At 43.4% G+C, this 141,766-nt stretch overlaps 5 protein-coding genes, 1 long non-coding RNA gene and 1 other non-coding gene across 15 annotated transcripts in view; 3 read left to right on the forward strand and 4 right to left on the reverse strand.

Moving 5' to 3' along the window:
* Positions 1–1,751: 1,751 nt before the first annotated feature.
* On the reverse strand, positions 1,752–23,695 carry SAMD7 (sterile alpha motif domain containing 7). 2 transcript variants are annotated; one of them, XM_085588030.1, is made up of 9 exons: positions 22,388–23,695; positions 15,113–15,244; positions 14,289–14,415; positions 14,023–14,159; positions 12,924–13,002; positions 9,869–10,548; positions 9,089–9,210; positions 8,703–8,813; positions 1,752–8,059 (listed from the first exon to the last, which is right to left on the reverse strand). In XM_085588030.1, the coding sequence occupies exons 2-9, from the start codon at positions 15,213–15,215 to the stop codon at positions 7,787–7,789; spliced, it is 1,632 nt and encodes a 543-aa protein (XP_085444156.1). In that variant the 5' UTR covers positions 15,216–15,244; positions 22,388–23,695; the 3' UTR covers positions 1,752–7,786. The 2 variants fall into 2 exon arrangements, with proteins under 2 accessions (XP_085444156.1, XP_021403914.3); XM_021548239.3 differs by having other exon boundaries at positions 15,113–23,695.
* Positions 23,696–24,269: 574 nt separating this feature from the next.
* On the forward strand, positions 24,270–40,868 carry LRRC31 (leucine rich repeat containing 31). 2 transcript variants are annotated; one of them, XM_085588027.1, is made up of 10 exons: positions 27,038–30,368; positions 30,730–30,984; positions 31,856–32,005; positions 32,369–32,536; positions 34,928–35,095; positions 35,973–36,140; positions 36,888–37,055; positions 38,106–38,273; positions 39,238–39,405; positions 40,552–40,868. In XM_085588027.1, the coding sequence occupies exons 1-10, from the start codon at positions 30,356–30,358 to the stop codon at positions 40,866–40,868; spliced, it is 1,743 nt and encodes a 580-aa protein (XP_085444153.1). In that variant the 5' UTR covers positions 27,038–30,355. The 2 variants fall into 2 exon arrangements, with proteins under 2 accessions (XP_085444154.1, XP_085444153.1); XM_085588028.1 differs by lacking the exon at positions 30,730–30,984 and having other exon boundaries at positions 24,270–30,368.
* A 2,357-nt stretch (positions 40,869–43,225) lies between these two features.
* Positions 43,226–46,246, reverse strand: LOC146766694 (uncharacterized). Its single transcript, XR_014957411.1, has 2 exons — positions 46,111–46,246; positions 43,226–45,132 (listed from the first exon to the last, which is right to left on the reverse strand). It is a non-coding gene; the product is annotated as an uncharacterized LOC146766694 (long non-coding RNA).
* A 17-nt stretch (positions 46,247–46,263) lies between these two features.
* Positions 46,264–54,795, forward strand: LRRC34 (leucine rich repeat containing 34). 3 transcript variants are annotated; one of them, XM_077785738.2, is made up of 10 exons: positions 46,264–46,379; positions 47,221–47,342; positions 47,501–47,565; positions 48,321–48,404; positions 49,400–49,528; positions 50,766–50,861; positions 52,228–52,382; positions 52,468–52,623; positions 53,674–53,800; positions 54,336–54,795. In XM_077785738.2, the coding sequence occupies exons 1-10, from the start codon at positions 46,264–46,266 to the stop codon at positions 54,537–54,539; spliced, it is 1,254 nt and encodes a 417-aa protein (XP_077641864.1). In that variant the 3' UTR covers positions 54,540–54,795. The 3 variants fall into 3 exon arrangements, with proteins under 3 accessions (XP_077641864.1, XP_031361470.2, XP_085444157.1); XM_085588031.1 differs by lacking the exon at positions 46,264–46,379 and adding an exon at positions 46,833–46,972; XM_031505610.3 differs by lacking the exon at positions 48,321–48,404.
* A 2,348-nt stretch (positions 54,796–57,143) lies between these two features.
* MYNN (myoneurin) lies at positions 57,144–69,378 on the reverse strand. Of its 2 annotated transcripts, none has more exons than XM_021548195.4 (8): positions 69,225–69,378; positions 68,397–68,692; positions 65,755–66,560; positions 64,021–64,180; positions 62,697–62,875; positions 62,402–62,485; positions 61,895–61,981; positions 57,144–60,852 (listed from the first exon to the last, which is right to left on the reverse strand). In XM_021548195.4, exons 2-8 carry the CDS (start codon positions 68,660–68,662, stop codon positions 60,584–60,586), a joined length of 1,851 nt encoding a protein of 616 aa, XP_021403870.1. In that variant the 5' UTR covers positions 68,663–68,692; positions 69,225–69,378; the 3' UTR covers positions 57,144–60,583. The 2 variants fall into 2 exon arrangements, with proteins under 2 accessions (XP_021403870.1, XP_085444152.1); XM_085588026.1 differs by lacking the exon at positions 69,225–69,378 and adding an exon at positions 68,934–68,951.
* Positions 69,379–69,469: 91 nt separating this feature from the next.
* On the reverse strand, positions 69,470–69,542 carry TRNAV-AAC (transfer RNA valine (anticodon AAC)). Its single transcript has one exon. It is a non-coding gene; the product is annotated as a tRNA-Val (tRNA).
* A 24,943-nt stretch (positions 69,543–94,485) lies between these two features.
* Positions 94,486–141,766, forward strand: part of MECOM (MDS1 and EVI1 complex locus) — a 330,170-nt gene continuing 282,889 nt past the window's right edge. For 3 of the 4 annotated variants that reach the window (XM_085588037.1, XM_085588041.1, XM_085588042.1), the window contains exon 1: positions 94,566–94,806. In XM_085588037.1, coding sequence (XP_085444163.1) covers positions 94,770–94,806 — 37 coding nt within the window. In that variant the 5' untranslated portion in view covers positions 94,566–94,769. Of the gene's footprint in view, positions 94,807–141,766 lie in introns of all 4 variants that reach the window. The other variant, XM_085588036.1, reaches the window with a different exon arrangement.

Consider the following 141,766-nt stretch of genomic DNA (forward strand, 5'->3'; position numbering starts at 1 on the left):
GCGCATCCAGGTGAGCTTGAAATGTCTCTGCAGAGGCTGACTCCACAAACTGCCTGAACAGCCTGTTCGAGTGCTCTGCCACCTTCGATGTGAAGAAGTTAACCCTCATGTTGAGGTGGTCTTGTGTTTTACTTTACGGCCATTGCTCCTTGTCCTGTCACAGAGCACCACTGAGAGCCCCTCAGCCCCTCTCCCTCCTCAGCCCCTGACCTTGCTCCAGCTCTGGCTATAAAAGTCTGTTTAGATTTTGATACACTGAAATAGGATGTAAGGCCTTAAAGATGCTCAGTGCAAGGTGTTTGTTAACTGGTACTTAATTAAACAAACTCATTACTTGGATCCCATATACTTACAGAATTAGATTCAGAAAGCAACCTATATAAAGAAGAAGGGCCTTTTGCCAGAGGTTGTCCCACATACTTGTGCTGTGAGGTCACTGGAGTTAGCAAAGCGCATAATCATTTATCCTGGCTCTGTGTTTCCAAACCACACCCTGGCACTTTTGGATGGAAAAGAATGTGCAGTGCTGCATTGTCTTGTCCAGTCCCCTCAAATCTTGTTGCCCCTTTCTCTTCCTATGATTTGGAACTCTCAGACTGTAAACTGGGCAACTAAGAACCTAAAAATGCTTCCAGAAGCATATTTGCCCCTCAGTTTCAGTGCCAGGTTTTGTGCTCTTTCTGGTACGACATCTTTTTCTGTTGAATGTTTTCCTTTTGCTGTTGCTGGGCAGAAAATCTATACAAGTTACAAATTAAGCTGACTGACTGCAGAGTAAGTGAACTAGAAAAGTGTAATTCAAAAGATGAACTTCTAGGTAGAGGGAATTGAAGTTTTTATGGTTACAATAAAACAATGCCTTGTAAAAAGCAGGCAGACTGCATTTATTAAAAAATACATGCTTTAAGTTGGCAATAATTTTAACAGTGATTTCATGTACTTGACTTACAGTAACATAAAAGCACTCTGACATGGAGGCTTTCTTGCAGAAGAAGTTTCAGCCATCTGTAACTTACAGATGCTAATAATACATGATGGCTGCAGTAAGGGCTTTGGCAATGGTGCAGCTCTGACCCCTCTGCTCTCCCTGCACAGGCACAAGCTGAGCCTCAGCTGTGAAACTCTCCCTGTCTATGGGAGATGCACTCTGGCCTCCTCCTGAAGAGTAAAATCACCTGATGGGTCATCATCCCTCATTCTTCTACTCTTGGGCTCTTTTAAGGTCTTAGGTCTTACCCCTCTATGCCTTCTGTCTCTTTGAATCTATTGCTGATTCACAAACCCACTTTTAATGCTCAGCTCTTCATTTTGCAGGGTTTTTTTTGGCATGGTAAGTTATCTGCAGTACATCAAGCTACTTGCTGCCAGAAAAGCACCTTGGATATCTGGTTAATGTATTTTTTTTTTTTTTTTTTTTTTTTTTTTTTACTTTCTACAGAAATTTTAATTAATCTTTGTGAAACACTAAATTGCAGAAGCTCTTCCTGGGACAGCTGGGCATGGAGCAGCACAGGGAACAAACCCATCACTTCAAGCAGATCTCTAAGGAAGGACTGAGGGATGGAAAATGGGCAAGGGAATGTGTAAGGCTGTGGATGGTGAATTCCTACTACTCTGGAGCACAAGCAGATCATGACTGAGTCACACATGGAACAGGTTTATTCTCAGTCATCAGAACGGCAGAGCAGGAGAGAAGCAAGTGGCTGAATTCCAAAAAAGCCATGGTGTGGAAGTGAAGGTTCAAACAGCTGTGGGGCAGGCTGCAAAAAGAAACATTGCAGAACCAGGCAGTGAAGACACAGCCCATAAAAGGCCAACTGCCATTGTGATTATTGTAGGTTCGGAATTACTGTTGAGAAGGATGTTGCATACAAGTGGAGTGGTTTCCTCTTTCAACTGAAGCCAAACCAACAGCATTTCATCAACTTCTTTTCCCTCTTCTTTACCCCAGCTGTGTGATCTAATACAGCAATATGGATGCTGGAAGCTTGGCTCAAAAAACAGCTGGATACATGAATGGAATGAAAATTCTTGATGAGCTACCATTAAATATAGACATCACCTCTGCTTGTCTGGGAGATAGGACCCTGGAAATAAAGGAATTATCCTGAATGCATTATTGCTTTGTTCCTGTGCTCTGATTTAGGTATTTTCTCTTGGCCTCCAGGGCACGGCACTGAGTTAGGTGGTGTTTTACTCTTTGTGGTACATATTTTCTTATACTGTTATATTCACTTATTTTTGTCATTTTATTTGCCTTTGTGTTATGTTTGATTGCTTTGGGTTCAATTATCCTGGATCCAGAAGATGATGTGGGGTTACCACAGCTACAGCTACACCAGAAACACAAGGCCACGTGCTGGCAATGGAATTACTGGCAAGCATATCTCTAATTACCTGGGGAGTTACAGGGCAAAACAGTCAAAGTCAAAGCAAGTGTCAGGTCTGATCAAACCAACTTGCAAGAATCTTCTCCTCTGGACACACAGATAATCCTTCTGGATCTGTAAGGAGCCATTTCCTCAATTATCTACAGATGGTAGCATGCTGCAGGCTCTGGAGTGACCTCCCTTTTCATCCAGTCAGCTTCAACACTGAATGGGCTCAGAATATAAAGAATATGGGCCTTGTACTGCACAGCATCACATACTGTCAAGAAAGGTTCAGATAAAATCCACCCACAAATACATGAGTCATAACTCAGAAACATATTCCAATGTAGACATATCTTGAGTCACTTCCATCTCAAAAGCTTATAAATATTTAGTTAGCCACTTAGCTTTTAATTTAGCAGAAAAACAAAGGTTTATTAGACAAATCTCCATAATTATCTTTCACTAAGAAAGTTCTTAAATACTTCCACTCTTGCCAGTTCCTTTTCATTTCTATACAACCCAGAATTATTAGGTACAAATAACTGTCAAAAATCCTATTTTAACTAAAACTAATTTCTGTGATTCTTCTGTAATTATTTGCATTTATTTATAATACCAGCTTTGTTCATTGTAAGAATATAATTTCATCTGAGCAGTAACTGGTGAGTAACTGGATACATCTCTCCTGATATGGCTTGGCACATCAGCTCTTTCTAAAGGCCACTGTCAATCAGACCATTCTGGAGTCAGTGAGGACACATAAATTAAAAATACATCAATACATTTTCTGGAAGAACCAGCTGAGGTTTTAGGGGAAAGTCTGTATAAAAAAGGCTTGCTTGTATCTCTGTTTTTGCCAGTGGCAGGAGGAGAGGATAAGAATTATAATATTTAAGGTATAGCATTAAAAAACCCTACCTGTCGTTGTTTTATAAAATCATAAATTTGTTGTTATGATTACAAGTGTTTGAATTAAAAATATTTTTTATGTAAGGATGCAAGTCTTCAGTTTACATCTCTCCATTTAACAGGTTGAACTAGAAGCCAGGGAGTGCTTTACAGACCATCTCCCACTGCAGAGAGTTCAGGGACTGCTGGAGTCCCAAGAATCTCAGCTGCACAGTGCTCCTCCAGCAAAGCTGTTGGAACCATGGAACAGAAAGATAATCAGCAAAGATTGGCTGATGTGCCAATGCTACAACAAAGAACCAGGTTGGTTTGGTGCTTTCTTTTTTTTTTTCCATGGTCAGTGGTGCTTTTTCTGTTTTGCCATTTAGGTTGATTGACCTGTATGTCAGTAATTCACACACACAGATGCTATATGTGTTTTAAAGTTTGATAAATCAAAATGTCTAATCAAGATTTTGCTGTGCTATAGGGAAAAATACTGCATCATTCTCCATACAACATAGAAAATAGGTTCTTCTTTACTCTGGGCTGAATTAAAGATTTGCATCCTTACCCACAGGGAAATTAGTGGTTCAAGAAGAGCATGGGGATAGTAGCAGAACTAATGTCTGTCTGGAAAAAAAAACAGACTTGGGTAAACTTGGGAATGGGACAAAGGAAAGCATAAGGGCCAAATCAACAGAGTAGTTCTTGTGGCCTCAGTACAGGTGATAGGAGGAGCAAAGCCTTCCCAAAGAAAGAAGGAGCCTGGCAATTGCAACAACCCCCCAAAGCCTGAACAAATAAGAAAGGAGAGGTGAGCTTTTCTCTCAATATAGCATATATTATTATACTGAAATTGCCATAGCAATAAAGCTACAGCTATTTATTATAGCATGAAGAGCTAATCAGAACCAACCATCAGAGACAGCTGAACCCTGATGAACACAGGGGTTTGGAACTGAATGGTCTTTAACATCCCTTTCAACTCAAGCCATTCTGTAATTCTGTGAACACTCAGCCTCATAAAGTAGACTTGTTATTTTCCAGTAAATAATAAAGGGCTTAGGTAGAACATTAGCATGGCAAGGTACCAAAACAAGAGCTGTATCTAGTTTTGGATGATTTCCTGTAAAGTTTCTGATGTTGAAGGTGACTCAAAACACTGCACAACCAATCAACATTATATGAGGGTAACTGGAAAGTTGAAAATCTGACAAATTTCTAGAGAGTTTAAAAACTAGAGGTGATTTAAAAAAACAGAGTGGGTTATTTTTCCTGTCTCACTCAAAGGATAATTTAACATTCTGAAAACCGTTCTGTGGCAGAGCCACTATTGTATAAAGTCTTAGAATATAAAGTTTTATAAAGTAGCTGATGGCATGGGTATGGGTCAGTTTGAAATATCATCACCTTGTGAACCAATGTGCTTGTTCTTTTGTTTGTGTGCTGGATTAAAGTGACTGCCTGACTTGTACCTGGTGAGAATTCTGCATGACTTTTGTAATATTATAGAATTTTTTAGAGATTCTTCACCTGGGAAACTGTTCAGAGAATTATCTATTTAGTTCCATGTGAGTTTGTATTCCACATCATCATCATCTGCAACCTGCATGAGACCAGAAACCCAGGTTGTTGTAGGAAAGACAAGCCATTTCTTCCTCTTCAGGACTTCCTAAATCTGTTATTTATGATACAGAACCATTTTGCCATATGTTTGTTATACCTTTTTATTAATCTTTTCTTTAACATTGGCACTATTAAAAAAGTTTAAAATGGAAGTTTCCCTATGAGCCCACACATTTACTGTAGATACAGACAAAACCAGGAACTTCTACAACACCTAGTAAAAAACATTGTTTTTTGTTTCTTCATTAACTGCATCACTGCTATAGACTAATACAGCAATAGATGTTAAATGAAACATTTCTAATGATGCAACATGTATTAAAACACATCATCTGCATCCCACTGTGATTTTAGTTGCATTGCAGAAAAAATGAATGCAATAATAGCACAGGCACCAGAAAGTTATTAGGAGACAAGAGTTCTGCCACCTTTCTTAGGTACTTAGGTACTAGGTGGTTGATACCTGAACCCCCTTGCAGCTGGAATAAACAATAAATGTCCAAAAAGAACATGAGAATCAGTAAGGCCTCGAGGTTTACATATAGACACAATTCCTGAAAACACATCAACCTCTGGAAATATTGGTCTGTCTACTGATTCTGTGTACTTTTTAATTATTTTTACCTTTTATTTTCATTTTCCCAGAAATGTTTGTAGGAGAGGAAACATTCATTACCAGTGGTATTTCCTCCATTAGAAATAGAAACTATTATGTCTGTTTAGGTAAATCCCTTTCCTTCCTGTTTCGCTTCACAGCTGTTTACTGTTCAGGGCTTATTGCATTTTGGCTGCTGCAGCACATCTCCCCCAGTACAGGAAGCTATGAAGTAATTCCCTTTGTCATTTTGGGCAGTTGTCTGTCAAATCATGACAGCAGTATATGCAAAGGATCGTCTCTTTGGTGTTTTTTGTTTGGTTTTTTGTTTGGTTTTTTAATTGCAGAAGTAATGCAAGACTGCAAACTTTGCATCCCAACTTGCTCAACTTTTGGCATTGTTCATGTCTGACCCGCTTACAAAAATAATCACACTCTTCAGAACCACATTTCAATCCTTCCTCCCTGGCATATGAGACTTGAAGTCAAGCTTTTCTGCTGTTACTTTAGAAAAACAAGTAAAGTTTCTTCCTATTGTCACCCTTAACATGCCCCCAGTACTTCAGGTGTGCTGTGTTTCCCTTCGGAGGGACAGCAGGTGACCGAGTGGCTTTGCAGCGACATCTCCTGGCCTGACTCCCCTGAACAGTGTCAGAGATTCCTCTGCCAGGGTGGAGAAGGTCTCATGTGGATTGAGTCGAGTATTTCACACAGGGAGGAGGTAGGTTACCATTAGAAAACCAAGTCATTAACTCTGTTCAATCAGATACGTGACACTGTCAACATGATTGTCAATTGTATAAAAGATAAGTTAGAAATCGGTTTTTTTATGCTGAAAAGAATATAGATATGTGCCACTTTTCCAAAGGCTGCAAAGTTTGGACAGTATGGTAAGATGGACACCCAAGGTTGCTGTTGCAAATATCTAATCACACATTATCTAGTGCACAAATATAACAAAAACATAAAACAATTTATCTCTGGCTAAAGTAAAAAAATAGAATATGGAAATACTTCCTCTCCCCATGTTTAGCCACTCACCATCTAAACAGCTTCATACCTCTTGGGGTTTCAGTACTTGAGACCACAAAACTGAACTAAGGGGAGAGAATCTAAAGTAGCAACATACAGCAGGTCCGCAATTTATCAAGCTTCAATTTCAGAACTAGATTTTGTCAAAGGTATTTGTATATCCTCTGGAGTAAAGAAGAGTTCTTGAAGGAGGAGAGTGGAAGTTACTGACTTCCAAAGTCTGCATAGAAAACCAGTGTAGGACCAAACCCCCAAAAAGGGAGCAAGGAAAATCACACAGGAATCACAATAAATGCTGGGGATTTGTCCTTAGCTAAAAGCTCTATTTCATGTCTTTGTTTGCTGTGAGATAATGACTCATCAGTAGCAGAAGTGAGGGGAAACCATATTTTTCCAGAGAAAACGGAGCTCTCGGGCTAAACTGATGGCCTCTTCCAGTGAAGAACGCTGAATGTGCTGCTGAGGGAAGGGCTTTCTATGGCTTGGCCTGGTGAGCTGATGGGAAGGGTGTTCTGGCAGAGGCTGGCAGGAACCAGGTGGCTTTCCTGCAGGGAATGTCACTGTCCCAGTGACTGGCCTTAGTGGCAGAGGCTGGTGACTCATCTCATTTTCGTGACTCTTGCAGTCACGAAAAGCAAATTCCAGCCCTGGTGATAAGAATGCCTTGGGATAATTAAAATTGATGCCACACACGGTATTTTCATGTTCAATCTGTGTCTCTTTACAAACTGTATACCCTTGCCAGGCACTTAGAAGGGTTTAGTTCTGGAATAGCAATGAATTAACTCAAATCACTGAGTCTGGGGTATATTTCTCTATATTCTGTAGGCAGTTCCATACTGTCCCAATGAATTCCATATGAATGTTCTGTATAAATTCTGTTCAACAGAAGCAGAAGTCAGCTATTTTTGGAAGCTGTGCCCTTTCCATATAGTTTCTCAGCTGCTCACTGGAACACACTGTATGACATACAGTGCACACTGAGTATCTGGCAGCTTTCAGTGATCACTCTGGACTGCAATGAAAATTAAATTTACCTGTTAACTCTATTGGTATTCTTTTCAATGAATTGCACTTGAAAGTAATTGAACTAACCTGTAGCTGCATTTCTGAATGTCTTTCAGGTATAACACTTCCTCACGCTGCATTGGCAATTTATTTCCTTCAGGCCTAGCCTTACAATGGTTTCAGACTGTAGCTTCTTCTCAAACACTTTGTAACTAGGGGTTCCTGGATTATTAAAAACACGCTATTTCCTGGATTTAGCTCAACTTTTCTGGAAAGCAATCATCTGGAAGTCAGCCTGGGATCCAGCTGTGTCACATGGATTTTCCCTGCTTTCTGAAACCATCTGTTCCACTGCCTGGGAGGTTTCTGGGTCCTGGGAGCAGGGACTGTCCAGGGTGTCACCGCTGCTGTTGCAGTGCAGAGGGGAGGCCATGTCAGAGGGCTGCTCTGAGGGTTTCCCTGGAGCAGGAGGCAGGGGCACGGGCAGAGGGACATTCATCATGTAGAACACATTGCCCAGACGTCGGGACACCTTCAAAGACAAAGGCAAAATTGCAGTAATTACTTCTTGCTGTTAAAGCCATTAAACATCAAACGTGACGCTGGTGCAGCACCACCAGGGACATCCCAGGCATCTCAAAGGATTATCAAATTCTCGTAAAAAAATATATTCAGTTTTCACTCTCATATTTTTCTAGGCCCAGGTTGTAGAAGGAGCTTGTCAATACCCAACTTAGGACTGTTGGGCCTGACAGCACCCAGGGACAGAGGGAAGGCAAACTGCCAGTCAGGAGTGGGGCAGGTGGTTGGAAATAGAGAAGATTGAGAGAGTACAAGGGGTTAAAGAAAAGGAAAAGAACCAGCGACAACAGAAACACAGAGAGAGTTGATATTAGTGGATGAAATTAAGGGCAGAAAACTGTAGAGAGGGACAATCTGTTCCTGAAAAATGTATGGTCATATTCCTTACTGTCTCCCTGTATGCCATGGTAACATACAGGGAGGCAAATGAAAACTTTGCTGGAGTAATTTATTTTCTCCCATATTCTCCCATATTCTCCCACCTTACCAGTGGAAACGAAAGTGCTTTAGTTTGGAAAAATTCCCTTCTGACATTTTCTGACACTTTTGTGTCTCTGTGACTCACCATCTTGTCATACATTTAATGATCATACCTGAGAGCGAATTTTTAATGCTGGTCCAAGTTTTAATCCCATTGTATCCAGGAGATGTTCCTCTGTTAGCAGTGGAAGGGTTTCTCCATCAATAGCATGGTCTTTAAATATCTGATGAAGTGATAAAACACATCATAGTGTGCTAAAATAGACTTTGGTTGTTATTTTTCATACTTAACCCTGAGGCATAAACAAAGGCATAAAAAGAAGAAATAATAATTTGACTGGTTTATCTTTGTATTTCTCTCCTAACTGCACAAAGAAAACTACTATTGTACTTGTAATTTTGGGACAATCCACTACCCTCCCACATTTACATTTGCTGGCTGACATTTAAATCTACATGGTCCTAAAGACCTGAAAATGTGATGAATGTTTATGATCACCTGGGCATAATCTGAGCAGCCTGGGAGGTTGACAATGAAGTTGTGCACATCATCAACTGTCCACTTGCGAATGTCTTCAACAGAAGAAATGTCTTCTCCATTCAGGATCAGGCCATGAGCTCCTTTGAGGAGGAAACACAGATGTTATCTTGGTAGAATTTTTCTGGCAAAACAGGAGGAAATGATTGCTATCATGAGAATTTTTACACCTTTTCAGAACCAAATACATTAAGAGCAGGTTGTAGTCACTTGCAGATAGAGGAGTCCTAGACAAAATCACCAGGTAATGAGCAGAACCTGGTTCTGAAGGGTTTTTTTTGGTGGCTTCTTTTGTTTCCTGTTGGCACTGTACCTACCAGTCACTACACATACAAATCATGCTGCAGGAGCAGGACTTCCTCTAATGAGTGCATTATCCAGTGCTTTTTCTACTTTAGACTTTACTGTTATTTTAATTTGACTAATATTTCAGTAGAACAGATCCAAGCCTTTGCTAGTCCATACTGCCTACTGTGAGTTAGGACATATAGGAAAGTTGTGGGCTGAAGAGAGAGGCTAACTCACAACTTCATTCAGCAATTTTGTTTATTTTAGTTTAAACTCCTTTTTAAAACAAGAACTGAATACAGATATTACTCTTTGCAGCATAAGAATTCTACTTTTAGTTGTAATGACTCTACCATACCAAAAATTCACTTAAACAGAGGGAAGAATTGAGAGACCAAAACAATAAACCCAGATTATATCAACATACCACTCCAATCTGGAGATCTGACAAACCTGAAGGTAGCAATGGGTTGTTGGGCACTGGAAATCCATATGGTAACGCTGAGAATGGGATTGCAGAAGGGTACAGGTACTTGTCATCAAAAGCAGCACAGGAACTGTTGGCTTCCTTCCCGTTTGTGTTGCTGCAGCTGGTGGTTTCAGTAGGAATTTCATGAGTAGCACAGTTTTTTCTCAAGCCTTGTTCAAACTCTTTGCAGTTCTTGGCAACTACTGCTGGCTCAGTCCGGTTTTTGCTCTGCTCGTGTTTGTTTGGCGTCTCCACCTCTACTTCCTTCTTGTCTTCTTTCTCATCATCCACTGCAGCTGAGGCAGAGTCGGTGGATTTGTCATCTGCCTGGCTCTTCGTGCCGTTGGCGCTGCCCTCGGCAGTTTTGTGATTTCCAGCTCTTCTCCCTGGGCGGCGCCCCCTCTCCCTTTGCAGGGTGCTGACTGGTGGGTATGGGCTGCTTGCCATGAGCACGGTATTGCCATGGATCTCATCCAGGGTGGTACGATGGACGTACAGGTCGTTGGCAAGGTGCCCTTCAGGGAGTCTGTGCCTGCCACGGAAAGCAATGGGACTCGCTGGCATCCCGTGGTAAAGGAAAGGGGCTTCCAGGCCCAGGAGTCCTTTCCGATGGGCTTTCTCCATTTCCTTTTGCTGAAAAATAGCACTCATCTCCATTTCCATTCTAAGGGACACACAGAGCATGAGCAGTTAGGGCAGCTTGGTTCCTTCATCACCTTTTATTTTTTTTTTTTTTTCAGCAGCAGAATAAAACTCGGATTAATGAATAGGCAAGAGCACTGCTTGTTTTGTCTCTCCCTTGCATTGCTGTGTGTGAGAGGGTACAAACTGCAGATGGAATGGCAAACCTGGCTGTATGTAATGTGCTCTCAGATACAGAGAGTAAGCTAAAAGAAAGGCAAAACTTATCTTCCATATGATGGCTCTGGAAAATACTTCAGACAAAAAGGTGTTATTTGCATATTGGCAATCCAGACATGAGGATTATATTCACATTTGGAAAGTAGTCTCCAGAATCATAAAGGTTGAAGACTAAAGAGAATGATTTATCTATAGTATCACTCAGAAATTTGTACCAAAATCTGCAAAATTCCAGTGATATTGTAAATTATAAAGAGCAAGAATGATATTATCTATGGAATCTGTGCATCTATTCAGAGTAAGCTAATGCTAAGTCTCTTGAGTAACCCTCCACAGTGCCTGGCACCTGAGCATGATTCTGAGGGTGTGAAAGGGTGAGATTCTGGTAGGAAGTGTTCAACTGATCTCCTTCCTTCTGGATGAATGCTCCAGAGTCTGTGCCAGCTTCCTGCTCCTGTCATAGTGGATGGGAGGGCTTGTCAGTGGGATACAAGATAATACAAGTATTTGTATTGTATTTGTAATAGTAGTATTTGTCTCTGCTGTACCAACCTTTACATCAGCTTTCTCTGGAGCCATGCCAGTGATCAAACAGAAAGGTAGAGCTCCTAAAGGAGCTTTGAGGAGCTTGCAGTGGGATTTCTGCATCTTTGGAAAAGAGCCTGTGAAGTAAAGCACTTTAAAGTGCATCAAGATAGCTTTCTTAACACTACAATGATTATAACAGGTCACAGAGAGTCTGATCTTCAGGAGAGTGTAAAATTTTCAGGAGAACAGTTTGGGCAAAAACCATGTATACAGATTTTTGGTATGAGGAGGAATTATTTGATCACACCATTCAGGGGCTTTTTCTCTGCCTTCTTTTAATCTTTGAAACAACCTCCAACTTGCTGATTTTCTGCTTTCAGAGATACAAAGGAAGTGTTTTGTCTGTGTACTGTGTCCTTGTATGCTTTGCCTGATTGTCATTACTCCCACCCAGCTCTTGAGGTGGCAATAAAGAGCAGAAAGCATTACATTCCTCCTCCTCCACCTGAGATAGTCTGTTCCTGTCAGGACCAGCAAACAGAGCTTTGGGATGAGGCAGAGTCCCTTGGAGAACAAGGATTTGAATCCAGGTGCTCAGCAGCACAGCAGCAGCAAGGGCAGGAGATTGTCAATACCTGATTTCTGGAACAGCTGAAAGGAGCAAGTGCAGCCCTAAAGGTGATCTGTGCTGCAGAAAGCTGTGTGAACAGGGTGGAAATTGTCAGGGTGGCAAAAAAGTGGGGTAAAAGGTTTTTAAGGTGTAGGTGAGCTGTTTCATGTTGGAGTTTTGTTGTTTGGTGGGCTGAGGGAAGAGCCTGAACAGGTAGCACCAGCTCTGATGTGGCTGTGCATGTATGAGATGGCCATGTTTGCTGCTAATTTTTCTACTACTTGTTTTTCTCAGGGTTTTTGCCATGTGGCAAGAGCTATAGGCAATGCATTGCTGATGCAAATCTTGTGCTTGGAGGAGTTCAGTAATTAAGCTTTGCATACTTAAGAGCTCAAAACACTTCCCTCATAACTATTTTCCAATGAATGTATGGAACTTGGCTGCTCTTTGCTCTTAGTCTCATTGTGTGAGGGACACTCCCACTGAGTAGTGCAGCCAGTCCAGGAGTGGTTGAGGTTAGAGTTCCTCTGTGGAAATGGTGTGGCCATGAGGAAGGGCACTGGTGGTCTCTTGACCAGCTACTGACTACACTGAGACTGGTACAAATAACTGGACTTTCTACATTACTCTGCTATTCCAACTCTTTGGTCAAACTAGGAAAGCTGCCCACCCTGGTAGGGTGGAGACACAGCTGCTCATCCCAAGGGCCCTGCTACAGGCCTAAAGTATTGTGTGTGATAGCACACAGCTGCAAAGTTTGAATTTGTTTCTGAACTTTTGTAACTTCAGGGTGTTTGGATTCACAGTTCAAGGGCTGTGGCTCTAACTTGTTCTTTTCCTTAACCAAGCTAAGGAGTTTGTTTATTTTTGTTACATCATTTTAAGAAAAAAAGGCAAAATAGGGCAAGCAGAAAGGAGGTTCAAGCCTTAACTGATACTAAAGGGCCCTCTGCATCTTTGGGTGACTTGTAAAACAATCATGGTCACTTTGCTGCTTTAATCCTGGCATGCACCTCAGAACAAAGCTTGCTATTGATTACCTGGCAATATTTTGCTTTTGAACCAGTTCTTGTCTTCTGGCCACAGCTTCCATGGATTCTGGTTGCAAAAAACTGTATCCTTAGAGGGAAGGAGAATAAAAAAAAATCTTTAAAATTCACTGGTTTCCTCATGCAAATGCACAGCCCCCAAAGCAATGCAGAGACACTTTAAAAAGCTTTGTAAGTCTTCAACTGTGGGCTTCTCGAAGAAGGTGATAGGATTTCAAGTTAAATCCTATTTATTGTCATTGTTCTGGTGGCAATATGTAGAAAGAACATAAAGTCCTTCATCAGGTGTTTTCAGGATCAGATCTGTAGTTAGGAATACCTGCCATTAGCCACAAAGGGTGGTTTTATTTGGTGACGTATGCCTTTGAAGTACAAATAACTGCTCAGAAAATAATAGCCCACAGTTGAGCAGAGCAAACCTGCTCCTTCAAGACTGCTTTCAGCAGAGGCTGTGTTATTTTAAATTACATTTCCTCTTGAGATCCATGTTAAGGCTGGGAAAGCAGCTGAAATCAGAAATTTTTCTTGGTGTATTGATGTGACATTGAAAATACATTCACTCATCTCAAAGAAAAACTCATAAGTTCACTTTGTATAAAGTAATATGTAAATTTTTGTGCAGCATGACATGAATGCCATAGTTGTGATATCCAGCCTTTCCCTTGGATCTGTGCCCTCTAATTTTGAGTCTTTATTAAAGAGGACTTGTATTTGCCCTACATGAATTAAGTGGCATGTGGTATTATCATTAGAACATATGATCTGTATAAAGCAGCCAATACTTATATAAGAGCAAGAGTAAAATGTGGTGTAAAAGTGTTGATGAGGAGCTATTTTTTCAGCTGTAGCCTTTTGTTTGTGAAAATTCATGGAAAATACAAAAAGAAAAGGAGGGAATAAAAACATGCAAAAGACTGAGAACTGTATTGAACAAAGGATAAGATGGACCTAAACTGGCACAGGATGCCTCCTTTTAGTGAGACTGTTTTTCTAAATAAAATAAACAAAACTTTTATTGACACTACCAATAAATCTATGGAAAACTAGCAGCATTATCCCACTTTTCAGGACGCAGAGGGTGCTTTGTTACCTGGGCCTGGGTAGACACGGTTGGACAACAGGTTTGGCATGTTGGGATGCTGTGGGACCGTGGGTGCCAGGTGGGATGCCATGTGGATTTGTCTGGGGTCAGCTGAGGCCATCATTTCAGTTGAAGGAAGCAGATCTCTGAGAGGAAAACATTCAGATATGCAAAGGATTTTGTTTAGTTAAGAATAACCAAAGGTCTTTACAACTTCAGGGGCAGCACACACAGAGATTAACTGCAGCGCTGGCACAGAAATTGCTGCCCGGTACCTGTCCACCAGTCGCGGCTCAAACTGGGCGGGGATCGCCTGCATCCTCTGCTGGCCCGGCCCCATCAGCTGCGGGTTTACTGCCATCAGCTGGTCCCTCATCAGCATCTCCTGCCGCTGCCGCAGCTCTGCAAGGCACACACAGTTCTGCACTCAAGATAAGTTAGGAAGTGATTCTGACTGTGGTATAACCTTACCAGAAAAAAAATCTTTTGTTTTGTTTCCTCTAGTGCAATTCACACTTTTTTTTTTTTTTTTTTTTAATAGCAGCAACTGAAAACATGTTTTCACTGACACCTGAACTACATCGTTTAAATAATGTAGATTTATTCAATCAAACTGCAGTAAAAATAAATAGGATGTGCTCAGTCAAGTGTATCAAAGGACAAATTACAATGAATAATAATTTACATAATACTGTGAAACAGAAGATAGCCATGAATGTTAAGTTCTTTGCTTGAGAGGGTTTGCATTTCTAATACAGGTTCATTTTGAGAAAAATCATACTACGTGGAACCTGCACTGTAAAAAGCCCACAATGCTGAACCAGAACATCATCATATCCAGCTATGGCTTTTGTTCTGACTTCTTGTGTGCCATTCACTTTCTTTCAGATGCTTAGCATCTCTAAATCAAATACTGAATTCCATGAGCCCTCTGTGTTAATTTTTAATTACCTTAAACAAAGTATTTTTTCAGTTACTCCTAGGATAAATTTGAAATAACCTTTTTAAAGACATCAAACCTACTGCTGGCTGTTTCTTGTAGGTTGTAGATGCCAGCAGTGCTGTAACCACATGTTCAGTGGGGTTCCTTACTGCTCACCTCCTGCTGCCATGCTGCCAGCCAGCCGGTACAGGTGCTTTTCCTCCAGTGATCCCTGCTCCCCCAGGATGGACATCTTCCTCATGTGCTCCCGGGGAGTCATGCTGCAGGGAGACAGCAACAACTCTGCTGCTGTAAAGAAATGAAGCAGCAGCACCAAAGAGAGGAATAAGACATTCAGCAATGAGAAACAGAGAAGATTATGCAGGTTGTTTTCCAGCTAAGCAGGTCACAGCTGGACCCTTCCGTGATCTTGGGTTGTAATGTTTTCCATGTAGAAACTTCCAGCTTTCAGGACAATGCAAATATTGCCCTTGCTTACACTGAGTTGTTGGATCCTACAATGCGAGGAAAATCAGGGTGCTGGAAAATAACACCTGATCAAAAGGAGGTAATTAAGCCCAAGCCTTTGCCTTCAGCCCTGGTGTGTCTGAGAGCAGTGATGTCCTCATACTTAGAAAGGCAGGTGTCTTTTATTTAATTTCAGAATTGTAATGGTTTGGAGCCCTGTCTACTGTAAACTAAGTGAAGCAGATGGAAAGAAATTGTAGAAATTATCTGTTCCAAATTACATCAGTCCCATAAGGTTTCTAAATTGAAGTAAAAAAGGTAAAAGAATGTGTTTTGTAGTGATGAAAACAGTGATATAACCACTAAGACTCAGATTAATGATAAATTATTAAATGTAATTAAAATATACATAATTAATAATTGTAAAGGAAGCAAGGCCTCTAACCCAGAGCCTGGATATTAAAAAGCTATCCTGTATGGAATGCTTTGAGTTGAGGAGTTGGCAAAGGGAGCAGACTGGCTCTGAAGGCTGCGTCAGGAGCATCTGTAAATTCATGTCACACTAGACTTGCACAGCAAATGATTAGAATTTAAAAATAATTTAAAATTATTTTTTAAAATAAGGAGTTGGATTTCCATCCCCATTTAGCTCTGATGAAATGGATTCTGTCTGTCTTCTGAAAGAAGGAAGATGTAATGCTGAAGTGTTCTCATCCTGCTGATAGAGAGTTACAGCTCCAGGAGTTCAGCCAGCATTTGGTATAGGTAACAGTGAGGGAAATGCAAAGACAGGAACACTGTTCCTTATCCAAAAATGAGATTAGAGGAAAGTCCTCTTTTGTTACCCAAGCCATTTATAAATTAGATTTATTATTATTATTTCTTTTATTGCCTTTAACCTATTGATGAGTTTAAAATAATTTAAATGATAGATATCAATCTAATTCACGTGCCTAAGGAACTTACCATTTCTTTGATAAGAGGGAAATATTTGGTCTCAAAATGAGTTTACCAAAAGGGTAAACATGTGAGTAATTTCAGCCATTTATACTGAAACTAGAGGCTGAATTTAGACCATACCACTGGTGTTTCCTTAAATAACAAGTGCTTTACATTTGTAAGAGTAGATGTTGGGTTCTGTGTTGGCCAAGATTTGGGTCTTCATGGCAACAGACAAGTCTGTCAAATCCCAGACCAGCACCACGGCCTTTGTTCTTGACATTTGTATCTGAACATGTTTCCATTTGCCTTTTTTTTTAGGATACTTTAGACTTAAAGTGATTTAGGATGCTGGGTGCCTCATGAAGAGCATTTGAGCTGCCAAAGTGCTTCTGAGCTGCTAAAGCACTTTAAAGCTCAGTACTAAAGCGATTTAGTGCTGGACTAAACTTTTCAACAGCTCAAAAAATAGGTGGTAACTGGGATGATGGTATTTGCCATACCATATTGTTCAGTAAGCCATTTAGGTGTTTTTATTTCTTGGATAGAGACTCTGTATTGAGCACTCTGCAAAACAAACTGAAATGTTAAACTTCATGCTGCCCTTCTTACAGCCTGGCCTTTGGCCTTTATCTGGCTCTTTTTTTCCTGGAGAAACCTGGTCTGCCTGAAGATGTCAGTGCTTATTGCAGGGGCCTTGGACTAGATGGCTTTAAAGGTCCCTTCCATTCCAAACTGTTCTGTGACCCTGTGAAGGTGCAAAGAAACCATCTGAGGTTCAGAGAGCATAATGGAAAAAAGACCCAGGAGGTTTCAACCCCTTTTTATTCTAGTAGATCAGGGAAAAAATAAAATTAATAGCGAATTTTAATACTGACATGTTTGTGTCTCAGATGACTGACACATTGTGCTGCTTTTGCATTTTAGGAACTGCTAGAATGTGTCAGTCTCCTGTTTAAATCAAAGTTGTGAATGTGCTTTTTTTTTCTGGAGAAATGTCCCTGTGTGGGAAAAAGGCACACAAGTAAAAGACACTTTCTTCATCAGGCCTTCCTAGAACTTCTACACTTCCCCCTAAAATCACACCGGTGACTAAAATTATATGATGCAACTTCAAATTGTAGAATCATGGAAAACCTGGTGGGAAGAGAGCCATCTGTTCTGGCTCAAATCCCTCCTGTGGGTCCCATGTACCCTGCCTGTTCTGACAGGCATCCATTCAAAAGCAAGCAGCAGTAAGCGGTTAGAAACCAGTAGCACCAGTATCACTGGTGTTCTCTGGGTCGTCTGTTGTTCCCAAAATAAGTCTGGATTTTGTGTTGGATGTGAAGGCTGTTGACAGGCAGTCTCACACTGCTTCCTTTAGGAGATGAAGCAGAAACTATGTAAGAACTTTCTTTAAAACTTTTATTTAAATATGAAGTTTTCGTTTAAATGTTGGCATTTTCCCAGAATGTAGGGTATTGATTACAGCAGCATCCACAGCAAAGTGATCCATATTTACTGATATTATCCACCAGATGACCAAGATTCACAGACCACCATTTCAGACAATGTGCATCAGATAAAGAACTTATCCTTGCAAAGGTAGACAATGTGGTCTTTTGGTTTCACGTGGAAAAGATATAGTGGATATATTCCATGTATCATATAATAATATGATTTAAAAGTTCTTTGGTATCTTTTTCCACTAAAGCTGTAGCTTACTGTTTCCACTGACCCAGTTTTTGAATCACCATAAGGCCAAAAGGAAGGTTTGATTCCTTAGTGAGGTTTTTCACTGGAGTTGCTTCATTAAATAATTCTGGTTTTTTTATTAATTGCCAATCAATCCTATCTAACTTATCTTGAATTTCTTCTCAGATGCATAAAAATAACTGTGGTATTTGTGATATAAAGTTGAGATGTTATTTCCACAAGAATTCTCATCTCTTTCTGCAAGTTGAATGGCAAAATATTCATAAGGTTCAAACTTACTTTAAAGGACATGTTTTGTATGTGTTATCTGTACTAAATTACTTATTTATTTCCCTGAATTTCTTGTTAGCCAAGTATTGAAATGATCAAATGGGATAAATAGCTTAATAACCTAATATAAAGATTTGTATGTAACTCTGTGTCAGGAGGAAGTACTGAACCTAACTAATCCATGTTATTCCATTTGGAAAAAACCACTTTTTCAGTTACTTAGCTGGGGTTCTGACTTGCAGGTTAAATTTAGGGTAGTTTAGGTTCATACTATTTTCATAACAACTCACATATTAGAAACCACACCAGCTGAGGAGGATCTGTGAGGGAACAGGGAAAGTACACTTCTGATACATTTATTAGCTGGGATTTGAGAGGAGCTCAAAATCTGGCATCAGGGTTCATATAAATTCATACACACCAGCTGTCCAGTGTTAGATTCATATATGGCTCTGCTCTGATCCTATTGCACAAATCCTGGCTGTACAGCACATTACAGGGATGAAGACAACTTAATCTCTGCCTTTAGAGTCTTACCCTTAGCAAACCCTTCTTGGCAGCAGGCAGAACCACTCACCCAGGACTAATTCTGTCTCAATTTATTAGATGAGAAGTGGCAAGACACGAACTTCATGAACCAGAAGCATTTTCAAATCTAGTCATGCAACAGTTTCAAAATGTCTATAGCAGTCTATGTGTTGATGTTATCAATTACTTTGACAAAACATGGTTTAGTCATATATAATATAGATTGGTTGGAAGACTTGTTTTTTTAGTTAAATGCACTGAGATCTCATTTACAAATACTGCTTTTATTTACATCAAACACATGGAATTAACATTCTTTAAAGTCCATGTTTAGTGAACTACAGCAGTGTCTCCACAGACTGGAAGAAGCTGAGCATTGTTTAAAATGCTCAGGTAAATCAGTCAAACACACAATATGAACATGTATTCATGCTTATGAGGGAAACATATGAATGAAGATGTACATAATCTCATTTGCATTTCCATTGGCTTCCCTTTTAGAAAAAGCTCATCTGACTGCTTGAGAAATCAGGTACTGTTTTAAAAAATAAATATTCTAATATTATTAATAGTCTTAATGTTATTAGTTACTGGATCAAGAGTTCTTGCTCTGAATCTATGCTGAGGGTCATGAAACTAGAGTTTGTAATTGTTCCAGAATCCACAATCAGCAAAATAACAACTTTTGGAAAGGAAAAAACAGTTATGTTAGCATTATGTCATACAGGAGCATGAAATTGGAGTAAGGTGCAATTGGAGAGACTGTGGGGCTAAATTCTAATCCCAGATATGTGGGCACAGACTACTCAGAGACTGAGATTAGAGTGTAATCCTAAAACTGGATTGAGAACGATACATTCCCTAAAGAAAGGAAAATAACTCTATTTATACTATGTGTTCAGCCAGCAGAGTTTACGTTGCATGCCTTCACACTGACTGGGAGACACGGACCTGCCTGTTCTTGAGCCAGCTGATTGCTAAAATTGTGAACAGCAAGTCACTCTGTTTTCTAAACACGCTGTTCTCAACCAGTAGTCAAGGCTTAGTGCTGGCAAACTCAATCCTTCAGGAACTAAGGTGGGTTCATTACAAAAGCTCATCTTGTTCCCCTTGGAATGGCTGCAGGCGAGGGGAGACTGTGCTCCTAAGGCAGCACTCAGGCTGAGGCATGGGCTAAACCCAGAGGTGGAGAAGCACAAACACACAGCAAAAGCCTGCAAAGCCTACGAGGGGACAGGGACAGAGGAAAAGGAGCTGAATTCCTGCTCTTTGGTGTGGCACTGGAGGCACAGAGATCCAGGTGGGAACTGCTCCGGGCGCTTCTCCCTCTCAGCTCGGCGCTGTGGCCACGGGACTGGTCTCTGCACAGGCACAGGGCTGAGATTTGTGTTTGTGACAGCACCCAAAGGCTCCTCTGGGATCACTCTGAGGGATTTAACAACTTCTGTTAAAAAACTAAGTACAATACCTAGGCAAGAACTAATGGAAATAGCAGAGAAAATGTATGTATGCACTCAGAACACTGTGCACCCACCCTGGATCCTGGCAAACTGGCACAGGGAGATGTTTACAAGGAATGGGTCTTCCTATTACATCAGTTATATACACAGAGATAAAAGCATGATGTCATTTGTTTTCCTTGTGGATTTATTTCATAATTAGGGATGACACTTGAAACATTATCCTCTTTCTTAGACTCTTTCAGAAGCCTAGAGATTGCAAAATATGGAAAAAGCGGGGTCAGTTAAAAGGAAACTAAATTCTGTGGTTTTTACTTTTTGATAATTATTACTTTTAAAGCATTAAAAATAAATGTGCTGATTTTTTATTTTATTTTTGAATACTGGAAATGGAAACCATGGGACACAATTTTTTCACATTGCTGCAGGGCCAAGTTGGTATTTCCAAATGAAATGCAGTTGAATTTTAGTGGGATTTGTGTCTCACTTTTACATGAAATGTCAGCGCAAATGACAACTCTCTCAGTGCCAAAAGTAACCAGGTAGTGGAAAGAGGAATGAGTTTTAGTTAGACTATTTAAAACTATTTTAATTTAGCAATTCTTTAACTTAACTGGCTAACTAAGAGTTTGAATCTAGAAAATTTGTACTGAATCATTTGTACCTGCCCTTTTCAGTTATGATATTAAATACTGCAGCAGTATCCCTTGACTTTTCCAAAATCCTACATTTGATGGGTCTTCCACCACTAGAGTAAATCAAGATGATGTGTGTTTCTATCACTAATCATTTCAGGTCAAGTTTCTTTATTAAAAAGCCAAATACATCACATCTTAAAAAATATTTGCAGGTATGTTAGAATATATATATGTCACAGATGTCAGATACTAAGCCCACTATTATTATCCAAATTCATGTATGAAGTCACAGGTTTTAATACAAACTTCATCCCCTTGTGAGATTAGCATGTAAGATTGCACACCTGACCCTGTGAACAGGCTCAGAAATCAGCATCTCAAGCAGATTGAACACCTTCACCTCCAGTTTGAAGGATCAGACCATGAGAGAATTACTTGAGTCAGGATTGCCTCCCTCCCTTACTCTTTCCATATTGTGCTGCACTGTGGAAGTCTGGAAATTCACATGTTCTCTAACTAAAGAACTTGAATTTTCCACTCCAGAGACAATGCAATAGTGCCCCAGCCTTTCTCAGTCTACAGCTAATTCTACCCATGTAGTTAGATAATAACAAAATGTAAGGCCTTAATTACCTTAAAATATTTTTTTTAAATTTATCCCATTGTGTACATTGGTGTTCCACAAAGCTGCCAGCAGTGGGGTTTGTTGTGATGTCTACACACATATAGCCAAAATTTTCACTGGGTAAATCTAATGTAGGTACATCAGACTAAAGCAGCCAAATATATCCTGTGAAGATGGCCTTGATTAATTCTGATTGCACGCTGATTTGGAAAATCCACCGCTCCAGGAAAAGACTATAAAATATTGAGATTTTTCTGTTTTACATTAAAAGATAAATTAGCACAAAGATTAAGATAAATATATTTATAACCACTTTGCTTTTAAGATTATTTTGTTATGCATAGACAAGGCAGGGAAACATTTGTACATACATAATAAGGAATGCAATCTGAATCCAAAGTCTTCTAGAAAAATACTGAGTATGCAACGACAAGCCTTCCCAAAGTAAAATCCTCTGTCTTTGAAACAGATCTTAAAATATTTCTAAAATGATCCAGTTATGTCGTAATAAATACAGTATTTGCACCTGAATATGCAGAATTATTTACCCATAAGAATACCTACAGCATATTGCTGAGAAATCAGAACTGATTTAATCACATAATTTACTTCTTCTATACCACCCTGCCTATTCCTAACTTTACTCAAATGCTGCTCTTAAATAAAGTCGCCACAAACAAATTTGCTTTGATCTGCTCCATTTCTGCTGTGAGACAAGCCTTTCCTATTTAATCTGAAAAATCATGCACCTTTTGGTATTATTTAACAGGTGTTTCATCACCACTGACATTAAAAACCCAGCACTTTTTATTTCATTTATACTTACGTCTATCGTGCAGACCTTAGTTTTGGGTACAATGAAGCCACCATGAACATTCAAGGGTGTCCCCTCTCTGTGAGCCTTCCTTCCAGGCTGCCTCACTAATGTGTTTGGCAGCTTTTAAAACACATCAAGATTAACATGTCAAAAACTGCCTTAACTAACGCTGACTTTACTTTAAATACAAACTGAACTTGTCTTGATTAGCTCTCATCCGTGCTCCTAAGCCCTCCCCACTCTGACATCACAAGCTCTTCTCCAATACCATCCCCTAACCAGGCTGTAAAAACATAATTACATGAAGAGCACTACACTGAGCTGATAAACCTATTTCACATTTAACCTGCTAAGCCGTTGTTAGCTTTTAAGATGCTTGATGCATTCACTTAAAATCTTCCCGTTCCAACAAGAAATACAAGACAAGGTTTGGAATTGCTTGGCTCTCCCCTGTTGTGTTACCTATTTTTACTGGTTTTTAGAAAGGGTGAGCTTCTGACTTGGCGAGGAGTTATCCCAGAAGTGTGATACCCCAGAGCTGTGTATCTGATGGGATTGGGGGGAGCTGCAAGGTGGAAATCCTGTTAAGCATATTGTGAGGCTAACACAGGGATCAGTTGGTTATACTGCTCAAGCCGGCAATTTACTCTTTAATTCTCACTGGCCAGGAGTTGGCTCTCAGAACCACTGCCTGGAAATGGCAGGTTTGGAAATGGCAGGGAGTGCTTAGTTTCTTCCAATATCTACTTCCATTGATGAGATGTTTGTTAAACCCTAATCACCTGCCTAAAATTCATCAGATGCTCGCTGCAACAAGAAAATATTGCCCCTTGTTCTCTCTAAAACACTAACACAGTGCCTGAACCTGGGACAAATGGGCTCATTCCTATTGAAAATCACCCTCAGGGAAGTGTTATCATTAGCAAAGGGGTGTAATTCTGCTCTACCTCTGCACAACCTCACAGAAAACAAATTCTTTTTTATAACACAAAATATATTGGTTTTAATGTGGGATTATTTAAATTTTTTGAAGTGACTGTGACTCTAAATATTTTTGTTTTAAATCCCATTGTGTCTATTTTGTTGCTGCCTGGACTTTCTTTATACAGAAGAAAATCACACCCATAAATTTTGCTTTAAAAATCCACTACTGGGTTTTAAAAAAGAATTTTATGTCTTCCTTTAAAAAAACTAAATTATTAGAGACCAGTTAAAATAAACTGAGAATAGTTTTCATGTAGTTGTCCAAATCTTTGCATGTGCAGGCAGACAAGGAAGCAAAGGAACATTCTAGGTTTAAAGATAATTTTCACCTTGTGTTCAGTCCACTCAATTTGTAGCTGCCTGTGACTTGAAATGCAATGAGTAGATAATCTTGAAAAATGTTTATTTACTGGAACTTTTTCAAGATTTTCTGGGTGAGGCTCTGAATTGAATGCTGTGTATGATGTGGGGTTGGCCAAATAAATAAAAGTAAAAACTTGCATCAGCATCCATTTTTCATCAGATGTTTTAGTCTATATGAGTCACATTTCAGAAAAACCACAAAAAAGTTCATTATCAGAAAAAATTCTACCTTCTTCCCGAGGTAGAAACAAACCCAGCAATATAATAAGGTCATATATTTATTTTTTCATGTTTTACCTAATGAGGGAAGTTTGGAGAGAGACACTGCTTCACAAGATCTCTGGCACGTAGCCCTTGGATTCTGGCACAGATGCAGCATTGCTGTGTGCTGCAGTGAACTGTGACAAACACAGCTCACAAAAATGCTTCAGTGGTCCCTCTCCAGGGAAGAACAAGTTGTTCTTGCCTGGATGTTGCAGGCATCAGGCAGGAGAGCATTTCTGTACCACACAGTGGTCTGTGTGTCCCTCAGTATTCCTGCTCCTGCTGGGTGTCTTCACCTGAGGAAAAATGGCAAATCACCAAAGGAGGAGCAGAGACATGCAGGAAATTAGTTATGAAGAGAAATTAATGAGCTTTAGGTAGTTTGGGTACTACTCTAAAACTGAATTAAGAACAAGGAGATTCTCTCAATTAATTTCCAAAGAAATGTCAACTATTACCCATCTTTCTCAATTTCTGAAGTACCAGGATGTGACCTTTTGTTCCCTTTTGACAAAATCAATGGCAGACATAGCTCTGTTGATGGGATTTATGGTCTTCAAAAATGGAAGGTAAAAATTGTATTAGACAATTTTATTGTCTAATAATTAATAGACAGTTCAAAAATTACATTGGTTACCAAAATGCAGTGCTGAAATGGATTTGTAGAAGTAGAGAACCTGCTAAACTAGAGCCTAAGCAGGTTTTAATCCATTCTTTCTAAACACTGTCTGTCCTAAGTGGGGAATCTGTGAAAGAGTGATAATCCCTGTTTCTTCTTATCAAGTTTAGTGGAGCAAGATAAAAATCTACTTATCTCCACTTTAATGGAGATATATCATGAAATGAACAGAGACAGAACTTGATAAATGGCTTTTTATCACAGGTCAACCTGTCTTTTTCCAACATGTGATCTGTGTTTAGATATATCAGATTTTTAGCTAAACCTCACTTCCTTCCACATTTCCCCCAGAAAGGTCTAATCTAGAAGAGCACAGTTGCCAGAAGCAAAGTAAAGAGGGGGGGTGGTCTGATGGATGGGTTAGAAAGTCTGGGACCAGTTCAAAATTGAGCTTGAACAGAAGCTGTGCCCTAGGATTAGAAACAACCACCAGACTTTACAGTGCCACATTGCCTTGGAAATTGGGTCTTGGTCCACAAGAAATTGAAAAACAACCAGAGAAGGGAACAGGCAAACCTGTGTGGGTGTGACAGTAACGGACTGGGCTGTGCAGAATGTCCTTCAGGCTGGAACACTCCTTGGGAGTTAATTTTTTCCCCAATCCCTTGGTTGCAGGGTAGATGATTTTACTCCTTTCTGAGCTGCAGGACACTTAAAAGTGCCCACCTTTGTTATTGTCCTGTACTAAATTCACACTGACAAGGTCAGCAGATACTTCAAAGGGAACAGGTTGCAACATGATTGGTTGTTTAGTGGAAAAGCATTACATTTACTACTGTTCTTGAGAGAATTTTGGAGAGACTAGGTGAATTACATAGCTCTCTCATTCCCAAGGGAAATCTGGGAATTAATCAGGGAGAACTGGAGTCAAACTGCGAGCAAAACTGAAGCTACTCAATTTTACTTAGTGTGGCTGATCTCAATTCCAAAAGCCAATGAGTGAACCTCAGGGGTGAAACATGGCTAACCCTTGAAAATTCTTTTGAATTCCTTTGAAAAGTCAATTGACCACACATTGCTTGTGGAAAGATTACTGGATTTTATGTGACCTTGGATCCAAATAGTTTAGAAGGTCTGGATGTAAAACCATACAAGTTGAGATTTCAAAGACCTGAATTTTTGTTTGGCTAGCATGGTGTAAAATGGGACTGATACATTTTAGTCAAAACTTTCAAACTGACCATTTGCTGAAAGATAAAATGTATTGGTAAAATTAAATTTTAATGAAAGCTGCACCGCGCCATGTTCCTGTCAGTTACGGAATTTATGGACATAGCTTTTAAATCGGAGTAATAATTAATGAAGCAAATCACAATACACATAATACCTTTAATGAAAGCATTTAATAGTAGACATGTTTTCATATTTGCTTGTTTAATTATTTTTTTCATTACCTTTTGTATGGATTTAAGGTATTTTTGGACATGTAAAGGCAAGTAATGGCAGCATTGATATTGCATTCAAAAAGTATTGAACAAATACTTTTTTTAGTAGTAACTTTTGAAACAGCAGCTAGAATACAGAGATTGGATGGTGTCATTAAGGATGACCCTAAAAATGGTTTATAACCAGTTCCTATATCTGCATAAATTTGCTCTCTCTGGCAACACACATTCAGGTTGAGGTTCCACAGAATGTAATGGGAGTTTTGCTGAACTATCCAGCTCCATTATAGCAGATGGTACTGTATGGAGGTAACACTGATCCTGTGACTCTGTTGATTTGTAATTAGATTTCTAGTAATTAATATAGTTTGCAGGCCTTGTATGAACTCTGCAGATTGCCCATTCATGTAAATGATTAACTGAAAGGGGATTAATACTGGCAAAAGTTCAACCAAAAAGAATTTTCCAGACTGAAAATCTTTTCTATCAGTCTAGTATATTGTTGTAGAGACTGAAAGTTAAGCTTACATTTGTGTAGCTCCATTTTAAAAGGAGTAACTTGATATCTGAGTGTTAAAAATATCTGCACCGTGTGCATAAATGTACATTTGCTGCAATAAATCCCTAAGTCTTGCTTTTTATGGAATTCAAAATGCATATTCAATCTACTTCTTGTCACTACTATTTAATAGGAAGTAATGTAAATTCTAGTTTCGTAAAAAATAATATGGTTTAGAATTCTACAGTTTGTGTTTAGCTGCTCGTGCTGGAACATACAAAGACTGGAATTCTTACAACTATAATAAATCAGTGACAACAGGGGCTGTCACACAGCTCTGCACACAATCAGTTCATCCAGACTGATTATCACAATTGCAAGATTATCACAGAATCCCAGAATGATTTGGGTTCAAAGGGACTTTAAAGCTCATCCAGTTCCAAACCCCTGCCATGGGCAGGGGCACCTTTGCCTCTCCCAGGTTGCTCCAAACCCTATCCAACCTGGCCTTGAACCTGGCCTTGTCCTGCCAAGTGTGCAGCCCTTCAGGTCAGGCAGGCACTCCCTGGGGAATGGTCCTTCCAGCCATTGTGTGTGCAGTCTCTTCTGAAGGATTTTGTCTGGCCCTAAAGCCAATCCCTGCAGCTCTGTGGATCACCTGGCTATACAGAAAGTGTAAACATAAAGTCAGCGTAAATTAGTGGGTGACACAGATGTTTGGCACAAAGCAGCACAGCATCAGTGCCAGCTGAGGGATTCCCAGCTGTGTGAACAAGGCTGAATTCCCCTCCCTCTGCTATGAGGAGTCAAAGCCAGAGGATGAATGGAAGGGACAGAGCAGGAAAGAGAGGATGGAGAGAGCTGTGGAGAGCATGGTTTGATGATGTGGCTGGGAAAGATGAGGGCAGCAAACCTGATGTTAGAACAGGCCACTCTTCCCTTACCCTCCCTTAGCACTTGTGTTCTGAACCAGCACAGCTCGAGAGTGTGACACCTGGAACTGCCAAACCATGGGGCAATGAACATTTTTCCAGCTCCACCAATTCCTTGCTCCATGCAACTTCCCCCAACAAATCTGGCCAAGCAAGAGAATCCTGCAGAGGCAAAGCTGGGGAAGGGAACTGCCATGGAAGCAAACAAGGGTCACAGTGTTATTAAATGCTCTAGCACTCAGATTATCAAAAATCTCTAACAGATAAACAGCCCACATCATTACATTCTATATAAATATAAGGCCGAGTGCCTCCTTGACGTAACTATGATTGTGTGATAGCAAGGATGGGCTTAGTCCAGTGTGTTTAGACTCTCTATTATTTTAACCAGATGCTTGGGGGTTTGTTTTCCTTTAGTGGATAATAAGGGCCATCCAAAACAGAGTTGCTGATTTGCTTGGGTTTCATTGAAAGAGACACTACTAAAGGGAGAGGAAATCCCCAAAATGATACTCAGTGATTAAGCACATAGAATATTGGATTTCAGTGTTTGCAAATCCTTTTTTTCAAATGAACTTGTGGCACTAATCCTCTAATGGCATTATTTCTTTGGAATATATGCCGGATTAAGGAGTCACAATGAGGCAAAGTACAAAAATCCACATTAATCTCTCCCTGATAGATGCTGTGTGGGATGCAACTTAAACTATTTTGTTCCAAAATTGGTTCTGTTCCTAACCTTGCCCCAGGTCTAGACAGAGGGAAGAGCAGATATAAACAAGTGTGACACTGAGCACTTGGCAGATGGTCACAGGCCATTTAACTGGATAGAAAGGGGAAGGCATCTATTATTTTTAAACTCCAAAAGCTAAGCCTGCCCTGTGCTGTCCATGACATGCTGCAGGAAGCAGACACAGGGCTCTGACAGGCAGGGGCAGGACACCTGTTCACAAGTGTGCCAGGGAGGAGATGGACAGAGCAGCAAACAGGGCATGGCTGGGCCTGGCTGTCGTGATATATTACATTTTCACAGCTCAGCCTGGGCCTATTGCAAAGAGCTGCTCATGTTTACAGCCTAGTGCAGCCACCTCGCTCTCCTTAGCCTGCTTTTTTGGGGGTATAATCCTGTTAGCACCTCTTCTCTCATAGCTGATGTAAAAAAAGGTAAGGATTTGCTTTTTAGGAAGAGGAGACCAGGTCACTGTGGTTCCCTTCTCACCAGATTACAGGGATGCTGTCAGAGTGCCCTGGAATATTGTCACTGTCTTTCAACAGTGGTGAAAGAACTCAGCTCAAGTGGTGAAAGAACTTCTGAGTTGGCAGCACATCGCCTGAAATACTGATTTCAAAGCATGTAAGTTAGTCCAGCCTAACCACTGTAACTGGTTCTTAACATTGTTAAGCACAAACAAAAAACTGTTAAATTCAGTTCTTCACCAACAGAAATGCTGGGATTTTCCACTGTGCATAACTGAGATGCCTAGACACATGAATTAGCACAAATTCCTGATGTGGATACAGCTCTGTAGTGAGATGCTGATTTCAGAAACAGAGAGAGGACAGCTACTCCTGGTGTCAGAAAACCTTAAAGCCAACTTGGACATCCTTTCTGTTTGGGAATAGATGTGTGCCCTCCTTTTCTACAGGGAAAGATGGTTGATCACAATGGTTTTGTTCATTTCTAGCTGCTGTGAATGTTTCCCAGCATGGTACCTCTCATGGGCAAGAGGATTTTCCTGATATTCACTTTTCTCATCTTACCCTGTTGACTCCTTGGGGCACCCTGTGCCTTATTCCACCCTGTCTGAATCCTTTGTCTAGTTTCACCCTGAGTCAAGCTCTTCCTCAGGCTGGTGTCTGCTGGTTCAGCTGCTTGCAAATGAATTGTTTGTTTTATTTACCAGCTTTATCATTCCCCACCAAAATCACTCTAGTTTGCATATGTCTTTAGTGTATACAGATAGTGGATGGTCATTTGTATTAAGGAAATATAAATTATATTGCACCAGGTATAGACAAAGGTGAGCGGGAAATGATAAGGGAAATGGGAACTTTGCCACATGAGAGGAGAACAGTTTGGCTGGTTTAGCCTGCAAAAGGCAAGACCTCATAGACTGAAAAAGATTGTCAAGGCTAAAGAGATTCAGAATAAATGGCCATGAGTATGGTTCAAACAGAAATTTTAATGTTCACCATTGAGGAAATCAGACTTTAGGACAGACAGGCAAAAAAAAAGGTGTACTGGAATTTGAAGTATACATAAGGTGTGTCCAATGATTGTGTTGTAATGTTGTATCATGGTGTTGCCCAGAAGATGATTGTGACTTCTCTTGTGTCTCCCAAAATGATCAGGAGTGCCCGTCCTCCCTTTTTCTTACTGAGCTGTGCCTCCAGCACTATTGCTGACCAGTATGGACAAAAGGGGTGGGAAAACAAAGAGCTTTTCTTCAGGTACTCCTGTAATCTGATCTGTACAGTGACTCAGCCTCTCCTAACAGCAGCTGTCCCAGGAGCATGCAGTGGTGTGCGAGCAGTAGGGAAGATTTTGCTGCCACTTCCTTATTTCTGCCTTGAGAGCGATCTGAGCTGGGACATGATCGGAGCATTTAAATGGACTTCTCAACCCCAGGAACGGCAGACTTTGGAGTAGAGTACAGAGGAATAGAGACATCAGGAAAGAACCCACAAACCACTTGTGCAGAGCTGCTGCTGTCAAACTGATGAAGACAAACTGGTGAGGGAAAACTGCACGGAAAGTTCCTATTAAGGAAAGGAGTGAGGTTTTGTTTGCATGTCATGGCTCAACTATCCCACAAACCCTGAAAGTGCTGTAAAAACTGAAAAGTGTGCAAGGGAACCTCAGGTGTACCCATGGAAAAGACAGGTATGTTCTTTGTTTAAAATAATGTCTCTCTACAGCAGGAAATCACAGCCAGGGAAAGCAGGATTGCTCTACAGCTCAGTAACTGTGCATGTACATCAAGGTACATTGGTTTGTATAATTTTTGTATTTCTAAGGAATACAACTGTGACAACACATTAATGCCAGCTTTTAAACATTGCCTCAGCTTTTTGTGATAGTAAGTGCTCTTCTGTTAAACACTTGTATCATGACTATGATATATGGTTGATGGAGGCAACAGAGGTCAAATCTCAGGGCATCTACCATTATGAAAAAAGGTAAGCAAGAGTAAACATGAATAAATTCTAATTCACACTAATTCTGTCTGGTGATCCCCTGAAAGATGACCAGAACTGCCAGCATAGACATGAAGAGGACAACCCAAAGAGTTCCCCATTTGACTTTGTAATGAAACAGTTCCAAGGAAAGAAGTGTGCTCCTGAAAAAAGGAAAGAGCAGCCTTCAGCCATCAAACAGTTCTTCAAAGGCTTTGACTTTGGGAAATCTGAAGGCAAGGACATAAGGGAAATTGAAGAAACAGAAATAAATAATGATGGAGCTGATGATCAGAGTGAAAAGGAAGATCTCTCTGTAGAAGGTAATGCTGGTACAATAGTGAAACACATGTATATATTTTAATTTCATAGAAAATCGTCTGTTTTCTTGCTAGCCAAAATCCTGTACTTGCTGCCTACAGTTTATCCTCTAGCCAGGATTTACTTCTGATTGGAACATTATCAAGGATATACCTTCTGATCTGATAGATGCTAAGCAAGGAGTTAGGCTGAGGAAGGGTAAAGCTTTTGGGTGACTTCTCTCTTGATCTGCAATGTGAGAGCCAGTACTGAAGTCAGCTCACTAGTTCCAGAGCTAATTTGGTTTCAGAGCCAAGCTTTGAGCAGTAGCTTGGCCTGTTGTATTTAAGATGGGTCTCTGTCCTGCTGTCTTGTTAAAGCATTCTGAAGACAACAGGAGCAGATGTTTCCTATAACTTGGTACTGGGCAGAGGAAGGGAATGGGAATCCCTCATGGATGTTATTTTGCACACACAAGGATACTCTTGTAATGGAGTATCTATTACTATTTTTCAAAAGGAGATGAAAGGTGAAGCTTAGAACCCTGTCCTTTGTCCTAATGGGTCTGGGTCAGTTTGGGGAAATGATAGGAGGGCAGCTACTCACAGCAGAGAGTGGATTGCTATTTTCTGTATTTTTTTGCTTTGTGAAGCTCAGAAAAGCAGGAACTACCTTACACAGATGTTGTATAAAAATGTAGCAAAACCTTTGTACTGATTTGATCTATAGTGATCTTATCAGTCAGGTTGTTGGTCCACATTGATGAAAAATAGAGCCTGCTTTATTGTCAGATATAATTAATTTCCTAAAGTCTTCACCTGGCAGCCTCAGGCAGGTTTTACACCTTGTGTTTATTAGGAGATATAACCAGGGCTCTATTTTTTTGTTGCTCAGATGGACTATCACATCTCACTTCTGAAGCAGAGTCACCATCTGGTGAGCAGAGATTTAACCAGTTCATGGAGAAACTGGGAAAGAAACCCAGCAGCAAGAATCTGGATCTAAATAATTGTGCACTAAATGCAGCAGATATAACAGAGCTAGGTAAATGCACATTTTATTCAAAGAATCACTTCATGTATTTCTTTAATTTTTATTTGCCTGTCCTATAATTCCCTCTACTCTTTTCCCTTCCCTGTCTTTTATACAGGCCATTTCATCTAATGGTCCCAAATCTCTGAGAAATATTAATTCATAAATTATATTAGTTATGTAATATATATAAATATGGAAATCATCTAGGTCTGTGAAGCAGATGGATGTCCTTACACTTATGACAAGAAAAGTGAGGTACAAATTGTCATGGCTTTATAATTCTGTATTGATTGTAGAAAATATCTCAATATTAAGATGTATTGATATCCAGGGTGTGCAAACAGAAAAGCTTTTTCTTTTCTTTCCTTACAGCTTCTTTACTGCCATTTCTCCCAGAGCTGGAAGAGATCAGCCTGTCCTGGAATGGTTGTGCTGGAGGAACTTTGAAAGCTCTCACTGCCCAACTTCATCATGTGAACCTGTTAAAAGTCCTCCGACTTAACAACTGCAGGCTGACAGCTGAGGATGTCATCTCCTTGGGTACAGGATTTCATTTACATTTTCTTCCAGATATCCTGGGGCTAATGTAACCCATCTCATCTCTTCCTACATCCCACTCCTTCTGCTTCCACAGTGGGCAAAGTGAACTGCTGTGAAACAGTCAAAACTTGGGTTTATGGGTGACCTTACACCTTTAGGTAGCTCTGCAGAGTTCATTCCTCAGGGTGTGAAGCTTTCATACTCAGAAGGGAACAGAATCCAGTCCTATTTGCAGAAAAGAATATTTTTAATTTGGATTGGTTTTTTTGCCTAGAAGCAGAGTCAATCACAATAGGTCAACTTACGTTTTGGAGCTGCACGAGAGGTGTGTGCTCATCATGAAAACCCCAACGATCTTTTGGGAGAAATCTTAAAACCAGATGTGCTGCCTCAGAGCTTTATTAATTGTTTTTATGTAATGTTTTTTCAAGTCTGGGAGAAGCTTATTCCTCTGGTTGCTTCTTTGCTTGGGGTGCCTGCACCCTGCCTTCTGCAAAGCATGAGATGGAAAGGTTTTTGAGGTGGTGTTGCACACTCAGGTTCTGGCATGGAGTCACCTCTGGGCCTGGAGTTTACTCTAAAGTGGATCTGTGGTTTCTATTTAAAAGAAGGGAATACACAGTCAACTAGAAATTATAAAAGTTATTGCTTATTTTGTAAGTTCTAAACTGGATCTGAGTTATAAAGCTGGGCTTTGTTTGTGTCATTCATATCCAAGCCTTTTCCAGGAAAGGTTCAGAAATAAAATTACATACATGGTGGTAGATCAAAAGTGAGTCATGCAATCTCCTGGGGAGGAAATAAGCATCTATACAAAAACTGGTGAAAATATCTGCTGTGTTTCTGATGAGTATGAAATCTGTATTTAATTTTCTACTATTTTTTCAAATTTATTTCATTATATTCCAAACCTTTCTCATAGATTTTTTTTTGTTGAGGTTATTTTTCCAATTGATTCACTCTGCCAGGTTCTTCAGGGCTGTTTCCTTCCCAGTTCGGTTTAGCTTCTGCTGGGACAGACACAAAATTGATCACAGAAATTGAATTTCCAGACAAAATGTGATGCCCTTGACACATGGAATAGCAACAGTCAGTTTGCATTGATTTTGCCTGTGATTTTGAAAACAGTTTGTGTTTTTAGGCCAATCCTGGCTGTGTGACCTTGTCCACATCTCTCTGCAGAAATGTGGCCTCTTGTGGACTCAGCACATCCTGCTTAGAAATCAATGTCTGAAATATAACCATAATATCAACCTATTCTATGTGGTTCCTCAGAGCTTGACTGTGAAAGGTGATAGGAAACAATTCCTGGAGTTATAAATGTGTCTGGAGCTCTATAGTCCTGTCAAACAGAAAAAGGCTATGCTACTCTTCTTAACTGTAGAGCATTGATCAGTATTCAACACTGAGGCAATAATTTAAAATAAATGCAAAAATAAAAATTAAGATGTGACCTTTTCTCTCAAACCCAGATATTCATTTACGGAAGTAATTATTTTTCTATTATAAATCTTTTGTGAGAAATTAATTATGAAAACCACATAGACATGAAAGGATATTATTGTTAAAATACAACTCTCAATTATTAGACTTTAGATCAAAAAATTGTGTATGACACTTTGAAATTGCATTTGCATATGGTCTGATTATTTGATCTTTCTTGGGAATGAGTTTATGCAAATATGCTCTGCCTCCCCCCTCTACAAAGTTAGGAAGCTGGATTTTACAGTAGGATGTTAGTATTTCAAATAAGCACTAACAGAGTTCACACTGACAGGTGTGTCAAGCCTTGAAAAGGCTGATTTTTCTGAATGTAGTAAAAGTTAGTTCTGTTTGCCTTGATATCATGGGAACATTAGTTTGAGTAAAAACAATGCTCATCTTGGTTTCCTATGAAGTGAGTCAGAAATTCCTGCCAGAAATGAAAATTTCATGTTTCAGAAATAGTTGTGAGAGGAATTCTTTTGTTCCCTCCAAAATAACCTTTGTACACAGTACAGAGGATGTTGGAAATTTGCCAAATAAAACAGAGCAGAACTCTCCAGGACAGTAAATTCAGACTTGTCACTTGTATTGATTTCCCTGTAGACTGGACTTTCTGGACCCAGCACAGGCCAAACAGCCTGATGAGGGTTTGGGAACCTGAATAAATTTCAGGTTTGTGTGCACTGTGACAATGACTTGTGATCTATGTTACTCGTTAGACAATGTGAGATTTTATACAACATTGTTGCACAAGCAATAATTCATTTATTTAACAATTTTCCTGGCAAGACATTAATCATAAAGTAATTTGAGTATTAGGTAGCTAACCTTCCTCTTTAATATATTCCAAACATGCATGCACTAAAATTAATAAACAGAATGAATAATTCTAAACTTCTGTTGCAGGAGAGGCATTTGAAATTGTTTCTCAGCTTGAAGAACTAGACTTATCATGGAACAGTAACATAGGTGGAAAACTGTCACTGCTGACAAAAAAACTTCAGGAAGCATGCAAATTAAAATGTCTGAAAATTACAGACTGTAACCTGACAGCAAAGGATGGAGAATCCCTTGGTATGTGTGACCATGGAGCTGGACTGAGTCTGGCATCACAAAAATGGAATTTATTTGACTTAGATAATGGCTGTATTTAACTCATTATCAGTGAAAAGTTAATTTATTTCAAGTTCTGCATTATAACAGTATTTATGAAGTGGGGATTTAATGCACTTCCTTCCAAAGAAGAAAGTTGTTCTCTCTAATCATATGAGGGAAGGTTGAGAAGACCTAAACCACAGTCTGGCTGCCTCAGTGGTCCAGGGTTTCTGGATCCTTTGACACCTTCAGCAAAAAATGTGTGCCAGAATTTCCAACACTAATTACTTAAAATTAAACAGCTGAATATGTAATTAGCCATGGGATTGGAAAGAAGGTCTGAGGATTGGGAATTTAGGCAGAGTTAGCAACCAGTGACCACTCTTCCCTTCTGTCCTCTCACCTTAGCAGCTTAATCCTGTGTGGTCTTTTTATCTCATTGTGTGTTTTAAAAGGTGTTTGCTCAGTAAAGAGAAGCCCCATGGCTCTCATCTCCACTACAGGAGGAGCTCCATATGTAACAGACATTGCTATATATTTTCATTAGAAAATTTTATTTCTGTTTGTATTTCTGTTGTTTTTTTTTTCCTGTGCATTTTACTAACAGTCCCTGTATTTTTTCACTTTTATTTTTATAAATGTTTTTCACAGATTTTCATTATTCCTAGTCTTTATTTTACTGAGTTGTTTAGGTAGAACAGAAACTTAGCAAATCTAAACCACACTGACAGGCAAACCCTAGCCATGTCTTCCTGTTTATCATAGTGCTGCATTTTTCTAGGGTTCATCTGCATGTATTCTAGACAATTACCAATTCTGGTTTTCTTTTGTTTTCTTTTTTTTTTTTTTTCCACAGCTGAACTTCTAAATGTGATCCCAAACCTTGAAGTATTAGACATCTCTATCAACAAAAACATTGGCTGCAGCATGAAGGTTATTGCTCAGAATCTGAAAAATGTGCCAGGCTTGAAAGAGTTAAACTTGCACATGTGTGGATTAAAGCAAGACAGCCTCCAGGGCTTAGGTTAGACTTTATGTTCAGAAAACTTTCATTTTGAATAACTTGTACATCTGAAAACCATTTAAGAAAGGCAATGAGGTGGGATTTTGCTGATGGTTTGGCAGTACTAATGGGCAATCATGATTTGCTGTTTGAGCACTGGTAAAAGACTACAGGGCCTTTCAGCAGGAGCTCAATTTATCTCCCCTGAGCTGAAGCTTGTGAAAGTCAGTGGGGAGAGTCACCCTCCACACCATTAATCTGAGACACATCTCAGGGCTGTGGCTGTGGATGTGCTTCCTCTTTCATCAGAGAGAACATAGACAAGGACACAGACAGGCCAGCTAACTTTTAACAAGCTAATCCTGCTTTCCAAAGGAAATCCAAATTCGCCATTACCACTTAAAGTGTCCACTGAAGCCACATGAAATGGTCTTGTTATCTGTGTCTCTCCCTAGTGGATGTGGCAAAACAACTGGCATTCATGAACACAAGCAGCAGTAATTTCTGCAAAAGGCTGAGGATTGACTGGATGTGGGGGATGAACTGGCCTCACCTTCACCTGCTCTCCCAGAGAAGAATGGAGCTGCATGGACAGGGAGGCTTTGCTGCATTACTGAATGTCTGCTGTGATTATACCCTAAAGCTTAGCCCAGGAGCTTTGCCTGCAATACCTTGTGCAAACTTTGACGTTGAAGCAAATAAAAGCCAAAGCCCTGACCAGTTTGACAGCAGCAGCCAGTGACCAGAGTGTTCCCTTTTGCATTTCAGACACTGCTTTGCAGCACCTCACAGAGCTAAGGAAATTAGACATCTCGTGTAACAGAGAGCTTGGTGGCGGCTTTAAAGCATCAACAGCTCATTTGGCCAGCTTGAAAAATCTGGAAGTCCTTGATCTTCACCAGTGCTGTGTCACAGAAGAGGACATGACTGTTTTGTGTAAGGACATGTTGAGGAAATTCATTAATGGTCTTGGTTTTGTCTTCTGAAAATATCTCAAAGACATAAAAATTCTGCCTGGCAGAAGAGCTGAGCTCAGTACTTTTTTCATTAGGCAGCTCTGAAAATGCAGTGTGGGGGAGAGCTTTCTTGATCAATGTGGAATGGATTTTTTTGCTGAACAAAAGGAAATCTCAGAGTGTCTGATCCCATGTGGAACTAAGGACCTGAATCTGCCATGATTCAGACCACAATGGGAATGTGGGAACTTCCACCAAACACTACTTTTTTTTGATAATCAAACATTTAGGAAATATCCAGGGGCAGCTCCCACAGTGGTTTAAGTTGGATGGATCCATGGTAATATAACTGCCTAAAACTCCCTTGGTGAGTAGCACACTGAGAAGAGGCTGATTTTAGGAGCTCTTGCATTGCTGCTGCTGTGTGCTTTCTCCACAGGTTGAATTGATGTAACTATAAACACTACTATGAAGAAAAAGGCATTTTCCAATCAATTTGTGAGACAGTTTATTTTTTTTTCTCTGTTATCATAACTTTGTTTTTACTTTTAACATCAACAAATCCCATGAGTCAAAGCCTATATTGCCCACATCCTATTTTCCATGACAAAGAAGGTAACTTGAACATATGATGATGAAGCTTTAGGATATATTAAATATTAGTAGTAACAATCATGATTTATTTTTAATTTATTTTATAATAGAGAATAATAACATTAAGACAAAGAAGTTTCAGTTAGCAATGAAGACATTTGGAAATTCCCTACTTCACCCAGAATATTTGCAGGAAGCCATGTTGTGAAAACCTTCTGCATAGTATGGAATACTTAACTTCTGAAACAGTTCTACTGACAATGACAAGGCTATTTATGGTCTAAAACATTACTCACCATGAATTTGAGTGTAAAAACTCAGCTGGTCTTGACTTTTGGATTGATTTATAAAGAAAAGAAATTATGTCAGGCAAATATACAACTACACATTTGTTATGGATCAGTGACTGTCTAATAAATATTTTGTGGTTTTGCAGCCCAGGTGATACCTTTACTCTCCAATCTTCAAGAGCTGAATTTATCCTCGAATAAAAATGCAGGATTCTCATCAGATCCTCTTCTGGGCAGGCTCAGGTTTTTACCAAAGCTGAGATCTGTGACCATCAGCAATTGTGGCTTAGGTGAAGAGTCCCTTTCATCACTAGGTAGGAATGTTTCTTTAAAGTGTGCCCGTTCTCTGTGAATCCCTGTAGGACAAAGCATTCCCTTCTCCTTTGGCTGAACTCAGAGGATCATGGTTGCATTATACCTCAGGTCCTGAGTGAAAAATCCTGTGATGAAACCAGTGCTTCATAGGACCAGGTTGCAAGGGAAGAGAATTGTATGACTTCCTCTACTACACCTGAGTTTTCTTAGTCCTTTGTCTGATAGTGAGCTTTTATATACTCCTTAAATTTGGGGAAAAAAGAAAAACATTATTTTATATTATGCTAGTCTGGAAGTAAAATTTTGTTGAGAGTATTTTACCTCACTGCAAGTGAAAATTTCAGTAGAAACTTTCTGGGGTAGAATTCAGCATGGGACAGTGGAGGAAATGACTACAGTGGTGGAAAAGATATTGCACAGCTGTGAAGAAAAGTTCAATCTAACACAGGATATGTAAATTCAGCCTCTTTTGCCTACTTATTGCAAATCTCTGTGGATTAGTGGCCTTTGATAGTTGTTCCATATGGCACATGAAATCTTAGTACAGAGGGATCTCTCAGTTCTGTGTCTCGTGCACTTGTATTTCATACTGTTACTCGTGACATTAAACCTGGAGTAAGATTTGACTGCCTCCAGCAGAAGCAGTAGCAAGCTAAGCTGGTCAGAGGTCCTTGCAGAAAGAGCATTATGTTTATATCACTACAGTTATGTAAGAGTGACAATGTGGAAATCAGAGCTGTCAAAAGATACAGAGCATCTCACCTTAAATAGTGAGTTCACAGAAAAAAAAAAAAATCACTGTATTTAAATTGTCTGACTTTTATTGGGATAAAAGAATTCATTCTAAGCAAAAGCAGTCAGGTTGTTAGGATCTTACTTATGGGTGAATTGCAGGTGAGGTGTCTGTTGAGGCCATGTTGTTTTCTCTTAGTAAGCAGAAGTTGCTGGTCTTAATCTTTTCAGCTGAGGCTGCCCTTCACCTTCCTGAACTGGAGATATTAGACCTTTCTTGGAATAAGTGCGTTGGTGGGAACCTAAAGCTGCTTTTGGGAGCACTAAAGCTTGCAACGGAGATTCAAGTGTTAAGACTGAGCAGCTGTAACCTGGTGGCTGAAGATTTGGCACTTCTAAGTAAGTATAACATGGTATTTACTAGCACTAAAGGAACTAGGGCATTTAGAACACAATTCAGAAGGGGCTTGTTCCATGGGCTGAGCACGTTTTTCCATAAATCAAATGAAAACATGGAAAATACGGAGTATTTTTCCCACAAAGGGATTTCATTTTTCTGTGTGTCCTGGACATGTCCAGTGGAAAAGCTGAAAAGGCTAAATTGCAAAGAATCTTTAAGCACTTTTATCTACTAATACAAAAAAAAAAAATCACACGAAGCATAATTTAGAAAATGTTTTTTATATCAAATATTTAAAGCTGCATCTGATGAGTTTTATTTTGCTCGGATGCTGTTTTATGGCTCAGTACTTTAGAGAAAATATCTGTGCTGACAGGAATACTACCAGCTCCCAGCCATTAGGTGGGTTTCTAGAGCTGGACTACTGGGGGACAATTAAACCAGAAAAGTTTTCACCTACCTCTTAGCAGCTGCTAAGAAATACTTGAAAATGGGAACCTGATAAAGAAATAAATTCTATTATTCTTTTAAAAACTTGCTAATTTTATACTCCTCCTTCTGAGTCTGTGGGCCTGACTCAGGGGTTTGAGTGTCTGACATTGGCAATTGCTGTGTGACAACTGTAAACCCCTGGAATGTGAAATCTGGTGAGGTGAAGCCCAAATATTTTTGACTTTAAAAACCATCACCCCTGATGGGTGTCTCCTTTGCCAAGCATATGTTAAGGACCCCTTTAGGGTATATTTGTCCCTCCCACAGTGAGAGGTGGCTGTTGTAGTCAGTCATGCAGCCTCACCTAGTTTTGCTTTCCTCTTTCTAAATTTCCTTGTAAAGTCTGTCTGCCTCTTACAATTGGCACTCAATGTAACATCCTTCCAGTTGACTCCAAGGTTTTCAGGTGGCCACACACTTTTAACTCAATACTTTGTTCCTTTTGAACTGCCTGTGTTTTAAGTGTTGTAAACTCCTTCAGCTGTTATAAAACTGTCTTTCTGAGATCAGCAGCAAGTTTATGTTGTTGAGGAGTTAAATCTTGCTGTTTGACTGCTGAAATGAGGTATTAAAATAGCATTCTCTTTTCTGAGAAGCTTTTAAAGCAGTTACCAGGATTTATTAATTGTGTTTGTGTCTGTCATCTCTTGCAGCATCCCTGAGGCAAGATGGCCATTTAGCCAGATTACAGAAGCTGGATTTGAGTTATAACAACATCTCTGATGAAGGCTGGGCTGTTTTCTGCCAAGGTTTAGGAGCATTCAAGGAACTCTCAGAGCTGGATGTGAGCCTCCGGCCGTCGTCCTGCAGGGACTGTGGGCCGTGGTTTGGGGAGCTGTTGGCAGCACTGACACAGCTGCCAGCCTTGGCAGAGCTGGCCATGCAAAGATGGGCCCTTTCAGAGTCCCAGAGGAAACAAATGGAAGGCTTTAATCAAGACAACAAAAGAAACATTCGTTTGGACTGTTGATGAAGGTTGGAGGTGTCTGAAAGGCCTTTTGGGAGCAGCACGTGAAGCAAGCATTACATGTGGCTGACTTGGAACTGACTGCAGTTTGTAATAATCTCTTGAAATAGTTTTGCAGTTATTGAAAACTGTTATTTGACCTTCTGCAACATCAATCATTCAATTTCATAATGTTCTTTCAGATCTCTGGGCCACACTTTCTCTACTCAATCTTCATGTTGTGAATATTGGCAAGGCCACTGCCCACAGAGCAGTGCTGGGGTCAGTGGGAGGGGCTGGGGTTTGTGTTGATGCAGGTGGGTGGGCAGTGTGAATGTGGCCTCAGAAAATACCTCTAATGTGAAAATACTTGAAACATCCATGTTTTAAATTTTAGTTTCTTCTCCCCTCAAACTTTTGCCTCTTTGTGAATTAATTGAATCATAAGTTGGAGATTTGGCATCCATCCTAACAATTCAACATTATAGATTAATCCAGGAAGGAGAATACAGAAGGAGCTCTGCTCTGGCCCTTGATACCATCTCATAGTGTAGATGAGTCCTGTGTAGAGAATCAGCGTAAAATCAAGGTAAGAAACACTTAATTGGTGTCTTTGCATGTCTCGGGGCAAGGAAAAACCTATGGTACATTAAATCAGAGATATGTCCTGCTACTTCAACAAGAATTTTGGTTACAGAGAAATCAGTAAGTGCCAAATTCTGGCACAGTCACTTGTGTCATGGAGCATGTTAACCCACACGTGAGCTCCAGCACTGCAGTGGGATTATTCATTGGTAAGGTATTTTAGGAAGTAAAGATATTAGATCTGCCCACTGAGTGAGGAGTCTTAGAGAAATCCTGAGGCAGCTTGAGGGATAAAGTACTGCTCAATTAGCTCTGAGCATCTCTACATGCTGCAGCAGTGTCCTGGAGGAGTGGCACAACAGGATCATTCAGTGGCATCTTTCTAACTTGCTAAGGCCCCCCTCAGCAAGTTCTCCCTTGCAGATGCTGATCAATATTCAGCTTTCAGTCCAACATCTGCTTTTTCCTGTTCAGGGCTATAACCAGAAGCTGACTGTGCTGATACCTATTGATCATTTAATCCATGATTTCATGTAAGAGTCACCCTGGACTTCCTGGTTCCACTTTCAGTTCCACTTGAAAAATGCACTTGGCTCCCCTGATTTGAGAAATGTGAGTTGAACTCACATTTCTCAGTCGGGGGCAGCAAGGAATTGCTGTGTGGGATCCTAAGCCTCTGAGATAAAGCAAAGACCCTCTGCTTCATTTAGGGCTAACAAGAGAGATGTTCAAGCAGTGTCATAAGCCAGGACAGTTGTTCTAAAGAGGAAAAACCATCATGTCTGTTTAACAGCATCACACCAACCTGTTCTCTTTATCACTTGTCTTCACACGACTTTCCTCCTCAAATCCACCTTTGATCCAACTGGGAAATTGATATTTTATCTGTTTTGTGAGAATTTCTCTGAATGAATCCTTTCCCACTTGAATCTCTCTCTCCAGTTTACCTTTATTGTCCACTTTCTGTTGAAATCTTCCTAACTGGACTCAAATTCAGTGTTGGAGTTTCTTGTTCTTTCATAGCTGGATTCCTCATTCTCAGCTCCAGAGCCCAGGATAGACCCACTGCTGGCAAACTTTCCTCTGCTCCTGATCCCCCTGCTCAATCCTTTGCCTTCTTATTATTCTGTCATGCCAATTGTGCCACTAAAAAGCTTTTGTTCCTTTTATCACCTCTGCTAAATGTCTTGTCAATCTGCCAGTCTGCCCAGAAATCTCTCTTCCAGTGATTTCCTTGGCAGTTTCTGATTCATCCTTCTCACTGTTCCTCTTTGCTTTTACTTAGGGTGAAAAATTTTCATTAGACATTTCCAAACAGTCAAAACAGCCTCAGTTACCCAGTGAAATGGAAAATCAGAACAGAGCCGTCCCACTTTGCTGCAGTCCCAGCTCTCTCCTGCCAATGAGCATGATAATGAGATTTCAGTATCAATCAAGAGCTAAACAGAAATGAGTTCCATGCCCTGGATGCAGATTCAGAGGGCACTACCTGGAGATGAAACTCTGGTTCCTCATCACCAGCTTCCCTGAGGCAAGGGGAGGGAGAGCAGGACTGCAGTTCTGATCAGCAGTTGAACTAAACAAAGGGTTTTGAACCTGCACAGTGGCTGGCCTCAGTCCAGCTTGGTGCTCTATGTACACTGCAAATGAAACTCAGGGGCTTAAAGGGTAGCTGAGCAATACAGAATAAAAATTAGACAAGGACATTGTGTCTAGGACAAACAGGTGTCTGCCTGACAAATGCTGTGAAAAGACATAGTTGCACATAAATTTGACACGCAAGAATTATAGCAATATTATGTTTGTCATAGTTCTTTTTAATAACAAAGGTGTCATGATGTGTCAGAACCAGAATCATGGCAGAAATTGCATCCTGCAGACCCACTGCTTTCAAATAAGCCTGCCATACACAGCCACATGCCAAACTGTCCCCAGGCCATGTCAGAGATGAACAGTACCACTAAGGAAGTGACAGCTTGCAGTTGTTCAAAGTGCTGTAACTGCAGATTGTCAAAACATCAGTGAACAGTTTTGCAAAAGTGTGGAGATACTTTCAAACAGCTTTTTAAACCTCTGTAATACAGGATGATAATGCAGGTAGAAGTGTGTGGCCTGTCTGGAATCCTACTCCACATTTCCAAACAAGGTACTGATAATTTCTGGAGGTAAAGTGCATAAGTGGGGTTTATGAACTGTGATGTTGTTGGGATCATTACTAAACACAGAGAGACAACATGATTTTTAACATTGTTGATATTATTCCTGTTCTGACATTTCTGGCCTGATGCTGCATCATATACCTAAAGAGATTAAGAGTCCCTCCAGTTCTGCATTTGGGAGCAGCTGAAATCCATGGAATTTCCCTGTAGCAGCAGAACAAGCTCTTGCCCCTTCTATTGCTCCTGCCTGCAATTTGCTTATGTCTTCTGGCAGACATTTAATTCCTTTATCTTGTCCCAGCTACAATCTTCCTAATGACTCCAGAAGAAAGATCTCATTTGGAAAGATACTGAATTTATTTTCAGAAAGGCTAAGGCATTTAAAATTTTCAGTTCCTTCACCTCCACAGGTATCTTGACACAGTCATTAAAAAAGATATATTATGTCAATTAAATAGTAATCTTTGGAATTTTGTTTTTAGGTTAGAAATCTCCTAAGAAAATTCCGTGGAGCTGCATTACTGTTGATAGATGAACACAGAAATTCTGCTCATTAATGTCACATTATACCTCACAGTATGGTGGAAATTTTGGCAAAGATATCTATGTTGTTTCCTGTGCTGGAAAGATTTCTTATGGGTTTAATTTTATTTCTCAGCAGAAACATTAGTCTGCTTCTTCATTTCCTTTGTATGCACAGTGCAGCAGAGAGCAATTTAAATTAATGAAATCTGAAAGTGAGTCTTTTGCATAAATTACTAGTTCTGTAAATGTAGCCTTCAAGAAGAAAACTGCAGTGAAAAAAAATCCTTGGGAAAAAAAGGCATTGCTTTAAGCAAGAAGGAAAGTGTATTTTAAGGCCCAAAATAAAGATGTCTATGAATACTGTTACCCTTATCATAGCCCAAGGGTGCATAATCATTCATTATCAAATGAACAGCAAATGTTCACAGATTTAAAGACATTAACAATATCACATCCATTTTTTAATTGCCCTTTGCTCACTTTGTGCTATATTGATTCTGTGCAAATGCAGCTCTTATTTTCCAGTGTACACAGGAAAAAAAATATATGAAAAACTGCAGCAGTCCCTCCAGTCAGGATTCCATCTCTATGATTCCACACAAAGGCCAGTGTTTCCATGTTCTTGCTTTTTTTCCCTGAATACTGAGATGCCAGCAATAATGAGGAACCCAGGCTCAGGTGTGTACCAGTGCAACGCCCCTTCTCACTGTGGTAGGGAAAAGTGAATTTGGTTGTAATGAGAACTTGGATTGTGCAAAAGGGAGGTGTCAATAAAATAAAAAGTAAAACAAAGGAACAAATACATTTTCCATAGTGCATGTTCCTTTAGGAATAGCATCAAAGTGCTTTTCACTCAGATCTAGCATCCTGCCGCTGGTGGAGGATGCAGGTGCAGCGTGTAACGCGGTGTTCCTCCCATGCACACGGGACAGGGAGGGCCAGCAGCAGAGCTGGTGTGGCATCTCCTCCAGGGTGTCCAGCCAGTCTGAGCCCTCTCGTGTCACGGAGATTCTTCAAACCTGGGGGAAGTTTGTGCAGCAGATTACGAGCCAGACCCAGCACAGACAGCTGCTGGCAGGGCTGCAGTGCAGGAAAGCGGAGCCCAACCCCTCCTGCCTTAGCAGGGCAGCGGTGAAACCACCAGAGGCATTTATTTGCTGGAAAGGGCCGGCACAGGAATCTTTGAAGGAGCAGCTGATCGTGTAACCATGGACAGCTTTGCAAAGCTCCTCACAGGCCAACTCCGTGCTCTGGGGCGCGGCGAGGAACCCGCAGGGTCTGGGCAGCGCCGGGGCTGCGCAGGGGAGGGACCCGGGGGGCTCCTGGCAGCCCCCGCCCGCTCCCTCCGGGGAACGGGACCGGGACACGTTCCTGGGAACGGGACCGGGACAGCCGCCCCGGGAACGGGACCGGGACAGCCTCCCCGGGAACGGGACCGGGACACGTTCCTGGGAACGGGATCGGGACAGCCGCCCCGGGAACGGGACCGGGACAGCCGCCCCGGGAACGGGACCGGGACACGTTCCTGGGAACGGGACCGGGACACCTTCCCTGGAAACTTGCTGGGGACACTCTTCCTTTGGAACGGGCTGGGAACGGGACCGGGACACCCTCCCCGGGAACTGGACCGGGACACCCTTCCTTTGGAACGGGCTGGGGATACCCTCCCCGGGAACGGGACCGGGACACCCTTCCTTTGGAACGGGCTCGGGACAGCCTCCCCGGGAACGGGCTCCGTTACCGAACTCACCGCGGGCCGGTCACCGCAGGCTGAGCTGGGGACAGGGGAGAGGTTGGCATTGCTCAGGTAAGGCCTGTGGGGCTGTGCTGCCACAGGGATCACTTATGTTTTAGCTCAGATTCTTTTATCTCTGAGTTTATTACAGAATACGCTGAGCTGGAACAATAATCAAGTTCAACTCTGATGTGAATGGCCCACCTTGGTATAAATTAGCACGGTGCTCTAACCAACTACAGCACATCAAAAACACACCCACCGTTTTCCTCATGCTTTTCCTGGATCTGTTACTCCAAGCCACGAGGTGTAACCCTTTCCAAACCGAGCCTGTTTGTATTGCTATGCAGATCCCTCCTGGTTGCTAGGCTGCCAAAACGATACAATAACACTTGGTTTTGTTTTCCAGCAGGTCATGTCGGTTCTTCCGGATCTTCACCTGCATTATGTGCAGACTTGTCAAAATCTGAGCCAGCCTGAAAACCCCTTCATTGCTCGTGTGCTTAAAGAAGCTGATAAAAATGATGAAATGTAAGAAAATAACAAGTGGGGTGTTTCAGATGCTTCTGAAAGCTTTAAACGGGGTAGCAGGATGAGGAATTGAAAAATGAGAAAGTTCATGCAGTTTCAGGCTTAAACATAAATCAAATTTAACATTTACTGCTGAAGTTCTGGTTTGACTCATCTTGACATCATCTTGGCAGAAGTTTGTAGCTATATATCCTTTCTGGGCAGCTTTACAAGCAGTGAAATCAAAAAAAGTGAAAAATGTACAGGACGGTGCCTTTCTGTCCCCTAAAGAAGCCAAACGCAGCGTTTACTCATCCTAACTCCCTTCTTTGTGTCTCACTCCTGTTTAAAAAGCTTCAGCTGCATCCAGTTACCTTCCAGCTGGTCATACTTCCCTGAGTTGTCACTGAATCCTGCCAAGTTATTAACCACCCAAATTCCCTCTCATTAAGGGTCTGGATACTGCTTCTTCTCATGGACAGTGCTGGGATCAAAGTTGATTGTCCTTTGGGGCAAAAAACCTGAGAAAATGAAATGGTTTATGTTAGGTTTTGATCCTGAGGGCAGGATAAAGTAAATAAAGGAAAGAGAGCAAGGAAAAAGAAGATGATGAGGTAACCTCTGAGATAATATTTACTTCCATCTGCCCTCCCCTCATCTTGGCTATTCCTGCTTTCAGTACAAGCATGAGCAGTGCCTGCAGAAAGGGCAGTGCTGAGCACTGAGCACTGCCTGGATCACATCACCTGTGCAAGAGCTCCAGTCAGGGCAGGCATGGACACACCTCTGATCTGGAGAGAGAATTTATTTCTCTCTATTGTTTTACTTCTCCCCATGTCCTTACATTTTTATGTTACTGCAGAACTACAAAAGGAATCACATTAAAATTAGCTGGAAATAATCATCTGGAGCCTGTGCCAAGAGTTACAGATGATGATCTTGGAGTTCTTGCCTCTGTCTTAGGCCAAGCTGCCTTTGTCACAGGTAAGATTTTTCCCTGTGTGTTTGACATTGCTGTGATAATACAAGGAAATGTGATCAGTCTTGATTTCTGCCTTAGTTCATCTTTGTTTCTTTTTGTTCAAAGATCAGTTCAATGCAGGTATGCATTTGTCACGTTCCTTATTCTTCATTTTTTTCAGGTTTGGATCTGGCCTATAATTTATTGACTGATGCTGGAGCCAAGATCATGGCAACAATCCTCCAGGTGCCAAGAAATATTTATCTTTCAGCAACTTGTAATTTATTTGTCTATAGTAATTTTTATATTGAGGACTAGAATGAGCTGGTTTGGCAAAATTCCAATAACTTTGACTATCACATCCCAATCCATCCTACTGGAACCTCAGATTGTATTCTCTGTGGAGATTTTTAAATTCTGGTAGAAGGCCTTTGGATATTTGGCTGCAGTGTCCTGAGAAAAGAATGATGGAATAAACTATGGGGCTTTTAGGCTCACAGTTCAATTCAACAAAGGGGGTAGTAATGGTTGTGCCAAGTGTGCCAGGGCCTTTGTTTCAGCTATTTTATAATCTCTGTTAGCCTTTTTATAGGTTTAACACAGGGAATTTTAATGCAGCCTTTTTGTCATTGTAAGCACTGGGATACAGGTGGAAAATAGTGAGTTGTCACCCTGTGCCTGTGTTCCTAGAATTTGTTAGGTTCACAAAATTCCTGAATTTGTGCATCTGAGCTTGACCACCTGCCTCATGCACAGGGTTCCTGGGTGGCTCCTCAGGCCCCCTGAGGGCCCTCCCCATGACAGATTTTATGCCTTGCCCTCATCACCTGACATAATTTGGCATTCTTTAACTACTTCTCCAACTCATGAACTGCCTGAAATGCTGCAAAGGGCAGAGTTTTGTATATGTATCTCCTTTTTGAAAAATACAGCTGTGTTTTGGAAAAAAAAAAAACAAAAAACAAACCCTCTCATTGCTTCCTGCTTTGTTTGCTCCCAAGGAAAACTCCACTCTGCAGTATCTGAACCTGATGTTCAATGACATTGGCACAAGTGGGGCAGAGCTGATAGCAGGAGCACTCCATGTGAGTATTTGCCTGGGAGATGGAGGCAATGGCATCTCCTTTGATCTTTTTGCTTTTGATGACCAGCACTGGCTGTGCTGCCAACACCAGTGCTGGCTGAAAGGAGCCTCTGTCTTTGCTCCATTCAGCATGCTGCTGTGTCACAGGGATTGCCTGGTTTCCCAAGGCACACTTCAGAAATCAGATTTCACACAGGAGAAAGATGCACTGTGCTGCCATTAAGACTTCATTATCCATAAAAAGACATAATTGTCCATAAAAAGCACAACTATTGCAGCTGTTTTTTTCAGTGTGAAAATGCTATGCTACAGGATATATAATGCCATCATTTTTTCCCTTTTTTCCCCCCAAAAAATTAAATTAAATTTGCCTGTACTTTGACATCAATATTTGTATTGATTCAAGATGTCTGAGGCATGTTTTCAAAACTTTGCCTTACAGCAGCACCACAAACTCAAGTTTGTTATTTTTAATGTGGTTTCCCAAGGAAATGAGACTTGTGTGTATGATTTGTTGTGTTTGTGAAAGGAGACTCACATGAGCTCTTTCTTCCTCCTTCACAGTCTTTGAACCCTGAACTGATTTCAGCTAAATTTGACAGGCTTCCAAAACACTGAGGCTGTGCAGTAGATGTACAATGCTGGGCTCATACAAGGCTTACCAGATATAAATTAGTATTAAGGCAATTTGCATCTTGGATGCCAATTTAGGCAGAAATATTTGCCTGGATTATGTTAATGAGTGTGACAAAATTAATGAACTTGGGAGAAAGAAAATAGAGGAATTTTGCTTGCAGGCTCTCATATTTGGTGCCACTGAGGGAAGCCTGAGCCAAGAGCTGAGCCAGTGTTATCACTTAGACACAATTCTTCTGGAAGGTTGTTTTGTCTCTGTGTGATAACCAGCAAAATTCACATGAAAAACAGGACAGTGTTGTTTTCTGCTGTTTTAAGGCCATCTTAAAGGAATATATATATTTTTAAAATTTTGTCTAGAGCAATCAAAGTCTTGTGCACCTGAGAATGACTGGAAACAAAATAGGAAACCAAGGTGGGCTGTTCTTTGCTTCAATGCTAAAAATTAACTCAGCCTTAGAGAAGTTGGATCTTGGAGACTGTGATGTGGTGAGTAACCCAGTAAAATTATCAGCAATAAGACATAAGTCTTTCTAGGGTATTACAAGGGTCCTGCAGTGCTTAAGGAGAGGGAAATGCCATCTGTTGTCATTGATTTTGTGACAGCCAGAGGTAACAGAATATATAATATTGCAATGTGTGCTTGGAAAGGCACATTGCATAAAGCACCTGTGAAGACAGAACTGGGAATATTTTAGAGCCACCAGGTCTCTCTAGGAATTCAAGTGCTTGGCTTGCACATTTTCTGAGGGTTTTTTCTGCTGTTCCTGTCTGTTGAGCTAAGTCCTGTATACTTCATTTTGAAGAATGGACTTCTTATTCCCTGGAGAATCTTTTCCTTCTAAAGTTAGCAGTGCTGCAATCCCTGAAAGTCACTCATCCCATAGCTCTGCTGCTCTTCTCAGAGCTTGACCCATAAAGGACATAAGCACAGCAGTGCTGAATTGAGTAGAAAAGCACTAAATTTACTCTTGGACAATGTGGTTCCTCCTAGAGCTGGGCACTGACACTTCCTACACATTGCACAGGGTGACTCAGGAAGTTGTGGATTGCTTTTAAAAGCCTACATTTGTCTCCTGGAAATTCAGAATTTGCTTCTGAGCCAGAAGGAGAAATGCCCCTTAGGAAGTGTGAAGGTGTTATGAATACATGAACAAGGGAAGTGTAGGCAGTGTAGGATTTATTCAAAAGCTTGGTATGTGTGTGCTTGGTAGGGAGTTGATAGAATTGCTTTAAGATGAGATGGCTTTGGTACAGACCAGCCTACTTGAAAAGTAGCATAAATATAAAATAGAGGGAAAATTAGAAGGATATTTCTTAAAAAAAATTCTAAATTTGCCCAATTCATACTAAATATGAATTTACCAGGTGGATAAATATTAGGTGGATAAACACACATAAGCTGATTTTGCCTCATAAATCAGGTAAATCAAAATATAGGATCAATTGAATGGACAAGTATTTTTTCAGATCCATTATTCTTGCTTTTTATTTTCTGAGTTGCCAAGTCATTTGTACTACTTAGTCTAATTTCACTCTGCTATTCCATAAGCAGTTGGCATTGGTATTATCAGAAAATCTGTTATGTGTCTGTAAGCAGTTGCCTGCTATAGTCCCATCTCTCTACCTCCAGAGTAGATGAAGGCAGAAATAATAGCAATGACAATTTGGTAGCTTGATCTATACACTGAACAGGTTTCTCTAAAGAGTTTATTTTCATTTCCAGGGCCCACAGTGTCTGACAGCAACAGCCATAGCCCTGACACAGAACAAATCACTCAAAGCCATAAACCTAAATCGTCCTTTGCTATCCAGCCAACAGGTATGTGAGTGACTGTGGAGTCAGCTCAGAGAGAGGGGCATAAGTCAAGTCAGTACTGATGTATTTATGGACATCTGAACTACACAGCTCTCTGGAATTCCTTACAAACTGGAGAAAATGGTTGCAGGACTATTATTTTTCTGTAGTATGTTTTGTGTGGTCATTGACTGCACCTGTTTAAATAGAAGGTTAAATTTTTAAAAATTTCTTTGTTGGTACATTTATTTTAAAATGGGCTAATGGAGAGGGGTTGGTGTTGGAGAAGCAAGTATTCCTTCTGCTGTTAGAACGTGGAGTTTCCTGCACTGTTCAGAGGGAGCCACGCTGTGTAGCAGGAAACGAGGGGGAGCACAAAGGATGTGGTTTACCTGAGCCTAAGGAAGAAAGACACTGCAGCAATCCCCACTTTCTCTGGGCTGAGTGGTTTTGCTGTCTCACTCTGTGCATGGCTGCTGCTGCTGCAGAGCTGGGTAGAGGTGGAGTCACCTGTCTGGCAGCTGTTCTCAGGTGCCTGAGACAGGATCCGTGTTTTCCTGATGGCAGGATAACAAAATTAAACTGTCATGAGAGCCAGACCCTCCTCAATACCCAAAGGTAAATTTAACAGTTTGAACTGATTTTAATAGTTTATTTTCTAAGGCTGGGCTTGATCTGCCTAATCCCTCTTCTAGAAGTCAATTTAAGCTACTGTTATTGCTAACAGTAAGGACCTGGTCTGGACCTGTCAGAGACCCTATTTGTCATTGTTTCTACCTTCAGCTCTATCATCTTCTGAGGCTTCTGTGTTTTCCCTTTATTTTTGGCTCACAGTATTCACTCAGTTAATTTCTTAACTAAACAGGAAAACTTTGAACAAACTTCCTTTCCCTTAGAATGGCAGGACAATTTTTTTTCCCATAGAAGTCCTGTTTCTTTTGCATACAATTAACAGAACCTTTAAGGTTGGAAAATGTCTCCAAGATCAAGTAAAAACTTGGACCAATTCATTCTTGTATGACATAATTAGCATAATTACAAAATACTTTCAAATGTTGGCAAAGACTTACTCAAACATTCAGTTTTTAAGGGCAATATCAGGGAGGGAAACTGATTAGGAATAATTAAATGTTGATGCTTCACTGATATTTGCAGGAATGTAGACAGTATTGTAAAACTGCAAATATCCCTATAGTATTTTTCTTATCTTTTTTTTTTCCTTTTTAGCTTTATCATAGCATGTTGTTTTGTGGTTATCTTTATACAATATATAAAATACAAAACTACTGATGATGAGATCTTGCAGTTAGTTGCATAACACTCTTTTACTGAGGCACAGCTGTATCTTATCCTAAAGTCCAGCTTAATAAAATTGAGTGTATGTTTCTAGGAAGAGACCACAGTTCATATAGCTCGGATGTTGAGGAGTAATTCTTCTCTTGTGGAACTACATTTGGGCAAGCATGAAATGAAAAATTTTGGTGTAGAACGACTGTGTGAGGCCCTGTATGAAAACTCCAGCCTGAGATACCTTGACCTTAGCTGGTGAGAGTGATTAAATGTGGCACATTAGAAATTCATTTTCTTAGCAACTTAGAAAAAAAATTAAAAATGTGCATCTCTCTTTCAGTAATAACATCATCTGTGATGGTGTGGAATTTTTGGGAGAGCTGCTAAGAAGGAACAGAAGCCTGGAGATCCTGGATCTCGGTGCAAACCGAATAGAAGATGTTGGAGCCATTTGCCTGAGTCAGGCCTTGGCAACACGGAACAGGACTCTGCAGGCGTGAGTATTTGCACAGCTTCCCCAGAGACTGCAGGTAGGAAACCTGCACTTTGCAATGGCTGAAATGGCATCACAGCTCTGTGTCTTCATGTTGATCACAACAGGAAAGTCAGGAAGTTCAAAATGTTCTAGGCAATTTTTCCTTCTTGGGGAAACAAACCTGTGACAGACTGGGATTTCTTTACTAAGCATCAGTGTGAGCTGCTCCAAGGCCTGGGAGCACCCTGGGGTGCTGGGGGTGAGCCCCAGGTCTGCTCAGAGCTCTCACAGCTTTCACAGTCCCTCTGAGAGGGTGCAGGGTGAGGCCATTGATATCTTCGCTCTTTCTGCGCCTTTGAACCGCAGGTCCCTGTGGTGTGCAAACGAAAACAAGAGCTGTAGGCCCCCAGAATTTTGAGATAATCAGATTCCACGCTGGGATAAGGCACTATATTTGTTAGTTCTGATCTTCAACACTTAAGAAAATCCTCTGTTTAAGTTCGCTTCCAGGTGAACCCAGAAGAGCTGTAATCTCTCCATCAGGGTGTCTTTTGCAGCCGCGTTAAATCCCTGCCAGAAGGACATAAAAGCTGATCAAAGGTGTTACCTGAAGCCATTAGTTTTAAGCAGCAGACTGAGGAGGTGGCGGCTGCGAGCTGCTTCTGAAAGCCTTGCAGGTTCTCTAATATAAAAATAACTGCCACTTCACAAAGATCAAAGCTTAGCCTGGATAAATGCCAAGACTTGGGCTTCAAAGCAGACTAGAGATGAGACCTGGCCACCGTGCAGCAAAGTCACTGACACTGAAGAACGCAGTAGTGAGCAACCTGGTTGCAAGAGTCAGGAAAGTGCTTTGAGAAATGGAATAAGTCCAGAGGCCAACTGCCTTTGGCAACCTGAAAAAGATATCAGAGTAGGACTGGCTTTGATACAAATAAATTATTATATTACAGATAAAAAAGTTCTATATATGTATGAAATATAACAATAGACTAAATCATAGTTAAATTCTTCGTTTTAACTAAGATATGGGAATTCTATGGTTTGGCACACATTTTCTCTGTTTTCTAGGTTATCCGTTGTAAGCAACAATATAACTGGCCAAGGACTTGTAGCTCTTGCACAGGCAATGCATTCCAACATGGCACTTACCCATATTTACATCTGGGGGAACAAAATTGATAGAAGCACCTGTGTGGTAAGAGTTTGGTTGTGAACTCATCTGAGAAGGCTGGGGTTTGCTTGTTCTAATTTGTCTTTCTGTTGTTGGGAGGACTACAGCAATTAGTGAACAAGACACCTGATTTATTTGGGCTTTTTAATGTGGTTATAAAATGGTGGTGCTGTGTCGCTGTCAGGGCAGGATGGGAATGAGAAAGCTCTGAGAGTAAAACTCCGATTTATTCAAAATACACTACTCTTTTATACAGAGCTTCATGAGGACCAACTCCATTGGTCCTGAAGTGAAAACAACCCACAGTATTGGTGCAAAGTGCTTGATACACAGTGATAGAACTTAACTATAAGCAATGTTAATAACAAGAGAGATAAAGAATTATTTACATTATTTTCCAACTCTTCCCCAGGTTTCTACCTGGCTAGAAACTCTCGTTTCTCTCTTTGTCTGAATCTGAGTCCCACAGTGCTGGGATGAGACTCCCTGGAGATCAGCACTCTGAAGGGACCAAGTGCCACGTGCTGCCTGTGTTAAATCCCGGTTTCCTTCGTTCCAGGCATTCTCGGAGCTGATGACAGTGGGCCGCCTGGAGCTGGGCTGCACAGACGTGGCTCCCTACGAGGTGGACGGGGAGGTTCTCCTGGCAGAGCAGTCCCACGGGCTGGCCAAGCACCGCTACTGGAGCCCACGCTGCGCCGCCGTGGCCCCCGGCGCCGCCAACGCCAGCCTGGAGATCGTCCCCATCTCCGAGTATTTGTGAGCAAGGCCCACTCTGGAGATCATCCCCATCTCCGAGTATTTGTGAGCAAAGCCCACTCTGGAGATCATCCCCATCTCCAAGTATTTGTGAGCAAAGCCCACTCTGGAGATCGTCCCCATCTCCGAGTATTTGTGAGCAAGGCCCACTCTGGAGATCATCCCCATCTCCGAGTATTTTTGAGCAAGGCCCACTCGTGGGCACTCCCAGAGCCTGAGCTTTCCCTACCTGCTTTCTAGTAAAATAGGTTATATCAGTATCACACTTGCTGCATGTTGTTTCATCGGGGTTTGAGTCCAGGAGGAATCTACGCCTGCTTGAAATGGCGACAGAGAGAAAATATCAATTGCCTCAAAATTTGTTGCTAAATCATGATCCATCTATTAAAAGTCTGTAATTATGGAAAGGTTTGTAGCCGGGCAGAGTACAGTGACAAAAGTAACACCCAGGACTGCTGTTGGGCAGCAGATCAGGTATCCTGCAGAGTCGGATTCCTGCTGATGTTGAGAGCTTTGGGTAAATCCATTTGTTAGCACTGTTCTCCATTAACTCTTTCCTTTTCCTTAGCAATTGCATCCTTTTGATCTTTTTCCAGTAGTGACTTTTTTAAAATCGAGGTAAGTGAATTTAAGCATTAAGCCACAGCCATGCTAGAATGAAAGCTGGTGAACCCAGTTTGCTGGGATAAACATGGAATTTTGATTAAATTGTAGCATGTACTTGTTTCTTATACTACAAATAGAAACCACCACCAAATCTTGTCATTTCTTCTCATCTCATGAGAACTGCCTAAAAACATTTTTATCATTGTAGCCCTGTGGCAATTCCTACCCATGAGTAAGACAACATATCCATGTAACAGTAAACATTTTTTAATGGTTTGTGTAAGTTTAGGAATCACTCTGCTGGTTTCCTTTTTTCCATTCACTCTTCTCATTCCTGCAGAAGTGACTTAATTTATGTTCCTGAACACAAAAAGTCAACAGGACAGCAGAGGTTTGCTCCAAGCCCTTCATTATTGCAATCCTCTGCCCCTCTAAATGTGCGTGTTAAATATTAGCATAAAGTACCAGAATGATCTGTATGTACAAGAGCAAAAGCATGAGGGGAAGAATGTAAGAAAGTAAAAACAGCTGGGAAGCAGCAGTGTACCTGATGCTGTTCTGAGTCTGTATTATCACTGTGATGGGGTAGGAACAGGAAGACATTTGGACACCTCTTCCCCAGCTGAAATGACCAGGGCAGTTGTGAGAGCTGGCGTGGATGGAGGTTTGTTGTCATTTGGTTTGTTGTTTTTTTTTCATTGCCCTCATCCCCAAACACAAATTACTCAGGCTCTTGCTCCAAGAGCCCCTGGTATCCTCCAAGGACTTAGAGCTAAACCCAGAGCAGGAATGTTTGTTCTGCACACCTGCACAGGGCCCTCCCAGCCTGCAGTCACCGTGCTGAGCACAAAGTCCATACATCACCCTGTGAACACCCAGCTCTGTATTTTAACTCTTGGTCAGCAGGAAAGAGGCAGCAACGAGAACTGAAGTTGGGGATACACCAAACATGGTGGTTTGAGAAGAATCTGCTATGAACATTCCTTAATTTTGAAAGCATTTGATAATCCTGTGTTGGTACTTTTCTGAGTGCTGCTGCTCTGGATCATTGCAGGTGACACTCTGATAGTGTCAGTACTGTCACACTGGTGACAGAATTTCTTGCTATAAATACCACTGCAAGATTCAAACAGGTATTTTTTAACATGTATCTTTCTTCACCTTGTCAGGTATATGAAGTTCAGTCTAATTTCACTGCTCAAATTAAATTTTAATTTACTTGTATGAATGACATTTGTTCATCTGAGGCAGTTAACAGGTACCCAACTCTACCAACAGCAGTATTTTGGTTTTAGTGATGTGATAAGATGGCAACAATATCACAGTCAAACTATATCAGGTAAAATGGCATCTAAAAGTGCCTGGTGTATGTGTTTGAAGTATTTGCAATCTATCTGAACTCTTGTTTAACAGCAGCTCATAAAGCCCTCTTCATTACTGACAATATCCATAAAAACAGCTCATGTGTTACAGTTTTCTTTGATATTCCTTTGTAAGAAAGGGCTGCAGAGTAATTCCTACCAAATTCTGTATAAACAGCTTCCTCCAAACTAAAACAATTATTTGTGCAAAACCTTGTATTGCTTAAAGAAGGCCATGCTAGAGACTTCTATTTCTTCCTTTCTCCGACCTTGAAATTCTTAGATGTATCTTGTGTTGTTTGGAATAAGAGAATTTACATAGGCTAGATTCTTTTTGCCATGTTCTTCTGAGTTATTCAGGAGCTAAAGCAAGCATAATCCAACTCTGAAATTTTTTTTTTTCAACTTTTAGACCTCACTGTACTTGCTGAAAGGCTTCATTTCCCCCCCCCCCCAGTTTTAGAGGGGAGGCAAATGAAGGCAAGTGACTGATCCAGCAGGGCAGGGGTGCAGCAGAGGTCCCCCAAATCCTACTGTGTGCTCCATGGTCCTCATGCCAGGGTGGAGACAGGGGCTGTGTCTGACTGGTTCCCTTCTGCTTTTGTTGCTACCCCTTGTAGTTATAAACAGGAGACACAAGGTGAGGGAAAATTATAAAACAAGTTTATTAAAGTCTAACATAAAACACTTCAGGCTAAATATGTACAACTCCCTCCCTTCCCAGGGAATTATAAAATTGAGAGTTGAGGTATATACAAATAACAGAGGAAAAATTGTATATACATGGCAGATACTTTAAAAATAATTTAACCAAAGAAATCAGTTATTAGTCCTTATCTGAACTTAGTGCTGCAAGACTTATTGAGCCTCTCCTGGATCACAGTCCTGAAATCCTTCATGTGGGACTTGTCTGCCCTTGAAAATTGTTTTGTAGCACGTGATTTCAGAAAGGTTGTCATGCTTTGTGCCCACTTAGAGGCACTAATTTAGAAGCAAATGTGATACAAGGAGATATTTTCACTATCAAACAGTCAATTCAGAGATTTAGAGATGCAGATAAGCTATTCAGGCAAAACTTGCACCAACCTCAGTGCAAAATTGACTGAAACAGCAGTGTGACAAAACATGTCACATTCTTTGTATTACTCTTCACAGAATTATTGAAATTCCTTCTTTTCTTTTGCAAGGACACATGCCTAGAAATATTCCATGCTCTCCCTTATTAATCCCTTACAAAAATTACCAATACTGTTATAAGCCTTGTACTTCAAAATGAACCCAGAATCCTTAAGCCTAGGGCTTACATGTGCAGCTGATTTCCATGCATCTATTGGCAAAAGGTACAGGTGAAGGTTCAGACCTACAGCCTGAACACACCTACAAATATATATATATATTTATATATATTTATTTATTTAAAATCTATATTCTAGTAAATGAATACAGTTGGTAGAGATCATACCTCAGCAGCTGAGATATCTTCACGAAAGATGAGGATAAAAATCAAGATTCTCAGATGGGGACTCAAGAGTGCAGGTCACTAAATTATTGCTCCAAGACAAAACTAAAAGCCTGTGTATTCTATTAAGAAAGGTTAAAATTGCTGTCTTGTAAAAAATAATGAATATCTTCTTCTCTATAAAGAAAACTAAATGACTAATAAAGCAACTGTTACTGTTATAAGTATCTAAACAAATCCTGTATAAATCTAAGCACTGTATTTTTTAAAAAAGTCTGAAATCTAAGAATACAGTAATAAGCTATAATATTAGAAATATAAAACCAGTCCAAACAAACACTGTTATGGAATGCATTTTCTATGTAGGAATGTAGTTATTGTTTAGGTTTCTCTCCAGAGCTATTATCTCTCCTGGTCATTTATCCTGGATATGTTTATCCTGAGCTGCTTTTCCTCAGGTACCAGCAGCATATCATTAATTTGTCTTCCAAAGCTGTTTAAATTTGCAAGTTATCGGTTGTACAGCATTTTCTTTCTCAGTATTCATGACTAAACTTATGTCTATCCCAAGATTTCTGCTCTACTTTCAGAGAGAGACAGCAAAGAGGGAGCTTAGTACGAGCTACACACAGTCAAAATCCCGATTTTGTGGTTCTTCAGTCTTAAAAGGCTGAGGAATCCCTCAGGGGCTACACCAACAGAAGCTGAAAGAGACAAGGGGAGAGGCAAAAGGAAATGCCAAAAATAAAATACCAGAGAACTTTATCCTTTGTCATTTGCCAGCATTATGAACATCAGCTGTTCATAAGCGTTGTAGGACAGACAAGCAGGGAAATTAAAGTCTCTGCAATAACTATCTCCCAGTGAGGACAGTGTGAGATTCCTGCATTAGAGATGTTCCTGTTGAACATGGCTGTACTCCTGCTGGCCACAGTGGGCTTCATCAGCAAATCTACTATATATTAAAGCATAAAATTTAACCAAGCAGCAGGTTAAAAACATGCCCCATACTAAAATGATCAACACAAAACAGCAAAAGGTCTATTACTTTACAAATACAAACATGTAGGAGGAGAAAAAAAAATTACAGTCACACTCAGGAGTCAAGGGACCATTTTCAGACTCTTTAAATGAAATCCTTCAAGAAATTTTCCACAAGTCTGTTTAATTAAGGTGCAGATTAATTATTACTCCATGTAGAACAGAATCAGTTCAGAGGTATCTTCTATGCTCTTCTATTTATCAACGTCTGGACACAAGGCATCAGTGGAAATAAATGCTAGCACCAAGTAAATAACCAACAAAGGATAACTTTAAATGCATTGTTGGTACAGTATCATGACTACTTCATTACTGTTTGATTATTACAATAATGCTTACAATTGTTAATGGCACAAACTGGCAAAATGGAGTAGAAAAGTACTTCTATTGTCACCTAGCTTTTTATGACCCTACCAAGACATTAAAATGTTGCTTTTTAAATATGTCTGTTGCTAGTAATAAAGCCTATCTACCTGGGCCTTGCTAGGTACCAGTTTTGTGCAGTTACTGTGGACAAGTGACATGAGAGGTAAAGCAATACAAAAAACTTTAATTAAATCAGTCAAACTCTAACAAAACCTTGCCTGGAAGAATATCAATCTGCTTTAATGCCTCCTCATGTAGTGTTCACTTATTATTTTCACAGTGAAGGGCAGGATTTATCTCCTCTTTTGTACCCCGTCTAGCACAAGAAGCAGCAGCACTACAGCAAAAAAAAAAAAAAAAAAAAAAAAAAAAAAAAAAAAAAAAAAAAAAGCCTCACTAATTAATCACTGCATCTTTTCCATCTTTTCGCCTCATCTACAACATGCATGTCCCAGTTCTCCTTTTTTGCTATTTGTGGGAAACCCATGGTGTTTTAAGGATGTGAAAAATAAATCTGAGACAAGATACAACAATGTTGGATTCACTTCAAACAAACAAAGAAAGGCAATTTGTTGGAAAGAAGACCCAGGAGTATCTATGCCATTAGGACCCTCCCACTTGCCACACTTCAGACAAAAATTAACCCTCCTTTACTTTTGTTGTCAGGAAAATAACACCCAAACCTTTCACTCTGGTCAGGCTCCACCTGAAGATGGCACTTCTGGCAGGCAGCAAATTGTGCAAGAGCCTCAGCAGAGCACTGACCTGCCTTCATCAGGGGCCATTCTAGCACCTTGGAGTGCAGGCTTACTATTACATCCAAATTATGATTTCTCCCTACGCCTCTGGGTTAAACTTCCTCAACTATCAACTATGGCTTAAAATATCTGTTCTCAAATGACACTGTGACACATCAACTCAGCAGGAATATGGGAAGAGAACTCCAAAGCACATTAACATATGTAACAGAGAATTCTTAAGGCAGGTGTGTTGCCAGAATTATCTCCTGGAAATCAGTGTTAATCACAAATAGAAATTTGATTGTAGATTAGCACAACCCAGCACTGCACAATGGAAATGCCTTACAGGTGTCTTTACACAGAGGAAAACAAAGAACATGTCCAACTCTGAGAGCATGACTGGTTGTTTGTGTTCATCTTACCAAACATTCCCAAGTTCACTACCAAACTACCTGGATGATTCTGCACTGCTCTGTCAGTACAACTGCTGCAGGAAAATGAACTGAGGTTCTGAATATCCGGTCACAGCAGATCTCAGTAACGTTTCTGATGAAGGGGACTGGCTCCCTGTCACGGGGAGCAGCATCTGATGGTCTTCAGTCCCAATGGGGAGAGGAAGTGCCAAAGACATCTCAGAGGGTTTCACATCTATGGACTCTGATAATGGACTTTTCTGACTCTGAATGGATTCTTGTTCGTTGAAAGAATTATCAAGTGCAGTAGAATCAGGGGAAGTTTCAGGTCCTGTGGAAACAACAATAAAAAAAAAACAGAAAGAAATGTTCAAAAGCTTGTGCACGGATTCTGTAAATTCCCTTTCCAATGACTGTCAGAACCTTGTAGTGTGACAACTGGAAGGATGATGCATTCCAACATGATCTCTACTTGGCTGAGTACAGAAGATAACAAACCCTTAGCATCACAGTGTACAAAGGATCTTTGGAAAAAATGTAATAATGGAAGTTTCCTTCAGATTTTCCACCCCAGAAAGTCTCAGAACCAGATCTAAATCCAAGCATCCTGGTTTAACTGAAACAGCAGTGTACAAAGCATCATTTGTCTGTAAACTTCTTTGGAAGACAACATTTCTTAACTCCATTCCAGCCAGATATATTACAGACTTTATCCAGTCACTTGAAGAATTACTTTCTATTTTTAATTGAAACCCTGTTAGTATGTTCCTTGATGCCTTCCTGCTGGAATGCAGCCAGCCACTTCTCTTGGAAGGCTCTGTGACTAAGCCACATCAGATATCTGACCCTTCCTCTGCCAAAGCATGCTTCAAAGTCTGTTATTCCAGTGCTGAGGCACTCCTGGCTGCCTGCTGTCTCTCCATGAGAGCTGGCCTGCCTTGGCAGCTCTCCCAGATCATCCCCCCAGCTCTGCCAGGCCCTCTCCACACTCAGTGCTGTCCTGCCCTCACCACTGGCTTCCTGCTGCACTGGGGCTTTCCTAAATTCCATGCTGTCTCTGCACATGGTTCATTTTCTCACCCTCTCCCTCCCAGTCCAGATGTACACAGACACAATTTATTCCCTCTTCCATATGACAGAGGCAAGGCATTTATGGTCAATACACAAGGATGAACAGAGGACAAGGGGTATGGAGCCAGTGCTGAACAAGACTGGATACAGATGCTTTTGGCCCTAAAAACAACTCCTATCCAAAATTCCTTTGTTTTCTAATTTTAGCCTAGGATGAGCAAAAATATTTATTCAGCATGGAAGGCAAAAGAGGTTTCTTAACCTTAAAGGTTTCTTAACCTTTCATTGCACAACAAACTCACCTGTGTGAACTTTTGTTTTGTGCTTCTTAAGGTTTTTTATATCTGTGTAGGAATTTCCACACATTTCACAGATAAACGGTCTTTCACCTGAAAAAAATTGGTTTGGCAGTGAGAACAATCTTGATGTTGGAAAAAAAATACAGTCAGAGACATAGGATAACAGATTTCAATGTTCTACTTTGAAATACAGCTTTGTAACTTTTATTTTGTCTGTGTCTCTATTAGAATAAAATAATTTCCAGAATAACAATTTAAAACAAAGCAAGAGGACCCAAACATTTTAACTAAAGCCTCAATCATACATCACCTACGCTGTGGCACAGATACTACTTTAAAGGCAATTAAAAAATGAATGAATATTTTCTTTACATTATGTTAACCCAGACATATATAAATTAAGAAACTGTTCTACTTTCAAGTACAGACCAATACAATGTATTTTAAAGGCAAAAGAGTAAAAGCAGATTAAAATTTATGGTGCAGGAAGCAGCTTGTCTGAAAACTGACCTGTATGGGACCGAAAATGTTTATTGAGCTCTCCAGAGGAAATAAAACTCTTTTCACAAATGCCACAGATATATGGCTTCTCTCCTAAAGGAAACACAAGCACGTTGTTATTTCAACATAAAAACCAGAACACGCATTAAGAACAAATCGAAACGAAACGAAGATAACGTCCAATGAGACAAAGTGCTCCCAAAACTGGAATCAAAGGAAAAACAGCACGAGGAAGGAGCTGGATGAGAATCCCAAGGTGGATTTTTGGGCCGTGCCCTGTCCAGGAGGCCGCAGCGCCCCGTACCTGTGTGTTTGCGGGAGTGGGTGATGAGCGAGCTGGACACGGCGAAGGCTTTGCCGCAGCTGTCGCACACGTAGGGCTTCTCGCCGGTGTGCCGCCGCACGTGGTACGTCAGCGTGCTGGCCTGCGCGAAGCGCTGCCCGCAGCGGTCGCACACGTACGGCTTCTCCCCGCTGTGCTTCCTGCAACGACACCGCGAGCGGCACCCGCTGAGGGACGGCCACGGGGACGGCTCCTGCCACAGCTCCCACTGCCACAGGGACAGCCCCTACTGCTCCTGCCACCGCACTGACAGCCACAGGGACGGCTCCTGCCACCGCTCCCACTGCCACAGGGACGGCTCTGTCCCCTGTTGCTCCTGCCACCGCCCTGACAGCCACAGGGACGGCTCCTGCCACCGCTCTGACAGCCACAGGGATGGCTCTGTGCCCTGGTGCTCCTGCCACCGCTCCCACAGCCACAGGGACGGCCACAGGGACGGCTCCTGCCACCGCTCTGACAGCCACAGGGATGGCTCTGTGCCCTGGTGCTCCTGCCACCGCTCCCACAGCCACAGGGACGGCCACAGGGACGGCTCCTGCCACCGCTCCCACAGCCACAGGGATGGTTCTGTCCCCTGCTGCTCCTGCCACCGCTCCCACAGCCACAGGGATGGTTCTGTCCCCTGCTGCTCCTGCCACCGCTCCCACAGCCACAGGGATGGTTCTGTCCCCTGCTGCTCCTGCCACCGCTCCCACAGCCACAGGGATGGTTCTGTCCCCTGCTGCTCCTGCCACCACTCTGGGGTACAGCAAACGGGCAACAACCGAGCACAACAGAGCTGGTGTGAGTGCACAGGTCCTGCGGGCAAAACTCCCGGCTTGCTCCCGCTGCCATTGGCACATCCGTGGTTCCCCAGGCAGCTGAACTGAACCACAGTTCCCGGCCTGTGGGAACTCAGCATGCTGTGCGCTTTAGGGTAGTGAAATATAAGATGATGATTCCTAACATGGGAGATTTCTATGGGAATATCATTCCTGCCAAAGTTGCTAAAAGCCCCATGCAGACGGCAGTCAAAACTTCTCTCACTTCCCACTTCCTCTCTGGTGCTACAAGTAGTTTAAAGGAAGGATACCAGACTCAGGCTGTACATTCATCCAGCACAAATCTCCTCCTTAATGACCAACTAATGCAGCTCCATACAATTACTGTTAGGCATTGTGAGAGAAGCCCCACAAGAAAAGAAGTAGATATCACTTTCATGTGTAACTCTTACTCACACTGGAGTAAATGTTTCTGTTTAAATAAACTCAAGGATAAGCATGTGCAAGATTTCACTTGTGCCTACCTGGCGTGGATCTTCAGGTTGCTCGAGGTTGCAAACTGCAGGTTGCAGACATCACATTTGTAAGGCTTCTCCTCTCCATGGTGCATCCGGCTGTGGAACACCAGCTGGCACTTCTGGGCAAAGCCTTTGTCACAGAGTTCACACTTGTATGGCTTCTCCCCTGGTGGAAAACAACACCCTCGTGCTCTCTGTATTTACATAAGAAAGCTCTGCAATCCATGACCTGACCAAAGCTCAGGTGTCTCTTCTAATACTTCTTACAAATAACATCTTGGAAAATCCTGTAATCAGTCCACTGAAGTGGAACGTGCTAGAGCACAGAGGATAACAGGAATGTTTTTTAACACATTATGTTTGGGAGGGAAAAAAAGAAGTAATAATGCTTTCAATAGTGCCAGCTTCTCCACATTATTTTAAGAATGCTGCCACTTCAGTTTCAGACGCTCAGCTGGTTATGTCTGTTCATCATTCTGAATATTTAAAATGAACAAATTATCTTTTTTTTCTTGCTTGTCCAACAGCAACAGGTCTTCAACATACAGTCTAGTGCTCCCTAATTTCTCATTAGCGTCTGTTGCAGAATGTTACAGGTACTTCTCTGACTATTTATGTCCACTTAGTGGTGAATTGTCCCCTCTAAGGGCTTGTGCAACTCTGCAGTCCTAGAAAGTATAAAAATGCCTTTCTCTGCCACTCCGAGAGTGCACAATCAAATCTCATGAGTAAATAGGGTACATAAAAACTTCAAAAGTAAAAGACATGCATGCCATTGAGCAACCAACACCATGGAATTCTCTCCCCACTGTTGCAAAAGTTCCCAGGACAACACCCTCAGAGGTACAAAGTACAGCTGGCATTCCTACCAGCACTGTCCCTGAATCCTGCAATCAAGTGTGTGAATCTTTGCTTAGACCCTGGCTGACAGTTTGAAACTCTCTCCCTAAGTCACAGGAATAGGAAGGTGTTCTCCTGCAGCTGTTCCTCAAGATTTCCTACATTTTCACAGCTTCCTGGAAAAACTGTGACCTCTGCTCAGAGCTTTAAAAACATACAGAACAGATGGAAAGACAAGCACAGGACCTCTCCTCTGCATCTTCCCAATTATTTGTTCATCACCTTTTTAAGTCAGACATGCTGGATTAAAATGTTTAAGTGCTCCTAAGTGATTTCTCTTGCATGTCTGATATGACACAAGCTCCTGGTAATGCTATTGAATGCAGAGATTATAACACCATCACAGGTTTCAGCTGCACAAAATAAAATCCTAAATGTTGTAGTAATTCAGCCAACCTCCTACCTTTGTTGAAGACCCAATGGAACAAGTTATAAGACTGAATTTTTTCCCCACTCTTGTTCTCAAACATATATTAGGTTTTGAAGTTTAAAAAAAAGCAGCAACAGAAATTCTTGTATCAAGTACAGCTTGCTTTTCATGCTCTACTGACAGTGGCTTTTGGCCACTCCACTACTCTACAGCTGAAGAACAGTCAGCTCTCCTAAGTCTTCCCAGAAATCAAGATGTTCAGAATAACAGAGTCCTCTCTAGCTATTGAAACTATGATTTAGTACTGAAAAATGCTGAAACATTTAATGTTATTTGGGTCTACCCCTGCATGCACAGTGACAGCAGACAAAATTTCAAGAGGAAGAAGTCAGAATCTTTCTAGTGCTGCACTCCCAGGCTGTGTGTGATCCCAGGACTCCACAGCCCACGAGACACGGCCAGTGGCTTACCTGTGTGAGTTCTTACATGTGTTTTCAACTGATTGCATTGGGTGAAGGCCTTCCCACAGAGCTGGCACACGTAGGGCTTGACCCCTTTGTGTATCCTCATGTGCCGCCGGAGGCTGCTGGCTTCGGAGAACACCTTCCCACAGGTGTTGCACACTGGCTTGGCTTTGGAGAACTTCTGGTCCAGCTCCTCCCCTGAGCTCTCCAGCTGGTAAGTGCTCTTGTCACTGGCTATGTTGGACATGCAGTGCTCCTTCAGGGCACAGCTCTGCTGAGGCTTTCCCCGTTTCTGTTTGGCTGCCATGCTCTGGGCCAGGATATCCTGTGCCGCCAGCGTTTCGCTCTCCACCACCGCCGCCAGCTGCAGCTCCGAGTTGTCGCTCCCCTGGGCTGCCTGCTCTGTTATGTGGGTGGCCAGCTTGTTTGCATCTAAAAACATCTCAAAGGACGTGTTCTCAGCCACCTCGTTCTGATATTGGAGGGATTTCTTCTCCGTGCTTTTGGGGGGGCTGAAATTCTTCTTTCGCTTTTTGGGTTGTGGAGATTTCTTTTCTAAAGCTGCTTTCTTTGCCTGTGGTGGAACCAGCTCTGCTGCAGCAGCATCTTCCTTCTCCTCCCGATTGTTGTAATCTCGGAGAGTCAGGAGGCAGGTCTGCTGGTTCATTTCAACATTCCCAGTGATACTGGATGTCTCTGTGGAAGAGGGATTAGCAATAAAAGCAAAGTCCTCCATCTTGATCTTGCATTTAGTGACCACTTCTTCTACTTTGAGATAGTCAGCAGCCTGGTGAATCTCTTTAACATTCCAGCTGCAAGGAAACAAGACTTGGATGAAACATTCTGGACAAAGCAAACATTTGTTCTGCATCAACTGTATCACAAACAGACACAGAGCTGCAGAAGAGTTATACTGTCAGAAAATGTAACTTTGAGAACACACAGTAACATTTAATTTCTTGGAGCTGTAGTGCCACAAGGCTCTAAAATGTCAATTATTCCTGAACTGCAGGTCTGTGTCTAGTGGGGTCTACAGACCCTCAAACTGCGGATTTTATTTCAGTTACATGCCTCTTGTAGAATTTTAAGTTAAAAGTCAACTTGTAAGTTGCTGAGGGCTGGACATGGGCTTGTTGGTCCAAACGGCTCTGAAATAACAGCACAAAGGGGTAAAACCCTGGAAAATAAAATACATAAAACACCATTTCATAAACCTTCTGGCCAAGATCTCAGGTAATTCACTAGCAGTGCATTCACCTCAGCACTCCCATGGCAGTTGAATAAAACATTAATCTTGTTTTATAAAACAATTTGCAAATAGTCTTAATTATGTATCAGCCGCACACAGAAACTAGTAATACCAAGGAAATCCTCATTTAAACCACTACACTCTATTTTTCAGCTTCTGCCACACATGCCTTGATGGAAAAAACCATCTGGAATAGGTGGCAACATGTACCATGAGTGCATTTATGGACTTACAGCACTTTAAAGAGAGATTCACAGTAAACAACCTCATTCTAACAATAAACAACTTGCCACGATTGCTCTCCATATGAGCACAACTGTTTCAGTATCTTGTACTATGCGAGTGCTGGGTTCAAAGTCCCCTCCTGATGTCACCCACCACCTCTGAGAACAGCAGACTTTGCAGGCAGCTCCATCAATCCCTGAAGGGTCACAGGACAAAACGACAGGTGTCACCTACAGCCAAATAGTTCTCTTTGGGTAAGAATGGTATTTTCACCTTCCTTGGTACCTCCACCTTTCTCCTCCTTCAGAGAGCCACCTGCTCAGAAAATCCAGAAACCCTCCTGCTGCAGTCCCAGATGGACATCATGAACCCCGCACAGTTCTGCTCACATCTAACTGGCAAAGCACCAATCACTAACTTCAGCTCTGCTGCTGTTAATGCCTGTAGCTAATTAAAAAAACCACCCTGTATCTGTGTACTTAAATTACTGAGTGTGAGTTTCGACACTTTAGAAACTAAAAGTTTTTAAGCCTGCATTTGACATCAGACATTGAGAAAGAAGTAAAAATCCTGGACTTGGTACATCCTTCATGAGAGACAAATCTCCTTTGCTGAGAAAAAGGCACTGCAAAGAAAAAAGCATCCTCACTGTATGTGAAGCAGCACAACAGGCACAAAATCAATGCAGTAATGAGGGGAAACACATTTTCTGTGACTTCTTTTAGGCAACGCAATATAAAATTTTAAGTAACAGATCATGCAAATTCTAACAAATGTGACTTAAAACTGTGCCTATCCTCACCCATCCCTCAGACTTAAATGTCTACCACATCCACAGTTCCTGTGTGTTTCTGAAAAAAAAGACTACAGTAATTCACCCCCAGACACACACTTGTCCTTCGCTCTCCTGGTAATCATGCAGGATGTTTAATCTCCCCCAAAGCAGACAGAAACAGCAGGAGACTGAAGCTAACACTTAGTGAAATATCAGACAACACACCTTTATTTTGGCACTCACATGTCATGTGGTATTTCAAAGCAAACAAACAGGAACTTCAAGTTGTTAATATTCATCACATCCACTGCTATTTGTTTCTCCAGATGTTATTAAAAAAAATCCATCTCTGCCTTACCACAAAGTTTATTTCCCTATTCCCCTTTAACAGCATGTTACCTGTCAAGGTTTAAGTTTCCTGTGTAAATAAATTCCAGGAGCTTTTGGAATCCATCAGCTTTCACTTGAGTCTGATCCAAGACAACGTTGTTGTCAGATGCGTCTCTGTAAAAGGCCCCGAAATACTCGCTGAAGGAGGCAAGCACATTCCTGTGTGCTTTGAACTGGAATTCCCCGATGACCACGGTGCAGTCGCAGAGGAATCCGGCCTCTCGCTGCTTGTTCAGCCTCTCCAGCAGGTGCTCACAGTGATGGGAATACTGCATTTTGGGAACGCGCTGCAGACACTTTCTGGTCTGCGAAAGCAAAAGCAAAAAAAAAAAAAAATCAATTTATATGCACGATTTCACCTTTTTTTACCCCCTAACAGAGTTAGCGATCACAGAGGAGTGTCCGAACAGCGTCCTCGCTCAGGGCAGCCTGGCAGCAGCAGGGACAGCGAGCTGGCGGCCGCTGCTCGACCCGGGAGCGCGGGCAGAGCCCCGAGTGCTCCCGGCCCCCCCGGATTAGCCCGGCTAAGCCCGGTTCTTCTCACACCGTGTCACAGCCGGGCCCGGGAGCGGCCCGAGGCTCGGCCCGGCCCGCGCTCATTCCGCGGGGCGGCTGCTCCGCGGCGGACCGGGGCCCGGAGCGGTCCCGGCTCGGCGCCGGGCCCGGGGCAGCGATCGGGGCACGGCACCCGCGGCGCCCCCGGCGCGGCCCCGCCGCCGGGCGGGACGGAACGGGACGGAGCCCGCAGCGCCCTCCCCGCCTCGGCGGCCCGGCCCCGCCGCCGCCGCGCCCCCCGGCCCCGCCCGGGCCGGCCCGAGCGCCGCGGGCCCCGCGCACCTGCGGAGGGCAGAGAGCGCCGGGCGCCGCGCTCAGGCCGCCATGTCCCGCTGACGCCGCCGCCGCTTCCGGGACGCGAGTTCCGGCCTCCGCGCCGGGGGCGGCTCGCGAAATTGGGATAAAAAACGGGTTTAATATTCCTGCCGCGCCGCGGATTAAATAAATTAATTGCGGCACGGAGATTGAGAGGATGAAAGCCGTGCTGCCGCCGGCGGGCAAGAAAGAAAAAGAAGCCACCTGGCTGGTGTTTCCGCCCGGTTTCGAACCGGGGACCTTTCGCGTGTTAGGCGAACGTGATAACCACTACACTACGGAAACGCCGCTGGTCGGCCCTTTCCGAGGGTCTCCCCTAATTCTTCTAGGTGCCCATCCGCGCTGTCCCACCTCACCTCTCCCCGCTGTCCCACTCTGCTGTCCCCGCTGTCCCACCTCACCTCTCCCCGCTGTCCCACCCCACTATCCCCGCTGTCCCACTCTGCTGTCCCTGCTGTCCCACCCCACTATCCCCGCTGTCCCCTCCGCGCCCCCTCCTGCCCCGCACGGCGCCCGGAGCCCCGAGCTCAGCGGGACCTGCACCCCACGGACCCCGCAAACCCCGCCGGGACCCGCAGCCTCCCCCGACCTCCCGTCCCCCCGCAGCGCGGGCGGGCCAGCCCCAGCGCGGGTCTCTGCAGGTGTGCCAGGTGCTCTCCGCGCACACCAGCAGTGACAGCATGGCTGGGAACCAGGAATTTCAAGGAGAAGGGGAATGTTTGGCACTGCTGGCAGGGCAGGGCAGTGATGAACCAGCGGACGGGAGAGCTGGGAGCCGGGCACGGAGCGTGTGACACTTGGCAGTGTCGGCTCCGCAGGCCTCTCCCCAGAGCTCGATCTGAAGAATGAGGAAGTCACTAATCCTCCTGGATTTTCTAGCGCACCAGGAACTGAAATAACAGGAGAGGCTACAGAAGAGAATGTGGTTTTGTCACTTTTTGCAGAGGTTAACATGAGGGAAACTCCAGCTGGTGGAAAGATACATCCTAAACCTTCTCAGAGGAGTGAAGTTGCCTAGATTGTGAACAGGTCAAAGCATTCCCAGCATTTTTTTTTCAAAACAAAACACATAATTAAAGTGTACACATTTCCAATGTCCTTTACCTGGGACATCCCCAAAGATGTTGATGAGATGCCAGAGATGCTGGTGTTGCCATGGAGACTGAGGTGGAAAAGTGCTTGTCCAATACCACTGCATTTTTTATGATTCCTGTACTTATCCAGAAAAGCGTGGGATTGTCATGTCCTGGAGAAATGGGAGGCTGTGGGGAAGAAATGGCAGAGCTGTCCCCTGAGCAGGCTGCTGTGCCAGCTCTGTGTGTCAGCCCAGCTGTGCTCCCACTCTGCCCCCAGGTCTCAGCACAGGCTGTGTGACACACTCCAGTCACGGTGTCACCCACAGTGACAATCGGTGACACCAGTCTCTGGAGGCTGCTGCTTTCCCCCTGGTATTTTCCAGTTTGACCTGGACAGCTGTGAGCTCTCAGATCACGTAACATGGATTCTGAAAGTGGCACTTCACAAGTCACAGAGCTGAGGAGCTGCTGTACAAAGCATTAAAGAAAAATGATGTTATGTGTGCCTCAGGCTTAAGGAAGGGATGACTAAGAATCCCAGCAATGTGGAAAAAGCTTTCCACCTTCCGTGACATTATGGCTCAGAATCAAGGGTGTAATTGTCCCCAAAGCCTCTTTCACCCACCTGATTTTGGCACAGAGCTGCCAGGGATTGGCAAATTCTGCTCCAAATCTATCATAAATGAATTATCATCATGTTGGCATAAGGATTTCCACTCGAGTCCTTTCTTGTATTTTCTGGCAGCTTCTCTCCTAGAATTAAGCTGAATACATGGGTCCAGGTGTTGAGGTGAAAGTCAGAGTTTCTCCTAGGAAGATTTCCGTTTGGACAGAAAGCTCCTTGCTTCCCTCGGTGACGTTCAGCCCATGAAGATTACCGTGACAGCGTACAGGGAGGCTGAGCCTACCACAGTGCACAGAAAATGTTTCCAAAATAGTAGCTTTTTATAACAGATTTTCCTTAGCAAGTAACAGAATTTCCTTTTCCTGGAAAAGAATCAAAGATTACAGATACCTGGGAGCAAGCAGGGAGAAGCTTGTGTCTGTAGCACACCAGTAAAAATCATAACATCTAGCACAATTTATTCCTTCTTAGTGAATACATCTTTCTGAATAGATATAAAATGCTTTTTTTAAAGAGGCTCTTTACCAAACCAATCCTGCACAGCATATGTACAACTAAAGTTGGGAAAACCAAGAGCTCCACGCTATTATTTCACACTCCTTGGCGCTTGCAAAACGCCTTGCTTTTCCATGGAAATCTCAGGGTAGGAAAGCAAACACACAAAAGCTTCTCTGAGGAACACGAGGCGGCAGAGGGGTCCGAGGTGAGTGCTCCAGGGAGCACGGCGGGGAGCATCCGCCCTGCACAAAGAGAGGTCAGGCAGAGATGAATAAAAACCATCTTCCAACACAGCATGGGAGGGGGAGGAGAGGGACGGTGGGCTTGGCACAGCCCTGCTTTGGGGGAATGGTGGGAGAGGACCGGCCTGCTTCCTCACTCATGTGGGACAGGCTCAGGCCCCTGAATTCAGCTCACAAGCACCAGGCACCAGTCTCCAAATCCTGACGCCAGCTCCCAGATCCTGGCACCCGCCCCCAAATCCCAGACCGCAAGCACCGAGTTCCAAGCCGCAGGCACCAGCCCCCAAATCCCGCTGCAAGCATCAGGCCCGGGTCGCCGGTCCTGTCCTAGACCCGGCCCGCATCTCCCGGATCCCGGCCCGTGACCGCGGGCCAGGGAATGCGCGCTCCCCCCCAGGCGCGCTCCCGCGAGCACGCGGCGCGTTCCAAACTCCCGCCAGCAGCGCCGCCCCGCCCCGTAGCCCCATCGTAGCCAATGGCAGCGGAGGAGGGCACCGCTCTAACCAATGGGAGCGCGGGGGGCGTGGCCGCGGGTATAAGAGGCCGAGCGCGGCGCCCCGCGGCCTTTGCCGGGGTGTGCAGGCCCTATGGCCAACTAACCCTAATGGCGGCCGCGCCCCTCACGCTCGCCCGCTGTTTTACTCGCTGACTTTCAGCGGGCAAAGGAAGCGGCCTATGGGAAGGGGGTGGGGGAAAAGAGTTCCGGCCTCAAGAAAAAAAAAAAAAGCCAGCGAGGGGGATCCACACCCCGGCCCACCCTGGGGTCCCTGTCCCTTTTCCCCGACCGCGGATGCTCCGGCCCTCGCCCGCCGTGGAGGCCGCGGTCGGCGGGCTCAGCGCCGCTGCCGCCGCGAAGAGCTCGTCTCTGTCAGCCTCGGCGGGGCCGGCAGCGCGGGGCAGCCGCGGGGCCCCAGCAGAGCAAAACGGGCGCGGCGCCGCTGGGCGCTGAGCAGCCGCCGCCCCCTGAGCCGTGGGGTGCGTGGCGGGCGCCGCCCCGACACCCACACACCTCCATCCCCCCGCCGTCCCGGGGTGCCCCGGGGGCTCCCGGCTCTGCTGCGCCCGAGGGAGCCCCCGAAGCGTCAGTGCCCGCCGGGGTTTGCCGTGCGCTGCCCCGGGGAGGGATGCGCCCGCCGCCGCCGAGATCCTGTCTAGGAGAGAGTGATGGAAGCTCAGGAATGCCGAATTTTATTCATAGGGTTCAAGAAATGCTGGGTTTTGATCATCTGTTTCGGCGGCAAGGAGCTGAATTTGTGAAAATGTGAAAGAGCGCGGGGAGCTGAGGACAAATACTTCGCTGTAGTGTGGAGCAAGGGTTGTGAGGGGAAGATGCTGTGGCTTGTCTTCTCTTAGGAATTTCTCTCCCTGCGCTCAGACTTTGGCACTGCCATGAGCAAACACTCTCCAGTGTGTGCCAAAGGCACAGCCTAAGACCTGCCTGATTTGTGCCAGGGACACAGCACCAAACTTGTCTTTTTAGTGCCAGGGGCACAGCCTCAAACATACCTTTTTAGTGCCAGGGACACAGCACCAAACTTGTCCTTTTAGTGCCAGGGGCACAGCCTCAAACCTGCCTGATTTGTGCCAGGGACACAGCACCAAACTTGCCTTTTTAGTGCCAGGGACACAGCACCAAACCTGCCTGATTTGTGCCAGGGACACAGCACCAAACTTGCCTTTTTAGTGCCAGGGACACAGCACCAAACCTGCCTGCAGAGTGCTGAGCCCCAGCACTGTCTGGCTGGTGGAGGAATGCCCAGGGCTCATCCTGTGCCATCACCATTGCAGGAATTGGCTGCTCAGTTACCTCTGCTGTTAGTTTTGACCATAGCTAAACCTTTATGGCATTTCTGCCATCAACAACTTACAGAAGACATGTGGGCACACGTGTGGGACGCAGACATGGCCCTACAAACTGGGCTTGGGCATCATCAGTGCTCATTTACCAGCGCTCCGTTAATATCCTGAGCGTTTGACCAGTGCCATCTTGTGGCCTTCTGTTTTTTAATTTGCACAGAGGATGGCAGTGAACTCGGGTAAATAATTTTTTTATTCTGTTTGAAAGAAACCTTCCGCGGCCAGAATAAACAGGAACAGGAGAGGCCGACCCCACACACTTGAAGATATGTAGGGCCTTTCTGGTACTGGAATCTGAATTTGCTTAATAAATCTGATCCAGCTAAAACTAGTGCTGGCTCTGCTGATGGTAGTGTTCTTTCTTAGTTCAAACAATTGTGTTTTCAGTGTTTTATCTTGTTTCCAAGCAACAGCTTTCACTTAGCATCAAATACTTCATTTCAGACTTTCAACTGAACATGCAGAGCCAAGATATTTCGTGTGCTTAGGACATTGCTTTTAAATAAAACTCTACTTGACTTAAAATTGTCTCTGAAAAAAAAAAAAAAAGTCTTGTCTTCTAAATATACCTGGTTCGGTGACATTTAAAACTAATTTTTTAGCTGCCCCTTCTTAAAGGGGTGATAAACTGAAACTGCCAGGTTTCTGTAGTAATAAAAAAGTATGTGCTCTTCAGATCCACGCGTCAGAGAGAAAATGCTAAGAAACTCAAACGTGGGCTGCTTTTGTTTTTATTTATTTGCGGAAGCAAGGAAAACTCAGCGTGACATTGTTGCAGAGGACAAGTTAAGCTGTAGATACAGCTTGCTACTGCTTCTGAACAGCCTGCCCAGCTGCCCTACCTGCCCCAGAGAAACAGCACCAAAAAAAACCGTGCTAATGTGGCATCTCAGGAATGCAAACAGAAGCTCTCAGCTTTTTCACTCCTGAAGTGTTTTAAACCATTTGCAAATGTGTCAAAGGAATTGTATCCAATGTTTCTTCTCAGAGCAGATAGGAGAAAAAAAAAATCTCCTGGCAGCCAGCAGTAATTACCTACCCCAGCAGCAGCTCCGTCTTTTATCATCTGGCATTAAGTCAGTTTTCTTCCCCCAGGATCTAAGTGCTCATCTTTAAATCTCCAGATTTGTTTAATTTCAAAATATTTTCAAAACCCTGTTTATGTGTGGGAGAAGAGGCGCTCTTATGCCCGGTAGAGTTCTGTAAGGGCATTATTGAGGTTCACACCCAGGGCTGCCATTCTGTTCTGTTGGGGTTTAGGGCTGCGCATCCTGAATGACTTGTGGGGTGCCCAGGAATTAGCACCGCGTGGTCAGGAGGTTCTGGAGCAGATGTTTAGGCTGAGCTTAGGAGGACAGCTGGCTCAGGTCTGTTTAAGGTGGGCGTTGTCGGCGTTCGAGGTCAGTCACACGACATTTGCTCTATCGGGCTGGGTACAGGGACAGTGCTCTGGCCAAAGGTGACCAGCGCTGTGCGTCCCCCCAGCGGGATGAAGTGGCCTCGCTGCACTCCTGTGTGCCTGGGGTTGCCTTCCTTTTGCATGGTCATCTTCTGGTGTACCGTTTCTGAACACCCCAGAGCTTTCTGTCCCTGGGGGAAAGCAGTGGAGAGTGAAAAAAAAAAAAAAAAAAAAAATCAGCCGAGCATGGATGAAATCCTCCAGGAGATCCCACAGAACTGGTGGGATAGCAGGAGGGGTAGCATTACCAAAGAGCTCTGAGGGCGTTTTGGGAGCTGACAGAGCCGGGGCCCCCGAGGGGACGAGCACACCTCCCCCATTAGCGCATTTCCAAGGCTCATTGCCCGGGATGAGCTCTCGGCCGGGCTGATTCCAGCTGTGCTGCTGTGCTGAGCTGTGCTCCGCTCCTGCCTCAACCCTGACCCCTGCTTTCAGTCACTCTCGATGTCCTGCCCTTTTTCACTCCCCGCACACGAAAGCAGCAGGATTTTATCTTACATTGCTTTCATTAATCTGTTCCCGGCGCAGGTTTTAGCTTTCTTGCATTAGTTTAAAAGCGATCATGGTTGTTTGGGTTGGATGCGATGTGTCAGTGCACAACAGACAAACCAAGGAAGATTTAAATCAGTGCAAGAGGCTTGTGAAAATGGACAAGTATAGATTCACAAGTTGGTGTGACTTCGTGTGCAGATTTAAAGCACATTTTGCCGTCTGTTTGAAATGACCAACAGAAAAGCTGGAGTTTTTCACTTAGTGAGAATTCTGCTGAACACTTTCCAAAGTTGTTGGCAGAAGTGACAGCACACACAGAGTTTGTAAGAACAGCGTGAGCAGAGTTAACGCTGTACTGAGATATTGAGTCTAACAAAACAGTTCAAGTTGACCTTGCTTATGAGGCAACAAAAAGTGTCTTAAGGAAAAATAATAATAATTATCAAAGAGTAAAGAATAGTTTAATTCAAAGGCTGTTTAACCTCCGACAGGTTTGGCAAACATTAATAGAACCCTACCCTAATTCTGTTTTTAGATTGCTTCAACAAGGGGTACCTTCAAAATGTGATCGGATGTGGTATCCAAGGATATTTATCAAGAAAATAAATTGAAGAAGCATATGTCTCAATTATTTATACCTAAGTAATATAGTGGTAAAGTGAAGACATACAATCAATTCTTTGTAAATACTAAAAACCATGAACTAGAGATTGTGTAAGAATGTAATAATTTTTTGTGCCTTTCTTTGACCAGTTCTCTTCATTCAGCTCAACACACCCAAGCAGGGAAGTTATTTTATCCAACAGAAGTTTGGAAAAACCAACCCCAGGTAGTGCTAAATCTCTGGCACGAGAGCCTGGGAGAGCCACCGTGGCTCCTGGTCCTGTGCTGGGTGACTGTGCCCTGCCCGTGGGTCGGCTCAGGTCCATTTTCCAGGCACAGTTCTGCATGGCATTTACAGTTTTCCAGCTGCAGAGCCATGCTCCTAACTTGGGCTTAAACATATTTTAAAATTAAGCTATATTAGTTAATTTTTTAAAGTTTGTGTGTACTCAGCTCTAGCTGCAGTGCTGGGTGAAGCCTCCCAAATCCTCAGATCCGTACAAAATGCAGTTGTCAAAGTTTGAGTTCGTGTTTACTTCCCAGCTGGGTCACACCTAAAAATGACAGTGGCTTTTTTGTATTTCAAATATTTAAGTGGGAAGAGCTGATCCTCTGTGGCTGCTGAAGCTTTTGTTCCGCGTGTCTTATTTGTGCTGTTATTTCTTGCTGCTGATCCTGTTTTTCCAACGGTAGATGGCAACAGCCATTCGTTTGTAAAAAACCGAGTGGAACTCGGTGCATTGCACAGTTCAATGTGCAAAGAGGGGAATTTAAGTGAAACTACGTGCAAATAGGTTTTTTTTGTGGGTTTTTTCCCCCTTTTTAAAGTACAGACAAACTGCTATTAAATGGAAATTTAAAAATGCAATTTAAATAAATTCTTGTTATAGAATCCAATTCAAAGCAAAATTTTAAAAATGTTATTTAAGCCTCACGGGAAGGCACTAAAATGAACTGTCATCCCTATGTAAAAATTATTTAAAAATGCATTTTTCAATGTATATTCTATAAACTGAAGTGCTTAAGAAATGTTGTTTAATACTAGATATTTATTTCCTTTCAATTTTGCTCAAAACACTACTAATTTGCAGTTTATGTTTGGCTGAGAAAATAATCAAAACATATCTTTGCACAAATTAAAGAATTTTATTTCCTGTTTATCGTGTTTAGGATTCACCTTGGCAAAGTATTTGACAACTTGACCCCATTGAAAAAAATGTCAGAGACCAGCATTTGCAGATATCAAATTTTACTTTTGCCTCTAAAAATGCATTGTATGATTTGAAACATATGATTTGATTTTTTGGATGTGCAAACGTCAGGCTTTCCAGTGCACAGCAATGTGTTGCAGGATAAATTGCTTTCCATATTTCTCATTTATTTAAATAAATTTACTGCTTGCTTTTGTGGAATATACACTTTGTTTCCCAAAAGCGAACGTGGGAGTTGTGTGAGTGAGGAAGGTAATCATCTATAACAAAGTTCTAACCAAGTCACAGGACTTTTGGGAATTTTACAGCTGCAAACCGAAGTTCTCGTGCATTATCACAGCATTCTGGTTTGCCACGATAACGACTTTAAAGGCTGGAATTTCTCTGTTTTTTTATTGAAAAGATAATCAGACTTTTGTACATTAATGATGGGATATTGGCAGCTCTGATAATTTCATAGGAAACATTTCAGCGTGGCAATTGGTATTTTAATAGGTTTTTTTCTTATTACTGTATTTGGTATTATCTGAATTGTCCAGTTGGGCGCTTCACTTCTCTCCGTGGGGGATAAAACGAGGGAGGGAGGATGAAACCAGAGTGAGATGAAGTGCTGAGGGGGGTTTGGTCCCAGGACTGCTGCTGCTGCTCCAGATGTGCCCTTCTGAGCATCACAGTGGGAAGGACCCGCCGCCCTTCGGAGGCTGAGGATGGGAAAAGCTGAGCAGCTCCTGCCTTCCCCTGCCCGGCCCATCCAAAAACATCCCTATTGTTTCCGGAGAGCCCGGCCATAAAACTGTCCTCCAGCTCGCAAACTCAGCAGCATTTACCAAATCACCCTGCTTCGACTTTTTCCTCGCCGGTTCTGAGCCTCCTAAAGAGCAGAATTCCATCACTTCTTTCATCACTCCAATATTCCTTTAAACAACTGTATCATGGGATCTATTGTGCTTAGCTGTAGTCTGTCTACCGTACAGCCCATGTTTTTCATCACAGGAAGCAGCTTGAACTGCTTATAACACATGGAGCAGATATTTGTCTTGTTTTAGAGCAGCTTTATATCGTTCAGCTGGCTTTACAACCTCTTCTGTGTCTAAAGATAAGTACGTTTAAGGATAATCCTGAAGTTTTTATCTTCTGCATCGCCAGCCCACACTTTCGTTGCCATTCCATATTGCTCTGCTTCAGGCAGCTTTGAACAGCCTGAGCTTGACAATTAAGGGAGTGAGCTGGCAAAACTGCTAATTTCTCCCCCTTTCCTTTCACTCTTATCTCATATTCTCTAAGGTACACGTCTTTATCTCCGTGTTCCCAAGAAGGTGTTCAATTAATAACTCAGACAAGTCAGAGCTGATAGGATCTTTTCATGTATTAATTTAACTCTTCCTTTCAAACGGAGTGCCAGAAAAAATCACTGTTTTCATGTTTTCTCTATTTATTCTGGCTGGATTTTTTAATTGAAGTTGCATGCTGTAGTCCTTTGATTCTGCTCCCAAGAAATTATCAGGGATTACAGTAGTGGCCTTACAGGTAATGGGGGTTCTCACTGATGTCTTGAATAGTGGCTTTCTTCTCTATTAATGTTGATTTTCAATTGTTTTTATTTACAGCAAAAAGATAAACCCATGAACATAGCCAGGCAGGATATAGAAATATTAGGTGGTTTGTTACTCAGTTTGTTGTGTTTGGGTTTTTCTCTGACAATAAGAATGCAACTTAGCTGATGAAAAAAACAAAATTAATTTTCAGTGGACAATCACAGGACTTACCCAAAGGCAGAGGTTTTGTTTATTGGTGTGTATATGAGAATGATGTTTAAAATTCCCTATTCTTTCATTAGACATAAAGGACAATATGTTTAATTTCCACCTGTGCTGGTCTTGCAGCAGATTTAAACTTGCAATAAGGCTAAGTTGATTTGATATTAGAAAAACAAATAATTTTGGCTCTTATCTACAATTCAAGTTGATCTTGTCCTGAGAAGAAACTCTTGTCCTGTGAGCTGGGAGATGCAGAAAAACCACAGTCCCTGTTGGCTAGAACTGGAGATGAGGATGCCCAATCCACAGAGCTGAAGGCTGTTTAGTGACCATGAAATGAGTAATTTTCCCTGAGAAAACAGGCAACCATCTCACTAAAGCATGATGCTCTATACTGAAAAAATTCTTTAAAACACCTCTCAGGGAGCCTTTGTTTGTTTGTTTGTTTCTGTTGGAATTGAAGATAATGATTATCAGTGTTTTTAATACCAAAATATTATTTACAAAGTATTTTATAGCTTTTTATTCCTATGACTTACAAATCCATTTTCTAATTGCTTTCAGAGAAAGTAATCACCATGAATTTGAAACTAAAGAGATGGGAAATTCTGAAAAATGACAGTAGACTCTCCTGATTTTCCTTGTGAAATCACAGGAACCTTTCAGTGTACAATTTCCCAGATATAAATGTATAGAATCTATAAGTAGTGTTAGGCAATACAAAAATTGTTATGCAATGCAGAAAAAAAATTTACACATTAATGAGCTTTTTTGATATCATTCATTCTCCTACCAAGTTGATTTTTCATTTTCCAATCACAAGGACTTTCCATAAGGATTTTTTTCCCTCAGAAATGCCATTTTTAGTGTAGCAAACTTACAGCACCAGAACAAAAAGGTGGTTTACATCCAGTGAGGATCATAAACACAAATTGCTGACTCTGTGATTAATACAGTGATTTAGTTGTCAATCTACTTCATGGAAATTTTGGGAGTAGAAAGTTCAAGCTGAAAATGCTCAGGGATACAGCAGTTCTGGAATATTTCCAGTATTTTGCTTCTATTCCCAGGTTTATCTTGGTAGTACCACCAAAGCAGGTGACACATGAAGCCACAGGTGACTTACTGGCTTGGCAATGTTACACTTCAAAATTCAGCTTGGTCTTGTAATGAAGCCTGCTCACATCATGTTTTAAGTGTGTTTCTCAGCTGCAAGTTCTGGCCAGCTGTTTCAGATAGTTCAGGATTTTTCAGCTAAAAGAAAAAAAATATAGTCAAGAAGGAACAATATTTAAAAAGGTGGAAGTCTACTTTATCAAAGCCAAGCGCTGCAACATTTTATTTCCCTTTAAAATAAAAAAAGTATAGTGAGGGCTTTGAGCGCTTTCCATCTTTAAATTGTGCATTTTAAATGAACCCTTTCTAACAATTAAGAGATAAGTACATCATTGGTTGAAGATTTGGGAACCAAATGTGAAAGGCAAAGGAGATTTCACTGAGTAGAAAGGCAGATCTGGGCTGTCCCCAGGCTGCTGCCTGACAAGGAGGGATGTGTACTGACAGTGTTCCTTAAAAAATGCTCCAAGGACAAAATGAAACCATTCCCACAGGGTGCAGCCATCCATCAGCAGAGGGATGTTCTTGTACACCAAGTACAACCCAGCAGAGCTTTCCACTGGCCTCAAAGCACTGGCCAGCATAGGAGCTGCTCCAGTAATTACAGATTACATTAAGTAGCCAGTAAAAGCCAACAGCCAACTACCAGGCAAACCTTTTATGCATTATTAAAATCATATCCTTCCCAGAAGATTCAAGCTAATAAAATTGAGCTTGATAATGCAATCAGTAAAAAGCAGGTTTAAAAAAAATAAAAATTCTCCTTTGTTGATAATGTCCTGAGAAATCCTATGTTTTATATAGGGCCTAATATATGTAAGTGTGGAAATAATCCCTCAGGTATATTAAGAGTTTCAGTTGCACATGCCCTGAGACTGCGTTGAATTTTGTATAATTACATTTTATTAAGGAATAATTGTTATATATCAAGTGTGGCTTGCATTTAGATTAAAGATTAAAGGCTGTGGTTACATAATATTTTAGCAATTAAAATATAGAAAATTTTTAAAGTATGAAATTGGAAGGATTTTTCTCACGTATCAAGAAGCTTGTTTGCCTTCCTGAGCAACTGCCTGGGACAGTTTATTGCAAGCCCTGAGAAATCAGAAATCTTAGAGGTTTGTCATCAAAAAAGGAAGAGGGAAGAAACAGTTTGTAGGTAAGGACACCAATATTTCCTGCTAACATTTAAAATAAATCACTTATGAGTGGGTATATTCTATGGACTCCTTAAAGAAGTCCAGGTGTGCTTGATTCTCAGACCAAAAGTTTCTGAAAGCTTGACATTTTTTGACTGAATAAGAAATTTTCTTCTTGTTGGCCAAAACAGTATATTTTATTATATAATAGAACCAGAGTCACCTGTGTTTGAGAATTGACACTTCACAGCACCTGCTTTTGTGAGGTTATTGGTCAGACTTTGATTTCATATGACTCTTAAAATGTTAAAACAAGCTATATACTATTCCCTTATATCTTATACAAAGTTTAAGAAAAAGGTTACTATTGAAGAATATTCTGTGACTGGATTAGTTTTCTGTTTCTTTGAGCGTAAAGGGTCTGAGACCCAGCTGTAAAACTGTCAGCAGATGGGCTGGGTGTGCACTGAACATCTAGAACACAGCTTGAAGCTGAATGTGGGCACATTTGCTGTGTGATTAAAAATAAATATGGCCAGGATAAATCAGTTTAATTATATATTTTACGCACAGAGCACTGTAGTTGCAAAAATCTCTCCTTTCAGTCATTAGCTGGCATGGTAGACCGAGATCCATCCAGACCTACATGTTTACTCTTTCTTCAGGTCTCCCAAAATGATTAGAAATGTTTCAAATTTGTGAATTAGACCACAGCTATTACCTAAAGCAAGAAGTATTGCCTGGCCTGTTCCTGGGGAAGGAAATACTGCTTCCAGCAGGAGTTAATTGTGAGTTTGTAATTCTTAATTTAGGCAGTTTGTTACTCCAGGTCTGGATATAGTCTTAGCTATGGCTTTTGAACAACAAAAAAAAAAGCTCCAAAAAAGTCTATTTTTTCTTTTTAAAATCAGATTGCTTAGTTCAAAATCAAAGTGTGGGTTCCAATCTTTGCAAAAAAACAAAAACCAAAACAAAAAAACCCCCCCCCACACACACAAAAAAAATTAAAAAAAAAAAACAAAAAACAAAAAAACAAAAAAAAACCAAAAAAACCAAAGCAAGCCCTTCCACCCCTGGCCTGAAGAAGTCTCAGAAAACTTGTCTGAAGCAGCAAATAGCCCAAGGAGTAGCAGCACAGCAGACCCAAGTCAGCCCATGTGCAAGTCCAGTGCAGCCCTTGGAGCAGTGCCTGCTCAACCTGGGGCAGAATTTCTTCTCTATCTCCACCTTGTGAGTAGAGATTCTGTTTCAGTTCTTCAGAGGTGCCCAAGAAAACTTTGTAATTGATGTTTTCCACTCATTTTCTTTCTCTGCCGGTTCAGTATTTTGGTAGAGTCGTGTTTCCCCAGCTTTCAGATGTGTGCTTGGACGCTGGAAAAACTCACTCTCATGCATAATGAAAGAGGAAAAGTTGCAGAGGAGAAATTTCTTGGCTGGAGTCTCCATCCCTGCTCTGTATCTTGCTCTACAAGCTCCCACAGCAAGTGAGTGGTAGAGCCAAGAATAGACCAGCACTTCTCTGACACCCAGTCCCGTGCCTTAACCCCTGGCTCCCGTGAGAAATTTTGTTTTGCTTTTCTGTGCACTGCAAAGATAAGATCATATTTTATTTTGGTGCCTAAATTGATCTCTAGGGTGAGTGAATGAAGTTGGGAAATAGCCAGAGAATAACACAATGTAAATAGTGAAACGTAAGGAGGTTATATATATAACACTACAGCTTCTCAGACTGCTGTGCGTCTAGATAGAATTAATTAAAAACTCTATGAAGCATTTGAGTTCTTTCAGGGTTGTTTTGAGCACATTGAGGACTTTTCAGTGAGAAAACAAGATTTCTTTTGCTCAGCTGGATTTTGTTTGAGAGCAGCCAGTGGAGAAGTTCCTTGTAACATAAAGTGCTTTTCCTCTCTGGTAGCATTGCTTTGCTGGGATAACACCAGGTCTTGTGTGTCCTGTTTAGGGATAGCAAAGGAAATTTGGGAAAAAGATGGAGTTAACATGGGTTGATTAGCTTGTCCTCCAGAAAGAGTTTGAGTTCTGACAGATAAGGGAATATCCCTTTGCACTCAATTTCAGGCCAAGTAAGAACTTCTCTTTCCCAGCCTTTCCCAACATGTGAGCAAGAGGCAAGTGCTAAATGCCAGAGGTGAAACCTGGATCCCACCTCTCTTTTAGAAGCAGGTAGGTTTGAAGAGCAAATATTTTGGAAAGATTTATTTCCAAAGTCTCTTCATACATCATGAAGGGGTGTGTATGTGCATATGCAGGGAAGAGAGATTGCTGTAAAAGGATAGAAAAGAGGTCACTGTAGCTTTCTGCCTGTGTTCTTTAGCCATGTTTGTTGGTTTTATACAGGCATTTGCAACACAAACTGCTGAAATGCATTAGAAAATGGCCCGACATTGTTCCAGGTACCTGGAATTGTGGTGCACACACAAATTGCTGGGGACAAGATGAAGCGTGACCTTACAGCACCACTGGGACAGGGGCTTCCTTCTCCACTGATGGCAAAATAACACACTTATTATAACATTTCCTTGCTCACTGGCTAGAAATGATTGGGAATTCTTTGGCAGTGCTTTACACTTGGGAGCTCTTTATTTCTCACCACTGAAACATTTTGTGGGAACACGCCAGTTTCAGTGAAACTTTTGCAATAAAATGTTTCTTTTCAGGGTAGGATTTAGAGGGGGGTGGGCTCTAACCCTGATCTGCTTCTCTGAGAAGGAGGATTTAACCCCCAAAGTCTTCACATTCCAAGAGAGTCCTAATTCTCGTTTATGATGATGTCAGAGTGTTTTTTTTTCCTTGAGCTTCTGTAAAAACAAGCAAAACCCCTAAACAACAAGCAAATCCCACTCCTAAGGTCATCTTGTTGTGATTGAGAGTGCTTCTGAAATTCTGAAAGGATTTCTGGGATGGGAAAAATTATTTTCCTTCTCTTTCAACTTTGCACCTCACCACTCTGTCATGAACTTTGCATGTGAGATTTTGCTCTTGATGAATGAGCTCTCAGCCATAAAGGCTGCTGTGAACTAGGCTTAAGAACTTCCCTGAAAAATGAAAACCAAAAGTCTAAACCACATTTACCTTAGGAAATGTGAAGGAGAAAAATGAAACATTTGCTCTCCTGCCTCTCCTGTAGGGTTTTGTCACTTGTTCTTCACAGATTCTCCTGTGCAGAACTGGCTGCTCCTGCTCAAACATGAGATGTGGAACTGATCCCCTCATCAACACCAGCCCTGATGCTCCATCTGAAGGAAATCACAAATTGGCTCTTCACCTTCATGGGTTTTTTTCATTTCCTGCAGTCAGGAATGCCATCTCCAGTGTGAAATAAATGTAAATATCATCATTGTTCTTTCTGGAATCTGATACCTATTGTTATTTACTACTTGCTGTAGTTGTGGCTATATTTTTTTATGTCATTGCCTGTGTGAAAATTGAAAGAAAATAGCTGAATTTTGACCTCAGATAAGTGTAGATGACCAGTGCTTATGCTCTGCCTTCTTCCATGCAGCAGGTACCAAGAGGCTACAGGGCTGTCAGAGTGGTCATACCTTTACACAGACTTGTATCAAAGTGAAAAGTTTATATCTTACAGATCACTTCACATATACTCATCCTCTTCTGAGGGAAAAAAAATTGTCTAAGAGCTGTTTAGTGTGCTCTTATTATGGTGATGAGTGCAGAATGAAAGAAACAAATGGCAATATTTTAGAAAAACTTGCAAAGACATTTTAAAAAAGAATCACTCTCTAGTCAAAGTATCGTGACACTGCACTTGATGGGTTTTTAATATACACTGGGTTTAGTTGCCATGGATTTCTTTGGGGATTCCATATCTAGCAGAAAGTTCTGAGCAGTGCTATCTGTACTTGTGTCCTGAGCAGAAGGAGCAGCACAGGACATGAAATTCTGATCTGATGAGGGAGGAGCTGAGCAGCCTGGGCTGCTGCCAGCTGCAGGTTCTGTCTGGGTGCATTGATGGAAGGGGTGGGTCCATGTGTGCTCTCATAAAAGCCTCCACAACCTGAACCAGCAGTGCTCCGAGGATGATTTCCTTCTTCATGTCTCCCAGAAATCGCTCCCAAATCAACTCTGAGTGCAGCTGGATAAAGTCTGGCAGTGAATTTGGGCTTTAATAGCAATGATTCCTATGCACAAAGTGATTTGGAAACCCTTTTCAAAGAGGACAGACATGGTTTGTTTCAGCCAGTGCAGAAGTACTACAAAATTCCTAGTGAAGGATTGCAAGAGAATAGAATATTTGCTGGTGCTGGAGGGCAAAGGAAGTTAAAAAAATTTACAATTTTTCTAAGTGATTCTTGGGAGTACTTCAAATTTGCTTCTGACAAACTATTTTATTCACTATTAATTTTAATAGGTTGAAAGCATTTTTCATTTTTAGGTAGTTTCTGCTCACTCTTTGAACCTTGAGGCTGATTGTTTTAATTCCACATGGTCTGGAGGATGGGGTCCTTTGTTTTGGTACAATAACTACACTATAACCAGCCATGGTTTTCTGCTCCTTTCTCTCTTAACTTTCATCCTTTATGTGACACTATTTGCATTTTAGCTCCAGCAGGCATCAAATAAGATGTTTAATTAAAAATGTTATTGGAGGTCCAATTTAAGATCAAAGATCACCAGCTATCAGAGATCCAGTACTTTGATACCACAATAATGGGTGCCTTAGAAGTCGTCAGATGGGTTAGATTAGATAGTAATTTATTTTAGCTTGTTTCCTTTTCCTTAGTACTCATTCCAGATACCATAACCTGCTAGAAGTTTTAAGAAGCAGTAATTTTTAAAGTGAAAAGTAAAAGGTTCCCGCTTTAAACAAAACTGATCAAAAAAAATGGAAGTAGGAAATTGAGACCTTTAGAATATATGGGACCAAAAGCATAATAAACATCGACAGGGAGCATAATCCTGAATGCTAACAGAAGTACATTTGTTGTAACAAACATTTTGTCTAATTTAATCTTCAAATGTATTACTGCCAGAAAGAATAGAAATTTCAGGCTTTAATGTGTTGGTTACTCTTGAACTTCAGCTTCAACTGCTGGTGCTGGTAGTGTCTCCCACTGAAAAGACCATTTTAATTATCCTTGTCATCCATCTCAGTGAAGTCCGTGCATGTGTATTCATTACAGATCATTCTTTAAACTGTTGTTGAAAGTTGTGTACCCAGATGGGAACAAGAGGTAAAATGAAGCTTTGCTGCTATCAGAGCACAACAGCAGCGTGTGAATTGGAGCTCCTCGCAGAGCTCCTGACACAAACTCCAAGGAAGGCACAGGCCACGTTAGCTCATTCCTTGGCTGTGCATCTGCACAGGAGTGCTCAGGTCTCACAGGACATTCATCACCTCTGCAGAGGTGCAGGAACCTCCACTTCTAACACAGCTCACCGCAGTTAATGGAGCTGGCAATGTGCTTTTGCCTTTTGTTCTACTTCTGGATTACTTTGATTTTAGATTAAGTAATCTAAATGTCTCTTTAGTGGAGAACAACACTTCCCCCCCCCCCCCCCTTTTTTTTTGTTTTATTCTTTCACATTTATAAATTATTCTAACAGCTCTTCCGGCTAATAAATCATAACTAGGTTGGTTCTAATGCATTTGAACTGTCAGGCAGTGTGTGCAGAACGTTATCAGTTTTCATGTGTTACAGATAGCGGAGGTGGAAAGTGGTTTTCGAATGGTGTCGAGCTACTGCAAAGATTTTCCATTTGCTTCCGAGCCACTGCCTTTGTGCCGTGTCGGTTCTGGGTTGGAAGGGAGGGGCTACAAAGCCAGGAGCGACTCTCCACAAAGCTTCCTTTGGCACCACTGGAATCCAAAATTCCCTGAAGCGGGCAAAGCGCTGCGATTCCCCCAGCCCGGCAGCCGGGCGGAGCTCCGGCTCCTCCTTCCCAGCCCCCAAAAGACTTTAAGTTACTTTCCATTTTTTTTTTTTTTTTCTTACCCCGAAGTGGCTTTGGAAACACGGCAAGAATGCAAATAAACGTGTAAAAGAGTCGGTCTAATCGGGCATACAGTTCTCAGAACTTCATTACTCTTCGTTATCTGAAAAAAATGTAAATAACGAGGGAAACGCCAGCAGGGCAGAGATGCATTGCCACATTGCAGACTTCGTGTTAGGAGGGATAGTTGTGAATGCTAACAGAAAGCCTAACAACCTAAATTCGGTACTCGGGTTCAGCCTTGTGAATGGGCACTATTTTTAGAAATTAATTCAATTGAAAAATCCTTATTCTCCACGTAAATGGACAACTTGTTTAAATTCAGAGGCAAAAAAAACCTGGGGTTAAGTGTAAGACCCACAATTCGATTTGCATGTTGAGTAATTCAGACTGTAATAGAAGCTTTGTCATGTTAAGGTTAGGTCTTTCCTGTGGCCGTTCAAGTGGGCTCTAAAGACTTTTTAACGTGTTGCAGGATATTAAGGGGGGAAGGTTTGACCTACATCCATTTTTTTCAGACCCACTTCTGCAGGTTTCATCACACTCCCTGTGTCTCACACGTGGGACATTGCTGAGGGCAGGATAGGTGCCCAATTGCCTACATACAATTTCATCAGGAAAGGTGTATGATTTATTGCCCTGTAAAGGGTTTTGACATGAAGCCTGTGAAAAGCACTATATAAATGCCAATACAATATAAAACGTCACACAAATACTTTGCTCATTAATTCTGACCCTGTGCTTTTGTACTGGAGAGAAATGAGAGTGAAATATGAATGTGTTCCTTATGCTTTAAGGGGGAAAATGGGGCTGTGGATTTTATAAAGGCTGATGTGTTAACCTGCCTTTGTGGTTCCTTTACAGACAAGCAGCAAGAAGTCCACTCCTGCCTGGAAGCTACACCGTGAGTGAAAGCAGATAAAGCCTTAAAAAGGGAGCCTGTGTTTGTGATGACAGTCCTTGGTCATGACACAGCTTTCACCACACAAAGAGAGGATTTAATTTTTTCATTTCAAAATACCATTTATTTCAGCACTACCAGCTCTGAAAGCCTGTCTGCCATCATCCTGTTACAATTTTACTCCTTACATTTTGTCATATTTTTTAAACAGCTTTAAACATTTTTAAATGTTTCTTTAAACAGCTTAATACCCAAATCTTCCCAAGCCTACATGGCCTGTTTCAGAAGGTGGATTCAGCAGTGTTTTAGTGCCTGGCTAGAGCTGAGCAGCCCCTGCTGTTCATCTTCTTTGCTTTGGCCAAAGGGTACAGCAGCACCTCAAAGCCCAGATCACACCCGTCCCCAGCTCCTTCCTTCTGGAAAACCACTGGGGAGGCCAAGAAGGAAGGGGAAGTTATGGGACATACTGAAAAATCCCCTTTCATCCTCTGCAGGGATTTTCCAGCCTTGCCCAGGTCACTTTGCAGAATGGGAGCCAGCCTGGCCCAATGGGTATCAGTCACAGAACTCTTGTGTCTGATCAGCTGAGGTTTTCTCTCACATGCTGACACACCTTGGTGGTGGGACTTCAGTTTTCTAAAATATTCATGCATCAGCTTTAACTATCACTGTGGACTGAGTAAAATTTGTTCCATTCCTTTGTTTTGATTTTAGGTTGCTTTTCAAATTCCTTCCCCCCTCCTGTATTTCACTGCGATTTTGATTGTTTCTATTTTTGCTTTAAATAGGATGTTCACTTTTTGCTGATCTTTGCTGACATTTTCCCCTTTTGATTTGTAGTACTATTAATTCTCCTCTGTTCACTGTTTTGTCTACATTTAGAGCATGTTTGTTTTTCTCTAGTGGCCTGTAATTACTTTCCCCCGTAATTTTTCCAATTACGTTCTCCAGTGATGCTTCTTTAAGAAGTATAGGAGTAACCTCCTGAGGATGTGAAATTTTTGACCAGAAAATGCTTTTACTCTTGGAAAAGAGCTTGAGTTGGGGATATTGATTGTACCTCTCTTTGGCACAGGGGTAAATAAATGGCTTTTTTGGTTGCAGTTAGATAATATGTGAGTCCTGTTCCCTGTTCACGGATGGTCCTGCATCACCATCTTCTACTGGAACTGAGGACAAACAGCCCTGCTGTGTGCCTTAAAAGAGACCTCCAGCTTTTGGGTTTGGGGATGCCTCTGTCCATTTCATGTGAGAGGTGGGGGAATGCAACCAAATACCAAAGCAACAGGGGAAATCTGCCAGGAAGCAGAAAATCAGGTTCAGTTCACCAGTGTCCCCATTTACCACACTGGCCTCCACGCCATGCTTTCAATCTCGCCCCTGGCCTGTTCATTTTCTTCTGTTTTTCTTTCAGCCTCAATGTTGTGGAAATCCAGGTCCTTCCAACAGGCAGAAACAAGATCTGCTTCATAGCTGGCGCCCTTCACCGTTTTCACTGGGCAGCATTTCTCGGGGTGCATCTCCCCATCTGGGAGCACGTTTCATTCCCGGCGCCCGCGCGATTCCATCGGCGCTTCCAGCAGGGACAGCCCCGGTCCGGGCCAGCCCGCCTTCCGCACAACACCGACTTCTTGGGGGGCTTTTCTCTCCTCTCTCCCAAACCCGTTTTTTTGGGAGGCTTTTCTCGCCTCTCTCCCAAACCCGTTTTTTGGGAGGCTTTTCTCGCCTCTCTCCCAAACCCGTTTTTTTGGGAGGCTTTTCTCGCCTCTCTCCCAAACCCGTTTTTTGGGAGGCTTTTCTCGCCTCTCTCCCAAACCCGTTTTTTTGGGAGGCTTTTCTCGCCTCTCTCCCAAACCCGTTTTTTGGGAGGCTTTTCTCGCCTCTCTCCCAAACCCGTTTTTTTGGGAGGCTTTTCTCGCCTCTCTCCCAAACCCGTTTTTTTGGGAGGCTTTTCTCGCCTCTCTCCCAAACCCGTTTTTTTGGGAGGCTTTTCTCGCCTCTCTCCCAAACCCGTTTTTTGGGAGGCTTTTCTCGCCTCTCTCCCAAACCCGTTTTTTTGGGAGGCTTTTCTCGCCTCTCTCCCAAACCCGTTTTTTTGGGAGGCTTTTCTCGCCTCTCTCCCAAACCCGTTTTTTTGGGAGGCTTTTCTCGCCTCTCTCCCAAACCCGTTTTTTTGGGAGGCTTTTCTCGCCTCTCTCCAGCGCGGGGTGCGCTCCCGCCCGCGCCCTGCAGTGCGGCGCCGCGGCCGCCAGGGGGCGCCGCAGACCGCGGTGCGGCGCGCAGGGCGCCGCGGGAGCGCGCAGGGGCGCGCAGGGCGCCGCGGGAGCGCGCAGGGGCGCGCAAGATCCGCGCAAAGGCCGCGCCAGGGCCGGGCCAGCCCCCGCGGCCGCGGCTGCTGCCCCGCGCTCAGCCGCCGGCCCCGCGGGCGCGCAGCCGCTCCCCGCGGATCTCTCCGCAAGCGCGGCTCGAGCAGCGCTCCCGAAGGGCCGCGGGGGCTCCGCGGGCGCTCCCGCGCCTCTGAAATCGTTGGGAGGCAGCAGCGCAGGGCGCAGACAGCGGGGCTTTGTGCCGGTGTGTGCGTGGAGCGCAGCGCAAAGCAGGAAAAAATAAAGAGAAGGGGGAGAGAAAAGAAGAGGGGAAAAAAAAAAAAAAAAGGAAAAAAAGAGTGGTCAGAGTAGGTTTGTTAAGGAATCCGGTAAGTTATAGGAAGCAAAATTAAATGTCTGGTGCTTACACGACGGCATGTTTTACAAGGGAGAAGGAAACTGTGCAGAAAATGCATGGGCTTTTATTGTTGGATTTCATTGCCTGTATTGTGGTGGATGCTTTATGCTACGGAGAGCAAGTTTAATTGAACCAGATCGCTGATTTCATATAGTAGGGGGCATGGGGTGTTTTTTTTTTTTTTTCTTTTTTTTTGTTTTGTTTTCGGAGTTAACCCTTTCGGGGACTAGAGGCAGGCAGGGCTGAGCTCCACAGCTCCGAGTTTCAAGCAGCAAATAAAAACACATTACATAAAAACAAACACCGAGCCCAGTTATCAAAACCTCAATCTCTAGCTATTATTTTTCTTTGTATTTGGTGCCTTTTTTTTTTTTTTTTTTTTTAAATCACATCTGTCGTTCCCAGCCTTTCCCAACACTGCAGACCAAAGTGGACAGCTTCCATGTGACCACCTAGTACAGGAGGCGTTTTCTGCTGGGAAACTTTGCAGTGGTTTTCTCCTTCCCTTTCCTTCTGAGAGCTCAGAAAAGAAAATGTGCAATCTTCCCAGCGATTAAAGTCTCCGTATTTGTCTTCAGACTTATCGGGTTTATCCAAACTTTTGTGTGTGTGTGTGTGTATCCCCCCGCCCCCCCTCCTGTGCATTTGTAAAGTAGCCCCATCTAGCAATGATAAATATCCCTGTTGATCACTTGATTGATTACCTCTCGGAAAGGTCACGCGGGCTTGCAGTAATTTCCTTTTGCCTAAGGCTCCCTTTTCACTTTTACTCCCGCACGACAGCTCCAAGTATACAGGATCTTTATTTTTGATTTTTAACCCCTAAATAGCTCCCCGAAAACAATGCGTTGGTGAAAAGAAGGAGGGAAATCAGCCGGCGGCTCCGCGCTGCCCCAGCCCTGCCGCGCTCTCCCGGGGCGGGTTTGGGGAGGGAGAGCCTCCCTCCCCTGCTCTCCTGTGGACTGAGAATTCGGATTTAAACAACCAGACAAGCTATTAATTTACCCATGCTACCCAGGGTCCTGAACCCAATTAATTTCTAATAATTACAGCCCAAGGGGGCTGGAGAGATCCCTCTGCCTCTTTCTAGCCTTGCCACTTCGCGGCACCGAGGTCAGCATATAATAATAAAGTGTATATTTTGAAAGTGATCAGCAGAACAGTGAGTTATTGCAATGAATGAAAATTGTTTCCATTTTGGCTAATTGAGCCCGTGGCTGAAAGCTGGAGTTCTGAGACTAAATAAAGAGGACTGTTTTATTTCGACGTGGGCTGGAAATCCCTGCACAGCTTTTCGGTCACCCAGCAAGAAGCTTAATTTCTTACCAGCAAACCTGAAATCAAGCGTTGGGTAAACAGTATTAATAATTGCATTACAATGATTAAATTAATCTTACTGGTAGCTAGGAGAATATAGATTGAGATTGAATAACACGATGTAAAGTTCACTGCACAAAGACAATAGCACAACAAATACCTCGATAAAGAATTCCAACTTTTCTCCAAGTAGACTGCGGGGCTTGTTCGATTATAATGTAAGGAAGAGAAAATTTCCTGTTACGGGGAATGCCCTGAAACCTATGTATAGAGGGGTGCCTTTGCTCTCCCAGCCTGTACTAGAAATATATTTAATTCCACCCCTCCATCCGGAAAAATATTTCCCCAAATTTTAATCTCTGTTTCTGCCCGTGGATGCGCTGAAACCACCCCGCATCCCCGCCGCCGGTCGCTTCCCACCCGGGAAGGGAGCAGAGGCTGCCGGCGCGGGGGATCCTCCCCGCACGAACGAAACGGAATTCCCGGGGGGCTGCCCGGGACTTTTCGGGCAAGGGGGCGAAGCTGGCGGGGCCGAGCGGGCGATGCCGGGGCCGCCGGGCGGGCGGCGGGGGCGGCCGGGGCGGCCCGGGACGGCGGCCGGAGCCCCGGGCGGGCGGCGCGGCACCTGCCGGGCTCCCGGGGCCGCTGGGACGGCGGGCAGGTGCCGGTGACAGCCGGGCACGGCCGGGGTCAGGGCTGCCCGCCCGGGAAAGCCGCATCTGTGCCCCCGGCGCCGCACGGGGCTCGGCCGCCCGGGTGCCAGCGCGTCCCCGGGCGCGGGGAAGGACGCGCATCTCTGCCCGGGCGGCGGCTTTGCCGGGGTCTCCGCTTAAACCGGGGGCGCGGGAGGCGGGGGGAGTTTTGCAAAGTTCGTGGGCGTTTGCATTTTTCCCCAAGTGCCCCGGCGCCGCAGGTCTGGGGGTGTGTGAGGGGTGATCTGGGGACAGCTCGGTGCAGCCCCGCAAGGGAAGGCGCCGTTTGCCAGCGAGGTCGGGGGTCGGGCAGTGCCGGGACCCCGAGCGCAGCCCCGGCCCCCGGCCCCGCGCATCCCCCGCGCAGCCTGTCGCTGCTCTCGGCTCTCCCGGCCCAGCTCCTCCCGGGACAGCCCGCACGGGGCACCCCGATGAGTGCAGGGGGCTGGGGGAGTCCCCTGCCCTCCTGCCCCTCCTGCTCCGGGGGTGTGAGGTGCGCCCCTGCCCGGCTGCGGGGGGATGTGGAGTGGGCAGACAGCAGCTGCGTGTCCTTAAAAAAAAAAAAAAAAAAAATACAGGTTACAAATTAAAAAGAACGATTGGCATCAAGGACGGCTCCGCAGTGCGGGTTCAAGTGCTTGCGCCCGTCTGCCGGGCGTTCGGGGCAGCAGCGTGGGACCCGCGGTGCCCCCGCCCCACGCGCGGGGCTGGCAGCGGTGGGGAGCGGGGGGCGCTCCACGGGCGGCCGGGGGGTGGGATTGAAGGGGGAAGGGGCGATGCTGAGGATTTTATTAAAACAAAAAGTTGAGCAGCGTGTATGTACTGGCGCAGCCCCGAGTCTGAAAGATTGTAATTTTCTTTTATGGTGTCTGGCAGGATTTGCAACAGATATTAATGGGAACATAAATAGCGCATGGAAGGTATTGAACAAAACTGTTTAATGCAAGGAGGTTGTACCGGGGGAAAATCTATACGCAGTTTGGATTGATTCATACCTCGGACATAGCCATCCCCTAAAGGAGTTCCCAATTTCTGCGCGCTCCCTCTTTGATTGGCAAACCCTGTAATTAAAACAGATTAGAGCGGTCGGTGTTGCTGTTTTTAAAACGCTTTTTTTCTGCCCAACTGGTGGTGGCTTAGCCGAGTTCAAGGTGGCGAAAAAGTGTGCGCGCCGGGAAAGTGTACGATTTCACGGTACGCGTGCATAATAAAACATGTAATCAAATTATATCTCCCTGCCTATATATGCGGAAAGATCTACGGTAATTGCTGCCGGGTGAGAATAAACTATTTAAACGTTGCAAATACTCCAGATGAGTATTAATATCCCACTAAAAAAAAAAAAAAAAAAAAAAAAAAAAAAAAAAGGCAGAGAAAAAGGTGTCGCTTCTCCCCCCAGCCCCTGCCCCGCGGGAGCGCGGGTCTCCCCCGCTGTGACCCCTCCCGGTGCGCGGGCGGCGGAGCGGCTGCCCCGCGGCCGCGGTGGCGCAGCCCGGCGGCGGCTGCGCGCCTCGTCCCGGCCCGTCCCGGCCCCGGTGCCGGCTGTCAGGGTCCCCACCGGCGGTGATGGATCGCTGCAAACTTTTTTTTGGCGGCGCTGAAATGTTGAAGAGCGGGGGGGAGCCGCCCGTGCGCATGTGCGAAGGTGTCCAAACTGACAATGCTGGAGAGATAGCGAGCCGGGATTGAGAGAAAGGGAGAGTGTGTGTGCGGGAGAGGGAGAGGACAGAGGGAGAGGGGGAGCGAAAAAGGAGGAAAAGCTCCGGGAGGAAAAAAAAAAAAAGCCCCCCCCTACCCCAAGCCCACGCCAGCATCGGCCGCGGGACTGGCAGCATGCGATCCAAGGGCAGGGCGAGGAAGCTGGCCGCAAGTAGGTGCAATACCCCTTTCTCTTGGCTTTTCACCCTCCCTCTCTGCCATGTTGCATAGACATGTCTGGTGCGGCGCGGAGCTCGCAGGCAACCTGCAGCATCCCCTCCCAGCCTCCCGGCCCGGCCCGGCCCGGCTCGGCTCGGCTCGGCTCGGCTCGGCGGGCGGGCGGCGGGGACCGGGGCGGGGGGTGCGGCGGCCGGAGCCGGGCCGGGGGCTGCGGGCGGCCGGCGGGAGGTGGGGAAGGAGTTGAGGAAAAGTTCAGTGGCGAGCGCTGGAAGTTGCTGCCGCCGCCGGGGGCTGGGGTGGGGGGGGTCGGGGGAGGGGGTGCGGGAGGCTCCGGGCCCTATAGTGGGCGCTGTGGGCTGCGGCAGGGCCGGGGGCCGGGGGGCGGCGGCTCCGCGGGTGCGCGGAGGGGCAGCGGCGGCTCCGCGGGGGAGGCGGCGAGCCGCGGCCGCAGGTAGCCGGAGCGGAGCCGCCGGGCAGCCCCGCCGCGCTCTCCCGCGGGCTTGCGCCCGAAAGCAACGCCCCGGCCGGTGCCCGGAAGCCCCGGTCGGTGCCCGAAAGCCCCGGCCGGTGCCCGAAAGGCCCGGCCGGTGCCCGAAAGCCCCGGCCGGTGCCCGAAAGCCCCGGCCGGTGCCCGGCTCCCGCGGGCTCCGAGCCGGGCGCTCCGGGCGGGCGGGGCCGCTCCGCGTGGCCGGGATGCCCCGCGCGGGTCGGCGGGGACAGCGGGGCTCGCCGGGCAGCGCCGAGCGCCTCCCGGCCCGCTGGAGTCGCCCGCTAAAAGTTGATGTAAATGTTGTAATTTCAGGCGCTTTTCCAGCACTTTTTTATACAGTTTGGCCGCCCGAAGGTCTGTGTTCCGCGAGGCGAGGGCTCGGCCGTCCACACGCAAAGCCCGACTTACTTAATTATTTGTCTTACTCTCACCCCATCTGTTTCTCCTTTATGATAGGGATCTCTGCTTTTAACTGCTGCAGTGTTGGGGCTCCTTTTTTCTTTTATTTTTTTTTTAAAGTTTTTATTATTTTTTGAAAAAATGAGGGATTCAACAACAAAACTTCGCCAGATTTCGCGTCCTATTTTAAAAGCAACTGATGTCTTTATTTTCTCTGACACATCTGGGCAAGTTTCATTTGATATCCATGGCGATGGCAACTCACATTCCCGAGTGAAAAAAAAAATGGTCAGGAGGAAAAAAAGTCAGATGAAATGTTGCATAAGTTGCGTGACGTAAAAAGCAGATGCTTATTTACTCTTTATTGGTGAAGAGGGAAAATATAGAGAAGCGTGGAAAAGGGGAAGTGAAAGATGTCTCTGGATCATCATCAGCTTTTCTCTGAACCTGAACAACAGCAGCAACCTGCGTTTGATTAGGTGATCTCAAAGTGGATAGTCCAGCGCCCTTAATTTGAAAACAAATCTATTTTTAAATCTCAAGGTTGCCATCCGTACTTTGGAGCTGATTATGGGGGAAAAATTCTCCCATCCCCGACAAAATCCGTCCGGTTTCCTCGCCTCTCCCTCGCTTTGCTCGCTGCGCAGCGATGCAGGGCTCCTGCTGCTGCTCCTGCTCCGGCTCCAGCTCCGCGGGCGAGATCCGATCACTGCAAACTTTGCGCGTCCTGCAGCAGCAGCAGCAGCAGCAGCAGCAGCAGCACTTTCCCCTCCTAGACAGATGTGTTGCATTAAATAATCCTTCGGTTACAATCGACTCATAAAGGAAATCATATTTAAAAAGCCGGGGTTTATTTCTTTTTTGTGTTCCGAAAAGCTGCTTCTTTTCCCCCTGAAGAGCGTCTCAGTTTCATGGCAAGTGGAAGGAGGGTTGGAGGCGACCCCTTTAATTTATTCGTTCGAGAGAAAAAGGTTTTAGCTTTTCAGTTCTTTCTGTCCGAGTTAGGAACAGGAAAATACTTTGTAGCCTTCGCCCTTTTACATGGAAAAAGATACAGATCGGGATAAAGCGCATTTCTTGTATTATTTCACTTTTATTGTTTTATGCGTGAAACAAAAAAAATCGCCCCGATTGCGTGACTGTCGCCAATACCCAGGCGAGATTTTCCCTCTTAATTAAAGAAGAATACCTGAAGGGTATTTTCTTGACCTCAGTGTAAAATTGCCAAAAAATAATTTTGAGGCTTTGCCCCCCTCTTAAAAAAAAATAAATAGAAAAATAATTCAGAAGGAACAAAAAGAGCCACGCGGGGGATAGCCAGTGAATTTTTTAAATGTCCAGCTGTAAAAATAAGGGAAAACACACGCTGAAGTGGGTCTGCCCGCCACGCTCTCGGCAGGCAGGCGGTGAGGAGCGGGGCGCGGGCCCGGGGGGCGCGGGCGCGGCCGGCCGCAGCCGCGCTGCACCTGCGCGGGCATCCCGGCCCCGGGGCAGCGGCTTTTCCACTCGGGTGGGTTTGTGCCCGCCTGGTGGAACCGTATCCCCGAATAACCCCCGCCCCAGCACGGGCCGCCGCAGCCCTGCAGCCGGCCCGGGGTAGCCCCAGCCACCCAGTAGCCTCATAAAGAGACAGAAGGTGATCAGATTAGGGGAACACACGTGAATAAGGAGGCACTTGTTACTTTTACACTTTATCACCACTTTTTTACAGGCAATTTAGTGCAGTCAAGGTAGATCCAGATCCCTCTAACCATCTGAGATAGTAAAATAGCACTTTCCTAAGTTTCAGCAGGTTTTCCTGCGCCTGTAATTTGCCTCAGTTTAGTACTTAAAAGGCTTGATTGAAAAACAGAGCCGGCAAGTTTATTTGCCTGTTTAAGACTGTCCGGGAATTTGTTTTCGAGCAGGGAGATGTTTGCCGTGTCCCGGCTGCCGGCCCTCTCGGCGAGGCTGTTTATTTGCCATCGCTTTGCCATCGCCTCCGGGCGCCTGCCGCGCCGCGGGCACCGGCTGCGATGCCCCGGCCCGGCGCGGGGGCGGCGGCGGGCGGCCGGCGGTCCCTCGGTCCCTGTGTCCCTCGGTCCCTCTGTCCCTCTGTCCCTCTGTCCCTCTGTCCCTCTGTTCCTCGGTCCCTCTGTCCCTCGGTCCCTCGGTCCCTCGGTCCCTCTGTCCCTCTGTCCCTCTGTCCCTCGGTCCCTCGGTCCCTCGGTCCCTCTGTCCCTCTGTCCCTCGGTCCCTCGGTCCCTCGCACCCCGCCCCACCCGGCCCGGCCCCGCGGGTCGGCACCGCCCCGGCACCGGGCTCGGCCCGGCTCGGCACCGCCCGGCCCGGCCCGGCCCGGCGGCATCCCCGGCGCGGCGCTGTCCCCGGCGGCTCCTGCGGGCACGGGGGCTGCGGGGACGGGCCAGACAATCCCATTATATGCCGGGCATATTTTCACCAGGCGCTTCATTAACCCTTTTCAGGGCGGAGAGCGCGCGTGTGGCTTTTCGCTCCCTCTTTCTGCCCTTCCTTTATTCCTTCTCTCCTCCTCGTCTCTCTCTTACTTTCTTTCTCTCATCTTTTCTTTCTCTCATATTTCTTTTCTTTTCTTTTCTTTTCTTTTCTTTTCTTTTCTTTTCTTTTCTTTTCTTTTCTTTTCTTTTCTTTTCTTTTCTTTTCTTTTCTTTTCTTTTCTTTTCTTTTCTTTTCTTTTCTTTTCTTTTCTTTCTTTTCTTTTCTTTTCTTTTCTTTTCTTTTCTTTTCTTTTCTTCTTTTCTTTTCTTTTCTTTTCTTTTTTTTCTTCTTTTCCTTTTTTTCTTTCTCCTCCTCCTTTTTCCCCTCCTTCCCTTTTTTTTCCCTCTCCCTGCTTTCTATTCTTCTCTCTTACTCAGGGCCATCAGCCACCCCTGAATTTGGGACCAACTTTGCCGCCCGGGGCTGAGCTCTGCGGTGCCTCCTGGCTGCTCCCGGGCCACCCCGGGCCGGCCGCGGTGCTGGGCAGGGAAAGGACACAAAGGAAAAGGACGGTCCGAAAGGCGAGCCCGTTATTAATACAGCCCCGCTTGTAAATGAAAAATGTAACTCTTGTTAATTAACGCTGTTTACATGGGGTACAAGAAACTTAAGAAATGTTTCTACAAAGGGGAAGGAACTGTTTACAAAACTCTTTCAAAAGTGTGACATATTGCTGCAGTTCCAGCACTAAAAAGCCAAACACACTTACACGCCTTTGAAGTTGGCTGGCTGAGGCAACATTATTTGACTGGGATTCCGATATTGCTTGTGGGTATAACTAATGGCTTTTACCTAGTTAGTGGGCTGGGAGGGGCGAGGGCCTGGGCGCCGTGGCCATTGGGTCCCTCTGGAGAGCTGGGGCTGGCTCCCTGCCAGCTCTGTACAATGTCAACATTGAATATTTGAATTCCCAGACTCTATTTAACAACTTTCTAAATAAATAAACTCATTGTGTGTCTGTGTTTAAAATTATTTCACCTCTTTCATGAAAGCTACAGCATCTTATTACACTGGCCTCTCGGGCTGCTTTTCCCCCTTTTCTTTCCAAACAAATACAAACGGAGCTGAACACTTTTTTTTTTTGTTTTTTTTTTTTTTTTTTTTTTTTTTTGTTGTTGTTTTTCACTGTCTCCTATCTCTCCCCTTCTCACTTTCTGTCTGTCTTCTCACAAAGCACGACTGGCAGCTGCTCGGACATCCCACCACGTCCTCAGTGGGACAGCTCTGTGCACCCTGTTATCTAATCGTAACTAAAACCAAAGCCAGGTTCACCAAGTCGGTTAAATATTAATCATTTCTAAAAGGAGGCCCAAGTGAGTGCCATTGCTGCAGCAGTGCCCTGTACATACTCAATCATTTTGGCTGCCCTACCCTAGGCAGGCTCCAGGGACAGCTTTCATTGTTGTTTGCCATAAATGGCTATTAGTGTTCATATTCACCTATTCACCTACTTATTTAAGTGCACATATGTGTGGATGTGGCTGTGCTTATGGAGAGGTGTGCACACACGTGTGTTCAGAACATACTTTTCTGCTTATGCCACCGGGATATATTTATTTATGTGCATAATAGCTATGTCCGTGTGTGCACATACAGAGAAAAGCAGGTAAATCAGTTTGATATTTGCAATAGTAATTAATATATGTACAGCGTATGGTTTAGAGGGAGATTGTGGTATGCACAGGCTGCAGGGGTGCTTGTAGTCCTGACACCAATATCTGTACACCCACAAAGGCTCTGAAATGTTCTGGATGCATGTAGGAAACACAGTACTGATGTGCAGGAGCCTGGGTGTTGTGCCCTGGGATGCTTCCCAAATACACGAATTGTGTGCTTCCGTGGCAGGAATATCCATTGTAAAATATTTATTGCCTTCCCATGGAAGTAAAGGTGGCCGGACAGAGAAGGTATTTCTGCTTTTCCTGGGGAGCACAGCTCCCTGATAAAGCTGTCTGAGTTGCTGAAGAAGAAATTGGGATGAATTTTCTGCCAGGACAGGTATGTGTTGGAAGAAAGAAAGTGTTGGTGGTTACTCCTGCACCAGGAGGATGAGGAAAGGGCAGTGGGGAAGCAGATGGAGTTTTATAAATCTCAGCTAATGAAACCTTGTCCACAGAAATTGCCTTGATTTGCAGTAAACCACTTTTTAAACAAATGTACATTAGCTTTGGAAGGGCTTGTTCAGACACTTAGGTTTCCAACCAAGAATTCATAATATTTGTTTATTTAAAATTTAACTAGGTTTGCTGTCATTTTTGGAGCAAGTCGGTGTTCTTTTGCTGTAATTTAATACAATCAGTTTTACATCATTTCAGTTTAGTTAGACACGAAGTGGCTCACGAAGAGCAGAAAGAGGTTTAATCCCACATCGTTTTCAAACTAGCAGATGCAAGTGTCATGTTATTCAGTAGACAGAGCTAGAACTGGACAAAGGCAGATTAGAAATGAAGTTTATATTTTAAGTAGTGAAGGCATTTAACCAGTAAAACTATTGAGAACCGGGTGCATTTCAACATCAGTGGAATTCCTTTGTCTTAATTAAGGTTGGCTGTTTTTCTAAAAAGATATGAGCTAATCCAAACAGGAATTAATTTAGGGAATTCCTGTAACCTGTGTTATACAGGAGTAGCAGACCAGACCACTCTTCCTGGTTTTATAATCTATGCACCCAGTTAAAGCAGTGCAGTTTCATATGGAGACACAAGCTCAAGGCTGGGATCACAGGAATGCACTTAAAAACGAAATGGTCATTAACAAAACCCAGGTTCAGCTCCGAGCCAACATCTGGCACAAAGTGTTTTCCACCCTCAGCACTCCTTACCCGGATCACAGGCACCCTCAGAAGTGCCCAGGTCTGAGGGCAAAGGCAGTGATGGGTTTTTCAAAGATGGGAAGGAGGAACAGGGTGCAGGAGCTGAGGTTTGGATGCAGAGAGCAGGGTCTGGGGTCGGTGGTTTGATCACTGCTCTGTGATGGATTTCCAGTTCCTGCCATGTTCCTGTGCAACAGGTCACTGCTGCTGTTCTTACACCCAGACAAGACCAGCAGAGATCATGATACAGTGCAGTAAGCATCAGCAAGAACCTCCAGGACCCCTTTGCTGCAGTCTCTGCTGGAGGGAGGTGTTTGCTGGCAGAGAAAAAGCAAGGTGGGGAAGGGGATGGAGAAGCTAAGGAGAAGTGGGTGTTGCTGTCCTCATGACTCTGACTCTTTTTTTTGCACTGCCATTTTAAATAAAAAAATCTAAATTCTCAGGGTATAAAGAAACCCTGTCTGATCACTCATTGACTTCATGTTCCCTCCCTTTTGTTTGCATTTCCAGGCTGTGCCGAGGCATTGCCTTCTCCAGTGCTGCTGGAAGAAAGGGCAGCCACGGATACGTGTGGGAGGAGGGAAGCTAGCCTGCAATGAATATTGTATTTGGTGCTAAATATGTAACAAAGAGAAAGAAATGTGAGTTAATCCAGCAATAAGAGCCGGGAAGTGAAATATAATTCGTTTTATTTCAGGGTTTAATGCTGTGGTCTGTTTCAGTGAAGCATTATCTTTTAAACTGGGATATACACAACGACATAACCCCCACTACCTTGAGGGAATGTCAGAGTTTGATCTCCGAATAAAGGAAATTCAGAGTTAAGGCTGAAATGTACCACATGGCCTCCAAGTCCCAGGAACAACAGGAGGCAAGGAAGTAGCTAAAGCTATGGGCTGCACTTTAAAATGAGTCCAGCAACTACCAAGCCGCCAGCGCTCCTTGCAGATCCACAACATGGCTTGAGCTGGGATTTGTATTGGCTAGAGAGAGATCTGTGACGGTCTTGAGTCTTTTCGGAAATCTTGGCTGATCTGTGATGAGCATGAGAGTTTTATGGTGGAAGGATTACAGTTCTGGGCTTAATTTATGCAACAGAAGCACTCTTGTCTCCTTTGACACCGATAGCTTTTGTTTAGAAAGTCTTATATTGGAGCAAAATTTTGGTTCAGAAAAGAAACATACCCAAGTTACAGCTTTATTTCTTTTCTGAAGAATGGCTTTTATGTCTGAATGGGTGCACTACATTTTAGCCTGTTTAAACTCCAAACTAAATTTAAATTGCCTGTAAAATAATCCACAGAATGGAAACTGCCACACAATCGTAGCCCTTGCTCCCTGACCCAAACCCATATTCCATTGCAAAGCAGTGCGCTGCTCTGTTCCGTGATTACAGTAAGTTAGAAACCAGAAGAGCAAGACTTCTATGAATAGGTTATTTTTGGCAATTGCATCACCAATTATGTATAAAATTTCAAAAAATATGGGTTCTGCCAGTTTGATCTCTGAGAAGGATACAGAAAATGAAAGCTTTGAGACTGCTGTAACATCATACTATTTTGTCTATTAGATATCATTAGATTACCAGAATACTGAGACCTTCATATCAACCAGCCTAACAAAAATTTCCCAGGTGGTTTAAATTAAAAAATTAGCCATAAATATATTTTGTATAATGTAATTTATTATGGATGTTTATTGTGTGCAGTGGGAAAATGTTTGGTTTCGGATGATCTTACCGTATAACATGTGCCTTACTGAAACTGTTTATACTGAGGCAGCCTGGAAAAGCCCCAGTTTAATGCTGAGACTGGCCGGGCTACATGCTCTGAAAGCCACAGGAAGGCAGAGCCCTTCCCCTGGAAAGCCAAAGGAGCAACAGCATCTTGTGTGGGACATGTGCAGCATAAAATAGGCAGTGGGGAAAGAGCTGAGTGACAGAGAAAGCTGAAGGATGGCTCAGGGCAGTGTTGTTTTATAGGGAAAATGGGATAAAAATGATACCAGCTCGCAGCAGGTCCTGTTATACTGGGATGGAAAGTTCACTGGTGTCCAAGGGATACTTTTCTCCCGCATCCCATGTTTTATCAAGGCCTCCTTTTGTTCCAGCTGGGTGTGGTGAGCAGGGCTCTCTGCTGATGCCCACCCATGGCTCCAGATTTGCCCATCTGCAGCACAGAGAGGGGATTAAGCTGGCCTTAGGGACCCAGGCCTTCCTGTGATGGACACATCCACCCTCTGCTGGGATGCTGCAGCAGGGAGCTGATGGCTTCAGGAACAAGATCTCCCGCCTCCTCTCCCACTCTTCTGCACAAAGTCCACATGCTGGCAAGGGTGAAATCATTCCTCAGTTTAAAAAAAACAAACCCTCAAAAACTTCCTCCCCTGCCCCAAGCTCCTTCACACATGTATTAACACCAAACTGGCAAAGCCAATGGAAAAGGATTTTGCGTTTTGGCAGCAGAGCTGGCTCAGAGCTCACCGTGGGCCTTGTCCCAAACCCACTGGAGCTGAAGGAGCTTGTACCGACTTCAACGGGCCTTGGGCTGGCTCTGGCTGGGAGGAATCTGCTTCCCTTCATCCTTGGGGGAGGGGGGTTATCAGCAGCTTTTGCTCTGCGGTGAGCCCCAACATGTGATGCTGTAACAGATACCTGGATTTACATCAGCCTAAGTGAATTAGGTTGGCCCTATAATCTGGCCTCATTTAAGAGTCATTTTAGCCATTAGGATGAAATATGAACACTGCTGATGGGGGGACTGTGGTGACTCTGAATCCTTGTTTCCCACCGTGCCCCATCTCGCCCGTGGGTTGAGAACCTCTGAGGGCTGTGGTGGTCACTTGGGGGGTGAGGGAGGAGTCCAGCACCCCTGGCTTGCACTCCATTCCAAGGACTGTGGTTCTCCAAATAGCCTGAATTTGTACCTTCTGAACAAATAGCTCTGCTGCTGAAGGTACCTGGGTCCTCCTGTAAATGCTCCATTTATTGCCTCCCGATTTCATCTCAGACAAACAGAAGGTTTGCGAGAGACAAGCACCGACTGCTGGAAAAAAATCACCCCAAACATGTCTAAAGCACAGCTTGAGTCACTGGTGGTGCCTATATTTTTGATTTAAAAACCATTTAACATTTCCAACGTTTGACAGAAATGATTCACCTTCCCCTCTTGAAAACTCTTTGCAATTTGAACTTACCATGGCACGTTTTATTTACTTGCACCTTGGTGAGGAATTAAGCAATGCTTTTGGTGAGTTTTAATCTTTCCCATTCTCTTTGTGGCTCTGTATAAAGAAAAAAAAAAGGAAATATGTTGTTTGAAATAATTTTGCAGTGATGTTTCTATTTTACTTTTTTTAGGCTCTTGATGTATTTTTGGCTACAGGGACTGGCGTGGAGCATTGGTCTAAGAATATACAACACTGAAAAGCAAAGCAATATCAGCTGTATCTGAGCTAACTGCACTGCTTTTTAGTTTTGCTGCTTCACTGTTACTAATGATGATTTACAGCAATAACGAAGACTTCTTAATTGTAAAATATAAACAGCGTGAGATATTCGTCATGATTCTCTCAGTTCATGCAGAAAACAATATTTCAGTAGTCATTGACTGCCTGTGAAAATGCTATTAAGCAGCTATGCACTGCCTGAATAATTACTGTCCAGGAGTTTGTGCTTCCTAATAAAGCCGAGGTAACTGAGAAATGAAGAAATGATGCACTAGGTCACTCCAGATGATGCAGATCAGAGAGATCTGAGTGAACAAACCAGTGTGCAATGTCTTTAGTATCAGTGACCAGCCTCAGAATGAGAGAAAAGGTGAAATGATCTGTACTGTACCAATGCCCTGAGTGAAAACTGAGCTGAGACAGAGCCAGAAGGAGTGGTGCAGAGTCAGACCCAGAACAGGATGCAGCAAACCTTCCCAGCTGGGGCTTCTACCATGCACCAAGCTGAAAGATCAGTCCTGGACCAAACACAGAAGATTTATTTCCAATCTGACATTATTATTTATTATGACTTGAATTAAAACAGCAACCACAGAATGCAGCCAGCCTGTTGTGCTGAGCTCTGTGCAAACACGGGCAGCCTGCACAGAGCTTAGGCCCTGAGAAATGCAGATTAAACTTGGGGCCTGCTGCCCTACACATGCAATTACAGCATCACTGGAGGCAGTAATAAAATCCCGAGGAGAAATGGATTCTTTAAGGAAAATCCACGGAGTCAGGACTCCATGGCTTGCACACGGGTGGACGTGCTCCAGCTTTAATCACATCAGCCCTTTCCTCCTACCAGCAAATGGCCCCCCTGGCTCTGTTTTAACTGACCCTATTATTTTTGGCCGTGTCCATAATCTTGGGTGATCAAGCTGCATTAAGATATGAGTATCCTTGTAGAATCACCTGCTTGCTTTCAAAGAAAATACCTCTGAGATTCTTAGGGAAGGAAGAGGGCAACGCCGGCAGGTAATCCAGCCCTATAAAATCCCTGGGTTGTGGTTCCAGCCCGCCTGCCACACGGGCGCTGCGAGAGGGACCCGAGCGGTGCGGCTGGCAAGAGCCAGCAACCAAAAAGTCCCTCAAGCCTATAAGGTTTATTAAGGTTCTTTTTAAGTCCCTGCCAATAAAAAGGGTCCACACAACCTCTGAGTGAGGCTCCATAAGCTCAGTTTTATGTTCGGATAATTTGGAGCCAAACTGTCACGGAGTTCACATAGCGAAATACCCCATGGAGCATCGCAAACTGCGAAGAAAATATATCGAGGAAAGGGAGGACTGATAATTTTATGGTTTTCCTTGAAGTTAAGCAGTAAAATGGGCTTTATTTAGCAATTTCCGGACTTCTGATTGCAATTTTGTTACCAGCGTAACCGTTTTCGAGATAATGTTTTGTAAATAGGGAGAAACATTAGAAGCCGAGGTCCTACAGCGCTTGGATCTGCCGTGGGAAGCAGTGCCACACACTCCAGGTTCCCAAAATGGATCAGACCTGGATTGACTTTTTGATCAGACCACTGGGCAGGACATGGCAACAGCACTCAGCTCTGCTGTGAAGGCTGGAGGTTGAGCCCAGCGTGGCTGGGTAGCCCCTGGAAGGGATAGTCCTTGAAAAGAACAAGAATAGTTTCACCCAGGTCCAGGGATTAGCAACATACACTTCTTTTTGGAGGGTGAAGCATTTCTAATTTGAAATACATTTAAGAGCTCTGTTTTTTACAGGTGAGGTGTTCATCACAATCTCCAGGCTCATTTTCTAAACCAGGCTATTAAAATCACTTGTCCCCTCAGCCTTTTGGTTATGTGCAAATCTAGGTCCAGAATTCACAAGATAAAGCTCCACTATGTCTGCTCCTCACACAGTAACTATCTTCCACTTGGCATGGCTCATCTTTTAAAAATCTATTTTACAATGTAATAATTCACACCCACTTCTCTTCGGGAAGTTGTTTATAGAAGGGAAATTAAACATGGCTGGGCACTGGAGGGAGTACTGCTGATACATGCAACAGCTCAAAATGTTGAGGGAAGTGGTTCTGGATGTGGGAGAAGATGCCATCTTGACCTTGGCGGTTTGTTTATTAGACACTGAATCTCAGACATTTCTTCTTCCAGTTCTAACTGGTCTGAGGGCTCAAATATAACCTTAAAAGCCCTTTCTGGGGTTTTAAACAGAATTTAGACCTCATCATTGCTCAGTGCTATTTATGCAGCTTGAATGAAACAAGAGAATGCAGAGACCACTGTGGGAAAGAAAAAAGGTGAAAAAAGTAGAGAAAAAAAGGGAATATTCATTCCAATGACTGTATTTCCTTTTCATATACTGCACTTCCTGGTGCCTGATGTCTTTTTACCCACTTTGTTTACGAACTTTGTACATATGACAGCCAGTAACCATCAGCCTGCCAGTGTTCCTAGAAAGAGGGGCTGTGTCTCACTGTCAGCAGCAAAAGGAGCACTGGAAATAAAGTGGAGGTGACCAGAGAGTAGGCAGGGATGGAGGGGGGAAGAGGACTGGGAAATGGGACATGTTTGATGGATTGCAGTCAGACCCCTGAGCAGAAGGAGCCAAACAAATCAGCTCTGCTGGCACCTTTCTGCACAGGAATAATTCGGGACATCTGTTTTAAGAGATGATTGGTGCTTTTCATATACTAAATAGGCCTTGAATATGCTGTTCTCCTGCTTTCCTCTCCTTCACCAGTTACATACAAATACATAAAAATATATTGATGCAGGATCTCATCAAGATAACATGACTAAATCACCTCTGTGCATCTTGACCTCCTGCTTAGTCTCCTGTTTCAGAGGCTCGGTGTAAATTATGGTGCTAGGTTTACTCTTCAGGTCCATATATTCCCTCTGTGCTCCTGCTGCAGAAATAGCTGTGCTCCATGGGTTGGTGAGGATCCAGCTGAAGCCTGCGAGGGCTGGAGGGAGCAGTGTTGCTTTAGGCTCCCTGCCTGAGGAGTGACATATCAGAAGTAATAAGTCTGAGCCTGAGCTGATGTCTAACAGCATCGGAGAGCGGGCTGGAAGGCTGAACTCCTGCAAAAATGAAAGCAAGGAATTTAACAGCAGTAAAAAAGAGGTTAAGGAAAGAACAAAAAAGGAAAGGAAATAAAAGTGATATGAATGGCTAGAAAAACAGCTACGTCCAAATATTAACCTCTACTGCTGTATTTTGACACTGGGCTGAGTTAATAGAAATACATGGCTAATACACATTTAGTTGGAAGAAGGTACTTAATTTCAGAAAGTATCTGGATCAACTTAACGTGAAAATGTATTAGCAAAAGATATTTTATGTATGTCCAAATCTGGCAATAGCTTGAAGACATATTCTGCAGGAGGCTAGGAAGAGAAAGTATGTTTTACTGGTGGGGTTTTAAGCCAAACTCTCTCATTCTTGAGGCTTCTTTTCCCTTTCTTCTCCATGATACCTTTTCCTCGACCGTCAGAGGAGCAGGAGCAGGCAGACCTTTTCCCCAGCCTGTACCTTCTGTCAGCTGCAGGAGCCTCATAGACAGCACTGCCTCGGAGGGTTTTTTCCTCTTAAAATGTTAAAGGAGCAGCTCCAGAGCACAGGAGCTAAACTGGTGTAAAACTGGTGTGAGAGCAGAGCCCACTTTGGCAGGGGATGGACTCAGTGCTGGCTGCTCCTCCTGGGATCCATCCAGAGGTGGAGAAACAGATACAGGGCAATCTTCACTCTGTCAAGGTCTTTAGTGTTGAACGCTTAGAAGTGGAAAATAGTTTCAATTCCTTATAATAATGATTTTTCTCTTCTTTCTCTTCTCTTCAATTCCCTTCTAAAGAATTGAGAATAGTTTCAATCCTTTAAAATAAGGATTTTTCTCTTCAATTCTTTAAAATAAGGATTTTTTAATCTTCTTTTGTATTTTGGTGTGTCCTTGGGGTTTGCATTCTTCCGTAGGTATCATTTATTTCACAGCAAAGAGTCGTGGTGAGACAGCCTGGACTTTAATTTCTGGGAATATCTTTATAGGCTTGTTTTTGTGGCTATATAACAACATTATGTTATCTATCCATCTCTCATTCCACTTCCTGATATACAGAATTATCAGGACTACCCATCAGTCACTCTTGTGTTTTCTAGCCCTTGGTACTGTGTCAGTTTTTAGGATACTTTCTCAGTATTACAGCTACACTGATCTTGGTGATTATTAAAAAAAATTATATTATATCTTCAAAAACTCTGTTGAGATGTGGAACACCATCTGAGGAAAAGTAAATTTTAGATTGGAGTCATATAATTTCTGGTTTCCTGAATGTTGGAGTGAAGAAAGGCAGTTAACTAAGGTATAATTTTTTTTCAAGGGAAAAAAACCCAAAAAGCAATGTAGAAGAGCAGGACATCTGCTTTTTTAATTATGTACTAACAAACTGGGACTTACCCCACCTGATGTTGTCCTCCATAGCCTTTCAAGTACCCAGGCTGTCCAGCTGATTTCTTTCTGTGATTGCAACAGGATTTCTCAGGTTTTCAGAAGCTCACAGGGTGTTTTTGTGCACCTGATGTGTCAGATGTCCTGAGAGGGGATGGGACATAGAGGTGGTGGGAGATACAGGAGTGAAGGTCACTCAGTACACAGAGAAAATAAAGATTTAAGGGTGACTGTGCATCTCCTGAGTTTCATCACACAGTTTTGCAGGGACCTGCTCAGCTGTGCCACATCATGGTGAAATTTGCTCCTCTATTTCACACTTGTTTGCAAGGTAATTAAAGAACAGAAGGGTCAGCTCTGTGCTGGGCAGAAGACAGAGGTCTTGCTTCCAAGTGTTTTGCTGTTTGTCCTGTAGGACACCATGGAATGTGTTTTGCCCCCTGCCCCAGATGAAGCTGTGTGTGGAGCCATGATCTCAGGTACTGCTCATGTGGTGGTGGGTTTGAGCCAGGGGGTGATTTTGGGCTTTGGCAAAGTGTACTGCTGTTTTTTTTGCTGCCTGCATCCAAAACTGGGGGTGTTTCCACCTCCTGGATGTAAGAACATGCTATAAAAGGAGTCTCAAGGTGTCATCCCAGACCTGGTGTCAAAATGTCATTTCTCCTGTAATTTGAGAAGAGGCTACAAAAATGGTTTGATGTCTCCTTGAGAAATAACTATTTTTTTTTTCTGCAAAGTTTTTACATGTTTAGTATTGTTTCTACTGGCGCTGGTTTTCTTTTCAGTGTTGGTTACAAAATCCCAAAGCAATGGGAGGAAGAGGCTTTTTTCCTCCCCTGTGTGCTTTTTCAGATCATGCTGGAGATTAGCTCGGGGGAATGACAAACCACTCTGTTCCCAGCACAGTCTCCCCATCCATAGCTAAAACATTATGGGAATTGCTCTTGGATGCCCCATCTTTGCGCTGCAGTCTCTAATGCCAGCAACTTCTGCTGTTTCTTCTTTCAGCACCCTGATTCTGCCATGTCGTCTGTACTTTCCTTGATGTATAGAAACCCTTATAAAAAAAGAAAAATGAATTAATTTCTGGCTGCAGGTTTGGATGACCATCAGGCAGCAGCAGAATCCAGCGTGTTTCTCAGTTTCCTGCTGCCCTGGTCAGTGGTGTGCAAGAAGGGAGATGGTTTTAAGGGTGCTCAGGGCCTGCTTTTCTCCTGAACACTCACAGTGTGCTGTGAGAGCTTTGCCTGTTGCATTTGCAGTGGTGGAGGCGATTGAATAGCACCACCTTGCTCTGGTTTTGGTTAATAAGCAAGAAAAGATGTGCTAATCCTATAAGGGTGTCTGATAAAACCAGCAGAGCTGTCCCACAGGGGCTTTGCTGCCCACAGTAAGGGTGAGGGGTGTGTTGGAGGCTGTTGCTGATAAGGAGCATCCTCTGGAGAGGACAGGAATTGTTCAAAGGATTCTCCAGCTTTTGTGCTGCCCTCAGCACTGGGGTAGGGGGCATTTCCCGTGTTGGTGCTGGTGTTTCCCACATTTATGGGAACCACAGGCTTCCCAAAGCCAGCAGCCACCTCTGCTCTGAGCAATACAGCAGGAACCTGCTGGTCCGTGCAGAGCGTACTAGAACAGCAGAGAAGAGGTGAAAACTTCTGTTCCTGATGCTTTGAAGATTTCAGTTTTTTTTTTTTTTCCCCATGTAGAAAGGGACTTGCATGTCTGATGCCCCAGGTGAAAAATCCAGCCATATTAGAGGCTGGTGTGTGCTTGTGGGTGAAAATGTGTGTCAGCGTGTGCTCTAGCACCTCTTAGCTGGCTCACCCATGGATTGGGGTTCAGTGGCACCCACACTGTGGCTGGCCCTGTGAAGTCTGTGAAAAACCTGTAAATTAATTTCTGACCAGACTGAGGCATCATTTGCTGTTTAAAAATGGTAAATCTGCGTTTATCCAACGTTAACAGATGTAGCATAAATGAGTTCCTGTGCTGTCTGCTGGTCCACTAATGGCACTTGTTTGTAAGTGCTTTATGTTAACAGCTATTTGATGGTGCCCATTAGTTTTTCCTAGGTTAATGTTATATAATAAAGTGAATGCTGGCCAAAAGCAATAGTAATACGATAAACAAAAAATCCAAATGCTGGGTGAGAAATGTAATGGAGCGAGGGCTGAACTCTGGTGGGAGTTTGGTTTAATCTAAAGGTTAAAAAATGTTATAATTTGGGTTTAAGTAAATTGGCTCTTTAGTCCCAGAGGTCTTGCTCTTGTACTTCTTGTGCCTCCAAAGCTCCCACTAATGCCGATGGGAGTCTTGGGCGCACAAGAAAAGCGGGTTCAGGTACTAAAGTTACAGATTGGCTTGGACCAAAACCCCTAATCCAAATACCTCCGGCTTTTGAAAGCATTTGCCAATTGGATTTGAATCTGGACACAAACATTGTGGCTTGAGCTCATCTGAGCTCACTTACATCTGTGTAAATCTGTAGTATGGCCCTGATCCAGCAAAGCACGTAAATATGTGCTTAATTTGACTTCAAGGGGACTATTGTGCGCTTAAAGCTAAGCATGTGTTTAAGTGCTTTGCTGGACTCGAGTCCAAATACATGGGAGTCAATGAAATGACACCAAATAGTGCAGTGTAAGTGAGATCTGAAATGAACCAAAATGTTTGCATTTCTACCTGGAAATGAACACCCTGTTCACATCCTACGTATCATGCGTGCACTTTGTATTTTTATCCATCTGCACATAATGTATTCTTTACAGTAACCTGTCCATTCAGTACAGTAAAAAAAGAAATATACTTTGAATTTTCCTGCTCTATTACTCATATTTCATGAAATGTGTTCTTATGCCAAGTGTCTGTTTATATATATTTATACATGTTGTTTCTTTATTGATATTGGCAAGATACAAGAAGAAAAGAAATATTTTACAGTTAAAAACTTGTAAACAGTTTTATCCCTCATTTAAAACCTTTTTTTAAAGAGTTTACCTGATGTGGTCAAATTACTTTAACTTGTTTTTGGTTTTGCCAGTCTGACCAATATGAAAAGTATTTGTTAAACATACAGTTTTGTTTTTAGCTGAAAATACACATTTCAAACGTGTTTGCAATTAACTGACACATGAACATGCCCTTACACTCAACTACTAAATGCCACTTTTGTACTTTAAATCCCACTTTTAGTGATTGCCACGCTACATAAAGCTGTCAATGAATATTTTCACATGAATACATTAATGCTGTTAAAAGAGCATGGATTGCTTGTCAGCTGCTGCAACTCACTGCAAAGAGAACACAAAAGGGTTAATTGAGCTCAGCCCTGCAAAGGTGGCAGAGGCATAGACTAGAACTGGGAATTAAACCCAAAACAAATACAACAAGATATAGCCCTTGTGCCTTGGTATGACAACCACAATGCAGACATAAAGAAGTGTAAGCTGCAAATGTCTGTAGGTTATTAATGAGGTAATAGAAGCAAAATTAGGTATCAGCAGGGTTTGGCTCTGTTTGAATAAAACTGAGATCTTTTATCTCAGAATATGCTAGGAAAGACTCATAAGCTGTGATTTGGTGGTCTAGGCTGTGCCCTTCTTGGTTGTGGGAGTTGACTCATGCCATTTAAACTCACCAGTGTTTTCCACTCAGGGCAAACAGATGTGGGATCAGATACAGAGAACGGCTGGCGGGGAAAAGGTTTGCATGGCAGTTTATGAGGAAAAATGCTTTTGTGTGCTTTCTTCTGAATCAAAAGGACATTTTGCACTTCAGCTTTGTGTGTCTGGAGAGAGGATACTACTTCTTGCAAAGCCAGTGTGGGGGAAGCACATGATGGCAGTGCTAAAACACCTCTGTGTCCAGCTGACCACTGCCCAGGCTGGGACTGGTTCTCTGCTGTTTTCAGCAGCTTCCCTCGGGGGATTTACTTCACCCTGGATGAGGGCAGTATGGTCACACACTCCTGATCAAGTCTTGGTGTTTGTGCCCTGTAAGAGTAAACTTTTCTCCAAAATAGTGGTAAAATACTCCTTTCCTGATTCTTGGAGAAGCTGAGAGGCAGAGATGCAGCTGATGCATTGTGTGGAGTGATCTGCTCTGCCCCAGTCCCTTCTCAGCCCCACTGTCTCTGAAGTAAGTGGCAAAACTCCCATTAACTTTAATGATGCAGAATCGCCCCTAAATGGATAAGGTTTGTCTTTAAGAAAAATCACTGGGGGATTCAATTACATCATAAATGTATTCAGTAGTTGTGAAGTGATTCTGGTGTGTGTATGTACAGCCAAACCCTGAATTCCTTCTCAAGTAAGTGTCTGGGTGAGGATTGATTGCAAATCCTGCTCTAAGTTACACCCGTGCTGATGGCATTCCTCCCTGTTTCCCTTGCATGGACAGTGCAGAGGCTGAGCTGCACAGAGCCTAACACATCCTGCTTCTGCTCCCCTTGGACAGGGGCTGGGAGGGATGGAGCCTGTCCCTATGGATCTGCAAAACTCCTGATGACCTGGAGCGGCACCTGCGGGGCGGTGGAGGCTGCACCAAGGGCGGTTTTGGCCCCTCAGCCTTTGAAGAGCTCTGGCATGATGTAATCCCAACCCTGTAAGCTGCTGCAGGACCCTGGGGTTGAGAGATGCCCTATAAATCTCCGTCGCTGGGTTTTGTTACCTGCCCGCTCTGTTACATGACTAATGACTTCAGGTAAAGAATGGGCAGTGGAGAAACAGGTAATTAACAAAAACATCCTTCTGTGTTTTCTGCTCAGCTTCCGTGACTGGTGTTTTCAAAAGCTGGGCAGATATGATTTGTAGCCTCCCTCTTTCAGCAGCGCAGAGGCAGGGCTGGGTTTGAAACCTGGCAATCCCTTAATGCTTCCCCAGTTTCCTGCCTTTGCACTTGATGCAGCCAGGGCTGGTTTGCCAGAGAGTTGCTGGTATCCGCCTTGATGTGACGTTTTTGTGCTGCAGTTAAGTTGTTGGATTTTTTATTTTATTTTATTTTTTTAAATTTTATTTATTTTCTGGAGCATGGGCTGCTTTGAGTGGCCTGGTGCAAGTGCATTAGCAAAGTGAGCCTGCTGTAAAATATTGTTGCATCCAGCTGCCCTGTCAATAGGTCAAGCTATTTGTCCCATCCAGACAGGGTGTCTAGCTCTCCTGGCAGCATCCCTTGCTTTGGCATGGGAAAACCTGTTTTGTTTAGCACTAGGGAAACAATATGTATAAATAGTAATGCTTGAACCTAAACACTTCTGTTGTCTTTATGCACGGGGTGCTGCGTTACTGGTTATTTTATGATAGATTTCTTTTCCCCCCACCCCTCCCTTCCGAAGGACTTGAGTCCCAGCCTGCAGAATAGCTGCTGTTGAGTGGAAGCATTCCTGCTATTTTCCCCTCAATTCAGAGGAAGCAATGCACTTGTTGTGTTACCTTGGTGAATCGAAAGTGGTTTTCACTTCCCTTAATTAAGCCTGCTTTGGTGCTGGCCCCTCCAAGATGGAGAGCGCAGCGCACTCAGGAGCGCTGCTGCTGATTTGAATTCCGAAATTCCTCTCCTTGCAAACTTCAAAGGCAAGTATATTGCTCTGTCTAAGAGGCACCAATTATGTAAACCCTGGGCTATTCAGTATGTTCCATAATTATTTATTTTCAGCGAAAGAGGTTTAACCCAAACTAGACAGAAAACTGGCATTTCTCCAGTTATTAGATTCTATTGAAAAAGGTATTAAACAATGGACAGGGTAACATGGTAGATTAGTGTCCCTTCATCTTCCTGACCTGGGCATGTGTCAGAACTGTACTGAGCTGACCAAAATTACTTTGATTTGATGGCCATTACAGGTCAGGAGCAGAATGGGATCAGACGCCTTGGTTGAGGCTGAGGTACACAACATTATATATTGATAGTAATTAAGTTGTTTCATTTAATAAGCGCCATCAGATTTAAAGGCATTGTTACAGTATCGGGGCACCGAGAAGGAGAGAAGCAGCCAGGATATGGGCTGGGGGAGAGAGGGAGAGAGAAAGGGTTCTGGAATGAGTGAAATGTGTCCCTGGAGTAATTTTTTATTTTATAAACTGAATGCAAACCTGATGGAGAACTATGGAAATGAGCAGTCGTGCTGGATACATACACACACTCTCTCAATATTCCTATATTGTGGGTAATGAAAAGTGCCTTCAGGGATGGGGTGGCCTTACCATTCATCAGTGCCATAGCCTTAAGTGGGTAATAACTAAGAGCTCCCATATCTAGTGTGTATATAAATTCTAGCTCCTCAGTATATTTGCTTCAGACTGTATTTAATTTATACAATTCCTTAGCTTTAAAGCTGTCAATAGATAACATTCAATCTGTGAGCCTGACTGATAAAAAGGAAGGGAAGAAGTACTCTCTAGTGACTAGAGCAGGAGAAGGGTGTGGGGGCCAAAGATGCAAGTGGTGCTTCTTCAAGGCTTTGCTCCAAGGCCAAATGGCACGGCCTGCCCTCCCTACCCAGTTATTTTTTTCTTTACCCTCCTGGGACACAAGCTGGTCCCTCTGCTTGGCAGGTGGTGGTTGTATCTACAGCAGGCAGCCACCTGCCATGAGGGTGGAGGTATGTCTCTTACCTCCACCAGTGATGAGAATCTGCCCCTGACCTTGTGAGTTTGGGAGATGCTGTCAGTGGTGGCTTCTCTGCCATCCATACTCTGGAGATGCCTGCAGGGTTAATCACTGTGTTTGGGAGGGTTGGTGATAGAGCCACTGGCTTTTGGAAGGAGCAGGGTAGTAGAGAAGCCTACAGCACAGCAAAATAAAAGGAGACTGATAACTGGGGGCTCGGCAGGAATTAACTGTCCTTTGGGTGCACAGGTAGATGTTGAACCTGGGCAGCATGTGTTTATGCAAGAGCTGCCTCTGCCCTGGGACACAGCAGAGATGGGGGATGTGAGTCTCCATGACTGAGTGATGTGTCAGTCACTTAAGCACTATAAAGAGGGCCAAGCTCTCATACTACAATAAATTTTGGAAAGTTGAAGGGAAAATGGCCAGGCAGTTTGGAATTCAGCTTGTGAACCAAATATTGCACGTTTTTCACTGCACGAGACAAACTGTTATTAACAGGACGCTTTGTTCTTGACCCATATTTCAAATGCCCCTGTGTCAGGAAGGGACTGGTCCAGAGCTTGGCTCAGTTTCCCTTCATTGTACGATGTTCTGGTTCCTCCTGACCCCAAGCTGCTGCTGGGCTGCAAAGACTTCCCAGCACCTTTCTGTCCCACAGGTGGCCTTTCTTGTGGCACAGTGACAACTCCTGCACGGGTGGCTGCTGAGGCTCACAGAGGTGAAGCTCTGCAGACACTGGTGATTCCCACTGGACAACTTGGTGTTGGTCCTGGTATGAGGCACACAGGGTTTTGCATCCCAGAGAGTTTGGGCTCTCTGGTCTGGAGGCAGTGAAATCACATGGTGCTATTGGGTGGCTTGGCCAAGGCATTGGCCAGACATGTCCATTGGGATCCATCACAGGGGGAGGGTGCAGCAGAGCAAATTCTGGTCAGGGCAGATCTAGAGGAGAGCTGGCATCTGCTTCCCTGGGACAGGGTGACACATCTTCCTGATAGAGGGACCAGGAGGTTAACCTGGCTTTCAGGGTAATTTCTTCCACTATACAAGACTTTGAGAAATGTCATGTCTTGCATGTGGAAGCTTTTTAAAAGTAATTTAATATATTGATTGGAAAGGAACAATAATGAGAGTGGACTGGTTGGGCACTTTGTAGATGAGGCATGCAGAGATTTCTTGTTATGAAAGAGTCATGCTGGTGTGGACTTATGTGTTTGTTGGCTTGTGTGAGAGGAAATCCCAGTTCCCATGGTGGTCAGTCTGATCACTGAAGACTATCTATGCAACCTGGCTTCCAGGATTCACCTGAAACTCCAAGCAGTGCCTTGAAATGCAGTTTGATAAGATTCTCTTTAATTCTGAGCTGCTCCACTAGAAGCCACTCGATGCTCAGGCTGTAGTGCTGTAATTTGAATAAAAGGAAGAGGAGTAACCTAGTAGTAGTGCCTGCAGGAGCAGGACAAGTATTCTTACGATTGTGTAGGATGGTCTGAACCCAGATGGTGTTTTATAAGTTCAGCTGTAATTTTAAAAGGCTGGAACTCTGATGTTACTGTTGACAGGGGCCGTGGAGCACAGCTCCCACAAAGTTTGCTGGCTTCAGGCAGCCGAGAGTGGAAATGATTGCGTGAACCGGGAGGCGCCGGATCCGGCCGAGAGCAGTGTGGGACGAGCAGGAAGCGTGGCGTGGGGCAGGAGGCCAGGAAGAGGATGCAAGGAGGAGTGGGTACCACGTTCCTGGAAAGCTGGTCGTGAGGAAGCGCTCCTGGCCGTGGGTGGACTGGGTGTGGAGGCAGGGTGCTCGTTTCAAGATGCACATCTAAGCAGAAATGTACTGGCCGGGCTGGATTTGGATTTGCTTTGGGCTCAGATTCAGGAATTAAATTGGTTTTTGGCTTAGCAATGCCCCATCCATGCTCCTCACTGGAGACACTGTGTTTCTTTGTGAAATGGAGAAGTTGGCTCTTGTTTCCACCGCCAACTTCTACAAAACCCTTATTGCTCCCTGCATCCGTGACCCAGCCTCTCCAACAGTCCATTTTTCAGTCATGACTGAGCACATTATTTGAGCAAAATAACTCCACTAGAAGAGGTTTCCAGCACAATCAATAAAAAATCATTGAGTAGAGATAAATAAACTTGAAACGGGCATCATAATTAACCTGCTGTGGAGGAGAGCAAAACAATTTAGCAACGTTTGAACATTTGGCAAAGAGGTTTTCAGCTGGCACCTGCTTGGCCCAAGCTCTTTGGATGGGAGAAAAATCTGCTAAAAAATTACTTGAAATGGCCCAAATCACACTTTGGAGCTTGTGATTGCCCAAGATAGGAAACAAAAAGAGGCAACGTTTGCCAAAGAAAGGCTGCAAGGTCTTGGAGAGCCACGATGGAAATAAACCTGTTGAAAGCTAAACAAAACCACGTATCCCCAGTACAAAAGAAGGAAGGAAGGTGATCACCGCTAAACTGGTGCGCTCTGTGAAACCCCTCTCCCCTTCTAAGAATACCCTTTCAGTATATGGGTCAGGAAGCAGCGTGGCTTCAGCCTGGATGCCTGGCGAGAAACAAAGCGATTGTTCGGTGGTATGTTAATGTAGCAGGTGCAGTTTTATTTAAACAAGAGGTGGCTATTGTTTTCTGGAAGTGTGGTGATTTACAGGCTCATAGCTTATCCTGGAGGATCAGGGTGTTAAGTCATGTGCGAGTATGTGTGTTTTAGCCCAGGGTGGCCCTTCTCTGTCTGCATCCCTGAGCCAGGAGGAACTTAAAGGGAACAGCACTGGTAAAGTCAGGGATTTAAAGCCAGGAAAGATTGGGGTCTAATAGGTAAATTACTGAAGGTGGGGAACAGGATTTGCAATGAGACGTGTGGTCTCCAGCATGTGCGAGTGTCTGGGAGGCTTGTGTAGCACCCCAGCTGACCTCAGTGGGGTTTGTGTGAGGATTTGTGAAAAGAACCTGGCCTTATAAACACTGCTTTGCTTAGCAAGCCATGGGAGAGAACAGAAATGAACAAATATCTTCATTCCTGGCATTTATTTCAATGTTTTACCTCTATGGCTGAGGACAGAATAGTTAAAAATGCAGTATGCGATTTGGCATCACCCCTCTTCCTGTCCTTATTGATTTTGTTTTTGTTGAGCCTCATCCAGAGCAGACAGAGAACAGGAGAAGCCCCCTGTCCCATAGTAGAGACACTGAGCTATGTGGGTTGGAGAATGGTCCACCTGCAGCAGGAAAGCCCAGCTGGTTTCCCTTCCATGGGGCTTTAACATCATGGCAAGAGGCTCTTGCTGATCCTTGCTGTTGGCATGGTTCTATGCATTTAATCTGATTTGTGAGCTCTAATAAGTCAAAAGGCTAATGTGAAGCCTATCTTTGATGGCAATGTGCTTGTTGGGGTTTTATTTTGGGATTTTTAGGAGGGGGAGTAAGATAACCCCAGTGCTCTGGGATGGTGGGGGACCAGTCCTGCTTAACTCCACAGCAGGGTTTTCATCTCAGCTGTAGCTTGTATCAATCTCACTGCCTCTGTGCAGAGTGCAGGTATGGATGCAGCCAAGCTCTTCTGCAGCTGCTGGTTGTGTCTGTTTGTTTTCCCTCTTCTGCCTTGAGAGCATCTTTCCAGAATGGTTAGGTTGCTTTCTGTTCTGTTCTAAGTCCAAAAATTTTAGAGACTGGATAAAATAGTGTGTTCCAGCCCTGAAAAACCTTGCTATATTACTCTAACCAGAGGAGGAGGGCTTGCTCTTTTTTTTATTATTTTCCTTAGTTGGAAAAGAAGGTCTGGGCTTGATTTTTTAAAGTTTTGTTCTGCTATAGAGTGATAATAACTTCATTGGCTACATACAGTTGTACCAAAGTGGAAGTATTTTGGAGAAATATTTAAATGAAGCCAAAAAATGTGGTCAATCCACTTACAGATTATCTTTGTGGATATTGATGTTCTGGAGCAAAAGACATCTTGTTTGCCCTTCCTTTTAGCATTGGGGTTGAACATGATGCAAGTGTGATGTTGATGACAACACCAGACTTGCCCAGCAGTAGGATCTGCCCTGAGCAAGCCATGGCCAAACCCTTGGGAGAATCCTGGCCAGGCTGTCATGGGGCTATTTTGGAATGCTTGGGAGGTCAGGTAGGATCTCAGCTCCATGTGTCCTGTGCCTGTTGGGCTGAGCCCCTGCACCTCCCTCCCTGCCCTATTCCTCACTTGGCTCCGACCCAGAGACTTTGGAACGGCAGCTGGGTGCTGCACTTTCACTCGTGGTGATTAATATTGCTCTAATATTTGTCTGATGTAGCTGCCACTGCCAGGCAGGGCAGTGCCCTGTTGAGCTGCTCATTGTACAAGCTGTAGCAAATGACTTTCCCTTCCTCCGTGAGATCACGGGCTAAAATTAATTGTGATTTTGACATGCAGGGTACTTTTGGACTAAGGACTGTTGTTATTATTTTTAATTTTTTTTCCCTTAGAAGCAGAACATTTTATTACTTTTTCTGAAGAAATCCACGTTATCAGTTTCCTTTCACGCAACAAAACACCCTCCCAGTCTTTAATAAACATTAAATGCTTGAAGCTTGTTCTGTGCTTTGCGTGGAGAAAACACTGCAGAAATGCCAAGTATCCTTATTATTTTTCCTCATGGAGCTTCCAATTCACTGAATTCACCAAGCCAAGATAACACCATCTCGGAGGGCCAGTGCTGCGACAAATTTACAGTCTGGGAGCTTACATCTTTCCAGGCAATTGTCTTCAAACAGACAGCAAATTTCTGCATGTTGGAGTCTCAGAGCTGGAGTTTCTTCTGAGAAATGGCTGAGTCTGCCACCACTGAACCCTGAGTGACAGCTAGTGCTTTTCGGCTTCTGTTGTGAATTTTTTTTTTTTTTAAGGAGGGTTGGCAGCCTGAGCTATTCTCAAGGATTTGGAAAAGAGCCACAAACAGGAATTATTGAACAATTGCTCTGTGAAACTTAAGATAACAGTTTGTTCCACCACAGTGGAATTGCTTTGTGGTAGAAGGAAATTATCTTTTTAGCTCTTGATTAACATTATGTGAGAAAAATAAAATTAAAGCCTGATTGTATCTGTGGTTGAATGGAATGCGTGTTCGTGCGAGGGGAAGAGGGGACAGATGTTTGTGGGTGACACATACGGAGATGAATGTTTGTGACACCTCAGATTGTAGGTGATTCATGGATTAGGAATGTTTTTAATGTTTGGAAAATTCCTTATTGCTTCTTTATTGTCAGACTAATGCTCACCCTGTGCTCAGTGTGAGTGTAAATACTGGATCATTAATGACAGTAAGTACATACTATACTTTGGAAGTTGGGAGGCGTGTTTTCTTTTGATACAAATTAATATTCTTGCTGTTATGAGTTTTGGTGCTTTTGGTTGGTTCACGGAAGCAAACAGTAACTTGCATCTCCATAGTTACTCCATAAAACAGTACACTTGGCCATGAGTTTATCACGCATGTTATTAAAAGTAAATAATATTACTGGGAGCCCAAGTACATTTTTAACATACCGGCTCAATCTGGCTGCCTTGGAAGTCAGTGGGAGAGTTTTCTCCTATTGGAGAAGCAGATGCTGAGGAGAAGCTGTGGGGCATTGATGGCCGAGGCTGCACCTGTAGAGCAACCTCATTTTGTGAGAGCAAGAGTTTGGTTCAGCAAACTCTGTACTGGATCTCTCCCACCATCAACAGGGAGAATGCATTGAGGGGTGCTCCAAAATGGCCATATTTGGGTATTTTTCATTGAAAGCCCATGGACATAGGTAGGAGTCACCCTTTTATATTGAGGGAGTGGCTGCCTGGAATGGGTGCCCTGAAAGAGGGAAGGCCAGGGACGGGCAGGAAGGGGATTTGTGCGGTGCTGGTGGGGTTTTGGAGGAGCTGTGACCCCCAAGGCCCAGAGCTGTGGCTCCCATCTGCCTGGCTTCCTGCGCTCCCCACGGCGGCTCTGACACCCTGCCTTTCAGAGGGAAGCGCTGAGGATGCCGAGTTCCAAACATGAACTTTCTGAGCAGGCCAAATTTCTGCTGTGATCTCTCAGCTCAGTGCCTGCGCTTATCTGTGTTTGCAAGACACGCTGGGAGATCAAAATATGCCCCTTTTGAGGCGATAGGAAAGAGACAAGATGCTTCTTTAATCATGTCTGATAAATTCTCACTTGTAACGAGAGCCCTAATTAAGGGAAATTACCTATTGGAAAAGAGTTAAAAGGGGCCCCGTACTCCTTCCAGCAAACTTAAAGACAAAAGGAAGTTTCTAACAATGGGTCACTGGAGATGCATTTCCGCCCAGCTTTAAAAAACAAGGTACTGTCTAGCTGATGAGCGGTGAAGGCGAGCAACGAGGCTTTGATGAGCCTTCTCCTGCTTCCTGATATTGTGACCCTCTTAACAAACACTGCAGACGAAAATCAGCATGCCTTCGCTATGCTGTAAGTGCAGGCAGGCTATCTGAAGAGATGCCTCACTCGCAGGATATGGTTTAAATCCTGTTTTGAATAAGGTTTACATCCTTGTCACTGAAATAATATTTTTGTACCGTAAAAATCAATGTGAAGAGACGAGCAGACAGGTCCCCCAATATGTAAACAACCTATCTTTGATGTCACTTCTTATTGACTTTTTTCTAAATCTAAAATTAAACCCAAGGGTTTAGTGATTTAATTTTACTTTTATGTATCTGTTTATGATGCCAGAAGGTGTGCACTGTTCTTGATTCCAAAACCCCAGGATGGGAGGTGCATGATCTGGGTTCTGTTTTGCCCTTATTGCTCTGAAATCAGCACTTTTGCTTCCACTTGGGTGGCTGGGGAAAGTTCTGGTTTTCCAGTCAGCTCTGTGATTAGAATAAAAACAAGAGGGATTCTCTCTGGGTGCAGGGGGAATAAAGAAATAAGAGTCTGTAGGTCCAAGAGTTTTGGTCACTGTGTTCATCTGGAATGAGCTTTCCACGTATCATTAATTTCTCCTCGATGGTGCATGTTGGAGTGAGCTGAATGTGGTGCTCCAGACATACTTTACATACTGATCTCTCCTTGGGCTGCTTTGCAGTCTGATCTCAGCATGTCTTGCAGGGAGCATCGGTGAGAAGCAATGTATCTACTCTCCTTTTAGTGCACAAACTTCAAATCCTGTTTGCAGTAAAGCAACAGAAAGCTGAATGTGCAATAAAAATATGAGTGTTTGCTTGCAAATACAGTGAGTCACAGTTCCAGTATCAGATGTTGGCACCTGGAGTGCATGAACATGAGATGTTTGCAATCCTCTTTCAGCATGCAGAACTCTGTTACATCTCTGAGACCTGAAAACATTTGAATTCATATCCAAATTTTTCAGCCTGTGTCAGATATTAATATAAAGAGCGTCATTGATCAAACTGTAACTTTGCTCCATGTTATACTGTACGTGTTTATTTTTTCTTTCTGTGAAGCAAATCATCAGCAATTTTCCCCATCAGTAAGATTTTTTGTTTCACAAAACCACAACCACAACCAGCAGCGGCTTGAGTCATGGTATTTCTTTATTGTTAGGCATTTGTAATGTATTTTTATTACTTGTGATATGAATGTGGCTTAGGTGTGTTTAACCACCTCATTCAATTCCCAACACCTCTGTGGGATGGGTGTTGCTGTTAGCTCTTGTAAAATAAGAGTAAATTGAGTAGCATATAAATGAAACTATTTTCCTAGAGATCATGGAGGAACACAGGGGGCTGAAATGGGGATACAGAATGCGGTTTGGCCAGTCCTTGTCTTAACCACGAGCTCCTCTGAGCTCTCTGGAGTGAAACACATGGAGGGGTTGGAGCCGTGGGGAGGGATGGGGCATGGGCACTGCTCCAGCTTGGAGCTCCTCAAGTGGTTTGCACTGGCATGCCAGGAGCTTTGGAAGGACACTGGCCTTTCAAATTAATAGCACACTTGAGGATTTTCCAGGTACTGCTAGAAAATTACGTGAGCACACTCCCAAACATAAAACCAGATGTGCTGGGTCAGACCACAGGTCCCTCCGGCCCAGCAGTTCGTCTCATGCAGTGGGTGGCCAGAGCAGGGCATGAGGTCAGGAGATGTGAGTCATGGGATGTCCCAGAAAACTCTCCTGTGTTTGGCACTGACACCTCCCTGGTGGGGAGGTGATAACTGCACACACTGACTTGTCACCAGGAAACTGCTCTGCAGCCTTGGATGTTTACGCAGCTTCAGGAGCAGCTCAGCTGAGTTTCCAGATACCTTCTGAAAACATTTGCCTATTTCGTGATTTGTTGGCATTGGGGTCTGGGTTTTAGTTGAAGCGTGGAGGAGCTGGGTGGAGTGCTGGCTGTGTTTGTGGGCTGGGAGATGGTGAGCTTTGCTGACACAGAGCCCTGCCTCTGGTGTGTGATGGGCATATGTGACACCTCACCTGCTGAGCTGTATCTGAATTACCCCTGGAGTTGGCCCAGATCAAGCAAAATCCCCTTAAATGTGCTATTGAAATAATTCTTCTGGAATTACACTCCTTCCCAGCAGGCAGAGCTGAGGGGCAGAAAAAGCTGCTGCCACTCTGGTGGCACCTACACCTTTGCTGACTTTTGGAGATCACCTGATCCCTGCATTCTGGCACCTGGAGCATGATGGTGCCTGTGATGGTCCCATTTCACTGATAGATAAAATGGGAGAAGCATCACAGACAGGTATGAGTCATTGCTCTGCTTTTATTTAATAATAATAATAAAAATTAAAAACCATAAATTGTTTGCTCTTCCTGAGCTACTGTCTGAGCAGTGGAGGAGACTGCTTCATACATGTAAATGTGGGAGGCGTGAGAGTGTGTGAGCAATGTATATTTAGATGGACTTTTGGTCTAATTTGAAAATTGGTTTGTTTTATACTGGCTTCAGTTGTAAAAAGGAATGATTAACCCAAACAGGAGCACCCGTGTTACTCACCTTTAATTATGTTTGCAATACATCACGGTGATACGGGGGAGCAGAAAGCCTTTCTGCATCCAGCACATTTGCCTGGTAGCATCTGGTCCTGTGGAAACAGTTTTGATTCAGAGCCCCCAGTAGCATATGGTGAAAAATCTGCCCCTGAAGTCAAATTGAAAGTAGAGGCTGGTCCCAGGCCCCAGAGGACCCCGTGTCTCCTGCCAGCCAGCAGGACTGGAGTTGGAGTATGTGTCACTGTTTCACTCATCATGAAGATTTTATATTTGTTTTGGGATGCTGGTGCATGAGGTTCTGGATGTAAAAGTCAGAAGAGATATAGTTCCTGTAATGTCTGCAGAGATCCTTGTGTCGATAAGGTCAGCAGCAAGTTAATAGATTTTTATCTTCTCATCACATGAACTTAATATAGTGCAACTGTTGGAGGGGAGGGGAGAAACCTTCCTGCCATTATTTTCTGATATGTTTCAGGGGGTTTTACAAGACAGTGTATGCTTTAAAAACCCCTCTTTGCTTAAAATGAAAATCAATAGCTCAAAATTATGAGTAAAAATATTTAAATATGAACTGAAGGCTAAACATTTAGTAGTAACACAGCTAAAACTAATTAGAGCAGTGATGGAATGGATGAGAAGGGGGATGGAGATTTCCTACTCCGTGCTCCCAACAGCATCAGACTGAGTTTACTTAAATGATGCCAGAGCAACACTCAGCTCTGTGCTCCTGCCATGTAGTGACGCAAAAGCAGAACCAGAGGCTTTATACTATAAAAATAGCCATAAATTCTACTCCATGTTGTTCTTAAATCAATGCACCGCTGGGAATGAAGACCCTGATTGAGCCCTGGGCTCCTCACAAATGCTTTGATAAAGGGGGTGAACAGTGCTGATAAATGTGGGTGATCCTGCCAAGGTGCTTCCTGCAGTGAAGAGGAATCAGAAGCAGGAACAACAAGATGGGGAGGGAGGTAGAAAGATGCTCCATGGCCATAAATACGTGTCATCACCAAAATGTGGTGCTGCTCATGTTGCAGCCACTGTGGTGGAGGAGAGATTCTGTGCTGGCTGGGGATGGAGCTGCTCCTGCACCAGCAGTAGAAACCCAGGGCCTGAAATACAGCATCTCTGTCAGGGGCAGAATCCATGGAGGGACACCGCCGGGTCACGCTGACTAGTAGGGCTCAGCGATCAAACGTGTCACACCTGTCTTGGCCACGGGTGCAGGTGTTCTAGGTCAGCTCTCGCTGTGGTTATCAATCGCTGACAGTTGACAGTTTAATTTTACACCACAAGTACCTCATTACTTGTGTAGGCACTTGAAGAACATGTGGGCACTGGGTTGGATCAGTGATCAATGACAAAGGTTGCGCAGGGTGCAAGTGGTAGCAGTAAAAGTGAAGGTCTCCGTGCATGAGTTGGCAGTGGTGGGGATACATGACAAGGGGAGTTTAGCTGACAAACAGTCTGTCAGGGCTGGAAGAATGGAGGCTCGCCCGAGAGCTGGTGCTCCATTATAAAATACAGCTCGCCATTTAAAAGAGGTGGGGGGGGGGTGTGGAAAAAAGATAAAAAAAGGCTCTTGCTTTGAAAAACTGTTTAAACAAATTTAATGCATGTGAGGGACTGTAAATTTTTATTCTATGAGCATTCATTTCACGACATGGAAGCATCCAGGTGTTCAGGAATTTTGCATTAAAGGAAAGTGGAGGTGCTGCTTTCATAGATGTACGCACATGTGGTGCTGCTGGTTCAGGTTGCCCAATGGGTGCAGATTTGAGATATTCAATGTATTCACCAAACCCTTCCCCATGAGATTCTTCTCTCTGTGTATTGATAGGATTATTTATGACTAAATCTGTTGTGACAGATTTCTTCTGCCACAGTAGGGAAAAATTTGTTTCAACACACTTAAAAGTATTGCTTTAATCAATCCCATCCAACTTTCTCTTTTGCTGCTTGTTTTCCTATGCGGAGTTTCCGACGTTCTTTTCCATGTCGAATCCACCCGGCAGATTTTGTCACTGGGGCGATGAGGGAAAGAAAGAGACATATGGCACTAGTTTGGTAGAGCCGTGGATCTTGCACAAGGATGTAAATCTTGTTTGCTTGAGAGACCGCACTGAAAGACACTTTGCTCGAGGTATAATGTAGCTGCGTTATTGAGTGCACCTTATAATAATTGATATGGCGGGAATGGTATTAATGGAAATAATGGGAATTTCACCCAAACCGTAGTAAATAAGGAAAAGACTAATAGTCTTTGCCCTCCACTGAATTGAACACGTCTTAAAAAAAGATTCTTGATTATGTCTCACGTGCTGATTAGGTGCAGGCTAACTTTGATCATATCACCTACGGTTCCCACCTAAAGGACACGTGCGGTGCAGGTCACGGTTTTAGAAATTGTTAAAATGATTGAATAAGCAGCTCGGGAAACACAGGGCTCTAAAAAATGAGATGCATGCTCCATGTTGGTGTTTTGTATTGATTTAGTAACAGTGCTGGGAAGCCTTTGTGGTGTTTGGTGTACAGGTAAAGAGGTCCCTCTCCCACCACACCTCTGCAAAGACAAGACACATTATCTTTGCTTTTTTTAGCCCCGAGGTACATCCAGTCTTTAGTAAATGAGTGGAAATGAATTGAGCTCATATTAATGATGAAAAAAACTTATTTATAAATCATAACAAAGGATGCAAAGGTCAAAACTGAGATTCAGATACCCCATAAATATTAATTAACCTTCAAACCAAATCTGGATTTCTGCAGAGTCTGGTAGTATTACGGTCTTTTTTTATTTTTCTTATTCTGCACTAGATGCTAGAGAGAGAAGTTTTGGAGATATGTTGTTACTATATCTAGTGATGTAATGAACTTTATAAAACACTAGTGGTATATAATGTCACAGCCATGAGAATGGTGATCCTGATTTCAGCTCTGAATTAGTCTGTCAGTGTTCAAATAGGCAATTAAGATGATTTTAATTATATTTTCTATTACTGTGCACAAGTTAATATTAGAAATCTCCTTGCCACATCCATTTTCTTTTCAGTGAAAATAACCTCCTGTAAAATTTGGAATAGGACCATCCATGACAAAAGATCACTTCTGATGGATAAATATAGTACATTTTTGGTGGCTTGATAGATGTTGTAATTATCAATAATCAGATGTCTGGTTGGGACTAGACTGACTGTAAATTTGTTTACTTGAAAAGAAATATTCAAGTCTTTGGCTTATGAACCAAAAATGCTGTATTGGGTCCTTATGTTGACTTTAAAAATCCCATCAACTGTAGTGGGATGAAGAATTGCCCACAGGCCTATCTTCATATGGTAACTTGCCAAACACACTTTAAATTGTCTTGAAATCAATAGATCCGTGAACTCTCTTGCTGTATATAGATCTATATTATCTAACCAGCCACATGCTGGAGGAGCAGAGGAACCAGCCAGTTGTGGGTGTGTTAAACCATTTAAATGCTGTGGCACCACAGATGTGAGAGTGACAAGGAAACGTGGACATCAGCAGGAGAACAAGGGAGGAGAAAGGAGGTGGGAGAGATGAGCAGCCTTTTCTGTCCCTGCTTAAAGGATAATATTTCAAGGATCTGATGGGACACAAAGGCCTGGAAGGGTTGTGATTGGCAAATAAAAGAAAGAATACCTCGAGAAAGGGAGGAAATACTGAGGAGCAGTAATTTGGGTCACCATTAGGTCAAGTAAGTGAAAATGACCTCTGGAGCAGTAGTGGAGAGGAACACACACTCCAGCAGAGAGGGAAGAAGCAAAGAAAGGGGAACCAACTGAATTCAAATAGTTGTGATAGTACAAAGGTCTTTTCTTACAAGACTTTGGAAAACCAAGAGTTTTCTGACTTGTGGGTCCAGCTTGCACCAGGTAGGTGTCAAGGGAGCATCCAGCAAGACTGCTCTTGTGTAAAGGAAAGGCAAACTTTGCCAGAAATATCCAGTATCAGAAAATATCTAGCAGAAAAGAAGTTGCCAGAACCTGTGGTGATCTCTGGTCTGTGCAATGCCATTGCCTTCACTGAAGTTTCAGAGTCACTGGAGTCAGGGAAACAACCACCTTGCATTTTTAAGGAGTTGTTGGGTCATGTGTTTCCCCTGGTGGCACTGGTGCAAATCCAGGGCAATCCCACCAAAGCTGGAGCTTGCTCTGGCTTTTTGCCAGGTGGAGAGGCCTGGGTTTGGCCAACAGAGGTCACTTACACAAGTGTGACCTCACTGCAGTTGGTGCTGCTCTACGCTTGAGGTGATTGAGTGAAGAAGTTGGCTCAGTTGCTGCTGAGGAAACACAGTGTTCATGTTTCTAAATGTTACTTTAAATATCAGAGATTTTATTTTCAAATTTCACACTTCTTTTCACATTCAGAGCTAAAAAGGGGCTGGTTTTTCCTTGCTAAATCAAAATGTTACTTTAGGGTTTATTTATTTTTTGTACCTCCTTTCTCCTTTGCCACAAACCATCTACTTCGACATTTCTACATTTCCATTTTTGTGTTTAACAGGAATGAATTCTGTGCTCTCCTGCAAGTAGGTTTAGCTTTATTGCCCATTAATCAACAGTCCCCATAGTCACCAGTCGAGAAATGGGTCCAGTGCATTCAAATTTCATATAATACGTGGCCATGACAGGGAGAGGCAGATGGGCCCCTTTCATCTCCCCACCTGCTTGGTGATTGGTGACTTCTTCTCTTTTGATTTCTTTTCTGCTGGCTCTCACTCTCTCATTGCTGGGTCAGGTGTATCCCTGTGTCACACTGCTCTTAAAAGGGAGAGATTTGAATTTTTTCAACCACTAATTTTTTTAAGGAAAGGTTTTGAAATGAAGTGTTTTCAGCAGCATTGATGGGACTTTTGTCCATGAGCTTCCCTTGCTGAAGAAGCACTGGGCAGAATGCTTGGCTTATTGAAAAGATTTTCCCAATGCTCTTAGGGCAAAATGTGTTCATCTTTGCATAGGACTAAGCAATGGGGGATGAGTGGCTGTTGCTGTGTTGCAGCAGGGATGGTGGGAGTGTCTGCCCCTGCTCAGGGCTCATCCCTCTTGCTGGCTCTTGGAACCAGAGTCTGGGGCTAGGTGCCATGCAAATCAAACCCTGCCTGATTTGAAAGGTGGAGAGGATGTGCTACGATTTTACCAGTGGGAAAGGATGAGCAGGTGGGAGAAGAATTACAAACACCTACACTCTGATTCTGGACCACTGTGGTGGTTGGGCAAAAGGAGTTTGTTATTTGCTCTTGCCTCGCTGGTCAGATCATGAGCCATGTGCTTTGTGTTGCTAAAGTCCTTCAAAGACAAGAACAAGCACACTATCTGTCCCAAAATACAAAGAAGGAACGATGCTGGAAAGCCAGGCAGGATTGGCCATGGGGCAGGTGAGGAGGTGACAGCTCAGCCCATGTCAGGATGTTGCAATGGGAGCTGCAGATCGTCACCCTCTCCGCTAGCATGTTAACACTGCTAACACTCAACTAGACTGCAGAAAAAGGTTTTAAAAAATGCATTTTATTTTCTTTTTGTGGGTAAATGAGCCACAAGTCCCTGTGGGGGAGGCACAGTGCACTGCCCTGGGATGCTTGGCTCTCTGCAGGGGATGGGATGGAAGGAAGCACCGGGTGATGCTCTAGCCCACACCAGGAGCTCATCCGTCCTGGTGCTGCTCCGGTGCTCCCCATATTTGGTGGTCTTTAATTTGGCATTACATACTCGGGGCTTGTCTGCAGCTCGTGTGATTCAAAGTTCTCCATGGGGTCTAATGTACAAGGCCTGGCCTGTTTTCATTAGGTTTCCTGAGCTCTCCTCCCTTCTCCCCAGTGTTGCTGCACAAAGACACTTTTGTCAGGCAAGGCTGGACTCTCCTCAAAATCCAAGCACTTTCAGGAAAGGACTTGGAAGTCTATCTTCTCAGTTTCCATATCCCTTTGCCCTCTGCTCTGGCATTTGGTTTGATTGGTTGTAGAGTTGTCCTTTTTTTTCCCCCCCTACTTCTTTTTGTTGATCTGTCTGTGCTGGAGTCTATCTTGCAAAGCAAAAAGTGTATTGCAAATCGTGCAAGCCAGCTTTCTGAATTATTGCACATTGTAAAGTATTAACTCCTTCAGTCCTCGGCTGGTTTAAGTGCTAGGAGCAAAATCATGATAGGAATGTTAAAGGAGTATTATTATATTTTATGTTCACTGCCACAAGTTTGGTAAGAAATTTAATCCCCCCCTCTCTTGCTCACAGTCTCTCTCTTTCTATGCCTCTGGAGGGGCAAAAAAAAAAAAAGGAGGAAAACTGGCACCAAACTTCCATTTGACTTGGCAACTTTTTCACTAATGTGATTTGATATGCTTTACTAGAAAGGGTAACATGCTAATGTTTCAGAAGAAGCTGATTTTCTATTAGTGAAAGTATGGTATATAAAAGATCAGGCATTGCTATTAAACTCTTCAATCAATGAATGTATAGCCTATTCTAAGTGGTAATGATATAATGGAATGTAATAATTTAATATTGAAAAATATGTTTGGTTTGACATTTTGGGGATTCCAGGAAATACTGCTATTTATATAGCTGCATCTGTACAAAAATTAAAAACGGGGGAAAAAGAGGGTTATAAAAGAAAACGCAGCCAAATTGTTTGAAATCAACTTATCCAAGATGCTTTCATAGCATATGATATAAAAATCATGTTTGCTCTTTTCATGTATCTGTTTCCTCAGACTATGATTTTGGCATTATTTATGCACCCAAGTACTGTTAATGTGAATAGAGTGGTGGGTGCAGTTTTCACACATTTCTAAGCCAGTTTGTAGATTACTTTTTCAGGGGCAGAGCTGGAAATAGTACATCTGCCTATGGGATATAATTATATTACAGTTCCTACAGAGGAGGGCTAAGTACAGCCCCAATGTTTCAATTAATAATGCACTGTCAGCTCTGAGGGATGATATGAAACTGTATTGGATCAAAGATTACCAGCATCCGACAGAGCTGCTGCTCACTCTGCTTTTCTTTTTCCTTTTTTTTTTTTTTTAATGTGCCTGATTGACTGTCTGCAGTTTTTAAAGAATAATATTTTGCTTAAAAGTAAAATATTACATTCTTGCAATCCTGATTAGGTTACTTTTATGGGTAGGAGTTGGTTCCTTCCTGTATATGAGCATATGTTAAGCTCCTTCCTTTATATTTTAACATCCAACATCTTGCATATACCTTTTAATTGTTAATGTGGTCAGGCAATAAATTCACTGTCTATGGGGAGCTAAGAATAATTTTCCAAATTTCATTCTTGCTAGCCAGTTGCTAGGAAATGAAGTGCTTTTGTTGATAATGCATTTAAGATATTTGCAAGATCTCAGTTTAACATTTGTTCTGTATTTACACAAAATTCTGACCAAAAGAGAAAGGGTAATTAAAATACATTTCTTTTTTGGTAGCATTTAGCACCAGCTTGAAACGTACTACTAAAAATTATGAAATAATTTTACATATGAATAAGAAAATAGCCTTTGAAATCTGACATGGTTTATTTGAAATAATGCTTACTTTAAAAAATAACTCCTTTTAGGTCTTACAATTCTACACTTCTTACTGAAAAATTGTTTCCCAGTAGCATACATATCCTATATCAATGTAACTAAATTTATATTGTTATAAATTTTTGAGGTTAGATTCTTGAGTTTTGAAATTAAATAACCACAGTTAACTGTATTAAATGTAGACTTGAATTTGATCGAAAATAAGTAAAGCACTTATGACAACCTCTGTAAATGCTTAAATACTTTAGTTGTGTTTGTGAGCATTAAATTGTATTATAAGGAGCCAACACTGAGTATACAAGCTCCTGTGGGACATCTCGGACTTTTGGGAGATTAAAAAATCGTGCATTAATGAAATTTTGCAAGTTTTTTATTTAATAGATAGTGCTTTTCAGGGTATGCAAAATAATTGGTAGCGGAACGCTATATGCATCTTTACGCTCACACCACATAACGTATATAATTACTTGGAGAAACTGCTTAACTTTAATGGGGCGTTTCTTGATCATATAATAGGAAAACTAACAGCTTTAATTAAGATTTATGAAGCAGAGAGGTAATATATTCTGCTAAATTAGGTAACTATTGGTGGGTAGTGTATTTTTAAGCAATTAAAGGCTCGATCCTGCAGCTCTTTTGCTGTGTAAGCCGTTGCCAGCTCATGCAAGGAGTCCTGCTGCCACGTGAGGGAGGCCTGCAGGAATGGGGCTGGATTTTGTGTTTTACAGTCTCTAAGGCATGGCAGAAAAGAGCTGTGGGTATAGGCTGGGTTTATTCCTGGTTTGAGGCCGGGCTTTGAGCAGATTTTCTTACTCCAAGTGTAGAAGGAAGCAGCTGGCATCGCCCTTGGTGGCTCGTGTGAGTGGTGGACCAGCTCCAAGGAGGGCTCATCACGGGAGGGAAGTGCAACTGAGGCTGTTGGGGGATAAGCTGGAGTGAGGAGCAAGCAGGGGATTGTTTCCCTCTGGAGAAATATCCATCAGAAGAGACGTGCAAGGGCCTGTGGGAAGGGCTGTGATGTGTGGTAGGGCAGCATGTGGGTTAGCATGTGCTGGAAAACCCCACAGATATGTGCAGAAAATGGGATTGGACCAGAATCTTCTGAATTTTCACAGTGCAGAGTTCCATTCTGTGGTTTTTTTTCATGCGTTCTATGATGAATTTGATTTTTTTCCCCCTCATTACATCACAGGTGAATGTATCTCAGGTCTGATCATGGCCAAGTCTACATTTCTGCTGCACCCTTGTTTGTCTGTAAAACTGGAGGAAGAATGCCAGCCATGCATAGTCCTTTATTTCAAAAAATTAATCCCAATTTTAAACCACACCTGTATACAACCAATCTCCTCTAGATGGGTAATTTCAACCCAAACACACCTGAGCAGAAATCACTGCTTTTCTGAAGTACAAACACGTGATGTAGAGATATCCTGTAAAATAAGTATGAGGAATATCTGAATTAGACAGGGATTGATTTATTCTTTGAAAGTGAGCCAGACACTTTAATGCAGTTTAATGCCTGGTAGAAATAAAAAAATTACTCTACAAATTTTTTTAGAAGTGATCTTTTTAATTGCAAAATGGGAAAACTCAACTAAGACCCTTGGTTGACCACTTTTTCTGCTGGGCTGTGAACTCTTTTGGTTTTTCTCATGCAAGTGCCCTTTGAATCCAATGGTTAGCCATATCACTTGGAAGTTACTTGGACTACCAAGAATAAATTTGTTTTATGGTTGGGTTTAGTTTGTTTTGTTTTCCCTGTGCTCAGACTAGTTCCCCATTTAAACTGGAGGAACTTGCACTATCTCAACTAAGTAGAAGCAGAACTGCTAAGGAAATAAGTGGTCCTTGAGCTCTAGGATGTGGTAGGAATTGAATACATTTGGTATCCCTCAAATATATTCAGTTCCTCTGTGTTGCTGCTCTGTATTTTGCCCCAGTTCCTCAGCTCAAGTCTTGTTTCCCTGATGCTCGTTGTGCCTCTCTGATGAAAGGAAGAAACCTCCCAAATTTTCGTGGAGGCTGCAACAGTCAGTTGGTGACACCTCCCAGTTCAACCAGTTCAAACCTTTATAGGGAAAACATCTGGGGCAACCCCAATTTTCATTTAAAATATAGTGAGTTTCCAGCACCACTTGTGGAAAACCAGCGCTTGAAAACATTGCCTGGAATACCAAACACAGCAACTCATTGAACAAAAACTGTCTCAGGGTTTTCAGGTCCTCCTTGTCCCAGTTCATGACTTTTGTATCCTGCACATTGGCAGTGAGCAGTTTTGGGGTTCAGTCAGAGACACTGGCCCCAAACTCGGCCCATTGGTGCCCGTGATTGCTCTGCATGCCATGTTTGAAAGCTCACATATCATCCAGGCCATATTTCTAATGAATCTGGCTTGGGAAAAATATGAGCACTAAACAGAAGAGTAGGGCCGTGGGAAGTAGATTTTTAAAAGTACACCCAACCAGATAAATAGACTTTTTAAACCCAAAACAAACAGATAGAGAAAACTCACTTAGGCAAAGGATGCATAAATTATCTTTGCCCTGAGGATGTAGTAAGTTATTCCCTCTTTACATTCAAAACCTCTGTTTTCCAAGTCTGTATTTCATGTCTAATCACTAAGAATGCCCTCTTTGACTTCACCCGTGCCTGCAATCATGCCCTTTCCTGAGAAGGGCCCATTTGTCATGTGGGGAAAGAGGGTTTAATTAAGTAGGGAAAATGTACCTAAGGTGGAAACTGAGCTCTGGCCATGTTTCCATAGAAAATATATGAAAAAGCATGTGTAGATGAGCCTAACCTTTTTTTTTATTTGTGAAAAGACATTTTTTTGGTTCCCCACTTTACTCTTCAAAACTCAGAGTTTCTGGATAAGAGAGATGAGAGTCCTACATAAAAGGACAAGGGTGGAATGTGCAATTCCACCCACCCCCCACACCCCCTCCCCCCCTAAAAATACATTTTTCAAATTAACTTTTTTTTCTCCATTTCCCTTCTCCCTCTGGGAATCCAGCAAATGTCTCTGTTGTGTGCTCCAAAAAGAGTCCAGGTTTTAACAGGGAGGGGTCAAGAAAAAAAGGCAACTTGCAGATCTCATGCTAAAATATCAAGTATTCCTTTAAAACAAAAACATTGAGAGAAACAAAGGGGAAAACTGTCAAGGAAAGCATTTAAATTACTGGAAGGCAAGGGAAACCTTAACTTTCGTGCCAGCAAAAAGGTTATGTGGGTTTTATATCTGAGCTTTACTTACTGTTGTGCTTAATTGCATATGATCACTTACTATGAAAAATGCAGCAACCTGCAGAACCTGTACATTGTCCTTGAGTTGCAATACATGCAAAAAGGATCTGCCTGTAGTTTTTCCCAAATTTTCAGGACAAACAGGGCTGTTTTTTAAGCAAATCCATGGTCACAGCTCAGCTCCAGTCTGTAACTCTTGATCCTCAGCAGCCCAGTGAGTCTCTCTGTTCCCACATGTTTGTTTTCCGTGTGACTCTTTGCACCCTTGGGCCTTTGTGACAGTCTTTTTGATTTCTTTAAGGTGGTATTCAGTTAAAGTTTTGCCAGGCAAGGACAAACAGTTGCTCTGATGGAGCAGTACAGCTGGGAGACAGGCTGGTACTTGGCCAGTCCTTGAATTTCCATGCTGTCACCTTGTTCCCACTGATAAAACATGCCCCAAAGTGACTTTTCAGGTGCTGGTGCACTGAGATAGTGCTTTGAAAGAGACATATAATGTAAAGGACTGATTCTGCTTCACTCAAAGTTGTGGCAAAACTCGCAAACTGGTGAAAAAAGAGAACTGAGCTCATGTTATCCCAGGCATATGGAACTATTTCCTAGGAAATCTGGGTTTATCTTCTGAAGCCATGAATTATTCTTCTCCAAGCTCAAATCAGATGCTGTGGGGACAAAAGGACAAGGGGTAGCAGAGTGACAGAAATGGCAGGTCCTCTCACAGAGCTATGGAAATGTGTCGACACTTTTGCAGAAGGGATGAGAGAAGCCTTCTTTCTCTTTACATGAAAAGCATGGGGAGGAAAGGAAAAGGGCTGCTGCATTTCTATCATCTATAATCCTCCACTTAACCTATGAATTAGCCCTTGTGTGAGCAAAAAGGAAAGTTGGTGGCTAAACCATAACCTGCCCCCCCAAGTGGGTACAAGTCTTCCTTTTCCCGTCCGGAGCACTATATATAATGGGCCCCTTGAATTAAGGAGATATATTAAAAAGAATCCTGGCTGGCTTGCCCCATTTTCTTCCTGGCTGTGTATATATTTATGTAATGTCCAATACCCCAGGACCAACCCCTTCAGAGCTGGTGTCAAGGTGTAAGGTGCAATTTTAACCTAGTAATTCCATACCCGCTTTAAAGTCCTGGCACAAATGTTGGCAGGAGCAGATGCCTAATTACTCGTTTATACCCAAACTGCAAATTAGGTTTAGCTTCAGTGTGCACTGTGGTTCACAGGGAGGGTGAAAATATGTGGAGAGTTACCTATAAGGGAGCCTGAGCCAGCAAAAACAGACAGAGTCCAGAAAGTAGAAAATCCCACAGTGAGCTGTACAGTTTGGCCAAGGAACCTTGCTCTGCCATAGCTGATACCATGTACTTTAATGGAAAATATGAGAGCTTTTGAAACAGAAAGGATGAGAGGACTTCTCTGTAGGTTGTCACAGAGAGGGAGATTCAGCTGAGTTAGCCTGAGCTGTCTGAATGTTTGGCTCCACCTTGATGTGGCACTTAAAGCCCTCTCAGTGGGTGAGAGTGAGAAGTGAGTTGAGTCCATCCCTTTGGGGTATGGCCTTCAATCTTCTTCCACTGACTGCAGCAAGAGCCTGGGAGCCCACTTGCTCAGAAGTGCCTTCCCTAAAGCTAGGTGAGGTGCTTTGTGATCACAGAGTTTGATAGGTGTAGATACTAAAATTCCAGAGTTTATGGTTATAGTTTATTTTTTGTGAAGCTGGCACCCAGAGGAACCCTCACCATCAGCCAGGTCCCCTTCCTACCTGGGGGTGAGGTGGGATCCTAAGTATTGTGTGTTGGAATACTCTTGTTCCAAGGCTGGGTTGCATCCACACAGGTTGTGGGAGGGTAGGAACAAAGCAACTCAGTCTGGCTAAAGGGGATTTATCAGTGAATCCATGAATGAAGACAGAAAAAAGTTGACTCTGTGATTTCTGGTCTCTTGCTATTTCTGCCAAACTGTGTCTAATGTGTGAACCATTGATGGCAGCTGCTTGGCGCTGGAGGCAAGGAAATGTCAGTGACAGTAGATGTGTTTGTTTATGCAGGCAAGAAGATGATGAAATGGGATGTGTGGCTCTTCCAAGGGAAGCTGTTTGTCCACTGAACAGAGTGGATCTGTGTTGTGAGCAAACTCCCCACCAAGAGACTGCTCTATCTCTGGGCAACACCGCCAACAAACCATTGTGCCATCCTTGCTGAGTATCCTCTTTACCTGAGTCCAGGAATGTTTTGTCCTGAAGGAGCAGCAGGCATTTAGCAGCGAGTAGCCTCTGTGTGTGACTGGTGCCGGCCCGCAGCCCGACTGGCCGCAGCGAGCGACGTGCCATTTTTTATTATGTAGAAGGAAATTTTGCAAATATGCCCAAGGGTGAGGCAACATCAATAAGCAGGGAATGAACGCTCTATTACATTCATTTGGTTTCGTAACTTCTGTTGGGTCACAGGGGAGCTGCTAAAGAAAACAAAACAAAATCTCTTGTATGCCAGCTATATTTAGTCGTACGGAGCTTTGCGTTTGTTCTGGGGCTGAAGAACAGCATGTCCAAACCTGGAGCTTGAGGTTGAGTGTGTACTTAAGCCCTGGTCCTGCAAAGGCTTATACATGTTCCTAACTCTGCACGTTTTGAGTACAAATGAGCTTTGGTCTAATGAGCCCACTCATGGGATGTAATGGGAAATGTCTGTGACCCGCGTGGATTATTCCTTCCACGCGTCCATGACGCTCCCACACGTAAGGGAGTACAATGTGTGTTTGTGCTTGTGTGGGGTACCTAGAAATCCTTGAACTGAAGGGAAAAAATGCTGGCTTTTGCCTTTCAATTGCCTATCCAAATGTGGCTAAAACATTATCTTATATAAAATAACTCAATTGCATGTTTTGGCATCAAACAAAACTCCCAGTGGTGGCTGGGGGTCCCCACAGTGGAGGACTCTTCTAGACCATGTGGGGTCTAAAACCAAGCAATATGGACCCTTTTCCACCAGATCATGTGAATATAGCCTCATCATACCTCCATTTGCCCCTTTATTTTAGCCCACAGATTGTGGGGTGGTTTTGGAGGGGGGAAGCAAAATAATTTATTTATTTATATATATATTTGTTAGAGAAAGTTGGGATCTGTATGGACCTGGTGTCAACAAATGGAGGTCAGGATTAATTAAAATTAATCAGAGTAGTTTATGGACAGGAATTTTCACAGTAACAGGTTTTCCAGTTCTTGACAATTAAAACTCATGAATTAGGTGCCTTGGAAGCATGGAAGTTAGAGCACATGGATTTCTTTAGTTTTTGTTCAAGGTTTTGAGTTTCCTAAGGGTGAGAATTTCAGGTTGTCTTCTGTCATGGTGTAAACTGCTGCTTCAAATAGCTAAAATCCTCATATATTTGCATGACTCCAAAAGCTGAGGCTTAAAGAAAATCTCAAATTTTCAGTACTGATGCTAAAATTGGAATTGCAGTGGTACACCCAATTGTGCTCTGAATATAGCATGGTTCATGAGCTTTCAGAGTATTTCTGTTGGTATCATTTCAGTGCATTATGTGTTCTAAGCTGACTACCCAGGTAGTCAGATCCATGATGTACCTATTTAATTGAAAGGAGAATTAAAACTTTTGTGGTGGAGGATGACCCATGGAGATTTGTCTCCAAAATGCCCTTCTGTGATGAAGCTGGGAGGTTCCTGGTTGCTGCATTCCCCCAGCCCACGAGAGTCCCACAGCAGGGACTAAAGGCAAGGCACAGCCTTGCAACAGGCATCACTCTCCTTTGTAGCTGATAAGGAAAAAGGTGACAACAATACATAAGTTTTTTTGATTGTTTAAAAGTTGCAGCAGAAACTCATGCTCCTGCTTGCCTCCCCATTACTTTACATAAAATTGTTATGCATTCTAAGTAGTAGCAGCCTGGGCCTCTTGACCTCACAAGAAGAGCTGTTACTATACATTTAACAAAAACAAGGTATTATGTATTAGCCTACACATTTTGCAATAGCTCCAGCAATCTAGTAACTACAGTCCAATTTAAACCGTGCCTGGAGGCAACAAAAATTGCACAAAATGGCAGCTAATTTATAGAAGGGAGAGAGGAAATATTTGGGGGTCTATTCCTTCAAGCCATCTGATTCGTATTATTGACTCATTTAGAAAACAGAAAGTGAGCAGAGACAAGTTTTTAAGGAGTTTGGTTTCACACAAATGACTTGCAATTGCAGCCCATTATTTTTATACCAAGACTTCATTAGTCATATCCCCGTCAAACCTATGAGCAGTGTCAAATGTTTTCAGAAAACACACCAGGACAGGTATGGAACTCATCAGCCTGTGGCAAAGGTCGCTCTCATTAAGGAGTCAAAAATGAAAACTTTCAGTGTCTCTAACACATTGCACAGACGTTCCTGCCCCCACTTCTGAAACGCGGGGCCGAGCGAGCACCTCCTGCTCCCCAGACATTCAAATAAGATCAAGATGACAGGGCAAGAAAATGAATAGGATTCTTAACTGGCTCTACTTTATAATACGGTACTGATTGGAAACAACCAGAAAGTTGTTTGCCATGTCTATAGTACCATTTCCTGAGGTTAAACATAACATCTGAAATGAAGCAATTAAGTCTCCTTAAAGCAAAAAAGAAAAAAAGGAAAAAAGATGGGGTGGGGGGAAAGAAGGAGAAAAGGGAAGGACGTGGGTCTGTGTGGGTGCTGACTCGGCATGCCAGCCATGCTCTGATGAGCAAAAGAAATGTCTGTGCAAACTTCTTCCCACCTGGGAGGTTGGAGGGGAGACAGGAGAGCTGTGACACCGGAGTTGTTCGGGGCCGGCTCTCAAGCTGTGCCGTGACAGATGCGTTTTGAGGAATTTTGAGGCGCGGAGATAAGAATAACAAAAAGCCATTCACTGAAGCACAGTTACACAGGCTTAGCACAAAGGGGTGAAGAGAAAATGTGTCAATACGCTCCTTATTTGTGGAAGGTTGGCCGTGTTTCTGCGGCACGCTGCAGTCAGGTCTGGGGGCTGTTGCTAACAGCAGCAAGGGTCGCTGTCTTGCCCCTTAAAAGTTATTCAGAGTTGTCCTGGCAATGAAAGAGGATTCCCTTTAGCTGCTTCATTCTGGGACACAACAAAGTCCTTCTGACATTGAAAATGTTTGTCTTACAGAGGCTTTGCTTATTTAAAAGTAGTGTCCATGGGGCTTTACGTAAGATGGCAGAAATACTTTTAGCAAGTTTTTTGTTTTTTTAACTGCTCATCTTGTGTAGGCTTGAATTTGCTTGTTATGCTCTGAACACGTCCTTGGGCAGCCAGGGATGGGGTCTCCAAATGCCTTGGTCTTGGCTTTTTCAGTCTTTCCCAGTGGGTTGCAAGCCTTTGGTTGTGGGTATAACCTTTGCTGGGTTCCCTGTCAAATGGGGACAAGAAACCTGATTTCTGTGGGCTAGTCAGTATTTTCATCATTAATCTCTGAAGATTTAAGTTCTATAGTGGTTACTTGAAGGAAATAGTTGAAGCTGCAGGTTATTTTGTATGTAGGAAGATTAATGTATAGATAGCTTAATTATTTAGAGATGCCTTGTTACATGCACCAGCATTTGTGCAATGTACTCATTCACATTTGACTATATTTGTCTCTCCTGCTTCCTCCCTGTTCAAGCCATGTGTGCTTGAAATGTTGAACTACTTAAACCCCCTCCAGCCTGACAGCTGGGGGCACAGCTCTTGGAAAAGCAGGGAAAATGCCAGTCCTGTTGGGCAGGTTGTGACTGCCCTGCTCTCATTTGCCCTCCTCGTAGATCATTTCTCCCAGTGAACAGGTGGCTGAAACTGCAGATTGTTTCTTGAACATGGAAAATGGAGGTGATGTGATACATAAATATGTTATAATTGTCTTTGACCATCATTATTGGAGTGTGTATGGGATGAGCGGGCTCCCTGAGCTGGCTCCTGGCTCCACTGGTTGTGTGTAGTTCACTAGGAGGTCATGTGGAAGAGGAGGAAGGCCAGAATTTCTGGGTTCAATCATTCTACTGCTGTGGTCTCAGGCAAATCTGATTCTCAGTTGCTTGGCTCCCCTCTCTGCAAAGCCAGATGAGTTTGACCCTCTTTGTGAGCGTTGGGTGGAGCTGCTGGTGAACAGCTGGCTGTCAGGGGTGAGCTGAGAAGTGCCAATGCTTATCACTGATAAGCAACCCTTTGGCTAGACCCACTTAATAGAGATTTCTGACACATATTACCTACCCTGGGCTCACACCATGGAATTTTCCCCCCTTTCCCAAATGCAAGACACACGGGGTTATGAACCTCCTTCTGCTGAGCAAGTGCAGGGCTGGGCTTTGCCGGGGTGTCTGTGCCCTCACCTGCCAGCCCCCGGTCAGCCCCTGACCTGAGGCACATCCTGAGTGCCAGCCCTGTGATTGATGCACTTGGCCGAGAACTTCCCTCCTGCCCGCTCAGGAAACAGGAGGGCTGGGGAGATAGTGCTCGCCTTTCTTTCACAGCCCCT

This window comes from Lonchura striata, chromosome 9 (assembly GCF_050655825.1).
Source record: "Lonchura striata isolate lonStrDom1 chromosome 9, ASM5065582v1, whole genome shotgun sequence".
Lineage (NCBI taxonomy): Eukaryota > Metazoa > Chordata > Aves > Passeriformes > Estrildidae > Lonchura > Lonchura striata.

Bases quoted from the DNA above. Each gene is read 5' to 3' on its own strand.
- SAMD7 (XM_085588030.1), bottom strand. From the start codon at position 15,215: ATGACTCCCCGGGAGCACATGAGGAAGATGTCCATCCTGGGGGAGCAG. The intron at 8,814-9,088 runs GTGATCATAAAC...TCACTTCATCAG, and splicing joins GCTGCTCAGATTATGCCCAG to ATATTTAAAGACCATGCTAT. The intron at 8,060-8,702 runs GTATGATCATTA...TTGTCTTTGAAG, and splicing joins CATTAAAAATTCGCTCTCAG to GTGTCCCGACGTCTGGGCAA.
- LRRC31 (XM_085588027.1), top strand. The intron at 32,006-32,368 runs GTAAATGCACAT...CTTTCCTTACAG, and splicing joins AGCAGATATAACAGAGCTAG to CTTCTTTACTGCCATTTCTC. The intron at 38,274-39,237 runs GTAGGAATGTTT...TAATCTTTTCAG, and splicing joins AGAGTCCCTTTCATCACTAG to CTGAGGCTGCCCTTCACCTT.
- LRRC34 (XM_077785738.2), top strand. From the start codon at position 46,264: ATGTCGGTTCTTCCGGATCTTCACCTGCATTATGTGCAGACTTGTCAA. The intron at 46,380-47,220 runs GTAAGAAAATAA...ATGTTACTGCAG, and splicing joins GCTGATAAAAATGATGAAAT to AACTACAAAAGGAATCACAT. The intron at 48,405-49,399 runs GTGAGTATTTGC...AATTTTGTCTAG, and splicing joins TGATAGCAGGAGCACTCCAT to AGCAATCAAAGTCTTGTGCA.
- MYNN (XM_021548195.4), bottom strand. From the start codon at position 68,662: ATGCAGTATTCCCATCACTGTGAGCACCTGCTGGAGAGGCTGAACAAG. The intron at 64,181-65,754 runs GTAAGCCACTGG...GTTTTCCACCAG, and splicing joins ACATGTAAGAACTCACACAG to GGGAGAAGCCATACAAGTGT. The intron at 60,853-61,894 runs GTGAGTTTGTTG...TTGTTTCCACAG, and splicing joins CAAAACAAAAGTTCACACAG to GACCTGAAACTTCCCCTGAT.